Source organism: Centroberyx affinis, unplaced genomic scaffold (genome assembly GCF_046629955.1).
Source record: "Centroberyx affinis isolate AG114_WGS23_722 - 3 ecotype Tasmania unplaced genomic scaffold, CSIRO-AGI_Caff_v1 ptg002889l_1, whole genome shotgun sequence".
Taxonomy (NCBI): Eukaryota; Metazoa; Chordata; class Actinopteri; order Beryciformes; family Berycidae; genus Centroberyx; species Centroberyx affinis.
In genome coordinates, this window is record NW_027281018.1 from 38 (window position 1) to 117,995 (window position 117,958).

A 117,958-nucleotide genomic window follows, 5' to 3' on the forward strand; every position below is an offset into this window, starting at 1 on the left:
TTGAAAGTTGAACTTCTTAGGCAGGAATGCAGTGGAGAGTAAACCCACCTAAACTCAGCTGACCCACCTTTTAAGGCTGACGTATTTGACATAAATTGAGAGTAGCCTATGCATTATGGTAAGCAGTATCAATATATTAATATTTCTCTGAAAATACTTTTGATTTTGTTTCATTGTTTAACCATTTTTTTTATTTACCACTACAGTACACGTGGTCTTTTACTGTATGTTTGTAGTTTGGACGCAACTGGCAGGCAGCACATAGATAATGCCGCGTGCCGCTTCACATTTAGCTCAATCAGCCATGTAATTGGTCGAGGGAGCGGATCCTCAGAGTGCGCGTTCACGCTTCTTTCGCACGCTCGCTACACAGACAGGCAGGCAGGCAGACGCTCCTCCGGCGGACGCGGCGCGGGGTCTGTCAAGCTTCTCCCGCTGTCAGTGAAATTAATCAGTGGATCGATCGACATCACTATGGTAACAGTGCAGGAGGGGTTGATATTGACTTTGCCGTGTTGAAAAAGTCGAGTGGAATAATGGTGTGCTGAGACAACAGAAGATGTGAGTACAACTGTTTTTTTGTTGTTGTTTTCAACTATGAGAAAATGAAGGCAATGGCCATTAGCTGGCCCAAAGGGACAATATGGTTTCAGACTGCGCACATCTGTTTAGATGTTTAGATTGATGACACAGATTTCCAAATAAGTCATGTGGGGTAAGCAATAAACTTCAACTTACTACACACCCTTCTAATGTTTTAGCAGAGATTTACTTATAAGCTCAGTACAGAGGAAAACATGTTCAGGCTACAATATTTTTTATATCTTTCATCTTGGAAGTCAGTGGCTGATTAGATGGGAACATAACTGTATAAGAGAGCATCTGATTCCACTGGTTGATATTGTATTAGTCCGTGGTTAGTGCAAAGATATCTCCACTTGCCAGAATTTGAATGGGGGGGATAGAAATGTACATAAGAGAAATAGTCTCACCAGGCATGGTACCCAAAATCCCAAGGGTCCATGCCTGTGTGGGTCATTCTCCTGGTTTCTCTGAGACAATGTGAGACACAGAGTATTTTGTTCTGTGAAGAGGAAATAGAGAAATGCAGGAACTGGTAGGCAATTATTTTGCTGCATGTTGTTCCTGACATAAACACTGGATAGACAAAAACAATAGGTTAAAACCTTTCCGTTTGTGTTTCAGAAACGCTCTGAGGATTCAAACAATCAAATCACAGGGGTTTGGCTCTAGGTTATAAATATATATTTGTGATGAACAAAAGACCTCCTGCAGCTACTGCACTTGCGTGAGGATGAAAGGCAGAGGAAGACACCACTGTAAATCAGAGCAACTCAACAGCCAGAGTCTCAAAACTTCATGTTAATGTTTTCCTGTTTTCCATATCTCAGATGTGCGCACACTCCTGCCGTGCCTTCTCCTGTCTGATGACACCTACAAGCACTTGGTTGTTGATTGCCACCTTCTCATGGATTACTTTTGTTTGTTTGTTGTATGTTTTCTGACTTCCCTCTGACTTCTAGAGGTCTGGGATGGTGGAGGAAGACGGTCATGCGGTGTAGGAGGAAACGGAGGCACGGCCATCGGAATGCCACAGGCTTCTGTCTCACTGTTGCCGTTCCTGCTGGCGCTCATGGGATACGGTGAGCGTCGCCAAACCTCTGTCACCTAACTCATAATAACCTAAAGACTCAAAAGGCTGGCAGGGTAATTCATTTTCACTACAATTAATCAAGCAAACACGCATGTAGCGAAGCCTGCCACCTGCTATTGTACGAATCTATAGTGCTATTGTGCTATACGCTCATTCAAACGGGGCAGAGAAGCTGAGTCGCTGAAGGAAAAAGGAGGAGGGGGGTAAATGGAGGGTCAGTCTCTTCCTCTCCCCACACCCTCTTTCCTTTTGGAGAGCGTTGCTTTGTGAGGAAGTGAGCTATGCACAACAGGATTTACACAGCACAATAGCTCTTATAGAGCGATATGCCGCTGTGGCAGAACATTTTTTAGTTTTCAGTACTTCTTCAGAGGCGTTCCCCAGCTCAACCTCTAACACTGGCTGCCTGTTGAGATGTTACTAACTTCTGTTTTCCTTCCATTAGAAAGCCATACTTCCAACACATATATAAGCAAAAGCAGGCTGACCCAAATAACTGTTTTGGTCAGTGTTGTGTGATCACTTCAATACAGAGAATCAGTAATGAAGCCTTAATGCTGCAGGTGAATACACAACCTATAGGCAAGGTGACTGACAGCTTGCGAAGTCACACCAAGAAAGCAGATTGAAAATATGAAAATGTCATACCAGATTTAATCATTTATTTTAAGAAATAAAGAAAGTAGGACAAAATCTAATGAATAGTGTGAGACCAGATTTGACTCACTGCTTTTATACAATGTGTTTTACAAGGTGCATGTTAAATAGCTAAATTGTTATTTCTACATACATTTTCCCTGACATCTTCCTGTCTGTCCTCTCTCACCTCTCTGCCTCCTCTCCTGTAGCGATGGCAGGGCTCAACCTCTGGCCCTCCTTCCACGTTGCCCTTAGCAACGCCAGCGTGTTTGTGGACTTCAGCACCGAATCCAACGGCAGCGCCATCCGCAACACCACCCTCTCCCTGGTTGACACAGACACCAACACCACCCTCCTGACCAGAACCCTCCCCAACGACCAATTAGAAGGGAGGATAGAGTTCAACTGCTCGTGCTTCCTGTACGCTGGAACGTTCCGGTTCCATCTGAGGCGAACCAGCATCGTCGCGGATTCTCGCGCTAACAGGACGGATGGGGGCAGTGCCGTGGAGAGCACGGCCTGGTGGTGGAGCTCTGAACTGCAGGTGCAGTGGCCTACCTTTCACATCGCTGTGGAGAGGGCCGGCAACCACTCAGGATCTTTCCAGGTAACACAAATGGGATATTTTACGTAAGAAGTTGGTTTATTGTACCGTAGAATGACAAACAGAATGATCAGAGGTGTGTGTTGAAGCTTTCTGGTACCATGACAATGTGCTTCTCCAAACCGTTAAGATTCTGATCAAGGACACCTCTTTTCTTCAAGTTCTAGTTCAAGTTTATTTATATAGTCCTTTATCACATGCATGTCTCAAAGGACAAGATAGATATGGGGGAGGGTGGGAGGGGGTGACATGGGATGGGACAAAAAAAAATAGAGGTGAGGGAGAGAAAGATGGAGGCCAAAAAACAGGAGGGATGAGTATGAAAAAGAATGAGCCTAACTAGATCTAACTGATCAACAATCAACCATAGAACAGAATAACATAGGACAAACATCAGGAAGAGCACAAAACACACAAAAGCAGATTTTAGCAGGAGATAACAACCAACCTATTCTACAAAGCCTAACCTACGGGTAGACCCTCAAGGCAAAAAACAAGGTAAAACTTTCAGGAAAACCTTCTTCTTCTCTGTCTCTCACCAGGTGGGGATATCCACTAACGAACACTTCCAGGCTTGCTCCAGTGTCCTGGACTCTGCCCTCCTGCTGGAAGTCAGCTACATGGAGTACAACCAGATCGGTCGAAACAGCATCGACAAGGTCCGAGCCCGCACGCGCCACCCAATCAGAGCGCTGCGTTCCCAGAGCATCGAGCTGTCCTGCGCCTTCCCCTTCACGGAAAGAGACTTCATCCGGGTGGCTCTGCGATCCCCTCACACAACCCAGGAAGTGAAGAGCTCCGGGCCCCTCTACCTGTCCCGCATCTTCTCTTATAAGCTGCTGGTGGACAATGTCAACGCTTACAGGACAGGTTGCGAAGGGACTATGGCTGTTAAGCTGGTCACCCCACCCTGCGCTCACATCAATGGGAAAGTATTGCTGTATCAGGACGGAGGGGTTGGGAGGGGGGTTGCTGGTTCCTCTGGGATGGGGACAGGCGGAACAGCAATGGTGGGGTTTGGATCAGAGGAGCCCAACTCTCCGCCATTGGCCTTTAACTGGCTGACTCAGGGAGAAAATGAGACCGAATTCAACTGCTCTGTGTTTTACCCAGGAAGGAATAAGTACTGCTTTCGGTTTGTCTTCAATTTCAGTCGCTCCCCTAGTCCAGCACAGACCTGTTTGGTGGTTCACAGGAGTTCAGGTGAGATGTACCATAGATCTGTAATGTAATCACATGGTTTCCATCTCAATAGGGAGTGGATTTTTTATTAATCCGGGGAAGGTTTGCAGAGCATGCATGCTCTTTTTCAGCACCTCCCTGCTTCACATTCATACAGTTAGACACATTCACACTCGGGAGATGCCCAGAGTACAATCACAATCTGGTCATTCATCACTGGAGTAGGGGTGAAGTGCCTTGTTCAAGAGGACCTTGATCCAAATTTTTGAAGGAGGGAAAAGAGCTGCTCCAGATTTCCCAGATTGTTGAACGCATCTTTCTAATCTTAGGCAACTGCTTATCTATTTGGATGTCTATAAACAGACAACTCAATCTTGACTGACTTTTTGATGTGATTTATCTCCCAAAGGGGAAAATTCTCTTTTTGTTCTCTGAGTCTGACAGTCGAATGTGGCCCAAATTGGAATTAAAAAGATCAGATTGATCAGAAAGATTTTTGATGTTCATTGTGCTCTGAAATCAGATCTGTGTCACATGTAGGCAAAAAAAATCAGATTTGGGCCACTTCCACCTGTAGTGTGGCTGCACTGGAATCAGACCCGGGTCCTTCGGTTGAGCGATGACCTCAGTAACCACTAGACAATCCTGCCATAATTTGCAGAACACAATGCAACTGCAGTTCAGCCATAATTTACAGAACTCAATTCAGTTTAGCAAATCGTATTACCTCAGTAATTTGTGGGTTGCAGTTGTGACTGACTACTAATATTTATTTAATTTAATGATTGATAACGATTTTTAAACGTAAAATCATAAAAATTTTTTTAATGATTTTATGCTGACAGCGTCAATAAATTACCAATTAGATTCAGTCATATTGTCGTGATAGTAACTGCAAACCTATTGAATTTTATTGAAATCCTGTTTCCATCCATTTTCTCTAGTCATTCAAACTCTTGTGAAATGCAGTATGCTGGTGAGAGCAAATTTTGCATTATGAAAAAGGATGGCAGCCTCATCAGGTCCACATCCAAAATTATCCTAAATGACCTGATGGTGGCATTATAATCAAAAGTCAAACTTAAAGAAAAAAAAGGCCATATCTCCAATCACTGTTTATCTGATAGTCATGATACTTGGTACAAATATCCATGTATCCTACAAATTTCCCTCCTAGATTTCCCTTTCTTCAGCTTTTGAAGCGTCAACACCAAGCTTTTACGATATATAGAGAGATACATAAATGGTCTGAATCTTCTCATATAGTTTGATAGATATACTGTTTTGGTGTGCCGGGATGTTCTAGGCCATAATAGCATGATAGATGATTATGAATGTTAGGACCTCAGTTTGAAGCATACTTAACAAATTATATGCAAATCCATCAAAGAGGTGCATAATGGGGAGATTTTGAGTATGTAACCAGTTACAGCAATGTTAGAATAAAAATGGATGTATGACAGTCACGACAGTCACAATCTCATTATATATGGATGCTTGCAGCTATATTTTTTGCTTTATCCTCTCCTCCTTTGTTCTTTAGATGTTTCTATACCTATTTTGGGAATTAACCAGTAACTGGCTGATGTCACATGATAGAATGGTTGTGCAATATGTTAGCTGCTTGTAGAAATGAATCCGGATATTTATAGAAATTGTATTATTTGATTTATTATTATTATAGAATTGCAGAATTCTATAATTAATTTTATCTGTTTTAACATTGTTTCTTGTTCACTTCATTTTTATTCCCCCCACATATTCCAGTACTCCAGTAATTCATTTTATCTTGTTTAACATTGTTTCTTGTCCACTGCCTCTTGTATATTTTCCAGTATTCCATAAAATTGGCCAAGTGATAACATTGTTGTATTGCCTGATAATACAGATGGGGAAAGGATAGGAGCTATATTAACAAGTGAACACTGTGTTATATTGAGAAAGAAGCGAGGAAGAATCTCGGCAAGCCTCATGAAGTCACGTATTGATCTGGAATATAACATTTTTTTGGTCATCTGTCTTACCGCAGAGTCATGGGGCCCTTGGCAGCCGTGGAGCGTGTGCAGTGTGAGCTGCGGAGAGGGGGTGAGGGAGCGAGTCCGTGACTGTCTGCTGCCCTCAGGTGTTGGAGGGGTGCAGTGCACCGGCATGGTGAAGGAACAGTCCCTCTGCTCACTGGAGGACTGTACTGGTCAGTCTCTTCGCTCCCCTCTCTCTCCTTTCTCTTTTCTGTTCATTGTCCATTATTTCTGCTCTATTCTTCTATCATTCATGCCCTTAGTTTGTTCCACTGCTCTCTTTTCTCTGTCTTTATCACTCTATTCCCTTTTTTGCTTCTCCCTTTCAGAGATAAAAAAGCGCTCCCTCTTTATACTTGGAAGACTGCACAGATCTAGTCATTCACATAGATCTATTTTTTCATTCTGTTAACTGGCCTCACTCTCTTTGCCCCTCCTCTTGCTCCAAAATTTCCATTTATGCTTCTTCCCAGTGTTTTCCAGACTAGAAAATGACTGCAATGGCAGAGCAGTATGAGCACCAGTGCACACTGTTTACATTATCGTCTCCCTTTCTTCCTCAGCGTTGCCTGCTCCTTTCCCGTCCCTCCCCCCTGTGCCTGTAGGAGTTACACCCCTAGGTGCTAACCTGGTGGTGGTTGCCGGTATCTCCCTTTGCCTGGCTGTGATTCTGGCTACAGTTGTGGTCACCGTGTGGAGAAAGCTTTGCCGGACGCCTCAGTGCAGCTCCGTACGCCGAGGCTCCATGCATTCCCCCGGGGGACGCAAGCTCTCCGATGAGGCCTCCATCTGCGGGAACAGTCTCCAAAGGCCCAGCCTGTCGGACAGCCAGGGCCCAGCAGGCGGCCTCGGGGTGGGTGGAGGCCAGAAAGACAGGCCTCCCCTGGGCACTCAGCCTCTTTCTCAGCCCCTGGTGCTGCCTCTGTCACAGGACCCAGAAAGACTCTCTCCCACAGGTCAAAAGCTGCCACCACCCATATTTGGGTATGTATAGAATATGGTTTTATTCTGTGCATACAATTATATTCTGTCAGCATTATTGCAAAGTACATTTACTCAAGTACTGTACTTAAGTACAATTTTGAGGTACTGGCACTTTTTTGAGGTATTGGCACTGGTATTTCCATTTTGTGAGACTTTATAATTTTACTCGACTACATTTCAGTTTGAGGGAAATATTTAACTTTTTACTCCATTTATCTGACAGCTGTAGTTACTAGTTACTTTGCAGAATAAGGTTGTCAATGCAACACATACAATAAGCTCATAAAATATGTTGCATTGTTGGAGTTTAAACTCCCCAGCAGTATATGGAACAGTTAGACCTACAACATTAAAATACTTCTTACAGGTTAATGCATTAATAATTTAACAATCTGAAAGGGGCCGTTCTTCAGAATGAGTATTTTTACTTTTGATACTTAAGTACATTTTACTGCTAATACTTCTATACTTGACTTTTATTTTTAGCGGAGTATTTCTCCATTATGGTATTGCTACTTTTACTTACGTAAAGGATTTAAGTACTTTTTCCACCACTGGTCAAACTCATTCTATCAGTCCTTGTTTTGGAAAATAAAATATTGTTTTCTCTGCAGGTACCGCTTGGCTCAGCAGCAGTTGAAAGAAATGAAGAAGAAAGGTTTGAAAGAAGCCACTCAGCTGTACCACGTCTCCTCCAGCCCAGTCCATGACACCCTGCTGGAGACATCTGCTTCACCCACCCAGTCACCTGTTCCCACACCAACAGGGTTCACTCATCCTGTCCCCCTGGGCCTCCAGGAGGAGGCCAATTCTCTCAGCCATTTTCGTATCGCAGCTCCCTTTTCTGAGCCCAGAGCCCCACTGCAGACCTCTAAGACTGTGCCTGACAGACTGAGTCCCAGAGTGGAGCTGGTCCTAGGGCCTCCTGTTTCTGGTTATGCGGGTGGGAGCAGCTCAAAATGGCGTGACCGCACTGCTGACTGGGTTGAGATGGTGGAGAGGAGCGGGTTAGGAGGAGTCAGAGGTGGAGGGGACACAGGAGTAGGGAACTCATATAAGAAGAATCCCAATTTCCGCCGGACTTCCAGTTTTAATGATACCAAACCCCAGCCCCCACCCTCGGCACCCTCCAGACAGTTCAGAGAAAGGAGCATGACCCAGGTTAGACTATCCAACTTTAACTATGCTTTTAAATATATACTAGGTAGAATTATTTGCGATGATCTGTATCAATGTGGGTCTGTTTATGCACTTTATGAAGTTTAAGAATCACCACCATATAAATCCATTTACGTTCTCATTTCCAGGTGACGTCCCGGACCCTTCCTGAGGGAAGCAGTTGGACCAAAGGCATCAGGGAGGGCCAGCCGTACCCCCCCTTCCCCTCTTACCCCATTCCAGAGCATGGGGCCTCAGACTGGGCCAGGTCCAGACCCCATGGAACAGACCAGAGGATACCTTGGATAGAGACAGCTGTTCCTTGTCACAACAGTGAACTCAAACACACAGGGACCAACACTAAAGCCACCTCAGTACCTGAGATACAAAGTAAAGCAGACCTCAACGGCACTAGGGAAAGAGAGAGGCAGAAGAGTGGTGAGACTGGAGGTGGAGGGGGGGTCTCAGGGATTGGTGGCCCAGCTGTGGGGCCCGTCAGTTCCCGCGGTGGGGACCTCCTGGGTCTGGATCGCGCAGAGCGGGCGGAGCACAACTGGAACCGCCGCGGCCCGTCGCCGATCCAGAGGAACATCCTGGCCCGGAAATTAAAGGAGGCCCAGTCCTGCTCCGGGGTCTCCGGCCACAAGGGGCGCCAGCGCAGCTCCACCTTCAGTGCATCCGCCTCGGAGCAGAGGAAGGGCCGGTGCCGCTCTCTGCCGATGTCTGGAGACTACAGCAGCAGCTGTGGCTCCCCCTACGGGCTGAGTGAGGCGGAGCAGAGGATGATGGACCTGGACCTGCCCTCAGCTTATGTAGGGGAGGAGGACTAGATCACACACAGGTTTATATTACTATACTTGTGAGGACTTGCCATTGACTACAATGACTCCTTGACCCCTAACCCTAACCCTCTCCACTACATGCCTTAACCCGCCTGTTATGTTTGGGGTCAATTTGACCCCATTCAATGTTTAATGTCTCTAAAAACATGATTAACATTATTTTTTCAGCTTGATGCTTGATGACTTTTTCCTAATTTCATGGGGAAAACTGGTTAACTAGTAAAATTTAACATGATGATACGTTTTCAAGATCCTGTATACACTTATTCACATACAACAGTGTTGTTTGGGGTCATTTTGACCACACACAATAGCCTTATAAAACCAGAGAAAATATAAAAGTTTTACACAGATTTTCTTTCTCTTTGTTTTGACTGATACTGAGGGAACTTTCCCATGCAATTTTTTGATCTTTAAAAAACGTTCCCATGCTTTAGGGCCCTAATATAAGACCCACACACACACACACACTCACACAAAAACACACTATCCAAACATATACACACGCTTCTACAAAAGCACTCAAGACACAAGGCACACTTTGATGCATACATGTATACACACAAACATACAGACATACTGGTGAAGATTGTATGTTAAGGGTTTAAGGAGTTTGCTTATCTTGGGAGTGGAGAGTAAAAAGTGAGAAAATAAGATAAGATAGGAGGACAATGAGATCTAAATGGGGATTTATTACACATAACCATCTCATTTTTATTCACAATATTTTGTCTGACATTTGTATAATTTGTATTTCTATTGCAATTATGTTTTTGTATTTCAAAGTTTGCATGAAGTGAAAATGTTTACTTGCCATATCAGTTCACTGCATACTAGTGTGCAGAATTCCTCTTTAATTGAGTTGCCGTTTTCTGGAGTTTTTTAATTTTAGGTTATATGGACTCTTCATTTCTAAAGGCATCTTAGCACTGGGATCACTTTGTCCACAAAAAATGATCTTATACCTAAGACACTTTTGGAATACCAAGTCCAAGTTTTTTTGTATATCAACTACTGGATGTCAGAATACACTCTTTGCCATTTGCCAAGTCATATTTAACATGATCTTGGGCTTTATCAATCAATGACAATATTTACAGCACCACAGAAAACATAGAATGATTTTATGTCAACCAAGAAACAATGAAATTATTTATGCATCTCAAGACAAGCAGATTAATAGAAGGGAAGACTGTTATTGTCCTACACTGTTGAATGTGCTGTTTTTACTGTGCTGTGCAGGACTACTGTACAGTGCAGAGCCAGTTTACTGTTCAGGGACAATTTGAATGTGTAGTTTAGACTGTATAATCCCTCCATCTTTTACAGTAAGATGGATCATAAACAATTTCAAACATTTTTCATAATGTCTTTTCCGCACAGCACATTAAAATATGTGACAGCTGTATCCAGTTGTAATTATATTTGAGGACAATCAAATATGAACATCAGGGAGACATCATTATTGAAATGCTGTTTTTTTATTGTTTGATTAATATCATACATCCTAAATACCAGTTATGGATAGCATGTGCTTACAAGGAAATATAAGATATTGAACTATCAACTTTTGATATTATCTTCAAATAATGAAGCAAGGGGGAAAGAGGTAAATAAAAAGAATTAAAATATGGCATAAAAAAGTATAATTTCCTCCTTTCTCTGCCCTTATTTCTTATACTCATTCCATATCACATTGAGGAATCTGAAGCCTGGTGTTGGTATTAATTTTCCCACGCTCCACTGCCCATGCTGTCCAAGAAAACCAGGGGCCGCACCTTCATGGTGGTGTGTCTGAGGGAATACCAGAGGCCCCTCCAGGTTCCCCACACCACACCGTTGTCATTCTGGCCCTGGTACTTCCCTCCACGGTAGAACTTCCCATTCAGGTTGGCTGTATGACATCTGAAGATAGAAAGTTCACACAGTACACAGTGTCATAATTAAAGTAATAATCTGCAACATTTCCATATAAATAAATGTTTGTTTTGCTACTCTCTATTGCTGATTGAAATAACATTAGTAATTCAACCTATACCCAGTTCAAGAAAGCTTTAACATTTGCTACATGTGCTGTTCTAAACACCTGGTGCCTGGAAGCTGTTTCCCAGGAAAAATCCTGTGCCGCATATAGGAAGAAATGTGTTTTTGGCAGCAGCAGGTAGCCTGAGCAGCAATAGTCACTGTGTTGAACAGACAAAGAAAAGAGCGCCACCTACAGAAAATCAAACTTTATTAAGTGAAATCCAAGGAAAAAGACGTCACAGTACCGCCCACTCTCTAGGAAGTGCAGTGCAGAAACACTACAGCAATAGCTATTAGCACCAAAGATGTTGCCAAAATAAAGGTTAGGGTTGTTTTAAGTGAAGATTACCACTTTAAATAAGAAGAGGACATCACAGAAACAGCAGTGCTACTTCACACTAGGTTTGATTTGAAATGTCTCACCTGTTGAACCACCAGCCGGCCTTATTCTCCTGGGCACAGCTGCCCTGAAGGTAGCGGTCATTGTCCTGTCAATTACCATCATCATCATCATTAGCATCCAGTTATCATCTGCACTACCACCATCAACATGATCAGAAATATTACAACCATGGACTCCATAAACATCCCATTTCAGAGTGTCAGGAGGATAGATGACTGACCTGATCCCTGGTGCTGAATTGCATGCCACTGAGGCAGGCGGACCACTGCTCCATCATGCCCGCTCCTCCAGTCAGAGCGTCCCCGGCTCGCCCGCTGTACGGCCCGTACTGGAGGCGATACTTATTCTGGAGTGGGTGTTAGAGCAGGTAATGTTTGTCGGTGATCACAGTTACCTCTGGGGCCATAGATGAGTTTTGTAAAAATTGTTTTTCTAACCTCCTCATCAGAGATCCTGAAGTTCTCGTAAAATGCATGAGTTCTCTGGCCATCCCAGTCCATTAGATCTATCTTCACCAGGTTCTCACCTTCAGAAAAATACAGAGACAGAATGAGAGAGAAGTCCTCTGATCTGTTGTATAGTGTTGTGGTCAGAGCCAGGTCAAATAGCATCTGCGAATGTTTTTTTATGGTTTATTTTGTCCTACTTTAGAGGGTGCTCATAACCACACAGGAGCATGCGATGAGTGACAGCAAATTAGTTGAAAATCATTTTCATAGATACAGATTCGTAGATACAAAAGAAGAATTTATAATTTTTGATGATGCTTTTGATTAGGATTTTAGAAGGTATAATTTTAGATAAGAAATACTTTTAGATGTGATTTTATTCATTGCAGGGAGTGTGAACCTGACCTTCTGAGAGCAGAGAATGAATGTGCTCATTCCCCAACCAAAACTCATCATTCCACAGCTTGAAGTCACCAAAGCCGTCTCTGTAGTCCACCCAGTCTCTAAAATAAAATAAGATGAGATGAGATGAGATGAGAAATGGTTGTGTAATCTCTATCAACACCTAAATCTGATGCCTGGCTTTGTGCAAACTTGTACTAATTTTACTTTCTCTTCTTGAAGTAAAACTGATTGTACCTGTTGAAGTCCACCTTTCCATGCCGTCGTCTCTGAAACACCGTCCAGCCTCCTCCATCCTCCATGTCACAGTAGGCCAAAAATGGCTCCTGGTCTGGTTTGGGTCTGATCCGGTAAAAACCACTTGGTGGTCTCAGTCTGTCATACAGCTCAGAACAGTCTAGAAAGATGGTATTTGAAAGTAGAGGCCTTATGATTGCTAATGAACACCCTTAGTAGGTAAATAATAAACTTCATGTTGCATATTGTAGAACTATAACTATTACATGTGTAAATCTGAGTGAATATGAAGTTTCAAAAAAGACTTAAGGATTCATTCATGTAGCCTACTGTGGGTTCTGCAGATTGCACATCCCAAACAGCAATGTTACCTAATGAAGGGCATCACAACACACATGTGAGCCTTTCTTACCTTTATCGTGGACAATAACGTTGCCTGCCGGTGGAAGTGGATTCAGGGCCGTGTTTGAGACGTCTCCTGTCCCATTACTGGATGGGTTTACATCAAGGTCTGGGTCCAGGTCCGGATTGGACAAAGGAGGTTGAATGGGACGGAAGTATTTGTGCGTTTGCAAGTGTTCAATCTGCCAAGTCCCGATCAGGAGTTTGCTCTCCAGACTCCTTATACTGCGCTTCAGGGCTGCGTGCTCCGGCCCGCAGGTGTCCACTGCCTTCAGTGAGGGAAACCAAATTCAAGAGATACATTATGTTTCTATCTTTGTATTTATGGGCCCAGTATCATACAGGCATCCAGGGCACTGCTACAAATCTCGGGCCCCCTGACAAAAGTACATTTTAAACAAATGTACAACATAATAAATAATTAATTAATTAATTAATTAATTAATGAATAATAATTAAAACTGACACAATAAAAATCTAAAATCCCTGACATGTTACAGGGCCCCTGGGGGCCCCCTGAATCATTCAAATAATGTTGACAATGACAATGACAATGTTTAAGCAGTAGCTAAACATTAATTTAAGCAACTTTGTCACCTGCGTTACACTATAAGTCACACTACAAAGAGAGCAATATATCCTGAACTCGAAGAACAGACAGTAGGATACATACTGAGAAATGTGTAGATGAGGCCATGGTTGGGCACATCAGTGCCAGCAGAAGCAGCAATGCCATGACTATTACGAAGGAGTCTCTTGCGCAATATCAGTCTGAAAGTATAAACTTATATTCAATACTGTATAGGCTATAGAAGACTTGACAAAAAACATAGGCTACTTTAAAAATCTCTGCGCCACAAGTCTACCTTCATTTCCCGATGTTATGCATCTTCCCCTTGTTCTCTCCAGCTTCAGTGTGTTCTTTTCCCGTAAAAATTGTCGGTATTATTTATAGGTTGGGTCGGTTCTGCATGGTCCACATTAAATCCAGGGTCAGTTGGCATTGCCAAACACTGAACTCAGGCCAGTTTTGCGTTTTCCTCCTTTATCAAGCATAAAGGGATTTGGAAAGGGTAGCTGTTCCCAGAGCTGCATATGACCTTTTAAATGTCCTGTGCACAGAAAGTGTTAAGCCCACTCCATTCCTCACATACCAAGAGCATTGTCCATATAGGAAAAATATTTTTTTGATCATAAGCAGTGATGTTTTATATTGATTGATGGATTTATTGATTGTATTTTCATAAAATTAGTAATTTATGTTGTGTGGGTTTTTCTTCATCCTCATAACTAAAATCAGTTTGATATACTCTCCCCTTTATGATGTAATGGAGAGAGCAGGGTAAATTGAACCTGTGGTTAAGATGAGTCACCTTGTATCTAGATAACCAAACCCAAAATTAATCATGTCATCACAGATTTAGGAAAAATAATTAATTTCTTTGAATCCGTGATGGAGGAGAGCAGATATGGGAAGAGAGCCAGGTTAAAGAGTCAGGTCTCCTCTAAATCGAAGTAGATACATTTGAGCCTTTATTATACATTAGTTTAAGGCTTTATAAGTTACAAAACTGAGTCATAACATAACTGTGGGCCTAAGGAGACATCCGTTTTTTCAAAACGGATGTCGGGTAACATGTGCCACGAGCCCTGGGGCAGGTTAAGCCAATGGCTCATGCAGCTTAACCCCAAACTAATTACATTTACATGCTATTGAAATGTAGCTAATTTAAACATGTATTTTCTAATTACAGAGTAAATATATATCATTATGCCACAAGATTCCAAACACAGAACCAACAAAGGCGTACCATACCAGTCAAAGGAGAAGTTTCATGAACAGGTTATGACAGACATTGTTGGCAGTTGTGTTGACCACATTGAGCATTGTTATACTTTTGAAAATAAGATGAATTATCACCATCATCTTCATGTTAAACTTAAGTAAACATCAGTTATGCTGTTATGAGACAGTCTGTTCCGGTCCTTCCCTGCGTGCTGGAGACGCCCTAGTGAAAAGACTGAAAAGGACAAAAATAAGGGTTTTAGGTTGTGTAACATTTTGCCCCTGTAGGGCTCAACCTACCCTTACCTGGCCAAGTTGTGCCAGAAAGACAAAACCATATTAGCTACAGATGAATTTCCATGAATGCTCAATATTCTTGTTAGAAATAAACACACACACACACATTTATTTTACCATAGAATTAGGAGCACAAACCTGGCTCATCAAAGTGGCTCATTTTACCCCATTCTCCCCTACTGTGAATTCTATATCATACCGATTTCTGTAAATGGAGAGTAAACTCGATTTTGCAAATTAAAAAGGTGGGTAAAACTAAGGTAAGGTGGGTTTACCCTCCAGCACGTAAGCAAAAAACATGTTTCATATGTTTGCAGCGATGGGATACGGAGGGGATGGGACTATTTCGCATTCAACTTGGGAATGCAAGTTCTATTAAAACCAGATGTGACAGAGGAGGAAGACTGAGATGCGACTTTTAGTGCAGCACATTGTAAAATAGTTCGAATAACTTTGCGAGACTCTAGGCACGAGCTTACTGCGCTGGGTTCAGCTTGATGTGAGTGTACTGGGGGAAAGTAATGCAAGAGGAAAAGGCTGAGCGTTTTTATTGCGGTCCAGGAAGTCCGAAACCGCTACGTTTGCAAAACAGAGGAGGAATAGTGGATGGATGGAAAAAACTATACCCGATTAACCTTTGAACCGCGTTCCTCTGTCTTCACAAGAAAGAGTCACAAGACAAAACCCTCGTATAATATCGCGAATGACAATCCTAACGCTGAGCTGGCGGTGCGACTAGAAATGAACTAGTTTTTTGGGGGGAATTTGGTCTCGGCTGGATCAACAAAACAAACATACCAAGGCGAGGAAAGGATTGAGGGAAGGAACTTGGCCCAGATGATCTGAAAATTGGATGGTTTGTATTAAAAATATTGATAATATAAATTTAACTGGTAGTCTAGATTTTGCTTGCAATGATAAATCATGGATAGGCTTCTTTCTTGCATGGATTTCTTGCAAAAATGCTGCCCACGATCAACTTCATTATCAGAACTCTGATTGCTGTGTAATTAGTTTTTACCAGCTAATGATGAACATGAACTCATGCATGCGGATAAGAAGTCTAATCAATTTGTGTGCGTGTGTCTGACTTTCTTTCTTTTAGAGAGAGTGTGTATGAGAGACTGATGTCCTCAAATATCCTTGGACACACCGTTTTTGTCCTCTGTCTTCCCTTTTACATTGTAACCGCCAGCATGCCAAACAGGGAAGTTTAATGTTTTGTCACTCCTGTTTTTCAATCCAGAAAAAAAAGACGTTCAGAACAAAGTGAGAAGAGTTGCAGAACACACACACACACATCATGTCCTCTGTCCACTTCAGCCCAGGGTTGGATTCCACAGGTGTTAATGGGTGAGTAAAAAAAAAATATATATATATATATATATATATATTACCAGCAACATGACTAAGCACAAACATGCGACAGTCAACCTTTAATCTGTGTGGATTTTTATATGAATACTACAATGTTTACAACTCCATAGGCTGCATTCTGATGTGTGAATGTAGTGCTGTTGTGCAGGTTATGTATAGGTTATATATTTTTTCCACCTTTTATCTATCTATCTATCTATCTATCTATCTATCTATCTATCTATCTACTGTATCTATCTAACTATCTAATCAAAACATCAGAAATATGGATAAGATGGAGGATGCTAAAGTGGAGATCGATGATGGGAAGGACGACAGTGTTGAACCAGACACTTTGTACCAGTAAGTTCATACTGCTTGGACTGCACAGCATATATTTGTATTCAACACCTGTTATTCTGAAGCACACTGACTGACTAGTATCACCTCCCTTCCTCCTCTGCAGTAATATCCGGAAGAAGATAACACCTTTTGTTATGTCCTTCGGGTTCCGGTGAGTGTGTTTGGGGAACTCTTTCGGCGAGGTCTTGGGGAAATGATGATGATGATGATGAAGATGATGGTGGTGGAGTTTACCTGTGTCTGTGTTTCCCTAGTGCATTTGGTATGGTACTGATCCTGGTGGACTTTGTGCTGGTGATCGTGGACTTGTCCCTGCCGGCCAGGAGCAGAGAGCTTGGAAACGCCTTGGAGGCCGTGTCCCTCACCATCTCCTTCTTTTTCCTCCTCGACGTTCTCCTGCGGGTCTATGTGGAGGGGTGAGTGAGAAAGGAAGGGCTTGCATGTGTGTGTGTGTGTGTGTGTGAGAGAGACAGAGAGAGAGAGAGAGAGAGAGAGTGACAGTTGTGTGAAAGAGTGATGCAAACATTCCCTAGAATCCTGTGTCAGCAGAAAGTTGTCAGCAAAGTTGGTAATTCTGATTAGCTGTTAAACAGGACGTTACGAACAGGACGTTGGACAGGAAATGTGTTGCATGCATAGGGCTGGTCCTTGGGGAACCGCAGTGACTCACTTTCTGTCAGTGTCGTACTTTTGTCACCAAATAACTACCGTGCACCTTTGCTAACCAGTTAGAAAAAACATATTGATTGAGATTCAGGTGCGTACATTTAGTTGCATGTTCTGTGTTCTGTCTGCAGTATGTAAACTGTCTCTTGTGATTGCCTTGCAGGTTCAAGGTGTACTTCAGCTCCAAACTGAACATCATAGATGCCTGTGTTGTGGTTATCACACTGGTGGTCACCATGGTCTATACCTTCTCTGACCTGTCAGGAACCAGCCTCATCCCCAGGTACTGGGTTTTACCTATCTTACCAGCTAATAGCCAACCGATAGTACTATTAATTGCTCATGCAATCACATAAGACTTTGGGTTTCTTTGTAGTGAATGCACAAAAACAGAGGTGCATGGAAAGCTATGTGGGGTCTGGAGGAAGATTGCATTTGGGCATAATAATAGTAGATATCTGAATATCTGGAAAGTCCAGGGGTTTTACCCTATCATTACCCTCAAATTTGTGTACTAGTTACCCAGGATTATTGTTAAGTATAAACAAACACCATGTGCCCAGATTAGATGGAGAATTTTGTTACAGTACCCCCAAAGTTTGGGGACCACTTTGTTAATACTGCAAAGGATGGAGATTCCATTTCCACTAGAGCTGCGTTTAGTGTAAATGTTTAAAGTTAAAGTCAAGTGGCATACAGTATATTATTGCTATCTCCTTCATAGTGTTAATGAGATATGTGTGCCTGTGTGTGTGTGTATATTATTTTTCATTAAATTACTTTGTTCAATAATATGTTGAAATGTTTGTTTGTTCATTCATCACCAGGGTGGTGACGTTTCTGCGTTCTCTGAGAGTAATAATCCTGGTGAGGGTCTTCAGACTGGCATCTCAGAAGAAAGAGCTGGAGAAGGTCACCAGGAGGATGGTGAGGTCATCCCCATGGCAACACCCAAATCATGAATACCTCATGCAGCAAAACCAAATGGAGAATCCCTGGATGTTCCATTTGTCTACCACCTCCTAATCACTGACTCTTGGTGTTTTATTGTCAGGTTTCTGAGAATAAGCGGCGTTATCAGAAGGATGGATTTGACCTGGACCTTACCTATGTCACAGGTAGGTGTAACACACTGTGCACCTGCACCACGCAAAAAAAACACACTGTACATGCATGCCAGAATATACAGCAAGAATACATTGCAAAGAATTATACCAAGCAACTGCATCTTCACCCCGACTCTAGATCGTGTCATCGCTATGTCTTTCCCCTCCTCTGGGAAGCAGTCCTTCTACAGGAATCCAATCAAGGTAAGCGGGTCAGGACCTGGACACACACGTACACACACACACACACACACTGAAGATTCCATCTCAGCATGTTCATCTTCATCACTTTTGCAGCTTTTTTGCAAACCAATTATGCAGCAATCACAGTTCTTGTAATGAAGTTGTTCATAGCTACCATTTTCACAAGCAAGCCACCAATTAAGAAGGCAAGAAAGACACATACACACACACACACACACACACACACATGCACTCATCTCCATAGAAGCTTTAGCCTATTTCCCTTCTTTCTCCGTTTAGGAGGTGGCCAGGTTCCTGGACACTAAACATGAAGGCCACTATAAAGTTTTCAACCTCTGCAGTAAGTTTGCTCTCCCTCTCACATGTCACATGTATTTCCTTTCTATAGGAGTTCACACAGCATCTCACTATCATCTTCTGTTCCCAGGTGAGAAAGGCTATGACCCAAAGTTCTTCCACTACAGGGTTGAGCGGGTGTTTATAGACGACCACAACGTTCCCTCCTTGGAGTGAGTAACATCCTCTGTCACAATGCGTCGTTCTTCTTAGGTGTTTTTCTTTTGCTTGAAATCATACTGAAGCACTATTGAGATTGCAGCGATAATGCACAAGAGGGCGTTCTTTACTGTAATATTGTGAGTACTGCAGTGATGCAATGGGTTGTCATCACCAAAGTTCACATAATCACTGTAAAGAATGTCCTCAAAGGCATATTTACCAGTATGTGTGCACTGACTGCAAAGATTTCTTTATAATTTGCATACATAAGATTAGAAACACAGGATTAAGAAAGATCATTAACTAGCAGTACCCATTTGTTGTAGCACTACTCATCCCTCTCACTCTCATTCTCATGTGTTTGTGTGTCCTCAGGGACATGCTGAAATACACAGCAAACGTGAGGGACTGGATGTCTGCTGATCCGAAAAACATCATTGCTATTCACTGTAAAGGAGGAAAAGGTGATTTCAAAGATCTGTAAATGTCTTGTATTGAGCAGTCTTCAAAATGGTGTGATTTTTAGTCTCAGATTGCCCTCTACTGGCTGAATAAAACACTTGCACCAGCAGTGTCATAATGTTGCTGCTCTGGTTCACAGGACGCACTGGTACTCTGGTGTGCACCTGGCTTATTGACAGCAACCAGTTTGAGAGTGCACAGGTAGGTCCTTCAGTTCTCTGCAACTATGTTCAGGACAATGAATCAGCCAAACCTTTTGAATTGTGACTTCCTTGTCTTCATCTCTGTTTGTCCACCAGGACAGTCTCGAGTATTTTGGGGAGAGGAGGACAGACAAGAGTCGGAGCTCCAAGTTTCAGGGAGTGGAGACTCCCTCTCAGGTAAAGACAAGACTCAGGAGCCAAACTTTAGAGAAGACTTTTTTTGTATTCAATAGAAGTATTGATTTAGAAATGATGTAATTTTAGGACTAGTTGAATGGAGTATTTACCGAGTTGAGATTGTGATTGTGTGGGTGCTATAGAGCTGAAACACTGGGTTCTGGCAGTAAATTTCCATTCATTTTTCCCATTGGGAATTTGTCATAACGATTCAACAGTGTAAGGTTGACTAATTCCTTGTGAAATAATACACTACCCACAAACTTTAGCGAGCTCCCACCAATCGGAGACGTCACTGTTACCATAGAAACATTACCCCCCTCCAAAGTTGCTCACACTTAGTAGCCACATGAGAGCAAAGCGATGTTAGTCGGCTGACAACCGGCTGACCAACCTTGACGCTGCTCCACTATGGTTTTGCAGTCAAACATCTTCTTTTCAGAGATGAAGAGAAGAAAATTATTACAAATCAGTAATCACAATTATATTGTGTAGTATCACTGTTGAAAATGATGGCAATGTTGTCACTCGTAATGCTGTATGGGATGAGTAGTTCATTTCCTCGTATAAAACTATGTAGGCTACATAAAAGTGTACCCTTGCCTTTTTTTCCATTTTTCATAGATATATTTACCTGAATCTTTTGTTATGAGCTTGTGATTCATCTTGTAGCTGGTTGACTCGGTTCAAACTATACTGGGATTTTCTGAAATGTCTATGGAAAAAATTCACTTACAAAACATTGGCCACCGAAAAAGTGGGTGAGCGTGTTTCATCTCTGTTGTGTCTGTGTGAACCTCAGAGCAGGTACGTGGGATACTACGAGGTCATGAAGACGAAGTTCAACAGACAGCTGCCTCCGCCTCAGAGCCTCAGGATCAAGAGCATCCGCATCCACTCTATAGCAGGTAAACTCCGCAGGCCAGCAGAACACTCCTGTATAACTGTTTTCTCTGTGGATCTGTTTGTGCTCTTGGTAATGTTTGCTCTCTGTTGCTTTCCAGGCGTGGGTCGAGGTGACGGCAGCGATCTCAAGGTGAAGATAATAGTGAGGAAAGAGCTGGTATTTCAATGCGTGTGCGCCAAACTGGAGAACTGCACAGTAGGTCTTACACAATCAGTCACTCAGTACAAACACTCCTCAAGCATTGATTATTGTATCGATTGGCTGATTGATTGAGTTCTGCTTGTTTTCCAGGTATTTCCTGACGTGGGGAGTAATGCAGCGGTGATCAGCCTACAGAATGGGCCTGTTGTTGAAGGGGATGTGAAAGTCATGTTTGAGTCCAGTGCTGTGAGTGTTTGTATTTACACCTTTGAGCTGTGGAAAAGGAATCGTGTGTTTGACATGACTGTAGCCCTAACATGATTCAACATGCCTTGTGTTTTGGTCATGACCAGGGTCTGCCAAAAGGATATGAAGACTGTCCCTTCTACTTCTGGTTCAACACCTCCTTCATAGAGGATAACAAGTACGTTTCTGTCACTCCGTCACAATTATTTCTGATTTCTAGAACTTAAAATAGATATTGCTTTTCTGCACTTTTAAAGTTCAGCTGTTATTTTGTATACAACTTTATACAACAGTTAGTTTCGGTCAAGTAATTTGATTGGACAGGAGGCATTCCATGAGTACTAATATACAGTATAACAGCACTGGGACTTTTATGTTTCACTCCGCTTTACAGGTGTTCTAATATAAACAGTTGTTGCTTGGCAACACTTGGTAGTGGAATTTATAGAACTGTTTTATAAAAGCAATATCAATCTCGAGGTTGTGCTGTTATACTGTATATCACATACATATATATATATATATATATATATATATATATATATATATATATATATACACACATACATACATATGAATATCATGTGATATATCAAGTAACAAAAGCTTTCATTTTATTGATGACAAACTCTGTGCTTATTTTTCTCCCTGTATCCCCTCCAAACTCTCCTCAGGCTGTTTCTATCTAGGGAGGAGCTGGACAACCCACACAAACCCAAGACCTGGGACCTCTACAAGGAGGATTTTGGAGTCACTATGTTCTTCTCAGATCCTGAATAAAAATCCTTTAGAAAGATGAAGAGGAAGTTCTATCAAAGGACACATGTTCACAAGTTAAAATGGCTTGTTACAGTTCTTCTAAATTTAACGATGGCAGATGAAAGGAAATTGGTAGATGAACACTAACTCAAGAAATGCATGAGGGCTGCATACTGATATATATCATGCACATGGATGTAATAATAAATGTTAACTCAAACAGCATGAAGCTGAAAATAGCCCAATGTCAAACATTCATCAGAGGCAAAACATTTGATTCTTGTTCAAATGTTTTTAAGATCTTTTGAGCCTTTGAAGTGGGGACCTCCACTGAGTCAAATTTGCTGTACTCAAAGTGAAATTTACAGTGGGAGTTTTTTCAGCAGATTCTATTAACAGTGCCTATAAAACACTACAGATTAATTCACACGCCCTCAAAGACCCAGCTGAAGTCCAAGAGAAGGGGAAGGGTGGATTGGTGTGAACAGTAGATGCTCAAAGTGAACGGTCACATCACATGCACTGCAAGAAATTGAGTCAGTATGTCAGCATCTATAGGCAAATCCAAAAGTCAAGAGAAGAGAGACAAGGCATTAATTCTCCTATAGCTAGACACTTCATAGTATGCAACCACAATATATCTAGTTTGAAGCTTATGACCAAGTTTAAGGGTGTTGACCAAGTATGTAGTGTATGTGCACATATAGGTTTCACACTGTGAAAACTAATAGTCTGATTCAGGAACTAAATAATTCAAAAACCTTTACGTCTGATTTGTTTACAGAAAACAAAAACATGATTCTTGTTAATTGCTAACATAGACACTATGTATTGACAAATGACAGAAGTATAAAATATTCATAGAATTAGGGTTTTGCAAAATAATTGGAAAACATTTTCCCCTGATTAAAGAATAATGCTGAAAGGTTGGGCTATTTTCCAGGTTCAGGCTATCAAGTATTTTTTCTGTAAACTGCCCTCATCCATTTCTTGATAATTGGACTGTTCCAACATCCGATTTTGAAGAAGTTGACCAATATGAAACTGGCTATTTTTGTAATGTTCTGCGTGTAGTTACTACTGTATGTATTGAACTGTGGATGAATGAAGGGTTTCAGATCAGGATTTAAATGTCCTAAGTGAGGCAATTTGTCACGCAGCATAAAAAACCCTACAAAAAAGCGGAAACCACAGAGCAGCATACCAGAAGCAGACAGGATGCCACTTCAAACTGAGAAACTGATGCGTACTGTGAAGTTTACTCATAAGGGTACATACATAGGAACTCACACAGCTAATCTTAACTTTAGTAATTTTGGCAACACCAGCCCTGTACCTTGAGCATACTACTCCAGTTGATAGTAGTGACACTCCTGAGCAAGTATTGCCAATCCATGATGTACCTCTTGCACTGAGCTGTTAGACATCTGTATGTGCTACATTTATTTTTATATTAGGTTTGTTTGTGGTATGTTTCTGTGAGAAAAGGGACCACTTTGATATGAAGGATGTTGACACTAAGAGATTATTGGCCAGGTTTTGAATTACGTGAATATTTACATTTGCCTTAAAAATAACTTCTGGAGAAGGTCATGCAGTGGATGAGCTGGAAAATTCTGATTACAATATGAAATGAATACAAGTACATGTCACTTTTAAGAAACCAATGTATTACCACAAAATAAATGACCTTGGAATTTGTATTCAAATGTTTTTCCTCCAAACAAAACAAGTGGACAGGAGTATCAGCATTAATCTTTTATTCATAATTTAAACAACTTCAAGTTACTGCATATTTTACAGTTTGCATTACATGTCACAGTCATTTACCACCACACATACCGTAAACCAACGTCTGAGATCACACTGCCACACTTCCCACTCATAATGCGCCTGTCAAACTCAATCTGGGTCCACCAAACTTATTCCATTCAACCTCTAAATTAACTACCCAATTCAGAAATAAAGTGCAGAGACTAAGAAGTACACTTTGATGCAAAATATTTTTCCCCATTTAGGATTGAAGACTTATTTGCTGAGGCAGAGGGTGCTATACATTAAGTTACTTACTTTACAAACTGGCAAATGCCCACAGTGATGCTAGGGGAAGGATTGTCAAAAAGTATTGTCAAGATATGCATAACAACTACCAAACTGCTCATTGCAAGGCAATCAGCAAAGTTCAAACCTGAGGAAAAAAACCCCCAAACCATTAACTGCAGTACATGGATCAGGTGCTTTAAGGTAACGGCCTCCTAGATCAATGTTACTACCTTCAAATCCATATCACAATGCAAAGTGGCTCAACTTACATCTGTTCATCTGTTTCAACAGCAAGCAAACTGCAGCAAATGCTATATTGTTCAAGAGGACAGATCTATAAAAGGGTCAATTGATATGGTTGCTAATTTTAATGCAAATTTACAAGGCAACTTCAAACTTTTCCACAAGGCTTTCCACGAAGCAGGCAGAAGAAGAAATTGTCATTCTTATCTATGACTAAACCCTTTACAGGGAAGCTTCAGGATTTTAAAAAGCCTATCCTCCTGATCACCAATCCTCATAGGACATTCATGAAAAGGGACCAAAACAATCTTGATATTGCATTCAAGCCATTTCACAGACTTCCATCATTTGTAGTAATAGTAAGACTACGTAACAGAACTGCTTGCATGGGCTTGAATGCAACTGACATATTGAGTCATTCCCTGTAGACTTACAAAAAGCACTGCCAACAAGAGGCTGGCACTGATTTCTCAGAAGAAAAACAGCATGTAAGCTTTTTAAATGTTGTAGGAGTATTAGGGACACATAGGATAGGCTTAAAAAATCTGCTGCCCAACTCACTGTGACGACTTTGAACCAACTCTGCTCACTTGAAATGGACAGAATGGCAGGGGTTAGTAGGAAGAGGACGCATTTTAGGCAAATCACAACAGTCTTGACATAAATAGTGGTTGACAAACCCATGGCTTATTGCCAAACACAATGAGGCAAACTTCTTTGGAAAAACATTGCTGATAATGCAAATCGTTATTGAGAATACTTTAGACCTAACCTCAATGTAAGGTTTAAGAAATCCACATTACCTTTCTCTTAGAGTAAGGGTCCTGAGGTAGATTTCTGCTATGAAACTAATACAATCCTTGCTGACCCAACTGATTTTAAGCTACAAGTTATTGCCCTGACCAGACCAGAGGGACCACCCCCACAAAAACAAAAAAAGAAAAATCAATACACTGAAAAACATTCAACACGCTTTTTGGATGAATTTCAGATGAGGTTTGGTCACACCATTTTTTCTTGACAGCCCGTCCGTTACGACCGTTCCACATTCAGTCCTGACTACTCGGATCAACAGAGGGTCTTCCTGGCAGCCCGGGCCATGTTTCCTCCAAAACCGTTGAGGAGGTCACACTGTTCCAGCTCATCGTAGCGCCCACTGCGCAGGAGGCAGAGCAAGCTGGTTTTGCAGGTCTCTTTGCAGGGCTCCGACACATGTCCTTTATGTCTCAGGTACCAGAACCTCTGGAAGACCCGGTCGTCACCGAGGAAGGTCCGGATCAGACCGTCCCAGTCAGAGGGGAACACACTGGACACGCCATAGGCCTCAGTGGCACGGTACAGCAGGGTCCATTTGGGGTTTGGATCTGGGCGACTCGGTACACTCTGAGCACCCGGACTGTGGTTGGCCTCTGTGAGGTTGAGGATGTACGTTTCGTGGTCAAGCACCAGACGAGAGCTGCCCTGGTAATTCCCATCCACCACGTACACACGGTAACCTGGAAGGAGAATAAATAGTCCAAAGCCATTTAAGTAATAATGTCAGATGATGAATTTTCATTGCATTTACATTTTTCTTCCTGTGGGGCAATTTACCAGCCGTGTGTGTGCATGTGTGTGTGTTGGGGGTGGGGCAGTACTGTCCTCCTCCCTTAGGATCAGGACTGATGGTTCAACTAGTTCATGCCCTCACCTGGGTTCAGGTTGATGTAGGTGGTGACACTGGGAGCAATGAAGGCCACTCCCACTGGGCGGGTCATGGTTTCCTCATCGTAAAACATTTGGAACTCATCAAAGTGTGTATGGCCAAAAAACTGTCCAGTAATTGTACTTTCATATCTGGGGGACACAAAGGATGTTAAACAAGGGGGAAACACACAAAACTTGCCATCATCACCCATGGTAATACATAGTGTGTAAACAGTGGAGCCATCACATGCCGCTACTTTCAATCATTAACCAAAGTCAGACAGAACACTGAACTTTAAAAAGTGCAGCTACTTCATTATTTGAAGCAGAGAAGCCTGAACCACACAGGACATCTGACCAGGACGTGTTCAAAATAAAGTAGGGAAATGAAATAAGTGTAGTTGGCAGTAAGTCTTGCTTACTGAAGTGAAATTCACTCCAAAGCTGGCATCAGATAACTGCAATAGTGCCACAGAGTCAAATCCCAGCAAAGTGTAATGATCAACTGAGCCATTACACTTATGGCTGCCACAACAGTAGTGTAGCGTTTATATACTCATCTTGTGGGTACAGTATGTCCCCACACTCAAGAAAGTGAATGCTTCTGAGACTTTTATCAAACATAAAGGCACCATTGCTTGGTTGTACAGAACTTCACGCAGTGTCCTCTGCGACTTCAAGGACAGAAAGTAGATACGACACATACTGTTTCCACTTGTCTTTACAGAGTAAGTCGACTGACAGGCTAGACCTTCTTCCATGTTCACCCATTTTCACTTTTTCTCAGTAAATTCAACTCAACTAAAAACGTTTTGAGTGTCTGGACTGTCTGTTTCCACATCTACAGCTGTAGCTGAACTTAACATGTTGTGTAGCCAACTACCTGTTGACAATGTGATAGTAGTTCCAGCTCCAGCTGCCAAGACATAGGCCAGGTGGGATGTGACCAATGATGTGTACCTGAGAGAAGGAAGAAATAAACAAAAAACGGCAGGTCATTGCACTGATAACTCAAAATCTAATGAATGTAGCAGTAATCTCATCTTCCCTCCCTCATGCTCAGCACCAGTGACTGCAGGGAGGTAAATTAGAAGGCTAGCCCGTTAGCCACATCCGGTATGAAGCAAGTGTGGCTGCACACTCATTTAAGCAAAGGGTCTAACATTGCATTCATAACCAAACTTCCGCTACCATATTTTTCCTCCCCATTAATGATTGTTACCCCTCAAACTCTCTGCTTCATTTGTCTCATTCCTGCTGCTCCACTCACCTTCTCCCCCTTGTCCTCACTGGCCTGGAGAATTTGGACCAGCCACTGCAGCTGATTGGCCGGATCCGTCGAGTTCACCATCAGCCAGAAGTTTTCTCGAGCACAAAAGTTCATGTTGAGAGAGACCACCCTCAGACCAGGCTGAATCTCCACTGTATAAAATCCTCCATATCTGGAATTGCACACCCAAAGACATAATTGGGGAAGTGAATAATTGAAGCGTAACTCTCCTGTTCAGAGAGCGAAAAGCAGCTCTGGGGCCACCAACCAAAATCCCCAGAGGAGCAGAACACCAGAACAGAACACCCAAGCGTGACCACTTCTGTTTCCAAACTGTAGGATGTGAACTATTGCAACAGCAAAACTGCATAATCAACAGCTTCTAATATAGAGATCCTACTTCACCATCTATTTCTAAATGTTCGGTTTTATTTAGCTACAGCATTTAACACTGTGTGCGGTGGCTTGACCTCTATATCTATAGGAAAGAGGTAAACACATAATACAGTCTAAAAGGACAACAATCCTTTTATATTTAGACTATGAAAATGTTTAAATCAAGAACCTCAGTGTCTTCAGGGCCTGCTCTGGTAACCATGGCGCCCATTCCTCTGCCATGGTATTGTAGAGCCAGGCTGAGGATCTGTTGCCGTGAACAAAGGGCGGAGGGAAGCTGTTCACCGGTGTACTCTCATGGTTCCCTACAGCAGGGTAAACCGTCACATTAGGCCCCAGGTGTCTGGAAAGAATAAAAGATGGGAAGAGGGGTGGGAGTCAAAAGGTGCTTGGATCAATTACAGGTTACACTTGGCTCACATTTGACCAAAGTGAGAGCAAAAACATTCTGAATTTTAGAGTACAAAAGCATTTTGAGGTTAAATTGGGGCATCTGCGTTACTCAGGAAATCCAATTCCAGTTACAAATAATTAATCACCAGCAACACACTTGAGGGTGGCATGTCTGTCACATTTATTTACCACTTGTGCAGATTTCACCTTGTTTGATCAGTGTATTCTACTGTAAACCCTGACAGCTAAGAAATGTAACTGGCTGGTACAATTCTCTGGAGCCTTGGCTAATTAAGTTTCATAACCTGTTATATGTGCACTGATATCCATGCATGTGTGAGGCTTGTGTGTGCACATGTTGGTACTTGCAGATGAGCTCCATTTTATGCAACTTGAAAAAAGTAATTACATGGATCAAAAGGCCGAGTTTGGGAGGATTTGGGAACCTCTGTCAGCATACATCTATCCTCGTCAATTCACTGCTCCTTCTCTTCAATGATAGAATTCTATAGACAAATCTTTTTATAGCACAGAGTGACTTGGATGTACTGTGCAATATTTAACCTATATGTATCCGTCTAACCCTTCCCTTATTTCCCCACCATTTATTTATTTATTTTTTTCTCTGTTCTTTGGTTCTCTGTGCTCATTTGTTGGATTTGTGGGTTTCACTTATATTCCATACTGTGCATACTTGATATGCATGTTTAAGATGAGCAATTATGTTCGTCTTATGCCAAAAAAAACAAAAACATGAAGAAAAATTACTTGCGGATGAGCCTGGAGATGACTGTAAGCTCAGACAGCTGTTGTTTCCTGGTCTGAGACCAAACATTGTGTGCTGGTATGTCTCCGGTCCAGTAGGCCCAGTCCCAGGGTCCCGTTCTGGCAGCGTGTTGCAGGAGGTTCTCCACCGTCCGTAGAGGCAGGTCACACTTACTGTAGGTTCCCCAGTACCCAGCCTCCCTCCGACGCCAGCTAGGAGCGCCCGACTCATTACGACAACAGAGAGGGTCCTTACAGTCCGCGCTGCTGCCCGCCGCATACTCCTGTCAGTGGAAAAGATGGTGTTAAATGCAGAGCTTGATCTGAAACCGATTTAGGTGACTAAACTGCCGCTACCATTTTCTGGGTCGTCATTTCCCAATTTCCTGGGAAAACTAAGCAATCAGTAATTTCAACTCTGTTTCTTCTGAACATATGACCTTGTGACCGAGATAGACGACAATTGTTCCTTTCTGCTGTCCATTATCTTTTTTCATTATTAATGAAACTGCATATTAATATGCACACTGTTATTCATTCACTTTTGCCTGCTACAGTGTCTGAGTGATGTTTTTTTTTATTTATTAAATTCTCATGACTTATGTGCTTGTACTGTGTTTTTATATGTATCGTTTCTGTTTGTGGTTGATTTTACTGCAAACCAAATTGCCTTCTGGGATTATAATAAAAGGCTGAACTGAACTGAAGGTGTCAATTTGAGGAACTACACAAACTCTGGCATGCCAGCCCATATTTAAGGGGGTAACAGGAATTACCAGTATTGAATTTTGCAATAGTGTGACATACACCAGCACAGGCTATAGAGTAGTTAATTCAGTTTGGTTCAGCTCATCTCTCACACTCACCTGATCCCAGTGGATGTCTGTGAGGAACAGGATTCGGCTCTGTGGGGAACCAGGTTTGGGTGGAGAAGGAGGTGTGACGGGGGGCTTGGGGACCTTGGGCAAAGTGATGTTCCAGGGGGCGTAGATGTCAAATTTGCCACAGGAGGAGCCCAACAGCAGGGCACAGGCCTCAGAGGGCCAAAGGAGAGACTCCTGTAGGGCCAGGATGAAGTCGTCCCTGAACAGCTCCGTTATCTCACGACACACTCGCTCATCGGCCAGGTGGAGACGGATACACGCCTCGCCTACCGCACGGGCCACTCGCTCTTCGTTCGCATCAGTCTAGCAGAAAATTAAAAGAAGATCAGAGAAGGAGGGAGGAACATAATATGAACATAACCCTATGGTGGGAAAGGCATGAGTAAGGTATTTTGTTAGCAATATTGCACTGGCGGAAATTAAAACCAGAAACTTCCTGGAGGTTATACTGGTGTGCATCATACTGAATTAATGTCAAACTACCTAGAGGACAATAAAACCCCTTATATTTTACAAGCAGAAGATTTGAATCATAAAAGGAATCTGGCCAGTAGTGCATGCATGTTTTTGAAGCACAGTTAAATAGCTATTGGACTATAGCAGCCAACAAAAGACCACAAATTTCAGTCATCTCACTTCAATCATGCTTTTGTGCAAGATCAGCAACAAAAACCAAGGGATAAGTAGATTAGGTTTGAGGGGAGCAAACAAGAACTGGGTCTTTCTATGTCAAAATGTCTGTGAACTCCAGTAACCCTACTAGTCCAAACCTGGAATAGTTACTACAGCATACAGGAATCTGCTTCTGAAATGGGTTTAAACACAACGGGCAATGTTGCCAGTTTGGACCAAAGCTTTATTATGATGTTGTTTTAGGATGTTAGGTTGTTTGTTAGGCCTATTTATAAGATTTAGGCAAGCTACAGGTGCACCAGTCTCCTTTTGAGTAGCTTAGATCAGAGGCAGATTAAAAATCTTACCAGGAGGGCGATATCAAGGATGGTGAAGACTGCTTTGCACACGGGGCAGGTGAGGTTTCTCCAGTTAAATCCGACCCTCAGGCGGCTAAACTGCTCCATAAACACCAGGGAGGGCTTCCCTGTGGTCTGGGCCGGGTGAGAGGTCCCAAACAGGGGCAACATCAAAATCAGTGCGCAGACTATCAGCCCAAAGGTGGACGACACCGCGGAGAGCCTCATTGTCCTGACAGCAGGTGTCCTCCGGGACCTCTTTGTTGGCAGCCTAAACAGAGGACATGGACAAAAATAGACAAGAGAGGGTGTAAAGGAAGTGGACCAACATAAACCTTGAAGGAAATGGCTTACACACACACACAAACAAAAGACTTGGCGCTGCATGCGAGCCGCGGTGTCCGTTAAAAACACATGACTATAGCTTAGTGAAAAAGTAGCTAGCTAGCTGCTCGTTCGCCACTGTACCTCCCAGTCGTCTCGGCTTCTCAGAGCAAAGAGATGAGTTGTAAACACAAGCAGGAGGCCGAGGACAGTCCTGGTTCCCCTTTCAGTAACAGTGGTATTAAAACGAGATCGACAAACTTCCTTCCACTGTGCGCTCCGGCCAGCCGCACACTGGTTGTTTTGAGTGTCGCTGCTCGGTCTTGTGAAAGGAACAGAGTGTCAGCTGATTGGTCACGTGCCACAGATATCCTTTTCTACCCCAGGCTGTTTGTTTGAAAACTTTGCAGCTTTTGCAGATTGATCGCTAATTGGATGGCAATTGTCCCCGCTGTCTTTGTTCTCACAAGGGGAGAGGCTATAACCTTTCTAAGATTGTTTAGGCTTTTTCATGTCAAAAACCCTCAAATATGTTTGCATAAGATCACATACGCCCATTTGATAAGATTGCGTCCCAAAGAACCCCAACTGAGGTTTTAGTTGTGTTTGATTTGGGATAGAAACTGTTTACCGTAAATGTTTCTAGGTGGGGATTTAACAGCAGTGGGGAGAATGATGATCAGACTATGATCCTAATTTGGCTAACTTCAAGTAAGTGGTATAGTGAAAGTGAACTATTCCTGGAACCATTTTCAGGACCCCATTTTGGGAACCTTTGACCTAGAGTTTAATTATTTCTAGTGTTTACCATTGATTCCACATGTATTTAAAAAGTTCAATCCAATCTAGATACTATTTGCATGCTTCACTTACAACATAAGAATAAAATGGTTAAACTTCAGAAGTACACAGTTCCACTGTGAACCTGATTAAAAAAATACATCAGTCTCATCTGTTTGTTAAAGCTTAAAGACAAGGTTAAGATGATGGACTAAGAAAAAACTGCCTGAAGCAAAACAGGGCAATGATGTGTCAATAAAAGATGTAGAAGTTATAAAGATATAAAATAAGACATGTGCTTTGAGAAATATGTAACCACAAGTGAGCATTAATTGTTCCACAGAGGGAAGATGATGTCTGAAAATGGATTTGTCATAAATATAAAATATTTATTGCATTGGTATTTGTTCACAACATTGTTTTTATACACATTTCTTTGGATCTGTTCATGAGCAGTTCTTTCTGAATCATCCCCTAATATAATCCCAACATGATCCACACCAGATTAGGAAGTTTGCCAATATTTCAGTGAACAGGTTTCGGCTGTAATAAAAGAGCAACATAGCCAGGCCAAAAAAAACCCATTCATGAGCCAAATTTAAATTATGCAGGAAAAGCAATATAATACTTCTTGTTTGAAACTAGTGGCTGAAGTGGTCTTTCTGACATTATGAGTATTTACAGTGGCTTAGCAGATACATGATTTCAGTGAAGATACAGAAACATACAGAAAAAGTGGTTTGTTGATAATCTTGACTGTAAAAAAAAAAAAAAAGCAACAACAACACAGGACTGGGTGAATTGCTGTGGTGGCATTCACTTGTCTTGCATCTTCTCCAGGATGGGGACGATCATGTCGAACTTGGGTCTCTTGGCTGGGTCCTCGTTCATGCAGAGCCGCATCAGCTTACAGATGTGAGGAGAGATCCCCGGTGGGATGGTGGGCCGAAGACCCTCGAGGGCCACCTGAGCGGGAGAGAGAGAGTTGCTGTTGGTGTCCATCCATACACAGGAATGTGAATGCCTTGGGATATTCGGAAGGTATGGTGTGTGTGTGTGTGGTGGGATATTTCTAAGGTATATGTGGATGTGAATGTGGACATCTAGGTCTATGGTTAGGTAAATAAATACACACAAATACGTGAATGCACACTAGGGAGGGACAATATGCTTATCTCATGATAACATACGTGATATGGGTTTCACAATTTGATAAAACAATGATATGATGTAATAAATAAAAGTTCAATGACAACAAAGTACGACTGTGCAGATTTATGTTTATTTCTGAGCCACAAATCATTCTAGCAATGGCAGAATGTCCCATGCACACACACTCACACACACACTCACTCACCTTCATGCCTATCTCCATGTGTGAGAGGTCAGCAAAGGGAACCTCTCTGGTCACCAGCTCCCACAGTAACACTGCAAAGCTCCACATGTCAGCCGATCTCCTGTTGATGTCTTCGGGCCTCTTCTGAAGGGCTGACAGATAAGGGCAGAATGATTTAAAAGAAGAAGGAGTGACGGGAAAATAGGAGTGAAGATAAAGGGGGATTACACAGCCGGTTTGTCTTCATTCTGTTAACATGAGCAACACAAGATAAACAGCGTGCGACTACCTCTGAACAGCTGGGACTAAATTACACAGTACAGTATGTCCTGCGGTGGATGATGGGAGTCTGACTCATAAAGTCTAAGGAGGCACAATGGGAGAAGGAGGTTGGAAGTAGGCGGGAGGGAGGAGCAGAAAGAGGAAAAGAGGAATAAATACCTTCAGGGGCCATCCATGCCGGAGAGTACATCCGACCAGGACACTGGAAGGAGAACTTGGCATCTGCCATGCTTATCCTGGCTGTCATGTCTTCATCAATCTGACAGTTAATCACATCAGCTAGTTAGTAATCAAACACCAGGCTGGTGAATGAATCCCAGGAATAGCATGTGTGAGTGGAGTGGAATTTATAGAGAGGAATTGCTCACACTGTCTTATTTATGTAAATGCATAACACTGCTACTGAGTGGAGTACTTCTCATTGTTAAGCCTTAGAAAACAGTGCCAGAGAGATGCTGCAGATGTGAATATATCGATTTTCAGTTACTGTAATGACAGTAATAGGTTAGGATCTTACAGTTTAACATTGGGCCTCCAAAGTGTGTGTGTGTGCGTTGTGGAGCAGGGTCTCACCATGACATGCTTGCTGTTGAGAAAAAGCCGTGAAACCATTGGTTCTAAAGTGTGGAGGAAAGCCATGCCACTGGCAATGTCCAATGCAAACTTCACTGCTTGGGTCTGGTCTACCACCAAAGCTGAGGAAGAAAAAGTGTATGAGAAAGAGGAAGAGGAGAGGAGAGGAGAGGAGAGGAGAGGTAAAGATGGGAGTTAGATGCCACCTCTCAATTCTAGTTTTAGGAGACTTGTTCATGTTCAAAAATTGACACTGAATCACCTAAGATCATTAGAACAATATATGGTGATATTGCTTTTGGATGGAATTAAAGGTAATGTATTGTTAACCATCTCCTGTGTTGTGTGTATGTGAGCATACAAACACATACAAGGTACTCACTAGTGCCCTGGTGCAGTATGTTGTAGAGGGATCCATACGGCATGTAGTGGGTGATGATGATGGGGTGAGGGGAGGGGGGCGACTGACAGGCACCAAGAACAGGCAGAATGTTTGGGTGAGAAAAGATCCTGTGGAGAAGAGGGGAGGGAGATAATGAGGTAAATATTGGATTTTTGGACAAACAGCGCCATCAATTTGGCTTCAGAGCAATTGGATTATGTTTGGAGTCATTTTATGGTCATTTTTTGCCGTTTTTGGAACTCTAAAGAAACGGTTTCCATTCACTCCAGTTGTTTTGGAGAAGGCAGCTAACCGTGTGTTATATTGACATACGAACTTCACCAGTGTTTCAGCACACCTTTTATAGGTTGCCAGGGCGTCTACCTGTGCTAATCATCATCCACAGGCACGCGTTTCCAATTTACAAACAACTGGCATTCAGCATCAGAAATGCCTGAGGGCACACGCAAAATCTTGCCGCATGTTTTATGAATGTTTTCCATAGGCACTTTTCTCAAGAACAAAAGTAAGAAGAATTTAAGAAAGTTTTGTGAATGAGGCCCAAAGTATTCCTTTAATGTCTTGGTTTCTCTACACGCTTTTTATTGTGCGTATGATTTCTAACTTTTGTATCAGTTAGTTATTGCTTGAGTTGATAGTGGTGGAAGGGACAAGAATACAAGGGGAATACTGGTGTTGTCGTTTTGAAAATACAAACTTTACAACGTCAACAATGTCCTAAATAAAAAGACTGGATGTGACAATAAAGTTTGTAAGGCTGGATGTTTTGAGGGATTATTTTATGGCAGAGACTTCCATTTCTTCCTGTGGGTGTCAGGTGACTGACAGTAAGCCGAGTGTAACGAAATGCACACACTGATATGAAAACACACTTAGGCACAATGAAATAAGGATAGAACAGAAACTCTGACGTTGATGGATTATCTAGTCTGTGGAGGTTGTTTTTCATACTGTACAAAAACAAATGGCAGCAAATTTCTTCTTCTCATGGTAGGAAAATGATCCCAGACATCTTCAACTACGCTGACTGTGTGCAGACACCATCAGGAATAATGTAAAGGAGAGGGGAAACCTAGACGACTGGCACCAAGTTAAAAAACACTTTTAACTGTGGGAATGCTGATGTGTAATTTACCTGAGTTTAGGATGCTCCTCGTTGAAGTCTCTGCTCTTCCTGGTGGTCCAGTCTCTCACCTGCAGCACCTTCACTATGATCTCATCCCCCTGCCAACGACCCTGCCATAACTACAGACAGAGTACATAATGTAATAGATGATGAGCGGCGTTCATAACTGAAAAACAGGCTGACAAACGGCAGTAAACACAGAGCGGGACTGACCTCTCCAGAGTGGTTGTCATTGATCTTGGCCAGGAGCGATAGCTGCTTATAGTCAATACCAGCCTGCTTGTTGAGAGTACCATTACCTGATAGAGCACAAAAAAATAGATCAGTCAAACAAATAAACTGATATGATATGTTTTTGTGCGTTTTATGAAGTGAATGTTACTCACGGGGCCGCGTCCGCATGGTGCCCTTCCAGAAAGTTTCCTTATAGGGGACTTTGGTCATATTCTGGCCCTGTTTCTCTGCCTTTTCTAACAACAGAGAGACGAACAGAAGTAAGGAACAGGAAAATCAAGCTGTGATCATTCTCATTTTGTAGGGATAATGTCTACTATTATTTATACATGAAAAAACCTTTGAGTGTGTAAAGGGTTTGATGATAATATGACTATAAAATGACCTCTGACCTTGAAGCAGCTGGCTTAGGTGGGGCTTGGCCTTATCCAGAGGTGTTTGCCCGTATCTGTTACATATACACACCTGGGCACCGCTGGCTACCAGGTCCTGAGGAAGAGGGAATGCACTAGGTCATTCACAGATCAGCAAATCAGAAAAACTGATTATCTCAAAAAACTGATTTTGAATTACAAGCGAGGATATTGGGTGCAGTCAGACCTTCAGCACTGACTAAGAAAATGAGTCTACTGCAGTAACTGTTTCTCCCCAGAAGAGGGCAAGGCTGAGGAACTGGAGTGTGTGTGTGTGTGTGTGTGTGTGTGTGCGCGCGCATTATACCTCTGCCACTTCATCTTGCCCCCAGAAGCAGGCGTAGTGGAGCGGCGTGTTTCCATGTTCGTTGACTGTGTTGGGGTCGGCTTTGCACTGAATCAGCTGCCATTCAGCATGCAGAAGAATTTGTTAGCAGAGTGACATTTATCATCAAGTACAGTTAGAAGACATAGCAATAAAAAAAGACTTCATTTAGTGTTGTGAGTGCGTGCACCTTAGCCACGATGTCTCTATGTCCGTGGCTGGCAGCGAGGTGTAGCGGGGTATCATCGCCCCGGTTCATCACGTTGATGCGAGCGCCTCTCATGATGAGCATGTCAACAACACCGCTCCTCCCTTCCCTGCACGCCCAGTGGAGGGGGCTGAAGCCGTGGTCATCACTGAAGACACACAGAGAGGGGAGCAAGGAAGAGAGGGGGCAAGGAAGGTCAAATCCAAAATTAACTTAGGAAGCTCACAAGCTTGTCTATGTTTAAGCGGCGGTGAATGTAATTTTTTTTTTAACACAGAAAATGAATGGAATGTCTAGAATGTTATAGATTTTTACAGTGGGAGACGACAGTGGGCGGGGAAGATAAGGTAGAAGCCTGGCTCCTTCCTGTGAAACATTTGTGTGTGTGTGTGTGTGTGTGTGTGTGTGTGTTGGGGGGTGCTTGGGGTGATGGTGGCTGTCTGTCTGGGTCAGATAGCTGAGACCCCCAGTTTCAGTTTCACTTCACAACTCTGAGCATATATCACTTGACAAAATACTATCTGTCTAGTTCTCCCTCTCTCTCTCTCTCTCTCTCTCTCACACACACACACACACACACACACGTTATCCTGCCCCCTACCTACCTATCTTTATTTAGACATAAGCACATACTTCCTTGTGTCGCCTGCCACCTATTTCCATTTGATGAGTGACCTAGCGTTATATATGTCTGTGAATGCAGGTATGCCTGTTAATGTAGTCACATGCGAAGACACAAACACAGACAGTTCACACAGCACTACTACACTCTACCAGGAACCAACCTATCACCTACGTGTGACTGCCCCCTTCACCCAAAACTCCTTTACTATAGTTGACCGCAAGGCAGCTGCTGGTGTTTCTCACAATTCTCTGCCAAGCCACAAACTACACACTGTTTGACAATAAAACCCAAGAGGGGCTTGTATAGCCTGTATGTCTGATAACATAGTAGCTACAGTGTTAGCTCACACTCTAGTAAAATAGCTGTTGCATTCTCTGCCCATTCAGACCCAACATATGGACAGACAGTTCTTCCTGTGACCAACCGTGTGTGCTATAAAAAGTAGGGAGGAAAAAAAACTCAGGAATGACAGAGGGGAAAATACACAGTGGAATCCTCAGCCACATTTTCTCTCTCTCTGTTTCTCTGTGTCTCTCTATGTCGCTCGCTCATATACACACAGCTCCAGGGGGAGTTGTGGAATGGCATTTAAGTTTGTCTCAGTGGACTAACTTTTGCGCCAAAAAAACAGGACAGGAAGAGGATTTCAGTCCCAAGTAAACAACATAGTTTCCCACCACCACATTACACTTATTACACATTATTGGGCATTCTGAATGAGGAAAAATGGGTTGATCCGCACAGTTGAGCCCTCTTCAGAGAAACAGCCAAAGCAGCAGGCCTGCAGCATAATGACTGGTCTCTCAGATGTTTATGTGGGACTGCAGCGAGCTGCCTGAGGAGCTGGGTCAGAGAGGGCCCAGCCCTGTATGGAGCTGAGCAGAGGAAATGGCCTTGGCTGCTGCGTGGTTGGCTGGGAGCTCCACAGGCCTCAACGTCAACAAACGTCAACAAACTGCACATATATGGCCTGGCCCAAGAATGAGATAACCAAGGCCTTTGGTAGTGGAAACTGCACTTTCTAGGAAATGATCTAAACCAGCAGAACTGCTCCACATACCCAAAACAGCTATGGTTTCTACATCTACAGCAATAACTCCGCTTTTCACTGCCTTCTCTGGTGTTGATGAGTTTTAAGTTATATTCTGTTGTTTAGCGTCATTTATTTCACCACAAAACCTTCCCTAAATCCTTCACTACTTTTACACACACACACACACACACACAATTTTGGGGGATGACATCACAAGGAGAGAAACCTGAGAAGAAGAAGAAGAAAAAAACAGAATAGAATCGGAGTGGTGATGTTCAGCAGAATCTGGAGATCCAGAGAGTGCACAATATGGAAACTATTTGACCACCTCTAATGTGCCAGGGATCTCTCTGTATACACACACACATACACACACACACACACACACACACACACAAACACACACACAGAATTGCTCACCTACCATACCAAATGTGGTACGCTGGCTATGAAGTCAACTCCCATCACTTCAGACCATTCTCTGGCAAAGCAGAGTCACTGAGTCTTATGCATATTACTGAACACACTTTATTGGGGTGAGGTGTGTGTGTGTGTGTGTGTGTGTGTGTGTGTGTGTGTGTCCATTTACCCCAAGTTGAGGTCATTCTCTGTGTTGTCCAACCACAGACGAACAGCCACAGAGTTGCCCTCCCGACACTGTGTGAAGATGTCATCCATGGTTGTAGGTTTCCACTCTTGGGTGTTTTTCTTTTCTTTTCTTTTCCTTAGTTTCTACCCAATCTACTCCCCCCTGTCTCTTATGAGATCAGGGACAAGTAGCCTAGAAGAAGAGTAGAACAAAGGCTCCTTATCCAAGAGCTATGAGAAAATCACAGGAGGACAGTTTCATTTTAAAAGGAATTCAACTTAAAGGCTTGTGGAAAAATATTTGGGCACACTACTGTATACATTAGGGCTTGATGGAGCTGGGCAAACCTACATCATTCACTGTCATTTGAACAATTGAGTAGGATTAATGTCCATCACAGTGTGTATGTGGTGCTCTTGATAGATTTCCCTAAATTAGAATCACTATAATATTCCTATAGGAACTTACAGTGTTTGTGGTTTGCTGTGAGTTTGTCTCCTATGGTATCACTATAATATTCCTATAATAGTCTTGTAGGGACAGTGATATCTTTCCAGAAACCTTCTAAAATTCATTATAGGATTAAAATAGTGCTATCCCGTAAGGTTATTTAAGGGCAGAAACGGTTACATTAGCTGTTGCACAAAGAAACATAAACAGCCCATAGAGTACAATGAAATGTAATTATTAAGTTGAATACTATAAATAGTACAGTACATTCCCACATTTTCCCCGTGCTTAGTCTTCCTCGGTGGGTTGGCCTAATGGAACTCTTTGAAATCTATTGTCAAGAAGCCATCAAGTGGGGCATCCACAACAAACACGCACCAGGATTAAAAACAAAACTATTTAACATACAAAACTTTTCTCAAATCTCTTACCGGTTACAAAGCGATAAAAGTCAGTTTTTCCCCCCGCTAAGTCGCCCGTCTCCAGAAATTCTCTTAGGTCGGTCTCTGTGTGTCCACGCCCCGCTCCTCTGGTTTGATGTAGTCTACTGGGGAGAAGTTGGGAGTTCTGCTGTATGGGGCTACTGGCATCTGTGTCCCGGGACAGTGACACAATACTGACGCCTACTGGAAAGAGTTGTTACAGCATCTGCTACTTCTGCCAGTTTGCCTCGCTGCGGTCAGAACAGATCAGCCACCAGGGATGATAATGGAGGGTAAATCCACATAAACTCACTTTAAGCACATTTTTATTTGCGGAATGGAGTTTACCCAACTTTTTGGATCTGACAACAGTTTTATGAGGTACATTTATAGTATGCATCATAGCGAACTGTAAAATTGATATGAGGATAGTTTTTTTTTTTCAAGGGAAAAAAAAAAAATCTAATTGAAAATACAGTTGATTTTTTGTTCCTACTGACTTATAATGAGACTCATAATGAAAGTCAGAATTCTGAGTTTAAAGTCGGAATTCTGACTTAATTCTCAGAATTCTCACTTTATTCTTAGAATTCTAAGATCCATCTCAGAACTCAAATTTTTCACCTAATTCTCTTCGGTACCTTCTGGTGATCACCAACTGAAAGGTCATAATTGACCTTTTTTCCATCACTGTCAGACACCACACAGGAAGACATATATATGCTAAATCATAGCAAAAATCATAGCAGTATCACCTTTTTTTGACAACCTGTGGACAGACAAATCTATCCCATGGAGTTTCAATCAGCATGTTCATAGTTGAAGTTGTGTTCCTCTCTGACAGCGACTGTAAAGCTGATTGATGGCTTGGCTCCGGCTCCACGGCCACAGGATGCCCGACAATAACATCACCATATTATTCAAACAGGAACACCAATCATTTGAGCTAACCAATAACATTTTGATGGACTGGCTATTTCTTCTACAGCCCTAAACTGTCTGATATAAATAGTCAGCTGGAATGAGAAGTGAACAAACAGTAATGACAATCAAGATCACAAACAATGCTGTTCTTTTTAAGATTACTTATTATGGCTTTGCTACTGTATAGAAGTGGTTCTCAACATGGGGTCCGGGGTCCACCAGGGGTCCTTGAGGGAATTCCAGGGGGTCCCAAGGAAATTGATGAATTGTTAAACATCACCATTATTTAATTTACCAGAAGTTAATGCAATTGCAGAATGTAGAAGAATGACTATTTTGATCATAGTTTCACTGTTATCTCTCAACTTAATATGCATAGTCATGGAATTCAAAATCATATCTAACAATAAAAATATTCTCAGATTTGGGTTCAAGAGACAAAATCTCATCAAATGAGGGTCTGTGGCTCTAATGTGCACTAAATGAGGGGCCCTCAATATGAAAAAGGTTGAGAATCTCTGCTGTATAGGATAGTACATAGTGGAATGTCAGGAAGTTACCAGGGAGAGAGAGAGGTGATGACATGTGGCAAAGGTCATGAACTGGATTTGTATCATAGACTGTACAACATTGTATGTGTCATGTTCCCCAGCCCACTGAGTCAGCAGGACCCCCATCAGCAGGATGGCCTTTAATGTTAAACAATGAATACTGTGATCAACAAACAGCATGTTGGTTTTGGAACACTCCCAATGAAGAATACATGAACAAAGTGATTAATACTCTCATCTTTATTGTTAAAGATCATCTTACTTCCTTATTCACTGTGACATTTCGCAGCATTACAAGGTAAGCATCATAATTAAATTTACTGTAGCATCTCATCAGGCATAACTCTCCTTGCCATTGCAAAGTCTAGGCTCAAGTCCAAATACGATGGGGCCTTTGCCATCCAGGCCTGCAGGCTGTGGTATTATCCCTGTGGAGATTGGGCTGTCAGGAGTCTTTAACATCACTTCTCAAAATGCCATTTTACAGACAAGCTTTTTATATAACATTTTCATTCTCATATTTGCCTCTTCTCACAACCCTGTTTTATCTTTACGTCTGGGATTTTTAATGGTCAGCTTCTTGGGTGTTATTATTAGCATTTCTGACGCACTTTGCAACACTGTTTAAAATTGCTATATAATTGATATATAAATGATGATGGCTATTCTTATAACTGACACTCTTGACCCCATTTCTCACCACAGCAGGCAACAGCATTTCCTGTTATGTCACAGTGGATGGTGTTGCATTTGGGACTGCAAGTGATAAGTCATTACAGCTAATTAGATATGGCCTGCTGCTCTGTAATATTAGGGGGAGCAGGGTGGACCAGCGAGGGGCTGGACTACCTCAGACAGACCCAGACTGGCCATCATTACTGGCCTGACAGCGGGGAAACCTCTGGGGCTTTGTCTTGGCCTGACAGGCTCTCTGTGGCTTTAGACACTGTAGGAGCTGCTACTGTTGACACAGGCGCATCTTCTGATAGTGTAATTGGTCTTGACGGTGTAAACACAGGCTGAACAGATACTGGCACAGAGTTTCCAGACTCAATTTGGGTGCCGGCTATGGCCGACTGAGGCAAGACTGCTGTATAAGACGGTCCATTGGCAGATTTATTAAGCGCTAGGGGATTTACTGTTTCGGTGGCAGACGTGAGCGCTGTGGCAGCTGCCAATTTCATTTCTGTGACTGGTGCGGCTGCTGTGGATTTGGACACAGCAGCATCCAGCTCTAATGGAATATGTAACGCTGCTGGTTTTAAGACAGAGTCATGCATGTCTGGCCTTACCATGGCTTCACCTGAAACAGGGGAAGGAGCAGATACTACAAATATATCAGTTGCCTGTCCAGGTACAGCGGGTGTCTGAACTGGTCCGACATCAGTCACTGCTTGAGGTAACATTGGAGGTATTTGTGTGGGTGGAGATGGGGTGATGGGGGTTTCAGTGGTTGGTAAAGCCTCTGTGGCAGCAGGCCCCACTGCTCCAGATGCTGCCGCTGCCGCTGCCGCCTCCGCCTCCGCCTCTGCAGCCTTGCTCTCCATCTCCTCCATTCGCCGCTGCACCATCCGAGGCATCAACTGCACATAGGTCCCCATCAGGCGGTGGTTGGAGCGAATCAGCTTCCCAGCACAATTATCCACACAGCGCTCCTGGAACACAACATGGATCAGATGTGTTGATTCACGATATTTGCGGGGGAAAAAAGAGCATTTCAGTCACAGTGTGGACAACAGCTGATGAGAAACAGGGACAATCACTACACATTAGAAGAAGTAGTACTCAGATTGACAGAGGAAGAGAGACAAATAACTACAACCCTGAAATGTCTCTACACTACAAATACATTTGGCAGGCTATTTATGACCTGACAGTCTTCTCACCTCGTCCATGGTGAGGTTTCTGTAGTTGAAGTTGCTAGTGCATCGCTGGAAGCAAATTTCAGTCATGCGGTTGTAAACCATCAGGAAATCCCGCAGCTACAAGAGACAATGCAGTGAACACACCAATAACACAACCACAGATTAATGTGCTCAATGTGTTTGTTTGTAAGCTAGGGTGGCGTATTACTGAAAAATTAATGTGACTTACATTTCGCATTTGCTGGTCGGGCTCCATAGCGGATCCGTCCAAGGTTGCCGATTGGTTAGCTAACTTGCTAATATCGACAGCACCGCTTTCTGGTTAGTAAAAGAAACAGCCGTACCGTCTTCTGTCTGAGATGTATGAGACCAATTTTATAACACGTAACTTACATACCAGCTACAATATCCAACCAATTAGACCCAATTATGTCCGCATTCAAGTAATAGATGAATATACCATGACTTTCACATGTGCGCTGCCATGTTTTGACAAAGATCGTCTATGTTATGAAGATGAGTCGCTCGATAGTTCAAAAAACGGCTCAACTTCCGGATTCACCTTCCCAGCTGAAGATTGCTGGGCTTCCTGGTGTGTGACGTCACCGGAGGTAGCCTGAGCGCTGCTAAATCGGCCCTGCGTTCATACACAAATGAAGTACTATGTTAACATAATACTGTTTCAGTATTTTTGGTTTGTGTTTGTGTATAATTTGATCCAAATAAAGCGTAGATATTTGTTATTGCTTGTTTGTTGTTCATCTGCAGCAGTAGGCCTATGCCATATCTCGCAACTTTTCCGTTAACACCAATACACTGATGCTGCAGTATGTGGTAGACAGCAAACTAGACGTTCATTGTTTTCAATTAGGAGAATGACGCAAACTCTGCCAGCGCTGATGAAAATGTTACCAACAGCGCCTGCAGATGGAGCATGACAACAGAAGCTTAATTTCACCAATTTTGACCGCAGCAGTGAAACAAACTAGATATTGTGAAATCAACAAACCCACAAATGTTTGTACACAAACTCTAATTGTCTCCTCTTATAACAAAGATGATTTGTGATCATTCTTCTAACTAGCTATAGTCAGGAAAACAAACATACAAACAAAAAAAACCTTTCTGGGAGAAAAAAACATACAGCCACATTTTGGTTTGGCTGAGTCATTCCATTTGTCTGCATGGGTCACACAACGCTAGATGTTGAACAGATGTTTTTTTATTGTATCAGTATGAATGGAATAGTCAAACCTATTTTGATCAAAATTGCAGTTAACTGACATCCCACAATGCCGACCAATATGGTTTTTTTTTAGGCCACAATGTGAAAGCAGCATGAGACTCCAGTCTGGAAATAGAAAGCAGAGTGAGACTTCTTCCTTCTGCCTCATCTCTGTTCTAAGCCACACCTAAGGCTTGTGAGAGAAAACTCTGTCTCTTAAAGGTACATGTAGTATGTCTAAACATCAACATATCATTGTCAAATGAATTGTGATATCTTGGAATAATTTCTATAAACAAATGAGACCGTGGTTGAGACGACTGGTTGTCTCTATCTTATGCCAGTGGTATTGTTAGTGTTAGTGTTTCTAAAAATTAAGACCAGGTTTCCCATAAAGCTTATTGCTTCCTGTTGCTGCTTTTCCTCCCTCCCCTCAATCGTACCACTCTGTATGCATTTGTTTTCTTTTTCACTTGAAGAGAATAAAAATGTTGGAAGTGATTTTTCCATTGGCATTTCAATCCTTCCACCACCTGCCATTGCGAAAAACAAGGCATTCTGTTTTGTGCCTTAAAACGATTTCCCTTTGTGCCATAAAGCAGTGAAGCAGCTTTCCTGTGAAATCTGACCTGATGCACACAATGTAAAATATAATATTCGTCCTGATTGTCTCGTTTGTTTACAGTAATTATACAAATGTTTCAAAAGTAATATGGTAATTATTTATTGATGTTAAAATGCTACATATAGCACCCTTAACATGAAACACCGTACAGGATTCATCTTAAATGAAAAAGTTTGCCAGGTTTTCTTGTAATGGTGAGGATGTTGTCCTATATTTTTTCCTCAAAATGTGTTCTGACAGTTACAGACAGTAGTCTGTTTGGTCTGCTTTGTGATTTCAAATGATTCAGTTGGGAGTTATCACAACATATGAACGGTTGAGCCTGTTGCGTCTGTGTTTTTCTGTGTGCCAGTTCAAGCCAAAAATCCCTGAATACTCCGTAGGCCTGTGGGAAAAAATGAATCAATAGAAGAAAGTAGGCCATGGTCCACTATTGAAAAACTGTCAAAAAAATGGTTAATGGCCACACAGGATGTCGCAGGCCTCTGACTGCCTTGTACACTTTAGAGCTCAATTCCTTTTCAGCAGACAGTAGAGCGGTAAGTAATGTTTTAGAGGCAGTAGATAAATGGAAATCAACATTTTTGCTGACAGAATACTAGCTCACTAGTGCTATAGAATGTAAAGCTAATGTAAAGTTAATTCCTTTGACAAGAATACATTTAGAAAATCCTATGTGGGTTACATTTACATGGCAATATGACCATTGTTTTGCAAATAAAACTACATTATTGACACACTAACATAAGTCTCTCATCCTTACATACATGTCTTGCGTTTATGACATTTAATGTTTAATGTGGATTTAATGTTCAGTCATTACTTTGCTGAAATGCAGATTCAGTGTTTTCTCATGCAAGCAGATTTATTTAAGAAAACGTTGCCTCTCGAGGCTTGGCAGTCGCCTACAGCATGGAAAACAAATGTCAGAGTGACAAGAGTTTTTTCCTTAACACCTTTTTTTATGAGACATCTGGAGATCTATGATTATGAGACATCAAAACAGCAAAAGTGCCTCTGTGTCCTGGCTGACAATGTCCTTTGATGTTTTCTTCATCTTTCACAATAAATTGAAAATTTCCACATGTGACCTTTAACCTATAAATGTCACAGACAGAGCTTCCTTTTCACTTTGTATCCTCCATCCTCTGCACATAGAAAGGAAAGAAAGGTGTGTTTTTGTTCCACAGTTGCCGAGGGTGGAGACCTCAAGAGGTAGTTTCTTTACATCAAAGAAGAAATTGCTCAAGTAGAGCTTGTTTTACATTGCAGGTTGTAAAGTTTTCATTCTAGCAGTATTGCAATAGGAAATAACTTATGTTGCCCTCCTCATGTGCCCCAGAATTAAATTCTGAACAGTTTGAAAGGAGTTGGTCTACTGTGATGTGTGCCTAATTTTGTTGGGCATTATTATGGTTGAAGCTGCTGATGAAATGATCTGTGCTACCATGTGTAGCCTCTTCCTCTATCTATGTACCTACATTTACATTACCACCATCCTGTCTATCTGTTCCTCCCTTCCATTCTCTACTTCCCCCACCCTCCCACCGTCTCCTTCCCAACTCATATGCTCCCATTCCGGGTTTATGCCCCTTTCTCTTTCCCTGTCCTCCGTCTCTTGCGCTATCTGTTGGCTGTTAAGGTAGATGCTATTGTGGGAAACCATGGGGCTGCTGTTTCTGGAAGGAAGGGAAGCCTCCACCTCCGCTTCCACCTCCAGGAACACAGCCATGGGGGCTGTGGGTTGGAGCAGCGGCTGGGAGAGACGGTCCTGCAGTTTGCTTGGGTCCTGGGTCTGGCCTTGCTGGTGGCGGTGCTTCTTCTTACGTTTCTTGGCCACATTCAGATCCAGTGAGGCATAGTTCAGATCAGGCTCAAGAGGCTGGGTTCAGACGATGGAGAAAGTTAAAGATTGGTGAGATGCTAGCATTATTAGGTGTCTGGAGTGATAAAAAACACATGTAATGTCATCTTTATCATAATGAACACTGCAGAATTCGAATCAGTTTAAATGCTTAAGTTACATAAAAGGTACTAGTTCTGTGCGTTTGTGAGATGTCTTTGTCTATTAGCTGGTTGCATGCTGCAGCATATCAAGCTATTTCTGATGTTGAGGTATTTCACCTTGTGATTTCATATGGCATTCGGTGGCTGTAGATTCTGATATATTTCAGTGAGCCGAGTTTATTTTTAGACCTCTTTGTGCTTATTTGAACACATTGGTTCACAGTCTCATTGACCACAGTGTGTCTCTGCGTATCAACTGCCTTCCGTTTTGAAAGCAATCACAATGGCCTGAGAACTCAACTACCCTGCATGTTGATATATTAGTCATACATATACACTGTGATAGAGGCAATCATATATTCAATATCAGTGAATATAATATATAATATATAATAACAAAAAAAAACTAGAATTACAGCATTTAGAAATGATTGAAACAATGAGTTAGAAACATGTTTATACTTTGTAAACCTTGGATTGCCTGCTTGGACATCCAAGCAGCCAACACCACGTGCAAACTTCACCTCGCACCATGACACGGTAGATTGAGGCATTAATAATATGGCTATGGATTTTTTCCCCACATTGTGATGCAGCAATTCCAGTACATGCTATTTAATACATGATAAAAAAAACTGCTAAAAATAATTTAAGTACGTAATGAGAGCATAAACAACTCAGCGTATCTACTGAAAACGATGGGGAGCTGAGTAAGAACTAAGTTGCTGTTGTCCATGAAAACCACTTGCAGAGCGATACTGTAGCTTGTGATACCTGTCAGTCTGAACATACAGTTACAGCAGTTACCTTTGCGCTATCTTTCGTACGCTGCTTGGTCATCATCTCATAGCACACCTCTTCAAGGTCTGTACAAGTGAAACACATGATGTAGTCATGAGTGGATCTGCTTTTTTACTAACCAAGTAGCCTAAACATAAATGGGATGGAAATAAAAACATTTAGCCTCACTCCTCAAGTAAAGAAATCTAGACTTTTTGGGGATTTCAAAGGTTTCACTTGGACTAACTAACTAACTTCATATAGACATAGCAGCCAGGCTTCAATAAATTCTACAGCAAGACAGTGAGTGGAAAGGAAAGTAATGTGATCTTATCTTATGGTGTAGCTTACTTTAATCAGTCAAAATGAGCTGACAGCATAGAGTATGTGCTATTCGTTAACTCTTTGATCAAAAGATTGGCCACAATGTGCAGCTACTCTTCATGACATCCGCAAAAAGATTTTATTGTATACAAATAGACACACACACACACACACAAAAAAATCACATCGACAAATCCAGGCGTATACAAAACAACATTGAATTGTTATAGAAAATCCACTTCTCGTTTGTGTTGAATTCATTGGCATTCTAATTTTCAGCATTTTATCAGTACTGTGTAGAACACCTGTCAAAATGTAGTGAGTGCCCTAAATAATAATACACCAGAAGGCTGCCTGAATGCAGGCCTGGGCTCACCTCTGTCTGTGCTGATGTTCCCATAGATTGGATTTTCCTGCAGCTCATGATGATTGTGGTCATGAAAATCATGTCCTTCATCCTCAGACCGTCTGGAACAAGACACAGAGCAACAATTTTACAGTTTGTTTATACACTACAAGGTCATTTGTGAATAACAATGAAAATAGACATATTGGATTGTCTGTTACAAATTACAAAATTCAGACATATTGGACTGAATAATAGCCTGACTAATATACAGGACATGGACACAATTTATGATGGATATGCCTTGTTAAATAAACATACCTTTCTGTTTGATAGGCCTGTGGGTACATATGCTCATCAGTGTCTGCAAAAACAAAATGGTTGGCAATTTATTGTATGCTATAATTGTATGACCTAATGTCTTTGTAAAGGCTAGGAGAGACTTGGAAACAACGAAAACCGTAGGTCAAATAATTAAAGAAAATGTGGCGATAAGTTAAGAGGAAAAGGCTAGCAAAGTGCTACACTTCACTGACTGTTTAATTTAAAAACTGCCAAGCAGCTTATTGAAAATCTGTGTTGACAAGCTTCATATGTAACCATACCTCTGTAAATGGGGGCCCTCCGTCTCAAGACGCAGAAGATGACATTGAGACACACAGAAATCAGCAAGGCCAGAGAGATCACTGTCAGACCCACCCAGGCATAGTTGCAGTCTGCAAAAAGACAAACAACAAACCTCCACCGATTTAGTAAGAAATACAGTAGTTGCTTTACTAAACTGGTGTAGGATTTAAGGCTGAAATCTTTATCAAATATCTCCATTATTGCTCAGAATTTCCCTCAGTGAAGCTCAATAAAAACAGAAAAGATAAAACATTAGAAGCAATGGCACTAGTACAAAATAATACAATCAAGCATGGTCATCATTTTACATCAGATATCACATGTTAATAAGAACACAATCACATGCTGTAGCACTATCAAACAATCTCTGACCATCTCTGACCTTGATGCAACAATGTTGCTATAAATGACTATGACATTAGTGTTCTGTTTATTTGCTTATCTGTTTGTTCATTTATATATGCAATTTAGAAAGGGAAAATATGACCAAATACATACAACAGTATACAATGCACATGTGGTATAAAAACCCTTCAAGGCTTGTAGTAAAAAACACCCTACAATTCACATACATGTCATACAAACAACATCCACATATACGCTTGCACACATGTGAACATAGACACACATACACAAAAATTATTGTAAAAAACAAATATACATATCTGGCATTTAGTCAACTATAGTGATAATCTCCAAGGTATGGAAAAGGTGAGCAGAGTGAAAGTTCCAGCTAACCATCCTGACAAACTTACTTTGCAATTAGAAAATGGCATTAAGGCTGATTTAAAAGTGCTAGCCCAAACTATATTACCTAAGAAATAAAAGGATAGACCATCGATTAATATAAATCCAGCAACATTTTCTTCTTTTCGTCTTATTCTCCTTAATATACCAGTATTCTTAGCAACTCTGTTGGAAATAAGAAATGTGTCTTTGCCAGTTCAGCTGACCATCAATGATTACATATTATAACATGAGAAACATGTTCAAGAGCATTATCAGCTATAAGAACAAGGCTGTGCAAATATGATAGATTTCTGTTTGTAGGTTTGAAAATCATGTAGGCACTTTTTTTGAGGGATAAGTTGTTATTTTTAAACAAAACATCAACTTTATCTAAAACAGCATTCATGCGGGTTATTATCAGTTGCTCATCTTTATCAGTAAGAAAAATATTGGTACCATCAACATATAATATAAAAAAGCACTTCTTTAGATATTAAATGTAAGTCATTGATATAGATAAGAAATAATAGTGGACCAAGTATGGAACCTTGCAGAACACCACACCGAATATCCCTATATTCTGAAATTATTCCGTTCCAAGTGACAAATTGTTTCCTTTTAGACAAATAACTTCTAAACCAATTGACTTTGTTACCATGGACACCATAATCTTGTAATTTGTAATATATAATGATCCACAATATTATATACATTACATTATATACAGTGTAGAGTTAAGAGCCAAAGAATAAATATTGCACTGTACTGCAAGAAAAGTACTATTTCTAAACAACATAGTTTTGCATGAGATACTCCTTAACAATTTTTCCCCAGTGGGAATCATAACAAAGTAAGAGTTTGTTGGGGGAGAGCGGTCAGAGTTTTGCGTTGGATACAGATGAGGAATGTGGAGAAAAGAGAGAGAAGGTTTCAGCCAGTGAAGGAGGCTACGGTCAATATAAAACCATTTGGGTCTAAACAGAAACATCAGCCTCTATATAAAACCACCCCAGAACTATACTGAACCACTAAAAAAAACAATCCGTTGTACTATAATGGAACCTCTAATGGCTTTCAAAAGCAGCGAGGAACCATCTAGAGGTTTGAATGGTTTCTTTTGATTTCGTTAAAAAGTCTGGCAGGGGTTAACTCTATTACACTCACCAAACACAGAACAATATACCATTATATAGAAAAAGGATATATCTGATGTGTGATTATCAATTCATTTTTGTGTGTTATTTTGTGAGGTGGCACAGGAATCAATATATCCGTTGCATATTGCATATTGCCTTTTTTGTGTCAAAGAGAAAGTTTTGCAGCATTACGTCGACATAAAATGTTGGCAGCGAGTCTTTGTACAATGTAGTACTATTAATTATAAAACTATGCTTCAAGTTCTAAATATAGTTTTAGAAATTCAGAAAGTTATATCTTCTGATCTTACCTGACATATTCCAGTCGTCTTGAATAATATGGGCTGTCTGTCTGACACTCTTTCTCTCAGGCTACAGGGCATAACAGTGTTTAGGTCATTGAGGTGTGCTGCACTGTAGTCTATTTTTACCATTCCTTAGTTAACCCTCTCTTATCATAGCTCTTTGAATACTGTGTGCTCTTTTTCAGTTACAAACAGGAAACATGATAACCTCATTCTGAGGCACCCTGTCTAAAAACCATTGCTAGGTACAGTATGATTTCAGATAGGCCATCGTATCATTACCTAAAGATGACAATGGTTCTTAAACATCTTTTTTGTAATTCAGAATTTCAACGTAAAGATTTGTAAATTTAAATAAAAAGTCAGCATACACACAAAAACCCTTTTCCCCTAAAAAGGCAGAAATTTTAGTATTCAATGCAAACACAGTGAATTGTAAGATACTGGTTTTGCTGTAACCTTAGGAGCATGACAAATATCTCACAACTGATCCAGAATTTTCAAATGTCCAAAAAGTGAGTAATATGTTTTGTTAAAGAATGGGCTGAACATGTGCTCAATCAACACGTACAGTGTGCATTTAGCCATGCTGGGACACCAGCCACAACTACAATTGTGTTTTTGTTTTTTTTCTAATTTTCCAACCACAGCAGTGTAAGCAGGATGTCTTGTGTGTATACAAGATTCATATTCTTGTTTGATATAGAGAATTTGAAGCCCCATGCACAGGATACATGCACATCAGTCACAATTATAAAAAGAAACTAGATTGTATACGTGTGAACACTGTGTGTGTGTGTGTATGTGTGTGTGAGAGAGAGAGAGAGTGAGAGAGCGAGAGAGAGAGAGAGAGAGGGAGAGAGAGAGAGAGACAGAGAGGCAAGCAATACCTTTTTTCAGACTATGTCTAAGCTTGGATAATCACAGTGGAATATTTTTTTTTAAATGATAATTGTTTTCTACATTATATCAATTTAGAAAATCATTTAAGCAGGGTCTGAGCAAATTGAATGTACAAAAATGCACAGGATGCACAGAAAATATGTCTATAATACTTGATGAAATTATTATTTAAATCAACGGAGCAGTATCAAATTCAAACTGGTAAATACTTCAAAATATCAACAACTGAACACCCACTTCCTATGGGTGTTCAGTGCGGAAGAGGCAGTCAGTGAGTGTTACACTAGTTGGCCAGTCAGCCCATGTGGTTTGTGGTTCAAGCCCAGTTTTGTAAGCTTCAGTGACACTCTGAGGTAAATGTGGACTCCAGTGGTCTTTGATGCAGGCCAGTCAGCCAGTTTGCAATATTGACAGTTAACAACTACATTACAGGAAGTCATTGGGCCTCCTGGTAGTGGATTGTCATGGCAGGAAATCGTAAACAGGTTGAACAGATGAAAATCAGCATGATCTTTACAGCAGATTCTGTAGAGTAAATCAACCCCACAGTGCCAACAAACAGCAGTTTTGTTTCTATGCATAAAATACAATTGCTGTCACACAAAAAGCAAATGAAAAGTCATTAGAAAGCCACCATCAACATATTAAAGTGCAAAAATAACATAAAAGACAATGTAAACAATATTAACACCGGCAATATGCCCACTACAAAAACAATTCATAGACAAATTAAGCCATTTTTTTAATTTTTATTTTAAATCATAAAAACTTTTGCAAAAAACTTATAAAAACTATTGTATGTATAACCATAAAGCAAGGAAATGTCATGGTTAATATCAGCACATTACCAATGCATTAAAATAAGCATCATAAAATATAAAGTTTTACAAAGATACAAAGAGTTAAAGCCAAACACATCCAGATTTACTACACACTCACACACACACACACACACACACACACACACACAGACACTTGCCTGAGTGCTAACAACTGCTGTGAAACGAACCACAACTAAAAATAATAGACTTTTTTTTTATTCTGCATGTAACCAAGACGGCCTGTAACTAAGCAATTACTGGATGTAATTAATCAACTCCCATTGCACATTCAGCATCATATAGCTTCAACAAACAAACGCTATTGCTCTAAGCCAGTGGTCGGCAACTAGCGGCCCGCGGGCCAAAACTGGCCCGCCTGTAATAGTATCTGGCCCGCCAGATGACACTGAAAATCTCTGATCTTGCCATGCTTTGTGTCGTGGTGCCGTCGTATATTGTATTCCTTGCAAACTGCAACAACTTCGTTGCAGATTAGACAGACTGGTTTGGCGTTAATAAAATCAGGTAAGATGAATGCATACTTTTCTTTCCATTCTTCTTTGTACGTCCTACCTTCGCTGTCAACTTTTCTTTTCATTGCTTTTGACAGTGACATTTTGTCTTGCTAGCTATCAATGTTTTACTAATGTCTCTGTGCACACAATGTAACCTCCCGCACAATAACGCGGGTAACGATGTAACGCGAGAGTAACGTACGTCGGATATCCAATCCTGAGTCCATAAAATAATTATTACAATACGTTAGTTAGGCTCAAAGAAGTAGTCATTTTCAAAATGGAAATGATACACATTTATTATTAACTGTGTGGAGAGGAGAAATATGAGATTTACACACATTCATGTCTTAAAAGACAGTCTGTCGGTGATTAAAGACAGCAGTCACATTATCAGCAGGTTACTATTATAAGCTGTTTTATAACGCAGCCACAGAGTGGAGCAGGAGACAAAGCAGTAATAACACACTAATAACAGTCTGTAGCAAATTCAAGTTACTTTATTTTAAACAAATAACTTTATCAAATTACTCTTTTGTACAATATATAATAGTATAGATTAGGAAAAAAAAGTTTTGTTTGGTAGAAAAAAAAGTTCTGTCCAAGATATTATGTTTTGGCCCACCATTCAGTTGCTTGGAAAAAATTTGGCCCGAGGCCAAACGTACTTGCCGACCCCTGCTCTAAGCTCTCCATTCTGTAGCTGTCTCAAACCCCAAGGGGCGACAGTATCAGCTGCTGGAATCTCATGAAGTGTTATAGCCGAATACTTGACTGGAGGAGGAGGGGGTTTGAACGGAGGTGGAAGATCCATCCTACACAGAGTGAGAAAAGGGGGGGGGGGGGGGGGGGGGGGGGGGTCATAGATAAAGACAGGGAGTCACACTTCTAGATTTACATCCAAACCATGTATTGTTAGAGCGATTTTATATTTTTGCTAGCCTGTCATGATGTTAGCCATGCCAAATTTTGCTTCTCATTTCTGTCTCATTCTAACAGGGAAAAACATATGGTATCATTGTTTGTTAGCTGGCTGTACCCAGATAGGCCACACGTATCTATAGAAAAATGAGAGAAACATCAAAATGCTCACCTCTTCTTAATAATGTGTCTCCTGTAGAGAATTGCAACCAGGGCGATCAATGCCAGGATTGGAAATATGATCAACACTAGATAACTCCGTGCACCAGCTTCTAGGATCAGAGAGGGAACAAGTAGTCACTGCTATTGTATTGTACTGGAGGATAGGGACAGAAGGCTTCACATCTGGTTCTGTAGCAGGAAACTAGAACCGATCAGTAAGTTTTGGGGGATTCCAGCAGAGTCCAACTAATAATGATAAGGTTAAAGCTGCAACATGCAGCTTTTCGCCTTGAGGCAGCCAAGTGTCTGTTCGTCCTGTCCTCCTCCCCCTCAGTCGGTTGCACTCCCACCCCCCAACACTTGTCACTCATCTTGATTAGCTGTCTACCTTGAAACGGCATCTAGCCTGAGGCTGAGGTAACTGTCATCTGTAAAGCCACAACAGGAGATGAAGATGCAGACGGTGAAGGCGGCCAGTCTGCAGCAAGAAAATGCTGTTGTTCATCTGTGGGTTTTTTTTCGAACAGGTCTTGTCTGCTGCATGTTTAGCTTTGCTTTTGTATGACTTCCCTGTGCTATAGCTGCTATGACACACATTCACAGCAAATGGTGTACGTCCCAAAACGTCCCAAACATCATTGAAAAGCCAATTTCAGGCAAACAAGGGGATTTAGGCATGTACATACAGGGTCACATGACCAGTTATGGTCATATACACTACCAGTCAAAACTTTGGACACATGCATATTTGTTTATTTTTACTATTTTTCACATTTCATAATAATAGTAAAGACATCAAAACTATGAAATAATACAAACGGAATTATGCAGTGACCAAAAAAGTGTTAAACAAATCAAAACTATCTTATATTTTAGATTTTTTAAGGTAGCCGCCCTTTGCCTTGATGGAAAGGCAAAGGCTTTGGAAAGAAATTCATATTTGTCTAAAAAACTGATTTCAAGCATTTAAGCATAAACCTTTAGATCAAAATGGCTTTAAGACAATAAAACATAGTATATTCAATCAGGTGTGTTCAAACTTTTGAGTGTATAATCCTATTTATTGATTATTTTCATGTGGAAAAAGTTCCATATTGCTTTGGAGCTTTTTGGAAATTGCCCATTCTCCCTGGTATGACAAAATCTTTTCCATCCTTCAAATGTTGGTTCCACTGGGGGGAATTAAGGGAAGAAAAAGAGTATTTTCCAACAGGGACCATTACATCATTATTACCTTTTTCCACGCTGGCTCCCATGTCATCTCCAGCGCTCACAGTTAAGGGTGCACCAGCATTTTCAGGGTTCATCTCAGTGTTTCCTAGGGTGCTGGCCTCCTCTGCCCGTGTTAGGGGACGGTCTTCTGGATTCATTGTAGGTGGCACGGACTTGCTCGTCTCATCACTTAATGTAGTCTGATTGCTTACAGTCCACAGAGGCAACTCGAACTGGGCAGTGGATAGATTACTGGGCATCGATTCGTCAGTAATTGGGGTTGTGTTTAGATTGCTGGTGGGGTTGATATCCTGTCTTACCGTCTCAGTCATGGTGACTGTCACATCAGTGGAGTTGTGGAAGCGGTCAGGCTGAGAGCGTGTGGCAGGGGGCGATGTCACACTGATATTCACCCTATTTGTGAAAAAGGGGAAGGTGCCTAGAGAGGTGGTATGCTTTCCAGTTGCCGTTGTAACATTATGGGGTTCCTTAGTTGTCACTTTAGTGCTGCTACCCATGGTCCAAGTTACATTGGTATCAGTGCTTGGACTCCCACTGCTGGGGGATGTGGTATGGCCGATGTCTGCAGGTATCATAGTTTGGATCAAACCTTCTTCAGTCACATTAGTCTGAGGTGACACTGTCGTAAGACCTGGAAGTAGCATGACAAACAAGCCAACAGTAAACATGTCATAATAATAATAATAGTAATGATGATAATAATAATATATTTTATTTGTATAGCACTGTTCAAAATACTCACTTCACATAGTAAACGAGATACACAAAAAACACATGAATGACAATATCAATGAATAAGATAAAAAACTTTTAAATATAAATATTGTTGTAAATATTGTTGTCAGCTACAATGGTGTAACGCTGGAGACAAAAGCGTTAAGTGTTGCAAAATGCAAGATCTTAATGGCAAGACACATTAATCACTCAAGCCTTTTGTCAGTATCAGACCACAAGTTTTTAATATATCAGTTTTGAAAAACAAATGCACAGGAGACAGAGCCATAGTTACTCCCCTATCTATTTTATCAACTAATGAGATATTGAAATTGTGCCAAATTACACGGACCAGTAAACTATCTTTAGTTAGTAGTTTATCTCCATTATTTATTTCAAACCACCATTTAGGATGCACTACTTTAATCTGTCCAACAGATTGCGCCCACACCCCACATACTCTGCATGCTATTGATTTAGAGTTGCTGCTGCTGAAGCCCTACTTTAGTCTGTATGAACTTGCGGGTTGACAGTAGATGGAGAGGAAGAGCAGGAAGTGACTGCTGACGTCTCTGCGGCTTGTGTTTGTTTCTCGGTACTGATTCAAATTCTCATGAGCAGCATGTATACAGGATGGGGAAGTAGGACTACTGAGTAGCAGGGCCCTCAGGCTGTGAGTGTTTCTAGTTATATTCTTACCCAGGCACAGCCCACTCACAAGCACACCAAGCACTATAACCACTGGGGGCACACAACATGCAGTTTGGTTGTTTTTAAAATTTAGAACTGTGAATATATTTTAGCTTGGCTTAGTTCAGTATTTATTATAATCCCACAGGGCAATTGATTTGTAGCAAATAATTGAGAGTTTCATGTTTTTTCAGGTTTTGCAGCTCCCAATTTATTCACACTTACTGGTAAGCTCTCATAACATGGTCGGCAGCTTCAAACTCCTTTGAATATGTCTCTTTCCTTTCAGCTGACTAAAAAATTAAAATTGAGTGAGCTATAATAACAAAAGTCAGCTATTGGCTCTATGGTCCAGTGCCGTTTATTAAGTCATTTTATTAAGCCAGTTTATTAAGAGGGTCTCTTGGGCCCTCTACTAAATTGTTAATCCAGCCCTGAGGAAATGCTGAAATAGAGAACCATATAAAAACAAATAGCAACAAAGAGATGGGCAGTCTTACCTGTCCCTAAGCTTGTGGTTGCTGTCAGTACTGTGAGGATAAACTCTGTATGCAGATAGTTGTTTCCTGTGTTGACATTCAGTGCATAAACCCCAGCCTGAACTTCACTCACCCACCACAGCTCCAGAGATTCACTCTCTGACACCAACTTCTTGTCCTGGGGCAAAGCAAAGTTATGTAGCACACATAGAACTTTCATGTAAAATAGATGTGTTTACAATTTAGGTTTTGTTGTCAGAGGTCATCAAATCCTCTTGACATCCAAATGAATTGAAAATTTAACATTCAACATTTAACATATATGCAAATGTCCTTTACAATTAGAATGGCCTGGTGACGCATGTGATATGACCAGACTGTACACATTATTTCTGTTTCTTTTGGTTCTAAAAGGAGAGGAAAATGGCAGAGTTAGTGGGATTTGAACTGTTTTTGTGTGTTCCCTACCTTGATCCACCTGTACTGTGCGTCAGGGGACACTGGGCAGTGAATGGTCACATTTTCACCAGCTTTGACCTCAAATTTGCCGTTCATATTGCACACAATTTTATCAACATCTAATTGAAAAAAAACAAAATAACAACAACATAAGATTTAGTGAATTGCTAACATAGGACTGGTTATGTAAAATGCTTGATGTACTGTAGAATTATTTCAACCTATGTACAAAAAATGAATGTAGAGGGTGAACACCGGATGGACATCTACAGCAGACCACAATATTATCGACTATTTCCTAATAGTGTAGACATACAGAAGACCTTTTTGTAATTGTCTTTTACCTCTATTATGATAATGATCCCCATTCAGTTCACTTATAGCTGAAAGGCAGGTACATGGTGCTGGTTAAGGGAGTATTATGTCTTTTTCATTTGACAACTAAATGACTGATGCATGAGGAAAAAAAAAGGTGCAACAGAGAGAAGAACAGAGGTTTCTTGTGGCAAAAAACAACTCTTAGATGTGGTCTTGCAATTATCATGGAAATTTATGAAAAATTAAATAACTGGTGAGATTGGCAGAGTAACAGCGCTCTGATGCAATAAGGAGTAACATGAAATACATACACTGGACAGTAAGATAGAAATAGCAGTCATACTGTATGTTCTGACTGGACATGTACATCTCTGTCACCAAACAGATCCTCTGAAAACTGAACTGTCTGGTAGAGATCTGTACTTTTTGGTAACCGTTTAAATTACAGGACATTAATTGCTCAGTAATGACTGGAAATAACTAAATAATATCCAAGTAAAATAGATGTAATAACTAGTTATATAATTAGAATGACTGGTAACTACTGAGTAATATACAAGTAAAAAAGGTGATTTTCCAGTAATTGCATTAGATAAGTGGCACAAACAAACACTTTTGAGGTGCTGGAGGCGAAGGATAAACTAGTTGAAAAAGTCAGAATCGCACTGTCTGCGTTGATTTATCTTCCATTTATTACAGAAATTGAGGACACCTGTGCAGAAACGATCTGTTTTTTCATTAGGTTTTCATTTGCTTATAATGTAGAATACAATACAATAATATATTATATATTTTAGAAAAGACATACCAGTACTGACTATGTACAATATTCACATCAACAATAGAAAAGAACAGAAACAGAACAGGCCTTTCCGGTAAAAAGCAACTTCTAATGCTATAACTAGTTATTACATCTATTTTACTTGGATATTACTTAGTTATGTTAGGTAATTAATGGCCTGTAGTTTAAAGGGTTACCTACTTTTTTTCTTTACATGCAAATGCCTTCCTCTTACCTTTGACCTTTAGCTCTATTTCTCTCCTGATGGAGCCCGTAGGAAAAGTTGTGATGTCACAGATGTAGACGCCGCTGTCCCATTTCTCCACTCCCTGCAAGTGTAGGTTGTAGCCAATAATCCCATCAGCCTCATCATTATTCTTTATCTGGATACTAACATTAGGCCTAAATAGGTGGGGCCCTAGAATTTGGCTGTGCACAACCAACTTTGCGTTGTTTTCCCTTTTCCATTCGATTTGGACAACGTTGAGACCAGGCTTGTTTTCTACATGGCAGGGTAAGGTGATGTTCTGGCCCGCTACTGCTTCCACGGTTTCATAATGAAACGGCTCAACATCCCGGAGCGCTGTCAAACACAACAGATAGCGATGGAAGCCGGAGAATTGAAGAGACAAAATCACATACACTATGAAGTTGATATTACAAGACTGCAGTCCACTGGGACGCAGGCAGATATAATCATAGCATTATACCGAGGCAGCATGTCACACCAGAAGCCAATACTCAGTTCAAACCCACGGTGGGTATCTCATCTTTACTTGTATATTACACAAGCAACAGGACATTTGGTCCAGGATTACCTTGTATATTTGAAGCAAAGAACAGGAGAGAGACTGCAGTTCCCAATAGAGTCCCAGCCATGTTTGTGTTCCTCAACCTCATTACCAATTAGGCTGATTCCAGTGATGGATTCAGAGAAGACAGAAACTGTAGGCTTTAGACTGAGGTTAAAGAGTGGGATGGAGACGGTGCGACAGAGAGAACATGGTGACCTATCTTGACAGGAAGCTACAGAGCGAGACATAAAGAAAGTCAGATAGACAGAGTGAGTCACAGGTTAGCAGTGTGGTAGCTTTGCGGTGAAAACATCTGTCACTGAGCGCATACTTACATCCGTCATCAATCTTTACCTTGCTTCTAATCACACTGAAGCATGGAATGGAGCTATGATTCAAGAAGAGCCTGCATTTGATTTATTTTAGCCAGAAGTGACCGTCAAAAATGAAGGAGACTGATAGATTTGGCTGACTATTCAGATTTCACCCCTCAGCTTAGGCAATTAGACTTACTTTTATTTGAGAGTAAATTAACTGAATGTATGTAATCATGTTAATAAAGTAAATTCATAACAAACTGTTTGGATTTGTTTGATGTAGTACAAGGCAAGGCAAGGACATGCGCTGTGGTCCTGTCCACATATAGGCAACTTAATAAACCCAAATAAAAAAATAGATGGAATCACAACAGGAATCACACACACACACACCCACACACCCACACAGACACATACCCCTATGGCATTTTTGTACCTATGGCATTCATCAAATTTTTTTGCAGCTCCATCTGCTGGTTAGAGTGCGCCTCTCTGACAGATATTAAAGCCCAGAAATCTGCTTATGTCCTTATTCTGTTTTCTCCCTCTCAAGGTGAGCCATTATACAGAAGAAAACTCTCTGCGTTAGTAGTGATGCTCACCTCATATGCATGTATTATTGATGCTATGATTGAAAATGAGGTAAATTGATAGCAATATTATTCGCATAACAGCCTTGTTTTGACCTCTGTACATGTTAGTGGGTGATGTTTCAAGGGCTGAACTGAACTAAAAACGTTTCCACACTTGCATTCAGCTCATTAGACCATTCCCTTGCATACTGGCCCGATTAAATTCATCCCGCCTAACTATAGCCTAACTATAAACTTTTTTCACTGATCAGAGGCCACAGGATTTCATTTCCCAGCAAATATTTTGATGTTGAATTGATGTTGATGTAACGGCCTGCTCCAACGTTGGAAACTTGGATAAATATAGTGCCAAAATGAAAGTTGAGACGATGTCCGTGGCTGCTACCTGCATCGTTTTGTGAAATCAGGACCGAAATATCTTTCTGACGTCAGTTCAAAACAGTTGCAAAGCTGTTTTAATATGAATTTATGTTTGGTGTTTGGGTTTGGGCCATGTCAACGTCCGTCAAATGCTTGCTGGGATGTGTCACTGTTATTGGATTGTATTGTAGCCTACTTGCACTGAAGCATTTTGAATAAAACCATAATCTCCTAGAGCTGGCATTGCAATGTTGCAACAATTGAATGTTAAAATGTTGAAATGTTAAATATTACCTTTGTTGAATACTCACTACCAAATGCTGTTTCATATCTAATCATATCACTCCGCAGAGAACTCCGCAAGAAGTTTGGTTGATTCACTGTTGCCAGCTTGGCGACTTTGTCACTAGATTTAGCAACTTCTCAGACCCCCTGGTGACTTTATCTCCCAAAAGCAACTAGCAGCAAGTCTTTTTCTGACCATGGGGAACAGTGTTAATGTGTTGACTCCCAAAGCATTTGGCAACAAATCGGCATGGCTGATGCCGATTTGCGCTACTTGCTTGTCTAATCCAAAGAGGTCTGATGACAGAGAGGGGATTTTGCTGATTTCTGCTGAATTAACTAGAGATCCCTTGTGCCAAAACAACGGTACTCCCTGGGTAATGCAACGAACACTTGGCTAACCGAGGTTAGAAGCATGTAAGAATTTTCCTATATTACTTCTATTACTAATCTATTCAGAGAGCACAAAACTTTTGATAGCTGATTAGAGGCTGAACGACAATCTCAGTGGATTTGTTTACATTACTATGGTTGCAATTCTGTGTAGCCGATGGGTGTTTGCTACAGACCTTTCTATGGTTTTATAGTCCTGCTGAAACATTTTTTTGGCAGAAGCTTGTGAATTACTTTAGCTTGTAATATAAACAATTTAAAATCAATATTTTGTGCCAAATGATTCGGTAAGTAGCCGTGTAAGAAGCACAATAAGTTTGCGATAATGACTGGCTTGCTGTACATTATCCTTTACATCAGTCAGGTTTTTGTGTAACACTTCAAAATGGGTTAATCCAATATATAAACCCGTGTATTAAACTGAAAAGGTATTGTAGATACACAATAATACTGCGTTAGTAATTAATCAAAGCCCCCCTAATGCAAAATGCAAGAACAAAAATTACATGTGTGCATTTTGTGATAGTACATCCTTGTACTATAAGTTTATATATTAAGGAGATGCTAACACATTATTGGTGTATAATTGCAATACCTTTAATATACAGGATTGTATACTGGATTAAGGCCATTTTAAAGAAAAGTATTACTGGTTTTTCGTGACCTTGGTATTATAAGGTTCTATGTGACCTTTTTGTCAAAACTGAGTTAGTCGCATGAACCTATTCTATGAGTGCCTGTTGTGTGGTGTTATTTTTTGAAAATAATGATTTTTGAGTCTGTAATTACTAAAACAAAAGGACCCATCTCCATTTAACTCAATGGATGCTGAAAAATTTGAGGCTCAATATCTCAGAACTATCCTGAAGGCAGATAGAACCTTATAATTCTAAGCTCACGTTTTGCAAACCTTCACTCTTGCATGTGGATTGGGTTTACTGGAACCCATTACTTAAACACAATATGTATGAATAGTGTTTGCACCATGATCACTGAAATGCTTCTCTCTTGACTGTCCCAGAACAGAAGCGGGAAGAGAGGGGTGCTGCTGCTTTTGGACAGAGGGGAAAGCATGTGCACGAGTGTGTGACCTCTGTCATTTAGAGTAGTTGTAAGATAATCTGTCTTTATTTCCATTAATTTGGGAAAGATTTTGGTTAGAGACAAGCAAACAGACTTCCCAGCCTTAAAGGATGGACTGACTTACCCTGTTTGGACTGCTTGTTAGCAGCAGGAGGCAAACAACGGAGGTTGCCATTTCAACCAACAGCTGACTTGAAGCCAATATTGTCATTGGGTCCAAGTATTATAGGTATGTAAGAGCCAAATAATATATACGTATAAAATTGCCAAACTTATGCTTTAAAGGGCACCTTGGCATGTTGAATCTTATTTTGTTAGTTTTCTTTGCCACACACTTGTTATAATGTAGTGAAGAAGTTTCTGCTTTGGCACTGGTTAACAGAAAAATGGCTTATTAGCACTACTAAGCATTCAGACCAATGGCTACGTCTAATCTAGCTCATTATCTTGCACCTGACATTACACATTGGTTTTACTGAGGGCAGCTTTTTAGGGTTGCTGAAGGACAAATTTGTCATAATCAGACAATATGACAAGTGCTAAAATTCAAGAATAAAATTCAAAATGTCATGTCCCTTAATAAAAGGCAAAGTCGTGCCAAAATATTGTTTTGGAAATCAGTCAATTTTTTTAAATTGAATTTACTTCAATGCATTCTTCACATACAATATGCATATATACCAGTAGTACATCAACTCACACACCCACGTATGTCAGCACCCACACACACACACAAAATAAAAAAACAACAATACAAACAAAACAAACCCCACAGCAATAGTATCACCACAATGGATTCATGCAGGTGAAGAATCAACCATGTCCATCTTAAAAACACATCAAATTCATAAATAAATAAATATGAAAGGAAAGAAAGCCGCACAGCGATGTGATATTGGAATGATTTAGTAGTGATATCTGTGTAATAACTAAGGGCACTCAACCCCCACAGTGCTTGACCACTATCCCTCTGTTGTATAGAATTGGAGTGGTAAATTGATAGAAAGAGTAATACCAGTTGTATATGAATCTAAATCTGACCCATATGTGGCTCCCCACCTGCAGACCCAGCCAGCAAGTCAGGACAAAATACATGCTTACAGGTACCATTGTCATAACAACATCAAATGCAAGAAATAACAGTGCACTTAAAAAAAACATTGGTCAATGGGAGTGGGGGTGAGGTCAGACACTCAAGCAGGTTCCTCCTTTTACTTGTATACACGTGGGTTTATAAAATGCTTCACTGCTTTGCTTCTTTTTGAAATATCCTCCTCTGTCTTCATGTGGTTTGATTTCTAAACGGTAAACAAAGGAGCGGAGTCCGATTTCCAGTTTGAGAGGATGCTTTTTTTTTCATTATAATTGAATTATATTATTATCCACCATTTTGAGTATCTATTTATCACAGTGGTTAATGTAGCTGCTAACAGTAGCTAGTTAGCAGAACCACTGTATGTTGTATTAGTTGTAGATGTTCGTGTCTTGTAATCTCATGCATCAATTTCAAGTAGTCTTTCTATTTATTTTGTGTATCAGTTACATTTATGTCTTTGTGACAATAAAAGCTTTGTCAAAAATGGCTGTGTTCCCTATGAAATTTCTATTATGCTGATAGAAGACCAAACAGACAGATTTATCTATGTTGTTTCTGTTATCTAACAGGGGGAGAAGGAAGTTGCTTGTGCTGTGGCTCTTGATATCAAAAGTATTCTCTTTTATCATCCCAAATTTGTCTGTTGTTGTGAAAAAACAAAACATTTTAAACCACGTACTGAAAGTGTTCCGTACTTGAAGTTATTTACAGTTTGTTTTATTAAAAAAGACTTGAAGGGGCTACTTGGGCGCTTTTCAAATGAATCCATGTCTGTTCTTTTGAACGGTTTACAATATAATATAAATGAAAGCTCTGCAAAGCCAACCAGTTCTCGAACAATGCAACAATTCTCTCTTTGTTCTTGGGTTTTATTTGACCAGATAAAGAAAGTTATACTGAATTAATTGTTTTATAATACGTTTTTGGGGGGATTACTGGGATTATTGAAAAGACAAACATAAATGTGGGAAGTCAAACAGAACAATATACTACTAATAATATTAATTGGGAGGTTTTCCCATTTTTCTACATCAATTTTCAAATCTTAAATTAGTAAGAGTAAATTATCTTTGAATAATTGTTTGTTACATGTACTAATCTGATCATTTGCCTTTTAAATCCCTCCATATGTTGAGGTGTCTCGTCATTGTCCTCTTTAAAAGTCATTGGCCCTCATTTATGAAACGAACGTATGACAGAAAACTGGGCGTACGGTCATTTCCACGCAAAACTCGGCATTTATCAATTTGGACGTGAGCGGAGGCTACGATCAAATCTCACGTCAAGTCTCAACTCGTGTACGCAAGTTTTGGAGTCAGCGTGGATTTGCGGTGCAGCATAGTAAATCTGGCTGAGTCGGAGAATTGTTATTAGACCATATATTCTGACTGGCATCTAAGCATATGCAGCCACATATGCATCACTTAAAAATATGTAGCCTATGGCAAAATATTCTATTTTGTAAAGGCCTACTTCGACTATGTGTCATACAGCCTATCCCTAACATAAATAGGTATTTTCATATTGTTTGCAATTAACGGTGTTAACAGTTTTCTGGTGATTAATTAAGATTAATTTCTCTTTCATTTTGAGATAGCCTACTTGTTTGAGGTCTGACCATTTTTTCTTCACCTAGATGTAAAGAATTGCGATACAAGCTTTATATTAGGCTACTATTATATATATAGGCTATAAATATCACGGATGTATAAATTAAATATTCAAACGTCAGCTGGAGTTCGATTGTTGATCGCTGTTGACCGCAGCAGTGATTTCTTTCCATACTGCATTTTTCCGACTTCCTTTGATGACTTTTCAGGCTGCCAAATAGAACTAATTGGGTCAATTGGACTTGGGACGTTAGAGTTTCTATTTCGAGGTCGGAGAAGTTTCTCTTCTTGGACGTATTACGCCTCTCCATGTCGTAAACTCTGGGGGCGAGGCCTCTAAACCGAGAATATTTAGGGGCGTGATATTTAAATGACGATTGTTTTCAGCCTCCACATTTATCAACGCCCGATCATTCTTACGCTGTGATTGGCGAGATACGAACGTTTCATGAATCACACGTGAACCCTGTCGTAAGACGATTTCTGCGCTCGGATCTGCGCTGGTTTCTACGTTAGATTGATAAATGAGGGCCATTATGTTTTTCATTATTTCTTATTTATTTTGTAGCATGGTAATTTTCTCTCTCTCCCAATCTTTTCTGTCTATCTCTACTTTGGTCTGTCCAATAAAGGTGAATAAATAAATAAAAACTTACATATAAACATAAGTTTATATGTAATGTTGTAAGCTTTTAGGCCTGTAATCCTTCTCTTAGTTTTTGGCCAATGGTTCTATGGCTAAAGCAAATAGGATAGGTGACAAAGGACATCCTTGTCTTGTTCCTCTAGTGAGGCAGACTGGGCTGGAAATATAATTATGTGTAACAGTTTCAGCTATACGTGATTTGCACATAATGTTTATATCTATTATATTTGATGGAAAATTAAATGCCTCAAAAGTTCCAGTCTAATGTATCAAAAGCTTTCTTTGCATCTGCTGCCATTAAACCTAGCTTAATGGTTTTTATTTTTCAACAAAGTTGATTAAATCATGTGCAGGTAAAGGTATACGTGCCTTATTAAATTGTATGCTTTAATTAATCCATGCATACATGACAGCACAGATTAATTAAAGCTATAATTGATTTGTGAGTAGATGATGAAATGCAACTTGTGAACACATTTTGCATCTTGGGTACACAAGTTTCAACATAATAGCCCTTTCCTTTTGTGCTGCTGCAGGAAGAATTAGGCATACCAATTATGATGAAAACAAATCAAGAATGGGATGGAAGACCAAATGAACTAGATATTAGATCACTTAAATTCTGATATTAAAAAACGTAATGGTTTATTTGTGGTTGGCAATATTCCTGTCATACATTACGTCACAACACTGCATGAATTAATACTTCAGAGTGTTGATTCATTTGTCTCTTGCTTTGAGAGTGACTTGTTCATGTTCCCATCTATACTGAATTGGCAAAGATCATAAGAATTATATGTGAATTCTGTTTGAATCCTGTAAGCCAAGACTACAAAAAAAATATCTTTGTGCATATCTAATAGCAACCCCAAGCTAAGAAAACACTGATAATTAGGCAAATGTTTTTGTAAAAAATGTTCTTGAGGGATGTAAGAAAAAATATTTGATGAATGGGGACCAATGTTTTCAAAGGTAATGGTATCATATTTCCAGTATCCAATTAAGCAAGATTGGCTAATTGTTAAAACTAAGTAACTCAAAAATCCTGCTCTCCAAACTGCTTGTCCACTTCTCATTCTTTCCACCCCACACTTCATATATTATCTGAGTTTTCCAATATTCCCTGAAGAACCTGTAATGCATTTAGATGATTGATAATTTTACGGTACAGAATATGACCTTTATAACTTAAATTACCATTTAGACAAGTGACTGCCTTCCAGTGGGAGATTTCCATCAGAATTCTGTCAGCGTTTTATGGAAGTGTAAGGGGTTCTTGTTGCTTTGTTCCATTTGATAGGAGCAGCATCCCTTCCCCAGCGAGGCATGGGAATCTCAAGGGTTTCCAACACAATGTAACGTCACTGTGACTAGCTCAATCCATGGTCTAAATAGAATGCTGAATAGCGTGTGAGATAATTGACCATTGAGCCTTACATAGCTTCTAATCACTTTGCCATGTTTCCAGCAGCAAAGTTAAATAGGCATTGTTTGATTTTTTTTTCATCATTTGAGAAGTAATAATGAAGAAAAATGCATTGTCTGCTTTTAGCAGAATGGTCTGGTTTCTGCTTTCTTTGGTGTGATGAAAAGGAAAGAAAGTCTTGTGAACTGCTGGGACACCCTGCGCTCACACACTAATAGTTCCACATCGAGGTCACGCCTGCTCTGTCAGCCCCTGGACATTCCTTTGACCTGCAGCAGAGACTGAAGCAGACAGTCAGGAGCAAGTTTTTTGGGTCTTCTTTTGTTTGTCCTGGAGTCTTTATTGTGGGAGAAGGTGTGTTTATCTCTCTGGGAAATCATCGACCCATCCAGAAAATTACACATTTACAGTGATTGCTTTCTGGTGACTTTTCTTTCACCTTTCCTCGATTGTTGTTTTTATGTTTGTCTCCTGTTTTCCTCGTTACCCTCAAAAAAGTTCACAGCTTCTGCTGATGAATGTTGGGGCATGAACGGGTACAAATAACATACAAAAGCACAACAATAGCTGAGTAATAGCTGAACTCTTAGCAACATCAAACTTCCTGAAAGTTTGAAGGTTTGGAGACAGATGAGAGAGACAGAGAGAGAGAGAGAGAGAGAGAGAGAACCATTGTGATGGTAGAAAATTAGTTTTAAAACTGTACATAATGGGGCAGAGAATGAATGGCATAAGATGAAGAATAGTACAGGATGGGGCTGGGTGGGAGGTGGGGTGGCAGAAACAGAAATGGAACAATTCACTTCATTCATTACTTATTCACACCCCACCAAATTGTTTGAATGTGACACAATGAGGTGTTAAGAAGAGAAAGCATCCGCTCACCTCAGTGTTAGCCTTGGCTATAAAAATACCACTTGAAGAACTAAATTTATCCAAAAAAAATACAGAATACACTATTTTAATTACAAACTCATAACTGACTGAGTTGTTTTGGAATATCTGATCCTGAAATATATGAGTTAGTGGTCTGCTAGTTGACCACTATTTATACAATGGTGCCAAAAATATTCAACCTTAACACGTGTCATGTGATCGTACAAAAAATATTTCTGCCTGTCATGTTTAGGAATTTCATACTTGAATTGATATTTCTGGGTGTCAATATGTACACGTACATATTGTATGTACAATATGTACAATATGTCCTCCCATGTACACATATGTGTACATGGGAGGACTTCATGGTTTCCCACCTCAGTGGTTTTTTTTAATTAAGATGGTGGATAAAGCAAATTGTGTTGTGGCATTTTGTCAATGGTAGAGTGATAAAGGCCAATAATTCTTATTATAATGGACTGTGAAAGACAAAATGAGCCTGCAAGATCTGTTTTCCCTTCAAACAGAGATATTGTCCTTATCTGGGTTGACTTACTTGTTTGTATTAGTGCCTCCCTGTCCATTGTTGCATGAATAAATCATGAAGGTTTTAGGCTTTTTAGCCTTAAACAGGCAAGAAACAAAAGATATGTAGTATATTGTACTATTGATTTTCTTTGAATAAGAGATAGTTATAGCTGTGTTCTGCACTATTAATCTCTAAAATCATGATAATAACTTTGAGGCAGTGACTTTCTAAGTAGTTTCACCAACCACACAAGGAGGAGGATAGAAATGGAATGGACAATTGATTCCTTCCCTCCTCCCTAAATACTTACAGTCTATGTATTCTCTCATGTCTTACCAGTGTCTCTTAAACAACCTTTCACACAAAAACTAATAAAAAAAAACCTCTATTTAGAAATGCACTATTGGTTGTCTTAGAGCCAATCAGTGTTCCTTGAAAGCCATCAGAATGCCAGCTTAAAGCCTATAATCCCCAGTTACCTCCTGCGGATGAATAAAGTATCTATCTGTATAAATAAAAAAGCATAGAGGGTGAATGAAAATGAGTGCTATGGCAAAGAAGCAGAATTTTGAGTGCAGAAATATTGAATTTTCCCAAGCACTTTTGCACGGAAAAAAAGATGGCTTGTAGCCAGTTTCGTCCATTGGTGGAGGGTAGTGTATTGTTGGCCTCTAAAATGTTGGTATGGCCTTACAGAATATGAAGCCACTAAAAGAGCAGCTTCAAGTCAGATTTTCCCTCTACGTGAAAGGCATATAATTCTTTTGTTTATCTAAATTCTCTTGTTTACTTATTGTGTTTTTCTGTTACCTACTCCTTCTGGCGAGACACGGCTTTCTCTTTTTCTGTCTCATGCACTCACACTGATCTCACAGACAGCACAGAACAGGTTTCACTCGCATGCACTCCATTGCTATTCATGAATTCATTGGCTTTATCATGTCCTTTGTTGCATTTTATTCAGTTATTAGTACAATTGATCTTACCGCAGAGCTGGTACATAATGACCCAGATTCTTGGTTGTGACTTTGTGAAGTGCCTTAAAAATCCTGAAGTGCTGCAGTTTGTTAACCTTTGCTGTAGTATAGAACCCAATCTGTTGTCTGTGGGCTTCTTGCTTGAATGCCAGCCCTCTGGGAATTTGTTGTTTGGTTTCAGGGATTCAGTGCAGTGAGGAAGCACTAACCCAACAGATGAGAACCTCAGGCTCCAACTGTTCACTCATTTCCATTATGACACACAACTCCTCCCTGCGTACGACCCCTTGACTTAAATCTATACTTTTCCATCTGGCTTTCCCTCTCTCAGTCTGTAAACGTGTCTCTCCTGAACGTCATCCATTGATTAGGCTGAATGTGCCTTAAAAAACATACCTCTCTAGGGACTGGCTTGCCACAGAGATAAGTATGGAACTCCTTATTAGTCATCATCTATTATTATCATCTAACCTATACCAGCCCCATGACAGCAGCTCAGTCTATCAAGCTAATAACATTTTCTGATGCTGAGGCACGCACGCACGTATACACACACACACACACACACACACACACACACACACACACACACAAACACACACACACTGTACCAGGTCCATGTCTGTCTGTTTGCCAGAGTATTCTGTCTGTGATTAGCTATAATGACATTTGAGAGGGTTTGTGATTTTGACAACCTGTCCAGAGACCATGAGTGTGCGCACTGGGGGTCAATATTAGCATGGGAGTGTGCATCCATCATTTGAGTGGAGCAGTGACAAAGCAATAAAAGCCATTCTATTTCTTTACAGTAGAGAGGTGCATTCTATTTCTTTACAGTAGAGAGGTGCATATGTGTGTATGTGTGCCTACCTGTGTGTCTCGGGGCAGGAGACACATAATACCGCTCCTCCAGGTTTTTTTCTCCCTATTGTAGCCATGAAACCAGTATTTGTAAGACCATGTTAGCTCCCGCTGTGAGCTAGTTTCATTCCTTGATTGTCTCTTGATGTGCTTTAGCAGGTATTCAGCGTGGAGCGTGTAGTACATATTAGTAGTAGCAGCAGCTTGTGTTTTAGCAAAGTAATAAGTGAAGAGAGCAGATAAGTGATTATCTCCACTTAAGCACACTCTGACCGACAGGTCTACACTTGGAATTCAAGCACACTAAGGGTGTTCGTTACTTATGACCACTTAATATGACCAGTTATAAGGGCCGTGATTGCCATCTCTTCCTGATGTCACAGATGCCATTAACTTTGATATTGAATATCAAAATGTCAACATTAATGCTGTCCATAAGAAGTGGCAATTAAAGCTGAAAATGTGAGAAATGAGTTTGATGCAGTTTTACTTAGCTGGCTTGGATAATGTTACCTAGCCAGATGTGTTGGATGGATGCTTTAAGATGGAAGGGACTGTCCTTGTCATTAAAAAAAAAAAAAAAAAAACGTTTAAAGGAATAGTTCACCCAAAAATAAAAATTCAGTCATTATCTACTCACCCCCATGTCAGTATGAATGAAAATGAAAATGAATGAATGAAAAATGAAATGAATGAAAATTCAGTCATTATCTACTCACCCCCATGTCAGTATGAATGAAAATGAAAATGAATGAATGAAAAATGAAATGAATGAAAATTGAATCATTATCTACTCACCCCCATGCCAGTAGCAAATAAGGATGGCGGAAAATGTTTTGCAAAAGCTGTCAGTAGATTTTTAATCACGTGTTACTGTGTCTGATAATTCCACTTCTTTTTACATGGAAACCTTTGCTTATAATTACATCTGCACCTTTGTCTAGAATCATACCTGTACCAATAGCTATTCCCTGCATCCTATCCTGAAGTTAGGGATTATGGCTCTTGAAAACCAAGAAATCCATAAAAATTGTTGAGCCACAGTGATACAACAGTGATCCTCTCACATCTCATATTAGCTCTTCTCACATCTGCTGGCCTGCCAGTGACACCATGTCAGCAGCTTTGCAACTATGCTCACGAAATTCTGCATGAAGGATTTGGATTAGAGCAGTGCATTTGTGTTTCTATGTGTAATTTGGCTAACTAGCTCATCGGCTCATTGAGCAGATGCAGGTTGCTTACCACTACAGAGAAAAGGACTAACATGCTTAAAGTTGGCACAAGTCCAAATAAAATTTTACTCTGAGAAAAAGTTTATGAACAGTCTTGATTTTTCTTTCAGCCATCGTATAACTGGGATAATACACTTTATTTATACCGCTCTTTATCACAAGCATGTCTCAAAGGATGAGCCAACCTAAATATAACTAATCAACAATAAATCACAAAACAAAATGATGCAGTACAGTATACAAAAAATAAAATGCAAAGACACAAAACAAAGCACAAGACACAAAATAGAATGTTGGAGAGAAAAACTTTGTATGGAAAAAGAAATGGAAGAATCCTTGGGTGGGCCAAGAGGGATCCCCCATCAGGACAGCAGTGCAATAGGTGCCGGGACAAAACAATAAAATGGACAATAACATGGATAATGACAATGAGATTAGAAAGCAAATGAGACAATGAGCAACATAATGAGGCAGATCTTGGCCAACACTGGCAAGATGTCCGTGAAATTATTTCAATCAACTAAGCCAATCTTCACCTCCACACATCCATTAAAACCATTAAGTGATAAGTGTATTTTATCCTTAGTAAGGATAAAATACACTTATCACTTAATGATTATAATGCAGTGTATTGTAAGGCACACATACTGAAAACAATATGTACCAAATGTAAGGAAAATAGCCAAGCAAGTGTAAGCATACAACTCGCACACACACTCAATTACTGAGAAAGTAATGTAGCATTATTGATCTCACTATTTTCCAATTTGATCTAGGTTTCATAGAGCCCTTTTTCTTGTTCCATTGTGTGACATTACATGACCAGAGAGAGAAAGTTAGTGTATATGTACAGACAGTACATCACAGCCTAAAAATTAAGTAGCATGGATGTGAGAGAGGCAAAGAAAACAAACTGGTCTAAAGCTGGGGTAGGCAACATTGTTTTTGTAGTATTTGGTGAACATTTCATAACACCTTTTCAGCTATGAGTAATTCAAATGGTCTGAGAGAAGATCAGGCCTCTGTCTCCGTTTTCGGGCTCTCCAAAATCTCACCTTTCCCAGTATGCCTCAACCAATCTGGTGAGCTCTCTGCGAGGAAGCGTACCTACTGCCTGTCAATCACGCGGGCACATACTTCAGTCTAGTCTACGGCAAGCCAAATGGGTCAACACGTACATTGCCATACTAGTCCTGCCTGCCCTGCAACCTGCAGAGAGAAAACTAATATATCCACAGAAGAGATGAGGTGAAACAGCCATAATCCAAACTGAATACTAGGACTGGAATAAATTTGTTGTGTAAGGAAGCCAGTTAATTCCCCACTGCACAAGACTGTTCATCAGCAAGGAGCCACATTCAGGTCAGTCAGTCAACCAGTGTTAAATACTGTAGCTGTGGCTTTGCAACTGTGGTAGCTATGTGTGACAAAAAAAAACAGCAACAACTAGACTGAGCTAGCAGACCCGTGTTTTGTGTGAAAGGTGTAGAATTTATCAGGTTTGCCCAGACGCTGCTCTCTCTCTAATACAGAGTGAACCTAGCTCGACCTAGTTTGTAGCAATGAGTGTTTCTAACCGCAATGACTAATCATTGCTGACAAAAATTTGTTTTGCCGGTGAATGTTTTAGTTACAGCTAGAATGAGCTAGCAGAACTCTGTTTTGCATAAATGGTTTGGAATTTATAAAATTTGGCCATGGCTAAGCAGCCAGCGCTCTCTCTCTCCATGTAGGATGAACCTCGCTCTACCAAGGTTCATAGCAATGTGTGTTTCTAACCACAATGGCAAATCTATGCTGACAAAAAATATTTTTGCTGGCGAATGTTTTAGTTACAGCTGGATTGAACTGGCAGTGTTTTTTGCATACAAGATTTGGAATTTATTAAGTTTGCCCCTCTCATGCATGCGCCTGAGCCTCTGTTTGGAGGGAGGAGTTACAGGAGGGATGGAGAGAGCAGAGAGGGAGGAGGGGGATTTCTTTGATGTACACTTTCAAATTCTTGCGCATTTCTCCAAAGTTGCCTACCCCGGCTTTAAGTAGCTGAGAAGTGAAATTAACTGAACAGGAAAAAATGTAGAGAACATAATTGGAACAAGTGTGGTAATGAACATGATAATAGCGCACTCCTTTAACTGTGATTTTAAGATGCGAGAGGAGGTGAAAGAAGCAAAGACACAGCCTTTAAGGATGAGAGGATAGGAGGAAGAAGTTAAAGGAGTAGAGAAAGTGAGGCATTAATAATGGAAGCTATTTGTTGAGAGACTGCTGTGATCCTAGCCCTGTTTAATTAGGGTCTTGTTCAACTGTGTCTGCTGAGTCTCAAGTAACAAGTTCGTAATACCGAAACCACCCCGTGGTCTCCCACACCAAGGCAATAATGAGGTACATGCTGTACCAATACTATTTGCTTCTCTTCCTTGTCATTAAATTATAATGAATTTTGGAATGGTGTAAATCATGTGTGAAAACGCCTACAAATGCACACATGCACACACACAAGTACCACACATACGTTGGACTATTACGCAAAACACTGCATTCAGCCTCACACAAAAGCACAGAAAAACACAAGTTAAAGGAGTGTCCTTTTCATCTTTCAAAAGCTGCCAGAGACAGCAAATGGGATATCAAAGAAGATTACACATTACACATCTCAGTATTACAAAGCAGGATCTGTTTCTGACTCCTCTACCCACGTCAAGCCTGCTTACGCAACTATCACTGTCCTTGGTCAGGCAAACAGCCAGCTAGCTAGCTTTTCACAGAGCACAGCAACAACAGCAGCTCCAGATGAGATTTGACACCTTGGCACCCATCAGATAGAATACAGACCGCAGAGAGCATACAGTATCCAGATATAAAGAGGAAATAGCGCGGTCATGCTATGTGGGTCCTGACTCCTTGTGGGTTGGGTGAGTCTGCATCATTAGAACTGTAGTTCTACATGCCAGTGTAACTTCAGGACAATAGGAGAGTGTGGTTGCAAAAATAAAACAAACAACAAAAAAAAATCAAAAACAAACTAAACAAAAAAATTCCATTCTACCCCATGAGACAATGATTCAACCAAACTGTTGGCCTCATACTTCTGTTCATGCCTTGATTCAAAAGACCTGGAGGAAAGTTTCAGGATTACTTTTCGCTCCCCAGTCATCCGAGCATCCCCCCCACCCCACCCCCACCCCATTGCCTCTATCAGTCAGGGAACAGGAGGATGGTTTAAGGGGCTAGGAGATGTTCTGTAGCTAATGCAACATGTTTTTCATACCACTGACTTTACATTATTCCTGCCTCCGCCAAGACCCTGTAATGTGCTGTTGTGTTTCGGTTTTCGGACTCCCTGGGAGCAACATGTGACAAGCCTGAGTGTGACAGGAGCTTGCTGTTCCGCTGCAGTCCCAAATGCACCGAGTGCTGCTGTTCCATCAGGGCATGCAGTTGAGCTGTATCACCGATCGAGCTGTCCCCCCCGATGAGTGACTGGGCTAACCGCATGTGCTAGAATGAGTCTTAATGTACAGCCAGGAGGTTGCTGATCTGCTACTCTCAGATCTATTTCTCGCTTTATTTTCACTCTGATTATTCACGCTATCGTTCAAGTTCCTTTTTCTTGAAGAATCTAGCCTACTTCTCATGTGCTCCAGACTTGTTTATTCTGTTACCTTGTCCCCCTATGCTCTCCACAAAAACAAAAATCTGTCTTCCTCTCTCACTTGTGCATGCATACACACACTCGCTTTCTCATGTACTTACTCACACACATTTTCTCTGTGGCCCCTCAAACTGTCCTCAATCTCCCTCTCTCTCTCTCTCTCCCCCCCTCTGTTGTCTTTTCCAGATAAAACATTTTTGTTGTGTCCTTTCCTTTTTCACCCCGAGTCAATTTCTCTAAATCACTCTTGTTTTGCTCCCTCCTTGTTTTCCTTTAATGCCCTCTATTCTCTAACCATTCATTTCTTTGTCCCACAAGTCTATGCCTTAATTCTCATGGCAGACAGACCTGCAGATAGTCGGACACACACACACACACACACACACACACACAAGGAAACTGACAGGAAGAATATCCAGACGGTCTCTTAGCCAGGACTTAAGTTTGCAGTGTTGGAATGAAGATATATAATACTAACAAGACAGCCACACAGACACATAAACCAAGAGCTTTGATATGGTCTGACACAAGCATCTCCTTTACCTCGTCAGAGACCCTTCTTTCTCTCTCTCTCTCACCTCAGTCAATCCCCCCATCTCCTCATCCTCTGTTTTTATTGGCATGAATGCAGCTTGGCAGAGTAGGTTGGATGTGAGCCATAAGTCATTCATTCTAATTAGATACCACTGTGAAATTGGCAAATGTTTTAAATGCAGTCTGAAGTCTTTAGGAGATGGGCAGAATTTAATTACAGTCCTTAATTAGATACTTCTAATTAAGTTACATATGTTTAATTAGGTTACATATGTCCCCCCCCCCCCCCCCCCCCCTCCCGTGTGTGCATTTCTGTGAGCCTCTCTCTCTTGCTGTCACTCTCTAGAGAATGCTCCTCTTGTTTGGTCCTTCGTGACACACCCTGATCAGCTTTGACTAAGAAACACCTCATTGAGAAAATCAGAACTGCTCACAACTGCCCCTGGATCATCATTTATCATAATAACAATCAGAGCAATATGGAGGGCTCACATATAAGTAGTAGCAAACAGATAAGTGTGTGTTTATGTGCGTGTGTTTATGTGCGTGTGTGTGTGTGTGTGTGTGTGTGTGTGTGTGTGTGTGCGTGTGTGTGCGTGAGAGAGAGAGAGAGTGTATGTGCCTGTGGACTATAACATATGGTTTGCACAATATTAAGAGTTACCTGCTTTTGCGCAGCCATGACTCTTAGTAGTGCACCAGAGGAGCAGGGAACTTGATGTATGGAAGGGATAACAGAATCACACCGAGGCAACCAGGGGTGGAAAGAGGCTAGATATTTTTTTCTCAAGTACGAACACTTCAGCTGCTTGTTTCAGACTCCTGAAGCACGCCTTTGCAACGGTTTTTCATTGACGTTTCGGCAGAATAGCTTTGTTGATATCACTGCCTTATTGTCTTTGCAAGGATGATATTTTTGTCAAAATCGACCGACATTCTTGGTAAAGTTGGTAAATATGCTGGCTAACCATGAATGAGTGTCCAACTGACTGTGCAGCATCAGTGTCGACTGAAGTAACGTCGGCCGGATACGTCAGTCACTAGTGATTGGTTTGGGAAAATCAGCCCACACACACACAAAAAACGGCTAACTAGGAGACAATCTCAGGCTGAATTATGGAGTGGTAATGAAATGGCCATTCAGTCTGAATACCAGGCTAATACTTAAAGCTAGGGTAGGGAACTTTGGAGAAATGACTTGAAGGTGTACACAATAAAATAAATCCTCCCTTCTCCCTCTCTGCTCCCTCCCTCCCTCCTGGAACTCCTCCCTCCAACTGAGGCTCATGCGTGGGCAAACTCAAATTCAAATCTTTTATGCAAAACACAGTTCTGCCAGCTGATTGCAGGGCCTGGGACAGCCACAGAGACCAGAGTTTTTCCCATGACGCAGCAGTCAGTCGGTCAGATAATGCTTAGTGAGATGATGCGCTTCGTCAGATGGCCTCTAGAGGGCATTTTTGACTGTGCGATGCAGTGTTTCCCATACAGAGGCACAAAATCCAAAGTTGCTCACTGTATAGAAATGGATATAAATGGATCATCTAATGCGCCTGATGTGTGCATCATGTCATGTCTGTAATTTGGAGATGTACAGACAGCAGACCAGCAGCACTGAACTCAATCCACAGAGTCAAACAAAAGTGAAACTTAACATTCTACAGTCAGTAACAGGGATTTGCAGACAGTAACTCTTCTTCACTGCCATACAGACTTTAACGGTAGGGTCCTTTAACGTTACCTTGTGGTATTTAAGTAACGTTAGTGGAATTAGGTAATTTAACCGTGTCGCAGTGCATAGAATTGAACACGCACTGTGGGTCTGTACAGGATCTGTGCTTGTTTTTTCTCAGAGCACTTGATCTATTGATAGCTGTCGGGGTGTTTTGGTTATATTTCAACAAATATAACCAAAATACTTCTAAAATAAATGCTTACCCTAGCTTTAAGTACAGCTTGAGGTGCTTGTACCATTCCAGGAAACTTAATACTTTTGCTGCACTACATTACAAAATAAATATTGAATTAATATCTAACTACATCTATTGAATATTGTCAAACACCTTTAAGAAAAAGGTTTTGCACACAAAACCTGTTCAGTTCATACAATTGTGCATTTTTGGACTTTGAGCTAGCAATCATCTGGAGGTAGTGATGAGAGAGTGACAGCTTTAGTTTACTCACAAGAGGTGAAAAACAGAAGAATCTTACTTTTACTGGTGCTCCAGGAGAATATTTTTACTTTTACATGAAGAAAAAGGGAATGTCTTTAAATGTCTTCTTGTAGATATGAATTAACACTGAATCCACTACCTAGATTAGAGCGGCAGCCACAACATTACAAGGTGTGTGTGTGTGCATATGTGTGTGCCTCTTTGTCTGCCCATCTGTCTTAATAAGCATGCCTTTGTGTATGTTTGTGTAAGTGTGATTATGTTTTGGTTATGTAACCATGTTTTGCGTATGAATTTTCCCCATGGCTGTTTTTGTATGTCATGGAAAGCTCCAGAACGAATTCTGATTCAGCCAAGATAAGACTTTCTGTACATTGCACATACACAATATGTAGGACAGATTCAAGTGCTTGAGGAGCAGAATGGAAGCAGGATGCGTGACTCATGTAAACTTCTGTACATTACAGGACGAGCAGAAGGTCTCATACTGTGTGAACTCCACCCTTTAAGCATGCCAACTTTCATCACCACCTTAATTGGAAATGTAGAATATGTGTGTGTGTGTGTGTGTGTGTGTGTGATTGCTTCTGCCTGTCTGTCCATATGGATCGTCTTAATCCATGAACTGTCTCGGTGGAGCATGGAGGTAATACTGCCTGGGTTAGGGGGTTGATTCCCAGAATGTCCAATGTTAAAAATGTATGCATTCATGGTACTGTAAGGTGCTTCGGATAAATGTATCCACTCTAGTGTCACCAATCTAATATTTCTTGTCTCACAAATCTAGTTGATAGAGTCATTCATTGATTACTGTTAGCTCAAACGTAATGTGTTTTATGATGTTTAGTTTAGTTTAGTTTATTTGCACATATTGAAAAAAAACAAACAAACAATAAAAAGCAATACATGAAGAGAATTACCAAAGAAAGAAAGAGAAAGAAATGTACATGTGCAGTTGATGTAAAAAGCCCAAGATGTGCTTATATCAAAACAGAGGCTATACTAATTCAGTTATTTTAAGTAGTCACAATAATGAAAATACAATTACTGAAATTTTGTTACATAGTAGTGTTTAGTATACTGGTACAAACAAGTATTAATAAATCATGTAAATCTCAAGGATAGAGAGCATTAGCAGCTGTCAGAAATCAAAACCTCTTTTATTTTTCTTTTAAGTACATTCAAGGAGGGAGATCAGTCTGCTAAATAAGAAAATGTATTCATTCATTTATTAATTTATGATGTGACAGACGTTTGGATGAGATGACAGACATATGGATGAGATGACAGACATTTGGATGACATGATAATGAGAAGATGAAAGTTTAATGGGATTTCATTGGGATTTGAGCGAGCTGTGAGAAGAGCTAAGGTAGACTTCAGGGGGAAACTAGAAAAAAAGCTCCAAGCCAAACACAGTAGGGGGGTGTGTTACAAAGACTACAACAAATTACCCATTATAAAGCCACAATTTTGGCATTTAAAGGCCCAATCCACGATTGTCGCTCCAACTGTTTTTGTTTTGTATACACTGGGGTGCGGCTTTCACAGTAACTAAGTAACCCTGACAACAACTAGAATGTGAGGCAGTTGATGTGAAGCATATAGTACAAACATGCAATAGCACACATACACCGATCTGTGTGGTACACTGTGGTAAGAGGTACTCAGCTGCATGTTGCATTCTCTGCAGAAATCTTTCAACACAACTACTCAAAACTAAACAAAATAGTTTGCCTCGAGAGAATCAAATTTAGAAATCCATGCGTGTGTACACGGCATGCAATTCCCCCTTTGTAAATCCCAATAATCTTAAAATGATATGCACATGCATGAGCCTCATACTCCTAACCCTAACCCTAATTAGTCACATTGTGCCAGAAAAAGCATTAGAGGAAGATGAGACTGCTGCGGCCGACCCAGGTAATCTAAATGCGCATTTGTTTTTGGAAAGACTGAACCTAACCACCCACCTCAACACTTCACATTCATTTCATTTGACTGCTAAATGCATAACAGACTTAGAACAGATGTGACAAGTTTTTAATTCTCATTCGGATAGGTGCAACCAGTGGTAAACTGGTGGCTGAAGAGGATGGCTGTGCATTCAGCTCCAGCCCCTGTGCGCCACAAAAGCAGCCATAATGCAGCATTATTTTAAAACCCTGTAACAGTCAGTCCAACACCTTGAATTTGTAGCAATTAATTGGGACACTCAATTTATGAGCCAATAGTGAATGTTAATTGCAAATAGGGAGATGCTTTTTGGGCAGATGGCTTTTAAAGGGTTGGGGGTGCTGAGAGAAAGTCTATATAATGACGTCATATTAAATGCTGCGCAACATTCATGATTTTTGTATTAATTTGAATGGCCAACATTTTACACCAGTTTTAGAACATTTTACACTACAACAGACAGCAAACTTGAACACCAACATGCTGTATGTCAAAGCAGCATAGTACCATATTCAGCTATGGACAGTTCACACACGGAATGCAGGTTTATTCCTAATCAGAAGACGATTTATTGTTGAGTGAGCCACAGCCACGCTACGGGTAGCAATAGAACAAGGCACTTGAACTTTATCACACACACACACAGAGCAACCAAAAACATTAACGAGTAACTCTGAACAGGCCATAGGCAGTGCTTTACAAACAGGCTTTCACTGAAGACCGCACTCCAAAACCTCTCGCTCTCGCTCTCTCTCCCTTTCTTTCTCATGTTCACATTCTAACTTTCTAACGTTCCCTGCAGATACACAGAAAATATAATAAAAAATAACAAATGGTGGATTTCAACCATTTAACAAAGAACCATGTTTTATAGACTGCTTACGCTAAAATGCTACTCTCAAAAAGTAAACGTTTTTTATTGATTTGTTTAGTAAACTTTTTAGCCTTGCAGTTACAGCCCCCCGCCAGTAGGGGGTGCTGCAGCCTCCTCAGCACCCCTACTTCCAGTGTCCCTGTTTAAAGGTCCCATATTCTACACTTTACAGTAATTTATTTAATGTCTTGAGGTCCAATCAAAGCTGTTTGTGTGGTGTCATGTACCAAAAACACTCTCAATCGATTTTTACACGTTCGATTTTCCAGCATCTCTCTGAGCCTTACCAAGAACAGGCTGTTTCTGTTGCTGTGTCTTTAAGGCTTATTAATATTAACAACCCTCTGTTCTGATTGGCTAACTGTTTCAAGAGTGAAACGTGAGGCACCACAGACACGGCAGCTACAGATAGCGACAGGAAGGAAAAACTCTCCGGTAATAAACAATGATAACCGCTCAACCGCTTCGAAAAAAACACTTTGTTAGTCTATTATTTCTTACAAAAATGATAATGAGCGAACCTTTGTGACGCCACAAAGTTACGGAAGTCCAAACGGCTCGTTTAGAGGCTCGGTTTTCTAATATGGATTGTGTGGATTTAGTTGGGTACCGTGTGTTTTGATACTTTCACAATGTTAGATAGCACATCCAACTCCTTTATAATCAAAGAGGCAAGGGGAATCCCGTTTATGGGACCTTTAAACTAAATCAACAAATTAACGATCAAGGCTAGATTGCTCTTCTGGGATTTAAGCAAATTAGAAGTCAGTGTAATTTGATACGGAGCGTAAAGAATTGATTAAAAGTATAATTAAAACTTTTCCCTTCATTAAGAGTCGCCATTTCTCAGTGTGTCCAAAATGTGCCTATGCATGGGTCAAAGTTTCTGTATTGGTAGGCACATTCTCACGTAAATCCCAATGTTTGCGTGGAAAGTGGCATAAAAGAGTGGCGTCTAAAAGAAAATTAAAATAAAAAACTTTTAAAAAATTACGTTTTCAGGCTATCCAGAATTTCCCCTAGGGGATCAATATAGTGCACCTATTTTTGTGGCCTCATTCAAATGAATGGGAAGTTAAAATCTGAAGGCTACAAACTCGTCCCAGCTGTATCCAGTCTTGGTGATTAGTTTATATTCATGGGGTTCAATAGTTTTCATGGCCAAATGCCAAATAGCCCCCAGTGGAATGTTGCGTTAAGTCGGTAATGCCTTTAAATGGAATGAGTTTTGAGTGAATTGTTGAATGCGTCCTGGGTCAGCTGCAGCAGTCTCATCTTCCTCTAATGCCATGTTGGTGACACCCTCTTTTTCTGGCATTATGCCACTAGTTAGGGTTTCCCATTATCGAGGTGAGACGTCCGTCAAGGGGAGAGAGCTCCGGTGTCTCCTCGCCCCCGCCAGTGGCCCTGACACTCTGTAGATGCACAGCAATGCACTTCTTGGCATCCACCTTTATATCGGACCATTTCTTTTTTATTTTTAGTTTTATAAAGGGTCCGGCTCTCTGCCAGCTGGACAGCTTCCTCCTCCCAAAAATGGGCGGACCATTCCACCTCCATCCTAAAGAAAACCAACCAGAGACTTTTTTGCTACAGCAGCTCAAAAAGTTAGGGTTGTGCAAGAAGGGGGTGACACAGTTTTACAGAGCCGTGATAGAAAGTGTGCTCACCTTTCAATAACGATGTGGTACAATAACTCTACAGCTCAACAGAGGGAACAGTTGGATAGAATTATGTGCAGAGCCTCTAAAATCATTGGCTGTGAGCTCACTTCCATCTCAAACGTCTACCAATCTCGTATGCTGTGTAAAGGTCTGAAAGTATTGAAGGACTCCTCACTCACACCTGGCCCTTCCATCCTCTCCTCTCAGCGAGAAGACTCAGAGGCATCTAAACTACTTTACAGGAAGAGCCCATGTAAACGGGGACTAATAGCCTCTTTAAACACACTAACCATTTTATGCAATCATTGCCCCATTATGGAGCCACTTTCTCAGGACTTCTTAGACTGACATCATGGATGTATGCATTGTTATATTGTATGGGGAGGGTGGGAGATATGATTTATGCTTTTATATGTTTTATGCTTTCATGCATTTTTATGTGTTCTTTTTATGGGATGTGCTTTATATTCCTGATCTTATTGTTTGTCATGAGCACACCGAGGCAAATTCCTAACAACTGAGCTGGTATGGCAATAAAGTGTTGAATCTCGAATCTTGTATGAAGGTGTGCAGCATACAGAGAACTAAGAGCAAACTGAGGCAAAACAAAAAAGAATGTGAAATATGTCCAAAAATATACCAAAGATATGAAATATATGCATGATGAGATACGTGAAAAATTCTGAAAATATCACCTTGTCAAAGGTGTCACCTTGCTGACCTGTATGTGTTGTGCTCTTTAAGCTATGACCCTTTCATTGCTAATCTAGTTCCTGAAAAGGCAACTGAGAGAAATGTAGTGGCTTGAAAGAGCAACATTTGTTGAAATGGCCCATCAAAAAATATGTGCTTAAATACCTTAGCAATACCCTCTGATAAGTCTGTTGAAATAACCACCCAGATACTGTATATTATGCATGTTAGTGATCTCCTTGTACTATCGCTGTATGACAATTACAAATGGCCTCAATTTCAAAACTACAAACATAATACTTATACTTAATACTTAAAGCGTGAATTTAAAAAAAAAATCTGTAGGCCTATAAAGGCAATTGCCCCTGCATCCCCTTACATAGTAATTATTTTGTATGCCCAAGGGGTTTTGTTTGAATTTTTTCAGTTTATTTGGCAATGTGAACTTATCCTTCAGGATATTTTGCATGTCTTAAGTGAGCTGAACTTCATCTAAGTGGACATACTGTAGGTCAAGCACTGAATATGTGACACAGCAGTGTCTTGGCACAGCTTGCACATGGCAAAAAAAGTGCAGTGTGCCCATAATCAGGACAAGTTTTGAGACTCCTACTAGGCAATGTTTAACTCTTACCATTTCTTAATTCAGCAGTTATTGCTCATACATTATGGTATTGGAATGACTACAGAGTGTTTATTTTAAATTGTAAATATAATCACATGTAATATTATTAATAAATACAATAATATATAATGATAGGTGAATGTACGTTTAACAGTCACTGTCATGAATGGTATATGTTACAGAAACACTGTAATGAAGAGGGTGCTGTGATTGTGAAACTCTTAGAAATCTTTTACTACCAAATTCAAAGTAATAATCCATGACATTTTTATATAAATACATATCCGTTATAACACAATAGTGATTCAACTTATACCTAGTTCATGAAAGCTTTTACAGTTTCTGGTCTAAATCCTCTGGTGCACAAGAAGTGATGCATTTTATGTTTTCAGAAGCAGAAACAGCTGGTCGCTCAGAATAAATAGAAGAAGAACCCAGTAGCTCGACCAGCGATAGCCACCATGAGAGAACAGACCAGTTCCTACAGAAACTCAACCTGCATCACCAGACATTTCAAGGAAAAAGAAACTTAAAGGAGATCGTCTCAGAGCCAAAACTAGAGTAAATATCGGCATTGCCTTTCCGAGATGAAAAACACTCCAAGATGAGAAGGGATGGGGAGAGAGGCAGATGTGATTGTTTTTCTGTTGGACTGGTAGGTTTTATGATCGTTTATTACCTGCAGTTTCCATTGAGCAACTTTATTATTATGTTGGGTCAGTGTCTATATTGAGTTGCAGCTTGTTTTATCTATTGCAAAGTATTAACCTAGGTCTAGTGTTAATTTTACTGTAAGCAGTTGCTGTATAGTTGATTTAATGTTATTATCAGTTGGGTATTTGTTTGTGGCTAATGACTGTGATAGATCAGAACTGATCAGAACAGCCCATGCCTGTTTATCTGGGGGTGTGGGAGCTGCTGCTCAAAGCACTGACCACACTGTTGCAGTGATTGCTGGGAAACACAGGGCAAAACAACACAGCAATGGCAGCTTATCACCAAAGATGTCATCAAGAAAAAAAAGAAAAAGAAAAAAAAGAATCCAGCATATTATAACTTTAAGCCTGTTGTTCCCACATCAGCGAACTATTATTATTATTACTCTTTTTACTTTATTATTACTCTATTAACTGTTATTTTTTTTTCTTATTACGCCATATTAATTAAAGGGGAATGCCCATTTTCAGTAGTAAAATATGTCTTTCTCTACCCTCCAGGGAGTACTGTGATCAGAGGCTGGAGGTTTGAATCAGTTCCAGAAGTGGAACTGCTGGGCTCAGCCGGGTCAGGTCACATAAACAATACTTCAGATACTAGTTTGGCACGGCCCCTTTTTCAGTACAATGCAATGTCAAAGGGAGATGGGATCTTAGACCTGAACCTAGTGATTTGAAAGCAACTAATTCTGAAGTGTTGACTGTTTTGTTAAAGAAAAGGTAATCGTGTCTCGCGAAGATCCAGCGATAGTTTCTGTTTTCTGTCTCTGCAAGTATAAAAGGAAGTATCATGGTGCTCGTGTCAAGAATGTAAATCCTTCTACCTCAGACAAGTCGAAGAGGGCAAGAGAAGGAGTGAAGGAGAGGTAAAATGTGGGAGTGAATCCATAATAAGCTGTAATTAATGGGTCAGATTTTTTTTTTTCTAATGTGACCTATCCTTTCATTTCATAGGTCACATTCTGCTGATGGAGAACTGAAAGTCAAAGTTACATACAGATGAATACATAGAAAAAGATAAACAGCTTCTAAGATGGATCACCAAGTGACCTTGCTTAAAAGCTTAATCTGTGATTAAGGTATAGTGCCTGCAGACAATATGTGACAGCTCAGCATGACTTCTACAAGCATTTTGAGGTTAGAAAAGGTTTCTTAACATTTGTAAACACTGGAGTAAAATACACCTGAAGTTTTAGTTATGATTGAAAAAGTTCAGAAAACTTTTCCATCTACATATTGTATACTCTCATGTAAGAACATACATAATTACACCAAAATGTAGGTAATAAATTGCTGATTACAAATTTTCACTAAGCCAAACATTCTGTTAACATTGTGAAGACTTAATTTTTCAAAGAAAACAAAATGCTGTTCTACAGCAGTTTCTCTTTGGGATTTTTTTTCACCTCGCCTCCTAGAAGATCACACTTTGGTAAGATAAATTGTTCTGAAACACTTCAAATTGGTGGCAATGACAAGATAACAAAGCTGCAACTGACTAAATAAACACAAAACTCTAATATCTAGTACCCTGAAACACTTCTACAGTAGGTGATTGTGTCGACTTACTGTACAAACATGCTCAAACACTCAGAAAGGTCAAATTCCAAAACTTACTGGATATTTACAGCTCTGATTTTAAAAGAAAATGTGTGTAGTAAGGTCTATCCTGCACACAGCATGATATCAATCCCTGTCTTACTGTGCATGCACACCGAACCACACAGGAAACAAGTTTGTTGGGGAAATTGTATGATGTTATGTGCCAAGCTTTAAAACGACTGGAATTTGAATCCATACATTTCAGGTAGTGCAACAAGAAATAAATTGAGAGGCAGTAAGAACACAGCATGAGTTAGCTTTGGATCCATGGAAGCACAGGTTGTGTATTTGTCCCTTCTGCCGCTGTAACACTTGGAACCTTTTTATCTGCAGTCAAATTATTCCTCCACCACTGCTCCCTATGACTTTTTGCTTTCTAGTGTGCATTTGCTTGGGATTCACTGTGTCAAAGTGCTCAACTCTAATTTGAAAAGGTATAGAAATTGATGTCAAGGTGTACATTTCAAACATCAGAAAATGGCTAGTCAGCAAAAGTACATTATGCACCTCTATGTTCTGTTTCAGCTAAATTCCATTACGGCCGAACATTTTGGTCAATATTCTTTTTTTATTACTCAAACTCAATCTTTAGTTTGTAGCCAAGGGCTATGAAAAATATTTTTATAACAAAATTGTTTTGATGCTTCGACACATCTCAGTGAGATTTTATGGTATAAGGGGGATTTTCATAATACTGGAGCACAGTGTAGTTCACAAGTGGTTCACTTACAGTATTTATGGCATTCAAGTCTGGTGAGCAACTCCAGATCAAGCACTGCACTCCATCTCAACATATTTCCATCCCATACCAGTGTTCTCCATTTGAAATACAAGTAGCCAACGAAATGGAAAATGTAGTCAGCCAAGCGTGGACATACGGTATTTTAATACTGCGGAGATTGGGGAAATAAAAAAAAAAAATCTAGATCAAACAGTTAATTAAATGCTCATCTACTTTTGACAGATAAACAAATCCTGACACTGCACATTTTGTGCTTTGCTTGCATTCAATCCATGTCCCTCACTCATTTTTCAAAGGTTTGCGCACAAAGTGTTAAAATGGGAGCAGGACAGGAGAAACTTTTGTGCAGTAATTGGACTTCTACCTCACTGCAGCTACGAAGTTGAATGCAGTTATTTGCTTCTTTCATGCCTTTATTTTGCTTTTCTCACTCCCCATCTCCCTTACTCTGCCGTCAGACACTATGTATCGATAGTAGATACCTTAGATACTTCTCCAGGTATTTGACTCGCATCCATTTCATCATCACTGTTTGTGTTAATGATGAAATCAGTGTGCTCTGTGTTGTATGCTTGGTTTTACAATACTTATATCTGTGGTTTAAAGAAAGAATCGGTACGTCAGCTAGCATTTATTGTGACCTGCAGGTTACTGGGGCCGTAGTGACAAGTGGAAGCCTATTGGCCCATACTGTTTTTTTGTCTTACATACTGGGACTTATGCTAGTCTTTTTATTTTAAAGCCTTAAAGTTACAGTGACCCCTTTTTGCAGTATACAAAGTGAATGTAAGCTGCACTATGCAATGCACCATAGCCAATGTGAAAGTATAGCTTTTACAGAAATTGAACTTTTGAATTACGGAAAGAATATGACAGGAAAGTAATGTGTTTATGTTTATACGGACTGATAACCTTTATTTTGGACACCTGAACAAAAAGAAACAAGAAAGATGTAGGAAATTAGATTAGTTCAATAAATCATTGGGGAGATCCTGCCATGCTGAAACAACACTGAAATCTCCTGTCTCTTCTTTTATCCTGTTATGCTTATCTGTTTATGGGCTCACAGCATGAGACCTGTAACACAGACATCGCAGAAAAGATTTCCACAGAAAGAGCTACCACAGTCAATCAAGGTGGTTCTGATGCTTTCATTGATATATGAGACTGTGTTCACAAGGACTACATGGTGCACTTTCCCTGCATTTCCAGTTTTCAGAAGCATCCTTTTAACAAAATCATCTTTGAAAAGTGTAGCCCTTAGCTTTGTTTGCTCTGGCACTAGCTTGCTGGGTTTCAGCAATGCTACTGATGAAGTATCTGTGCAGCTTATGTATGAAAAGCACACACATCAAACTGCTTGTTCAGTCTAGGTTGAGCAGGGGGGTTAGCATCAGGTGGGCCACATATACACTGTAGAAAAGAGTTCCCTCTCTCTTTTCTTCCTGCCCAGGTCATTATCTTTCATATGAGCAACTCTGTCTTATCCCAGCCATACCTGATGTAGTCCTTCACGCTGGAACGGTCAAAAGAAAACAACTGAACTCTTTCCAGTCTGTATTATAAGTCACAATACAATGAAAAGAGATGTTTTCACCTTGTTACCTGATTCTCGATATCATGATGTACATGTTTTTTTTAATAATAAATTCAAAAATATTTTCAAAATTTGTATTTTTTCCTATTTTTATATCAAAATCCCATTACCTGACATGGAACAAATATGACTAGTCACCTGTCCAGGGGAAAAATGGGCAATTTGACATCAGTTTTGAGTCTCAATAGTCTCCATCTTTCAAATTGCAATCCTAATGTTGGCTCTACTTTTGGCTCCTGCTTTATCTGCTAACTTTTGAGACACATGGTAAGGTTTGGTGGAAGGGGATGTTCGCAGTCTCAGGGGAACAAGCTCTTCATCAAGAAGGGTTTGATTTGGGAAGACATTGCTGCTACAGGGAAAAGCTGTGGCTACTAGTCAAGAAAGCACAACAGGAGGGAAGGAAGAAGGCAAGGTGGTCCAGCTGTCATCATCACCGGAAAAAAAGTCACCTGTGACTCTTCAAAAATGAGGAGCTGTTCAACTAAACAAAGACTAATAGGCCTAAAAACAATGGATTATTTTTGAGTTGTCCTGCAGGTCAAGGACTTTTCTTCTTTTATGATCTTTCTGATCTTTCTATGATCTTTCTCCTATGGGAAATTCTAAAAGAACCTACAATATGAATACCTAGAAAATTAAGAACTGACAAGCATCTTCTGTAAATAGATAATTGAGGATCTATCACTTTATTAAATATAGACTATAAATTCAACTCCGACAGGTTTTACCAAAGGGCGACATATAAGCTGTAACACAAATTTGCCAAACTCTTATTTGGAATAATTGTGACATAAAAACTTTACCTTAGATAGCTAGGGTAAAGTTTTATCATAACCTCATCACTTAAAGGAGTTTAAATCTGTCACAAAAGCAATTCCATATGGTTTGATTCAATTAATGAGAAATGATTTAAGTTTTGGGACACACAACTGTTGTTACAGAACTTAGACAGACTGTACAAAGTCTCATTGTTCAAATATTTCACTCAAGACATTGTGCAAATATTTCACTCAAGACATTGATTGGAAAAAAGCACAGTTAATGCCATACAAATATTACATCCCAAATAAATTCAAAGACGTTCATTTCAAGATATGTATTAAGATATATCCATGTGCCACTATCTCCAAACACTGTAATGTTGTTGATGTCTACTCCTTTTGTGGAAATAGTGATGAAAACCTGCTTCACTTGTTCTATACATGTGAACTGATATGTGACTTTTGAGATAAACTTTTAACTTATATTTTTAATTGTATAAATACAACTTACCACTTTGTATTGAAATATATCATCTAATACAGTAATACCAACAAACCCATTGAAACATGTTAACTTTTTTGTCCTAACAAAATTTTTCACTCACAAACAAAAACTTATAGTACCTAAACTTTTTTTTTTCTATTAGAATTTTAAATTACAAGGAAATATTCACTGAATCTAAAAATCTATACTTCTCATTTTTACTGTCATTTATTATATTGTATTCTACTGGGGGGTTTTTTCTAATGTGATGTTTCAAATGTATGTTTTATTACCGTTATGATATTGTAATGGACTACTTTTTCTTAATGACAGAAAAAAAGGAACAAAGGGAAATGACCTCAAGCCAGGTAACTTTGTGCCATTCTTTTCCATTTGTGTAACACACATTCCTGGTCATATAATGATAATGTGGCCCCAAAATGTCAAAATAGCTATCTTACTAAAATTAGGAACGAGTGGCTGGCACTGAAAATCAATGCTACTCTGTAAAATGCATTTTTAAGGAAAGCTTGCCAGCTAATGATGTTAGTACTGCCATGTAGCTGTGTAATCATGATTCAGCAAACATACATGAATCATGAACAATATAGCTATATGTGGGAAGTGCTGGGATACAATATTTGTGTTGCCTCTTGACAGGCTGACTGCAATTCTACTGAAGCATCACTCAATTCTCTAATGATCCATGTTTGAAACTGTGGAGCAAAGTAGATGGGAGCAAAATGGCAACAAAAGGCTATGACATGTATACAGGCTGTATTTATTTCAGGGACAGTGGCAGCCAATACACAATTTACTTAGAGTTGTCTCGATACCAGGCTGCACACAGCTGTCTGGAGACGTAGGGGTTGTGGACTTTTCACTGCACCTTACTGTCTGATACCTGCTGAGAGGGGAAACTACTTAAATTAATTCTCAGGATCCCATTGTTTCATTGTATATGCTTGGTATTTCTGCTGTAACTTATGTTCTGTTTGTGCAGTCCAAAGACATTTCTGTATGATGTTTGCGGTGTCTGTAATAAAAAAAAACCTCTGAAATAGTTCTATTGCTGTTATTAGAGAGGCACTTCAACATGAAAAAAAAAAAAAAAAGCAATGATAAAGTCAGACACTCCAAACAATAGCATATTATATATGGAAAGCACTTGGAGTTGCTTGTCTGCATGAAAGGTGCTATTCAAATAAGGTTATTATTACTGTTCACAAAACAATCAATATTCATAAAAATGTGTCCATCCTTCTTGTTTGCACAGGGCGCCACTTGAACTGTGCTTCATCTTCTTATTGTAATCATGACATATCCATGACATAACATTAGACTTGCACCATTTATTTTAGATAAAAGATCAAATCACATGCTACTCCACAAACACTTTCTACAGTTAGTTAGCTCCACATGCTAAAATGCCCATTTGGACTAAAATGAAAATTGAAATAGAGAGAATAGGCATGCTCGATTCAACTTAAACTTATTCAGGTGCCAACTCAAAAAACATGAACTATAGAAAAATGTCCGCACTCACGTATTATGTGTTTATGACAGTCTTTAATTTGCACAGCAGCAAAAGCAACATACGTGTTTCAGCCCTTGGCCTTCATCAGCGTTTCCATTTCCCTAGTGGGAGTGACCCATATTTATACAACAACCAGGGTTCTCAGTTATCAATCAAGCAATAACTGTGCTTAGAACATAATAAACATAAGAAAATACAACAAACATATTTACATATATACAGTCTTCAGTATGAAAAAACAACTGCAGTCACATTTTATGGACACATTATCATCAATCAGTTTTATTAGAAGCAGGATAATGTTAACTCCTCATTCAAACCTTTGGGATAAAATAAAAATGTATTGTTTGTTAGCACTTGTTTCGGAGCATCTGAACCCAAGTAGAGAGAGAGTTCAAAAGATTTCCGTAGCTGTGCATTTTCTGGCTAGCTGTGGTTAGTTTACAAGTGCTATGAGGTGAAGGTCCACAATGCTAACTAGGCTATAGAAGGCGGTGCCGCCACATGGAGTTGTTGTTTTCTGCAGCTGTGCAACTCTCTGTAGCAACTCAATCCCACCACATGGAGAAATGCTGCACACATACAGAAACAAACAACACTATGTGGTGGCTCCTGTTATCGGCAAACAACTTATTCATATTGTAACTAAACCAATGAGGCACTGCTCACACTGCTAATAATGATTGATAGTAATCAAAATTTGAGAGTAAAATCACTAGAAAATAAACATTTTTACTGGTCCATTAAAAAAGAAGCGGTCTCTGCTGCTGCATTGGTTCTGTTGCTTTGCCACTCCTTAAGGTCTTCACTGAGTAAATGCACTAAATAAATTCTTGTTTTATTTCACTGCTTATCACTCTCCTTTTTGCTTGGAGACTTTCCAAATATCTAATTCTTTTTTTTTCTGGATGGTTGAAGGCAGAGGCGGTGAAGCTCCTGCAGAGCTGCTTCTGCAATGCTGCACTGCATATAGTCCGCAGATCATGGTGTAATTGTCTTCTTTGTTTACCTAATACAAAATACGCATCACTTCCTGTGCTTTGAGATTTCCCGCCAAGTCATGCCCGACCGGGGCTGGAATGGGACAAACTAGGAGATCTTATGTAGCACTGATGAGTGTCTTTTCTCTTGTTGAGCCCCAACACATTACTTACATTCAAAATACGGCAAAATTAATAACGCAACTTTAATATCATTGTTTTTATGTTGTTTTAGGTGTACAAAAAGAAAGAAAAAAAACCTTAATGGATGTTCCAAAATGGATTTGCAACAGTTTTTGAAGGTTTTTGGTGTCTAAGAGCTTAAATAGCGTTTTAAATGACATTCAGTGTTAACATACCTAGTTTACCTTCAACACTCTGCATACAGCAGTTCTCAGTTTAGTTGTACCGATGTCCTTGGTTTCAAAACACAATCAATGTGCTTTAAACAAATCTCTGCTAATGATGCAGCAATTATTTTCTTTTCTTAAAGAATATAGGAGTTGTGGTGCGTTATGCTGTGATAAAATCACAAAAGGGAGGACATTTCCCCAGATCAAAGCAATTTATACAGCTGAATGAAATCAATTTGCAAACAAACTGGCTTACCATGCTGAAAGCACCTGAAAAATTGCTGTTTGTCTTTAAGGGCAGGAGGCGAGACAGTGAATTAAAAAAAAAAGTCTCCACAGGGAATATTAGAAGACACATATACCTCTTATTAATCTGTTTTTTTCTGTATGTTTACACTCTAGCTCAGCAGTGAAGTTTGCAGTGTAGAAAGCAGCCAGGGATTCTCACCTGAATGAATAACATTGCCTTTTCTTCTTCTCCTTCGCCTTTCGTTTGTGTGAGGAATAAATCTGCATAAACTACCTGTTGATGTTTTTACCTTCGGTACACTAATTGTGGAAAATTGTATGTTTTTCATAATCACCATGCAAAATAATTCATACAAAAATGGGATGAAAAAATACACCATGAATGTGAGTCTTAAGTGGTAATAAAACCTACGGCATTCATGCCACTGGAGGAGACAAGCTCATACTTTGTATCAAGGTTCATCAGATCTACAGTGCATCACTAAAGTATATTAATTAAGTCTTACTATGTTGCATAAGAAAAGGTCTAGAAATAGCTCCATAGAAAATTGTTAGATATGTGTGAGGCCTTTCTTGGGAACTGAGAAGGCCTGAGGGAGCTTTGACTTTGCCAAATATCACATGGACCACATTTTAATATTAGCTAGAGGAGGTATGGCTTCTGATAAAGTATGGCCTGGATAAGTTCTGGTCTTTATGGGATTTGAATTAATTCAAGAAATAAATGTATAAATAAGCACCAGGAGGAAACCCCCCAACAGACACACACGCACGCACGCACGCACGCACGCACGCACACACACACACACACACAAAGAGGGAGGGGTGCATTGGAGGATACAGGATGCACACTTACCACGACTCTTCACCGACAAGAACCACGTCAGATGTTAGGAACATTTGGACACACACACACACACACGCACACACACACACACACACACGCACACTCTTTTCTTTTTTTCTTAAAATTATAATAGCTTTCTTTTAAAGCTTTATTTTATTTTATGGTTCTCTCTTTGAGATTTTGATTAAATTTGTGTTGAGATTAAAAAAATATATCTGCTCCTTTTAAAGTGCACTTTATGAAGGACGCATGCATAATAATAATTTCCACCAGAGTGGAAATTAAGTGAACTGTAAAAAGATTCTCAACAAGCACACAGTATTAAAAAGTGCTTATCTATTCTGTTTCTTGTGTCCAAGCATTTGTCATACATAGAATGGCAACACTACAGTTATGCACTTATATCACCTTTGAAGTTGTATTGGTATATCTGTTGTGAATGCATATTCTTTAAAATCCACCCTCTCCAAGTTTTTGTTTTCTAAAAAAATCTACATTGTGAGTTGAATCCAGCCCTTCTGTTATCATGTCATCCTCTCTACAGTCTTTCCTGTTATTCTCCACTGTGTACTATCTAATAAAGCAGCAATACATTTTAAAAATGATTATGTAGATATCTCCTTTTGGAATTAAAGTCCTCATACAAAGAGTATATGTGTCATTGTTATACATTTGATATACTATATTAATAAACTTTACATCATTTTATTGGAACGGTCATCTGATCTAACATCTGAACATTTGCCCCAGTGGGTCTATGCAACTCTTAATGAGATAAAAGGAAGGTGATAACTGATAACACTGAGCAACATTTTCATCATTTCATTGAGCAGTAAACTATTTAATACTTGGGGATATGAGACATCATGACATCATTGCATTTCATGCAATCACTTCACACACATGGTTTACAGTGTCAGGATGTGTGATTGTGGGCATAATAGCCCAAATCAACTTTGTTTTTGGTGGACTGGTTCTTTAAGAATCTTTTTCTTTTTTACTCTATTTTTTTTTTGACAACTGAATTATTGCCACAAAGAAAGAAGATTAAGCTAGGCTACAGAAAACGTAGGCTAATCAGCATGAACTGGAGTGGAGGACTGGAGTATAGGCTCACAAAAAGGGCATCACAAACTAAATACGACACCTATAAACACAAAACTGCCTACATATTCTTGTCATGAATAAGATATTCCCTGAAAAAAATAGTTTTAATGCATAGATTTCTTCACTGCAGTTACAGAGTTCATATGATCATGTCCTGGTTGTATTAGGTGCCAGTACTGCAATGACACGGTTGGGAGGATTTCACCAACTAATGAGGAACTTACTGTAGGTCCAGAGATGTAGCTGATACTAACCAACTTTGTGATGGAGGTTGTGAACGATCTGTACAATGGCACGGTAAAACTGCTAATCACGGTTCTTGCGACCATTATTAGACAACAACGCTTTTGGGGATCCAATTCCTGACTGATGACGGGCCCCATGTGAGACACGGGGCCTTATTAGCCTCTATTGATCCTTAGCAAATTTGACAATAATGTTCCTTCACTGCATGACACTATCTGGAAAAACACAGCTCAAGCTGAACTAATAAACCTGTGTTTTTTCTCTGTATGTTCAGGCAGCAAATACAACCTTGCCATTCATTCATATCACTGAACAAAACGTATGTGTATTTGATTCTTCAGCACATACTTACTACTATGCCTAACCGTATTCAGTGGAATGTTTCTTATCTATAAAATTGAATATGTGGTACAATAGAGAATGAACACCTCTTTGTTGGTTAATGAGCTTTTGGGGGCAATTTGGACCTGATTACATAAAGATACAGATATGTAGTAGAAAAGGATTTATTTTGCCCCACAGCAAAAGGTACATTCAGTAAATGGACACACCTTGGTCAGACGGCAGACATACACTGTTTTTCACTCTCTGTCTTGGAACAGAAGAAGGTTTGCACCAGGGGAGTTACACATGCAAAGCTTTACAAGCTTTTCTCCTTCCGCAGTGAGAAAAATGTCAGAATGAATATGTCAATGTGTTACACTGTTGGCTGCTAGATCTGGAGGTGTGAGTCTGGAAAATCAAGCATGAAAAAAAATATATATATAGTGAGGCTCAAGCACTTGGTCTGGAGCATTAGGAGAACTGACACTGGGTCAGAATAAAAATAGAAAAGGTGTTTGTCTATAACACAGCAATATACAACACTTTTTTTTTTTAATTTCACATCTGGTTCATTCAGTGTACCAAACAGCATAATGGAGTGTAATGATGGGAACAGTCATCACTAACCAACTCCTTTCAGTTCATCTTATGTAATTTGATTATGTGACAGCCATTTTGCTCAGTGTCAGTTGCTGATTTGTATGTGCTGTGTACAATGAGCTTTGATCCTACTCCACACTGACCATGAGGGATAGAGAACTGAGAGGCAGAGATATCAGTGTAGGTTCTTGAGATGGAAATGTAACATTTGTTAAAACCTTGTTATTGTGCTCTCTGTGTCTCTCTCTTTGTTGTGCTGTTATATGGTTTCACCACTGTTGATTTACCATTGTGCTAGTGCAATGGCCATGACATTTTTTTTTATGTCTGTGTCTCTGCTATTTTTCCTTTGTGTGTTCCTGTTTTTTTTTTTTTTTTTTTTTTAAATTACACATAATGTTAGCACCTATGGCTTTGAGATAATACACAAACATATCCCCGCTCCTCTGAATCTATAGGGGATGATATATGATCATATCCACACATATTACTTGAGATAGAAAAAACATGTTGAGACAAGTAAAACAAAATGTTGAAACGTTTTTTTCTAACTTTTCACCTACAAAAATCATTAAGCATTTTGTTGTATTTCAGAATTAAGTCACACATCACAGTGCAGTGTTGATGTTAATTTCATATCTCGTGTGTTTCGCCATTTACAATAAATTAAACATAATTACTGCTATTTTTCTGCTTGCTGATTTATTTATAATTTGATTTGTAAGTGGAGAGTAAACAGATTTGTAGCACACTGTGTTAGCTCACATGGTTTACCTCCTGCCCAGTTAATTTGGCAAACGGGTCGGATGACTGTACGCCTTTGAACCTTTGTTTTGATGTATGTTCGGCACATATTGTTTCTTTACAGTGCATCTCACTGGCCTAACAGCTGTGGCCCCAGTCCAACTTCTCCAGTAGAATGCGTAGAGCATTGCTGGCTTGTTTATTGGCTCAAATGAGCAGTGGCTATGACTTTTGGAAATGAATGTAGTTGATTCATTGTACTTCAAATCTCAGTGAAGTCCTTTTTTTGATTTCCAAATGATGCACGTCCTGGAAATCAAATGGCGTAAAGTATTATGTTGGTCCTGCACACTACAACACATACACTGAATTTCACTTGGGGTTAGATCTACGTAAATAAATTAAACTCATTTCCACAAATAAATATCACTACTGGTAATTATATTGATTTGGTAGCCTAAGGCTATCAAAAGAAGTGGTAGCATGAAGCACATCATTAAAAAATCTGATGGGGAGCAATACATAAACAAGAGTTTTTAGGCTGTTGATCTGCATATCTGCACTCCATTTGGCAGTCTGCAGAAACTGATGATATAAGCAGTGTTTCTCTCATAAGAAGCATGATATCAGGTGATATCTTGGTCATGAACCCAAGATGAATAGCCATAATCCATTATTGTATAAAAAATGAAAAAAGCCAGCCAGACCAATACGTAAACCTAAATAATTTATCAAATGCCCTTCGAGCCTGTAGCATGCCTGTAGCATGTGTTTTAATGTCTGATGAGCTGGTGCTTCAAAGGGCACATTTTAAAGCATTAATAAATTGCACTCTGGGAGCAGAATAAGTGAACCGAGTCTACTCTTTCATCACACACACATACACGCACACACACACACACACACACACACACACACACACACACACAGTGTAACTTTCTCGACACACAGGGAGGCAAAATGATACAAGTCACTTTTGTTAACTTTACAGAAAAAGCATGGATGCTAAGAGGGTAAGCCGAGTATAAATGATTCTTGCATTTCATTTCATGTTTACAGGTGTTGGCCTACTTTACATTGTTCTGTAATAAACCGATTGTGAGTAAATGAGGGAACGGAAGAGATGGGTCCTCCCCTCCACACCTGGGTCACTCGTTACATAACTGAGTATACGGAAATTATGTCCAACCTTTATGCCATGAATGGTATTAAATTAGATTAGATTAGACTTTTTAGATCATTGTACAGTGTATTGACACGGTCCAGTGCATCACACTACGAAACAAATTAGTACCGGTACATGGTTCAGGGGGAAAAAGCTACGAATGTCACAGAGTAATCCTGACAATTGTAATCCTAGCATTCATTGTAGTGGAATCAGCTATCTTTGAAATGGTAATGTAATTTCTTTTCAACTCTTTTATGCTTCGCTTCAAATTTTGAGGCAGTAGCCAGACTACTTCAAAGGCATCACTAGGTCTCTTAGTAATGCAGCCAGGGTGTGAAATGCGCTGCATCATCAGCTTTGACAAAACACATCGCTCCGGCCTCTAATTATCAACCATCCATCAACTTATTTCTACACCTTTTACTTGCTATGAAGGATCTTCTGTATGATGGATCTGTGATTGGTAAACTCTAAGAGGTACTTGCAAAGTGAATGATTTAGGGCATTATATGAGAGAAAGAGATGTGGGGAAATTGGCTGGGTTATGCCTTAAGTTACACTGAGGACAGTACTTTTTTAAACTTTTATTTATTCAGAGAGTCGACTGAGCACACATGCTCTTTCAAAGCAACACCCTGCTTCACACTCAGACAGTCACACACATTCAGGTGGGAGATGCCCAGTACAACCGCAGTCTTCCACTGTTTCACGGCTCTACAGGACCAGACAGGAGGGTTAAGTGCTGAAGAGGGGACTTCACTGGCTGGTGGTGCATATTCACCCAAATAGGCGACAAAGACCTCTGGCATTTTAGACTTTTTGTGTTTTGGTAATATTTCAAGAAGGGAAATGCTTTGTCTGGTTTAAAAATGCCAGTGTTGAGTGTTGGAATTCACCAAGGTTTCTGGTAATTACACTATTTATATGCCTTAGGCTCAACTCTTGAAGACTCATCCACAGATGATTAAGATGCTGATTCCACAGAGCATAATTCTCAGGAAGAGTGCTCGAATGGATTTTCATCATCGGAGGAGGAGCTGGACTTCTGGGAGAAAAGGATATGTGGGATAAAAAGGACAGCGAGTCCATGTTTGAGCCAGTCCAGTGACAAGGGAAAGATTAGTCTTCCACCCTACCCAAAGGCGGTTAAGAAAGTGAGGATCAGCTCCCCTCTGAGACTAGAAATGTGTTTAAGGGTGGCTGGGACCCTCCAGGTAACGTCACGGGTAATCAAGTACATTCTTAATCCAGCAGAAATACAAACCTGCCCCTAAACATGACAGATAAGTAATAAGTGGAGCAGTCGAATCTTCACTCATTAACATTTATCTGTTGCTGCATAAACTGTAAAGCTGCAATATGCTTTTTTGAGATAAAAAATTACAATAAATATATATGTTATACATTATCAGTTTGTGTCTGTCTGTGAACCTGTGTGTAAATGCCTAAATTCCCCCATTACCTGAATAATGTTTAGGATATTTCGGGGTGGTAAGAAAAGAAAGAACAGAAAAGCTAATCATGTAGCAGACCCATTCCAAAACACTGGACATCAACATTTTATTTTTTTCATTGCAGGTTGCCTGTATTCACTGTCTGCTTCTTCAATGCCTGTGGCTTTATGGATACCTCAGCTTCAGGCAAGATGCTGTTTCAAGGTAGACAGCTCATCAAGATGAGTGACAGGTGCTGTGGCAGGAATTTGCCCAACTGAGCGGGAGGAGGGTGGGACTAGCAATACGCTTGGCTACCTCAAGGTGAAAAGTTGCATATTGCAGCTTCAGTTTAGCCTGTATCCCATAGTTAATCTAATTTAGACAACCCATAATTTAGATAACCCATACTTTACCCGTTCTAAGAATTCATGCACAATTTACATGTTGTACGCCCCAATTAAACAGCCACATCAGCATATTTATAGAATGTCTACATGGCTTTTCTCAAAACGTACTTACAAAACTTATCTTAACTCAAGGAAATGTACATGGACTTTCTGTATGTTTCTTTTGACAAATTTGGTCATTGAATTGTCTAATGCTTTCTCGTCACATTGCTTGTCCTCCGCTATGTGGCTTTCTGCTTTGGTTATTGGCCGATTTTCACCACTGATTCAGAGCGGGCAGGTCGGGCCTCTGCCCAGTCAGTACGTCACTGCCTGAGAAAGGCCTTAAACTAGCGTGCCCAATCAGACAGCTGGCCTGACCTCCTTTCTGAGCCAGTAACCTTTCAGATGGCCAAGTCCATCTGCTTTCTTTGCTACCTAACCAATTAAGCAGCTGGGACCACCTCCTTTTTGAGCCAGCCAACCAGAGACCTAGCCCCAACTCTTTTTCTGACAGTGGGGCCCACCTCCCTTCGGAGCCAATCAACCAATCAGGCAGCAGGGCCTATAGCTCCTTTTTGAACTAACCAACCAATTAGACAGCTGGGCCCACCTCATCTCTGAGTCAGCCAACCAATGAAGTAACTGGGTCAACCTTGTTACTAAGCAACCCCCCCCCCCCCCCCTCTCCTCCTCCACCCACTAGAACCCCTTCACATGGCCACCAGCTAATCAGGGAAATTACACCTTCCCACCGGTCACCCAAAAGACATGGCACAGACTATCATTACCAATCAACAAATGGTATTAATACATGGTGGATGTTATATACCAACACTTAAGTCATCAGCCCCCCATCAGGGCAACAGCAGCCTCCAAGTGGCCAACAAAACAGCATGGTCCAATATCTTTCATCACTGCTCAACTAATAAGATTGCTACATGGCCAAGTAAATTTAAATAGGAAGTGTAAGTTTGGCCAACAGGCTTCCAGCAACACTGGCAAAATCATACCTTCTCTTTCTAGTCATCAATCACCAGCAACAACTGTGAAAATGGCTATGAACAAGTGGAAGTGAAAAAATTCCTAATTAATGTAGCTGGTATTGGCTTTTGTATTATGATAGCAAGAATGAAACTTGTGTCTTTGAGATCCACCATGATGGGAATCTACAGTCCTTGCTACCTGTAATACGTGTAACACACGGGATTATGTAGGCATTACAAAACAAAAACAAACCCTTTACTCATTTCCAGTCAAGGATTATTAAGGAAAGACAAAATTGTGACATGGTATATTATTTTATATGTAATTTGCATTACTATGTTCATGCTGTATGCGTTATAAAGCCACACTCCCATGGGCAATTATGATCAAAGGGGAAGATTGAGCCTGAGGAAGAAGAAGAAGACAGGGAGGGAAAAAATGCAATGTAGTGCTGTCATCACCATTAACACTCACTGAAAACCAGGCCTATATCTAGCACATAGCGTTTTGGCTGAATAAGGTATCGTTCTTTAGCTACAGTGTACATCTGTGCTTATAAGACCATGTGTTGGCTGTGCAGCAAAATCACTACATGCTCCTTCCATTTTCATGGGCACTTTTGACCAAACATTTACATATTAAGAATTAGGGATTTAGCCTAATGCTGTTTAACCAAGTAATGAAGATTTAATATTATTTAGTCAAAACAACCATAAAGAAATCACAACTGCATTTGGTTCAACTCTTGTGATATTTGTGTGAAGGGAAATAAAAATATGCTCAGTCATTAACACCATCATACATTTACAAATCATACATTTAGGCCTTTTGAAACAGTGACTTCTAATTCTTTTAATTCCATGGCTCTGCTGTCCATACAGAAGGTAGAAGGAGTTTTATTTATTTACTTTTTTTACTTGCAGCTTGTCGGCATGTCTTTTTTAAGGGACTCCTATCTTACACAGTCATGACAGATATAGGCTTTATGAAGTCTATGGCCACATTTCGCCTGTAGCCACATTATTTTGACCCACTCTCTCTCTCTGTCCAATTCAACCTCAAATTTGACATCTCTCGCTACGCACCAATGCATCCTCTACCTCTGTGTGACATTGAAATCAGAGCAGGCCACAGGAAATCAGCAAATTGTATCACAAATGAATCTAGGGATGGAGACTATAGCTTTCGATGCATTGTATTGAATAACAGTTTTAACTGACAGTTTGTAACTGTCACTAATTTATAAAAATCAATCAATTTCAAAATGAACACAGATAACATTCAAGTTAAATTAATGTGTAGAGTGTTGGCTCACTGATGTTGAATAATTAGCAACCTTTGAAGCAACATGAATGAGAATGTGAATCCAAGGAAAAAGAAACATATTAATTGCTCAGAGGGAGGCGAGTGTGTTTAAAAGGAAAGCGACCGTCTCCGAGCCAAAGCTGGAGTGACTATTGGCGCTGCCTTTCCAAGAGAAAAAGCACTCAAAGATGAGAAGGGACTGAGGAGAGATGTGGCTCTTTTTCTTTTGGACTAGTAGGTTTTGCTATCATTTATTAACTGCAGTCTACCCCCGAGTGTCTTTATTATTATGTTGAGTCACCAAGGATCTTTATTGGAGACATTGTCAAAATGTGATGCAATTAGAGGCCTAACATTTTGATTGACACCTAGCAAGTTTGATGTGCTGTATTGGACGCTTGTTTCCAAGGTAACCTGTACTAGATTAGTTCATTGTAAGCATAGTTATTTTAATCAAGGCACAATTATTCCAGTAAGTTACAGCAAGTATTGTCATAAAAATCTAACATATTGTATTTCACCATTGCCTCTTTATTGTCCTCTCCTCAAATACTTATGAAATCAGCTTCTACCGTTGAGCATTTTAGGCCAAATCATTACATTTTTTGAACATTTTCAGAAGTGGAGGCATCACAAACATGGTATTGATTGGTTAGTAACCGACAGCTTCCACCATGACCAGCAAATGGGATTTCCTCCTTATCTGCTGAACTGACCACGATAGTTTACACCCATTTTCATGGCCAAAGTATACAAGGGTGCCAAAGCAAACATCATAAGCTGTTACACACAATATATGTAATCAAAAATTCAATTATATTGAATGTGATTTGTGATAAATAACAAAAATATAACAATAATAAATAATTGTATTATCATGTGATTTGTGATGATTCGTGATAATACAATTATATTGTGTGAGGAAATCAAATTAAATTGCAGTTTTGCGTTACTATCTGAGTTTAGGATTCAGGCGCTTTAACAAAATGGAACGATCCATGTACATTTTGCCTGGACCATTGAGCATGCTTTCACTAATAACTGAGATGCTAACTCCCACTGTTCAAGTTGCATAACTCACATCTATATTCCCATTTTATCAGAGGAGCTTGTAATGAACTGATGTCAGATTACTGTTCCATGTGGTCTTTAAATCCTTCCAGTCAGGCAATTGAGAAACCTTCTGGGATGCCTCTGCTGAGCAGGTTTATGACATTTGGATCAGGGGAGCTGGGACCGCCTGCCAATCAGGGTCCAGTGTTGTTGAGAGCTCAGCATGTGAAAACTGACTCATCAAATGTATCCTCAAGAAACACCCTGCTAACCAAACTGAAAAGCAACATGAAGTGTATTATTCTCATGGTGAGACATAATGCATTTCTGAACAGAGAACACTCCGGGAGCCTTTAAACATGTTGGACAAACCTAAAGAGCCTGACAACTCATCTGTGATAGAAACAGAATGAAGAGAAAGTGTTGCGCAATTCATGAGCGCTACTTTTGCATTTCAATTCTATTTTGACATGCTGGCTATGTAGTGCAGAGTTAAAGGAGGGATCCAGATTGTCTCATCTGCTCTCACTTTGTCACTCTGTTGCCTCTGGCTAACTCTCCATAACCTGCTGGTTGATCCTGCTGCTTTCTCTTCACTCGCTCTGAGAGACGGCTCCTCAAGAAGTAAAATAATCAAAAAGCATGTTGAACACAATCATAATCACAAACTTAAAATTAAATGACTTGTTTTTAAACCTATCGTCTTTATGTTTTTAAATATATGAAAGTATATTCTATTAATACTAGCAAGAAAACCTTTTTTCAACCTTGAATCATGTGTTTATCGTTAAGAAAATGATTTCCACTTGAGATTTTTATGAATTTGATACCTTAATTGAATTATACCTGTCAAGCTGTAAGGAAAGTCAAATGAATAACAGCAATAACAATGAATAACAGTGACATGTTGAGACTGTTTGAGCTGCAATGGATGTACGTTCCAAACTTGCAGGAGAGAGAGGAGAATTTGATGCGTGTTTACTGTCCAGTGAAAATAACTCTCAACTCATTAATTCTTCTTGTAAATTAAAGCAAAGATGGCTTTATTGTTAAACGTTTCTGGCTGAAGAAGATATAAGATAATCGAAAATAACGCCCACACCACGCACACCACTGCGCTTTCTTCAGATCAATGCAGAGGTGATCCTGTGTGTGTGGGAGGTTCCTTTTCTTCTTTGTACTTTAGAAGATGTAAGGACACTAATTTAAGATGAACTAAAAGTCCATCTGATGGAGGTGACCGAGGGCCGTTACAACAAATAATTTCATTACGTAAACCACTCCTGTTCAAGGGATTATGTAAACCTCCAATTTAAACAAATACTTGAAAATCCCCAAAACTGGAGTGAACGAAGTTTTGACATGACTGGTATTACTATGTAATTGCATAGGATTTGCATAGGAGAAGTAATAAAAAGTATCTCAGAGCATATAGTCCATATTTACAAAGTAAACACATAAGCCTACAGAAAAATTAGGTTTTACCTACAGTATATGATTTAGTGGTTACAGGTGTACATCAAATCTCATAATAAGGAAATGGGTGTATCTGTCTGTATACGTGTAAACAATGGTGAGAAAATTATTTTTAGTTTTAGTACACATGTTAATGAAACATGACAAGTCATATTAGTATTTACAATGATCATAAATGATTGTCATGCCACCATAAAAGATGCTTTGTAGATATTTGTCAACTTATCAAACAGAAAATCTGACAGTGTTGATGTCTGACTGTTGACAAAACACATTTTTACAAATCATCCATCTTCAGGAGCCATTTTGTTTTCCCTCTGTTGCTTGCTGCCTCTGGACCCTACTTAAAATGCATATATTTAGTTCAGACTTTGAAACAAATCTTTCCATTATCGAGAGATGGTGTTGACATATTATGGTTGTGACAGCAGTAATATCAACATAATATCAACAAACTTACTTGAGCCTGTGTGACCTTGATGCATTAAGCACCAGTGGAGAGTGGAGAAGTAGTCCTCAGGGTTTTACCTGACCATGTGCTTTCCTGAGTTTATTGTTTTTTAAATATCCGACAGTGCTGACGGAAACTCAGTACACATTTTCAGCAACCAGATAATAACAGTAAATATTGTTTAAAATTCACTGCATTAGGATCTTGGTATGGTGTTGATGCTCCTCTATCAGTTGATAGCAGTGGAGTGCACAGACTGAGAGAGGCAGGGGTGAAACTCTGTGAAAGGGAAACTTCTGGGCTGTTCTGGTGGCTCAGTTGGATGAGGTGCCTGTCTTAAAACTGCTACATTTAAAGTTCACATCGAGCCTGCAACCTTTGTTGCTTGTCGCCCCCTCCTATCTTTTGTCTTTTTTTCGCTGTGAACTGTGGAATTAAGTAGAAATGCCATGAAAATTATCTTTAAAAGGCCATTTCCCCTGAAATGTAAATGGGGTCTGAGGGCATGCACCCCTGGGAAGAAATATTTGAAAATGCTGCTTTTAAAAACTCATTTTTGGTGAGTTTTGTACAGTAGCATGTACCCTTTCAATATAATGTACTTCCATTTCAGACCTCTCACCAAGATTAATATATAGGCTAATTCAGTCTAAAAACTACAGCTATAAAATGAAATCCAATATGAAATTGAACAACTTTGAAATTTCAAATAAGAACCAATGTGGTTTCTATGTTTAGCAAGATAGCTTTCATTTCCCTTTTTCCAGCAACCAGCAACTGCTTCCATACAAGAATAATTAAACACCCAACCAGTATTAGTATTTCTAGATTATGTCACTCGGTTTATACAAAATACCTGGTGTTGGTATTCAGTAGCAGAAATTTCTGCTTTCATCCACAAGCTGCACAACTCTTTTTTGCCCTTGAGAATTCCAGGTGAAACTGCACTAGGCAGCTGAAAGTGAAGAGGCATTTTGAAAATAACTTTATTGACAGTTTGGCATGCTATTCTAAAAGCATGGCCCATATTCTGCAAATGTTATCAAACAGTTAATGGTGTGGAAATTAGACAAGTAAACAAATAGATGCAGGCCTAGTTGCTTCTCCATGCAGTTTGGCAACTCTCACAATTTTGGCAGTTTTTAGCATATGTTATTGATCCTGGTTGGATGACGTCAAGGGGTGACAGATCACTAACTTGCTATGGCTATCGTCATAGATCACTGTCTTGCCACGCTGCTGCCAGGACGACTAGCGTCACGGATCACAATCTCGCTTCACTATCTGGCTCCACACGCATCGATTACGTATCAAAGCCACGCACACTTGTTTATCTCAAGGAGCTACAGACATTTTATCTGCACGCTTCGGATAAAAGAAGGAGGCAAGTGTCTTATGATTTTATGGAGAGGATAAAAACATTTATGTGGCCTTAAATGATAACTGCTGCCAGTGTAAGCTGTTGAGGAGAGTTACGACATGTGCACAAGGTTTGAACAGCCTAGTGGAGATTCTGTGGTATAAATGCCCTTCAGACTGGTTATTTGCCCCTATTAATTTATAGCCTACTTAGAAACTATATCTTGGTGTTCCATCTGAAAAGGGCACCTGCTGTAGGACAAAAGGGCAGGGGCTAAATTAAAGTGCCCCAACTAATTATATGCTTCCTGCCTGCTTCTATTTAAGGTAAAGTTGAGCATCATCTTAAAGAAACATGAACTTATTTATCTCATTATTGAGTTCACTGGTAACAATACACCTATATAATATAGATAGTTCACACTGATAACTTTTCAAATAGATCAGATTAATATGAATTGCACATATAAAATAGCAAGTAAATAAGTAAATACTGGGTAACTGGAATATCTTAAACTGGCTCCTACAATTGAGCTGTAATGAACATTTGTCCAAGTAGCAATTTATTTGGAAATCTCCCCTCCTTGTGATAATATAGGTTCATGTTACATGGGATTTTACAATTTATTTTTATGCATTTAGTTGAAATAATTAACCATAGACACTATATCTCTGCAATAGTGCATTTACCATTACACAGTGTTGCAACAATCCTTTGAACATCAACACAGAAGCCCAATTCAGATGTTAAAAAAGATTATATACTAACCCACAGATGGTTACTGCAGATGATATCAGGCTACACCATCAAAGATTTAAAGGACCATCATACAAACAGTGCCATTCACTAACCACCTAATCTAGATGTTACAGGGTTGAGTGTGTGAGCGTGAGTAAGGCAACGGGGTTGTTAAGAGGGCACCTTCCTTCACCGATGTTATTTTGAGTTAGGCCAGCGACACCTCAAGGAGACACAGCTGTGTGTTCCTGCGTCCTGGAGCCACTCCCCTCCATATCCACTCTCAACACTGCTGCACTACTGTTAAAACCTGAGTGCCGCGTAACCTCTACATGCCCAGTACATGTGCATTAACAGAAGAAGAGAGAGATGTGTGTGTGTGAGTGTGTGTGTGTGTGTGTGTGTGTGTGCGCGCATGTGGGTGAGGGGCAACTCAATCGGATGAGATACAAACTCAACTGTTCCTTTAAGCCTATCAAGCACCCTTATCAAGTCTATGTTAATAGCTTCACATCCACTCCTCTCTGCAGCCCTCAGTCATGTCACTCTAGGTTTTGCCCACTAGAAGAAGCTTAAATTCCTAGATTACAAACCCAATAGTAAGAAGTGCAAGGATCAGAGCCATAGTGCCCTGATAATAGATCTAACAAAACATTCCTGTGACCTTGGAATGATAATGCATGATAGAAAAATGCTAGAATAGCAGAAAATCAAAGCTGAGGAGGCAGGCAGAAAGGATCTTTACTTCAAAACAACAGCATATTAGAGAGAGGTGGAGGTGATTCAGGGGGGATGAGGGGGATGTGAAGTATTTCTTGAAGAGACTAATTTTCAGCTTACCACACAAGGTATAGAGTGGAAGCAGCAGTGCTGGAAATCCTAGAAGTGGAGCAGTCTGCTGGCAGAGACTAAGCTGATTTTGAGAATATAATTAGGCGGAGTGAGTGACTTTGAATATATATTTGTTTTTATCAGACCCTGATTGCACAGTGCATTATCAAGATTTCCACCTGGGATTTTACACTTTGCATTCATGGCATTTAGACTCGGGGTGTGTTGGGGTGGCAGTGTGGCATCAGCGGCATGTACAGAATTTGTTTCATGGGTGTCAGAGGGGTGGCAAGGACACATTAAGGGATGGCTGTGCCACTGATGTTTTGACTAATACTATATAATTTGATATATAATATGCTCTATTTGAATGCAATGTTTTGTTTTGATATGCATTCCTAAGAAGGCTGACTCATTAAGTAAATCCACCTGATTTCATAAAAGAGTGCCCTCCAATGACATCGATGGGAAACACATTTTATCAGATTGAGTCTTCTCTGAAGTGCCCTTTTACACATTAAATGATGATCAACATTAATAAGGGCAATAGCAACAAGTCAGTTAAACCTTGGGATGAAAATTGCTGGACTATTTACAAGAAGTTATACAACCTACAACTGGAAATATGAGTATGTTACTTGCTGTGAACTGCAAAAGTCCTGCTAGACCAGCACAGGGCGCAAAGTCTGACTATACTGAAAGCCTCTGCACTGATACTGTTTAAAAACATGTTATACAATTTCAGCTGGGAGTTTGTCTCTATTTATCATGATTTATTTACTGAAAGCGCAATAGCATTAAACAACACTGAATGAGAACACAATCCCATAAAGCATATAATCTAATCTACCATTAAACAGTCAGAATCAATAACCAGTTTGGGTACGCATGTGTGTGTGTGTGTGCGTATGTGTGTGTGTGTGTGTGTGTGTGTGTACAGTGCATGTGTCTCTGACTTATGAACCCACTCTTGAGTTCACTGAAATTAGGAGAGGAGGAGGGTAAAGGTTGCTTGACCAAACCATGTAATGTTTCACTACACAACTGAATCAGAGCTTTGGTATCATCACGGGTCTATAAGGACGTTAACAGTGTACAGTAAAGATAATAGAAAACAGTAGTATAAACACCCCCTAACAAAAGTAAGCATACATTTCAAAGAAAATAATGTTCTACTTCAAATAACATCTAGTTATACATTATCTCAACAATGTTTGCCCTTTAGCATCAGCAAAACTATGGGGCTGCCTTGGTAACATTAGCTAACCTTAGCATTAGCAAACATGGTGCTGTCACAACAGCCAAGCTGGTTAACAGTAAAGACATGTTAACATTCAGCTACGACTTATTTGATGTCATAATCATAATGTACTCCTTAATGGTTAAGTGTAAGCTTAAGCTAGTGACAAGTTGCAGCATGAAAAATGACCTTAGTTCCTTGATGGCATCCCTTTGATGCACAACTGTTGGGTCTGTTCACCATATGGCTGCTGAGTGTGGCTGAGGTAGGGTGGGGGAGGGGAGCGTTGAACTTCTGAACTTGATTTCAGAGTGGTAGCCAATGGCCAGCAGATATCTGGAAGTGGCATTATAAATCACTTTACTATGAACTGACCTCCTCATCTGACATTTCACCCCTATAGCCTCGTCCCCACATTGCGGTGGTTGGAGAGGCTAGTTGGACAGGCTGTCCTTTAATCAAAAAGGTCTAAGGACAAGTTTGATGCGTGAGGCCATTAGGGCTAGCATGGACAGTACCAGTGTAAAAGCCATTTTTTTCTATTTTTTAAATTTGTCTGTCCTCACACAATTCCCCAGAAATTAACATTTTAGGGATTCAAAAAATCTTTAATATAGAGGAAGTCATTTTACAATGTGTGAAATGGCAGCTAGCTTGAAAATGTAACTAATCTTACTTATCTAGGTATGTTGGTGATTGGCTCATTTCCCTCATTTCCTCTATTTTCCCTTTTTCATCCCACGTCTCCCCCACTCTGTTCACCATTCTCTCTCCTCCTCTCATGGTTTTGGTGCGTGCTTTCAGTGTTGGGCCGAGCCAAGACCACCATTTGGATATCATCCCCTACAGTTATTCACCATGAGCAATCATTGCTCTTAACCACATCCCACCTTTCTGAATCAGCGTCCTCGCCTTCAGTGCCATATTGGATCACCTCCAGTCACTCATCCATGCCCTGCCATCTGGTACGATCTGAACTGCCCTTACTTCTCAGAATGGCTTATTCTGTTCAACCCTATGGGATTGGCAATTTTGTGTGAGGGTAACCCAGCAACAATTGTTGGTGGAACGGTGGATGAATAAACGGTGTTATGTTTGCTGTATGACTGTAATTTAAAGCATCATATGCATGGGAATAACTATCAAATGGCTCATCATTTTGATTCTGACAATAATAGATAATTTCATTAAAAATGCAGCAGTGTTCAAAGAGAGCGGCTTGCTTGGTCATATTTGAAATTAATATCAGTGCTGAGGCCTGCAATTTGTGAGAGGGGTGTGGTGAGTGGGAGATGAATCAAAGGTAAACCTAATTACAGTTGTATTGCTAAATGTGAGTTAAAATTTCATTCCCCATCCGCCAGCTCAGCAGGCAGGCCATAATGTGACCCAGCCTGCCTCTGCTTACCGTGTTCCTTCATATGCTTCTTACCCCTTTTCTGTCTTTCTTCTCCCCAAATGAAGGCAACATGGCTGACAACAAGAAGACCTCTGCTCATGGCATTAGCCCCAGGGGTTTAAAAGCATATACCAGCCAGCTAGAGGTTCTCCAACACTAATTCAACCTATTCCTGAGCCTGAGGAGGGCGCCTCACCTTTTCCTGTCCTCAATGTTGCGACCTTCTGCACATGGCTTACTCCAATCTGCTGGGACATGGTGAAAATCATGTTCTTTTAACATGAGCTTTTAACACCATCCTGCCCCTGCTTAAGGATAAGCGCAAGAGCGATGCAGGTGAACAAAGCTATGGTGCCAAAGCCATCCTGTATTACAGATTACGTCACCGGCGGGCCACAGTTCCTTCACCTCCAAAGCAGTGTGTCAGACACGGTGCTAAGCAACCCAGGGGCATGCCAGAGGACATTACTGTCAACTTTCCTGTTCACTCTCTACACCTCAGGCTTCAGATTCAACTCTGAGTTGTGCCACCTTCAGAATTTCTCTGATCACTCCTCATTTGTGGGATGTATTAGTGCGGCCGAGGAGGAGTGTAGGAGTCTGGTGGAGAGTTTTTCCATGTATTGCGAGAACCACCTGCAACTCAACGTCAGTAGGAGCTGGTAGTGGAGGTCCAAAGGAGCAAGAGGCCACTGACACCTGTCGCCATCCAGAGAGAGGATATGGATGTGGTGCAGTCCCACAAGTTCTTGGAGGTCCACATCAACAAAACACTGGACTCGTCTGACCACGCATATGCACTCTACAAGAAAGGACAGAGTAGACTGTTCTTGAGGAGGCTAAAATCATTCAACATGTGCAACTGGCTACTATTGTACCGGTCCATAGTGGCCAGTGCGCTGTGCCGGGGAAGCAACATCATGGTGGGGGATGCTGGCCGGCTCAAGAAACTGGTTAAAAAGTCTAGTTCTGTCAGAAGGCTGAGCCTGGACACACAGGAGGTTCTGGAGGAGAGGAGGAAGTCCAAACTGAACTCCATCAGTGTCTTCCACCTGCCTGTCCACCTTCACCATGGTGGCACGACTCAAGAAACTTACTTCATCTTTATTGTTTGCCTTGTATCATTGTTGTGGGGGTGATATATTTGGGAATAATGATTTCACAAGTGCATGAATGAGCAAATATCACAGAGTATGATATATCAATCAACTTTTATTGTCCATAGTATTTTATTTTAGAAGAAAATATGTACACACAATGCATTTCTTTTTTTTTTTTTTTGTTTTACACAAAGTTCATTTTGATGAGACTTAGTGTCACAACCAAGCTAACTGAGTTTTGAAATGTCAAATTCCATTACATTCTATATTAATACCTTTGGTTCATGTTGCCATCCTCTGTGCATTGTGTACTGCTTCTTTCAGTGAATTTTTGTCAATAAACATTGGACATAAATAACAACAGACAAGCATGCACATTCACACAGCCTCTGGAACACTTGACATTTATCAGGACACAGCAGTCACTTGGCTAAATGCCTTAGATTCAAAGGCAGTTCAATCAACCTCACGTACTAAATGCCTTTTCTAATCAACGTCCTGTATAATTTGGTGGTTCTTTGCACCAGAATAATAACAAAACATTACAATATAATTTTTCACAAGAGCCATTTATGACACAAAGATATACACTCAGTTGCCGCACTTCATCAGGTACACCTCCCTGTTTATGACCCCCACCTCCCCAGCGTGAATGTGCCGCCGAAAACAAGTCAGCGTGGACCGGGACCCCTGTGTAACACTTCCAGCATCTTGTTGAATTCGTGCCACGAAGAATTCAGGCTGTTCTGGAGGCAAACAGGGGTCCTACCTGGTACTAGATAGGTGCAGCTAATAAAGTTGCCACTGAGTGTAAATATTCATCAGATGACAAAAATTTGTGCTTTGCAAACATTCTTTTTAAAAAGATATTTCATTAATGTTTCCATATTCACAGTTTCAAATGTATAGACTGGTTTCTTGTTTGTAAACATTAGGAGGTGCGCACACAACCCTGGGGCAGAAAAATCGCATGCTCAGTGTCTCTGCCTGTGAGAAGCTAAAACTACATATCACTTTTTCTGTGATTTGTCATAATTTTTCCTACAGCAGTATAATGTAAGTGCATACAATTATGTTCCTGAGGTTTACTATCATGGTGTTATCGTTTCACCTTCATCTATGCAAAGATACTTTACACGGAATATGATCAGTATTGCATCCTTTCCAGTGAGATGATTATTGTTACATAACCAAGTAATAACACTTAAAAAAAATGAGGTTTGAAAGTCAGAGAAGAAGACACTTTGGCTCTGATTCAGAGTTGGCACACTTAAGTTGTGCGTCTATGCCTTCAGTCAAGGCAAAAACTACATGAGGCAAGATACTCGTATGACTCGCCTGATATGTGACACACCCTTTAAGAGTCTTAATTAAATTAAAGGCACTTACCTTTAATTTCCAGAAATTTTAAATTCTACATGCCTAAAGACAAACATAACATAGATCAAATAGGCATAAAAGCTGTGCCATATTTCCAATTATATGATAGCCTTTTAATAGTTAGCATATTATATGGACTCAACCGACTCACAATTTTGCAATAAATCCCTGCACTAAGTGTGCGTATCTCAACTGTGAATATGAGATGCACTTATTCACATTCACGCATTACACTTATGGACACTGCATCTAATCTGGCAACCTATCTGGTCGCTTTAATGACTCGGCCATAGCTGATCACTTACATACCGTCTAATTTGCCAATTCATCCAAAAATGGAAAATGAAAATGTTATTGTGGGATTGAATTTAAATTTTCCAATTTACATTAACATTTTAATATAGCTAACTGTACGCTTCCATACATGGGGGGTTGGGGCTGGAGTGGGTGCTAAAGGGCCTGGAACAGTATAATACAGAAATTCTGGGGTGTGTCACCTCTTAAAGCACTGCACTCAAAATGATTAGTACCACACACAGACCTTGGCTTTCCTCTGCCAATAAAAAACAAAGGACGGGTGATGCCCTTCACTGCGTATTTCCTTGTGTGATTATATAGGACAAAGAACTTCATCTCTGTCTGTAATATGTAATTGTTTATTTAATTTACAGATAATGTTTAATTTGAGATAAATTTAAGCTGGCAAGCAAGCTTTCATGTTGGGAAGCATGGATAAATAGACCTAAAAGTAAAATGACTAACACTAAGACAGCAAGCATTAGGAACATAAATGAACATAGTTACATAATTTTACCGTAGGACACATACAAAACAGAGGAGGAAAAGATAATATTTGATTGTACTCTTGCTTTGGCAATTGCGTCTCCTGCCCCAGGTCTGAGTGCACTCCTGCTGTGATGTTGCAGAGAAACCTGTCTATAGACCATTGTCCTGAATACATAAAAAGAAGCAGTATGGAGACAAACCAAGTTTGCTGGATGGATTTGTTTTTACTAGACAATTTGGCACTTGCCGGTGGCATTTGAAATTTGACACTATTGTATTACGTGTAAGGCAGTACTTTCAAATGAAATAAGATCTCAAAGGACAACACCAGTGTTAAAATAAAGGTTTTTCTCCTCATCCTTCATGGCCAGCAATAACTTTACATACAGTATAAACCTAACCTAGCTATGTCCATTTCTTTAATTTAAACCAAACTCTTTGCTCCCATTTCCCCCCAAGTGCATCTAAAACACTCTCCAGAGGTTTGAGTTTTTGTTTGTTCCAAGCTACAATAATGATGTCACTCTTGCATTTCAGTTTTTACTTGGAAATTATTTCTCCTTAGCTCTCCCTTCCCTGCAGCGACCTGGCCATCACTCTTCCCTCCCCACCACTGTCAGGACAACAGAGTCACTCCTTTTATTGACCTGCAACTCATCTCTTCAACAAACGCTCCCCCCCATATCCCCTACATCCTCTGCACGCTAAATCACTCCCAAATGTTCCTCCTCTACTTACAATGATCATGCATCTGTTTTCTTCTTCTCCTTTATCATACATGAGTATTCTAGATACATGTAGAGTATATCATGGCTTTGAGGCTTGCATCCCTTACTATTGGTAATGTTGTTATTTTGCTAACAATCATGGGCAGGACGTTACATTATCCTCCTTACGGTCTATGTTATCCTTGCTTCACAAAGCCACAAAATGCTGGAAGTATGGCTAGCAATTTTTGTTTTCATAGCAGCTTCTATCTCAGCAAATAAAGAATAGCATAATGGAGGAGGAAATAGTCAATACTAGCGTTGGACGTAGTTAAAGGCAATCATTTTACACCCCCATCACTTTTCACGTTAGACTGACAGAGGGTGAGATCTGGAATCCCTTATTTGGGCCGAAAAATTACGTCACGCTTGAGAGGTCTATGTTAGCACCATGCTATACAACACAGACAACTACAAGTATTTGCAGTGATGCAGTTCACATGCAAACATATACAGAAGACTTCTGAGGGTGTTTTAGATGCACTTTGCAACTGTAATGTTAATGGAAGTAGGGGTAGAGCGAGCAGGTTAACTATAACCCAATAATAAAATACTCTTGTTATTTGGCTGAAACAGTTAATTGTGTGGGTTAATGTAAGTAGTAGATGAACTTTGGATATCAGAAAAAATATTATCTTTTTGAATACATCTCCAATGACAATACACCACAATTAAAAACCACACTGACGCTAATTTACAAAAGAAGATACTTTTGAATTGTATTCAGTCTTCCTCCTCTCAATTAATTAAGGAAATTGCAAGTGTTTCTGACAGTTTTACTACACCATTAAATGTTTGGCAGGCACCCTGAGCTGAGAATATATGAACAACCTTCACAGCAATCTACATCTCCCCAAATACAGTTCAAACAAATAAGAAAGACAATAAAAGTCACTTGTATCAAATTAAGTGACAGTTTAACCCCTAATAGATCCCTCCACTCTGTAATGTACACTTGATTTTTGTTAAAGAGAAAGCAACAGAATATGTCCCTTGTGATTTCTGAATTAGATTTTTATAGAGAAATTAACTATAAAAAATGTAAAAGCTAAAATTTGCATAAATATTTCAAAATGAAAAAAGTCGCCACTGCCAAAGACTTCCAGCTCACATCATTAGTCCAAAAGGAGGAACCGATAGAGTTGTACAGTCCATACTCTAATTTCTTTACCTGCTTATTTCTTTTTAGGGTCACAGGGGGCTAGAGCCCAGCATTCCTTTGACTTATTATGGTACAAGGATACTGCTCAAAAAGTACTTTATGTCATGGTCAATAATTGTTTTCACAAACACTTCCAGGACCCACCTGGTGTCCCAGAGTTAGGCAGATGAGCTGAGAGTGTAGCTCTGGCAAGTCACGTTACTTTCACTACCTGCCATAGTTATGTTTTGTAAAGCTAGCAGGAATATTACTCAATTGAACTCCATTTATTATTGCCAACCTTCAAATTATTTTTTTGTTTCTCAAAATTAAGACCAAACTTCCCGGAAACCTGATTGTTTCCTGTTGCATAATGGATGTTGCCCGCTCCCCCTCCCTGGCTTCGCTCCTTATGCGTTTGTTTTGAAGAGAAAAAGAAGGATAAGGACCAATAACAGCACTCGATAACAGCACTTGATAACAGCGAATATGCACTCACATGAGGTAAGCTAACGTGAAGTTGAAACTATACCGTTATACCAGAATAGTTTTTTGTGCTGTAATATAATCCAGCACATTTCCTGCAAAATCCCACATGATGGCACACAATGTGAAATGCAGTGTCCAATTCCGGACACGCTTTGATGCAGTTTCCAGTCTTTTTGCACAAATTAATTTTTTTTTATTATCGCTAATGTTGTCCATTTTTATTTTCAACAACATCCCCTTTTTTTACTTCAGGTTAGCTCACTAACGCTAATCAGCCAGTTTGCAGGTTGCTTGCCCTTTGAGCTCTTGCTCTGTCCGTTACAAGCGAGGCTCACTGCTGCGCCTTGCGTTTGAGCAGGAGAAAAACATCATCGCTGCCTTATTCCAGAATGTAGTCTGGCACACCATAGAAAAGCTTACTTTTGCCGAAAGATAACATGGATCTACACTGTGACTTATGTTGCAATTGGCAAAAGTTGGCACAGTAGTGGTCGAAACTAGGAAGTAGAAAATTAGCTGACATGTACTACAATGGATACAGCAGCAATGGTACATAGCTAGGCTTCCTCCACCTGCTATGTCAAACACAACATTAGTTCTGGGACTTTTTCAAAAGTTTTGGCCATGAAAACTCTAGTTTACTTTGTATTATCAGAAACACTTTATAATAACCATCATTAATAAATGGTAAATTGATAGTTAATTAAACTTTAGTTAATAGTTATTTTACTGTTACCAAACAATGAAATGATCATTAATAATGTTTACTAATTATTAGTAATGCTATAATTTATGTTATTTTATCATTCATTTGTGTAATATAAAATCATTTGTTTATAAATTATATATTGTATCATAGCTTTTTACCCTTTTTACCGTCTTTTATCAGCTATGATACAATATATAATT

At 40.1% G+C, this 117,958-nt stretch overlaps 8 protein-coding genes across 11 annotated transcripts; 2 read left to right on the forward strand and 6 right to left on the reverse strand.

Annotated features, from left to right (window-relative positions):
• The first annotated feature begins 445 nt into the window (after positions 1 to 445).
• LOC139658419 (thrombospondin type-1 domain-containing protein 1-like) lies at positions 446 to 9,829 on the forward strand. The gene is made up of 8 exons (XM_071536550.1): positions 446 to 561; positions 1,545 to 1,664; positions 2,524 to 2,921; positions 3,461 to 4,121; positions 6,130 to 6,291; positions 6,682 to 7,102; positions 7,717 to 8,263; positions 8,410 to 9,829. The coding sequence occupies exons 2-8, from the start codon at positions 1,610 to 1,612 to the stop codon at positions 9,088 to 9,090; spliced, it is 2,925 nt and encodes a 974-aa protein (XP_071392651.1). The 5' UTR covers positions 446 to 561; positions 1,545 to 1,609; the 3' UTR covers positions 9,091 to 9,829.
• Positions 9,830 to 10,005: 176 nt separating this feature from the next.
• Positions 10,006 to 13,782, reverse strand: LOC139658418 (fibrinogen-like protein 1). Its single transcript, XM_071536549.1, has 8 exons — positions 13,694 to 13,782; positions 13,031 to 13,289; positions 12,619 to 12,778; positions 12,385 to 12,482; positions 11,968 to 12,056; positions 11,751 to 11,876; positions 11,551 to 11,615; positions 10,006 to 11,007 (listed from the first exon to the last, which is right to left on the reverse strand). The coding sequence occupies exons 1-8, from the start codon at positions 13,754 to 13,756 to the stop codon at positions 10,827 to 10,829; spliced, it is 1,041 nt and encodes a 346-aa protein (XP_071392650.1). The 5' UTR covers positions 13,757 to 13,782; the 3' UTR covers positions 10,006 to 10,826.
• Positions 13,783 to 15,522: 1,740 nt separating this feature from the next.
• On the forward strand, positions 15,523 to 23,863 carry tpte (transmembrane phosphatase with tensin homology). Its single transcript, XM_071536543.1, has 19 exons — positions 15,523 to 15,959; positions 16,350 to 16,456; positions 16,742 to 16,822; positions 16,926 to 16,973; positions 17,077 to 17,238; positions 17,652 to 17,771; positions 18,316 to 18,415; positions 18,543 to 18,606; positions 18,734 to 18,798; positions 19,078 to 19,138; positions 19,226 to 19,307; positions 19,672 to 19,760; positions 19,898 to 19,959; positions 20,058 to 20,138; positions 20,941 to 21,046; positions 21,143 to 21,240; positions 21,337 to 21,432; positions 21,540 to 21,610; positions 22,107 to 23,863. Exons 2-19 carry the CDS (start codon positions 16,407 to 16,409, stop codon positions 22,210 to 22,212), a joined length of 1,542 nt encoding a protein of 513 aa, XP_071392644.1. The 5' UTR covers positions 15,523 to 15,959; positions 16,350 to 16,406; the 3' UTR covers positions 22,213 to 23,863.
• A 90-nt stretch (positions 23,864 to 23,953) lies between these two features.
• smpd1 (sphingomyelin phosphodiesterase 1) lies at positions 23,954 to 31,464 on the reverse strand. Its single transcript, XM_071536537.1, has 9 exons — positions 31,311 to 31,464; positions 30,852 to 31,113; positions 29,854 to 30,174; positions 28,991 to 29,271; positions 27,999 to 28,172; positions 27,434 to 27,605; positions 27,047 to 27,123; positions 26,168 to 26,313; positions 23,954 to 25,973 (listed from the first exon to the last, which is right to left on the reverse strand). The coding sequence occupies exons 2-9, from the start codon at positions 31,068 to 31,070 to the stop codon at positions 25,546 to 25,548; spliced, it is 1,818 nt and encodes a 605-aa protein (XP_071392638.1). The 5' UTR covers positions 31,071 to 31,113; positions 31,311 to 31,464; the 3' UTR covers positions 23,954 to 25,545.
• Positions 31,465 to 32,314: 850 nt separating this feature from the next.
• On the reverse strand, positions 32,315 to 40,083 carry ilk (integrin-linked kinase). 2 transcript variants are annotated; one of them, XM_071536539.1, is made up of 13 exons: positions 39,975 to 40,083; positions 39,094 to 39,323; positions 36,829 to 36,994; positions 36,621 to 36,716; positions 36,293 to 36,389; positions 36,053 to 36,136; positions 35,880 to 35,965; positions 35,676 to 35,785; positions 34,520 to 34,647; positions 34,138 to 34,259; positions 33,724 to 33,823; positions 33,304 to 33,434; positions 32,315 to 32,912 (listed from the first exon to the last, which is right to left on the reverse strand). In XM_071536539.1, the coding sequence occupies exons 2-13, from the start codon at positions 39,180 to 39,182 to the stop codon at positions 32,763 to 32,765; spliced, it is 1,359 nt and encodes a 452-aa protein (XP_071392640.1). In that variant the 5' UTR covers positions 39,183 to 39,323; positions 39,975 to 40,083; the 3' UTR covers positions 32,315 to 32,762. The 2 variants fall into 2 exon arrangements, with proteins under 2 accessions (XP_071392640.1, XP_071392641.1); XM_071536540.1 differs by having other exon boundaries at positions 39,094 to 39,285; positions 39,975 to 40,071.
• A 1,591-nt stretch (positions 40,084 to 41,674) lies between these two features.
• timm10b (translocase of inner mitochondrial membrane 10 homolog B (yeast)) lies at positions 41,675 to 44,138 on the reverse strand. Its single transcript, XM_071536545.1, has 3 exons — positions 43,535 to 44,138; positions 43,327 to 43,422; positions 41,675 to 43,095 (listed from the first exon to the last, which is right to left on the reverse strand). Exons 1-3 carry the CDS (start codon positions 43,559 to 43,561, stop codon positions 42,316 to 42,318), a joined length of 903 nt encoding a protein of 300 aa, XP_071392646.1. The 5' UTR covers positions 43,562 to 44,138; the 3' UTR covers positions 41,675 to 42,315.
• A 287-nt stretch (positions 44,139 to 44,425) lies between these two features.
• LOC139658415 (uncharacterized) lies at positions 44,426 to 51,511 on the reverse strand. The gene is made up of 6 exons (XM_071536544.1): positions 51,416 to 51,511; positions 49,218 to 49,328; positions 48,934 to 48,976; positions 48,643 to 48,734; positions 47,970 to 48,028; positions 44,426 to 47,037 (listed from the first exon to the last, which is right to left on the reverse strand). Exons 1-6 carry the CDS (start codon positions 51,420 to 51,422, stop codon positions 46,639 to 46,641), a joined length of 711 nt encoding a protein of 236 aa, XP_071392645.1. The 5' UTR covers positions 51,423 to 51,511; the 3' UTR covers positions 44,426 to 46,638.
• A 1,542-nt stretch (positions 51,512 to 53,053) lies between these two features.
• Positions 53,054 to 60,416, reverse strand: LOC139658417 (T-cell surface protein tactile). Of its 3 annotated transcripts, XM_071536548.1 has the most exons (8): positions 60,224 to 60,416; positions 59,641 to 59,988; positions 58,316 to 58,425; positions 57,869 to 58,025; positions 55,966 to 56,595; positions 54,742 to 54,841; positions 54,328 to 54,463; positions 53,054 to 53,456 (listed from the first exon to the last, which is right to left on the reverse strand). In XM_071536548.1, exons 1-8 carry the CDS (start codon positions 60,303 to 60,305, stop codon positions 53,439 to 53,441), a joined length of 1,581 nt encoding a protein of 526 aa, XP_071392649.1. In that variant the 5' UTR covers positions 60,306 to 60,416; the 3' UTR covers positions 53,054 to 53,438. The 3 variants fall into 3 exon arrangements, with proteins under 3 accessions (XP_071392649.1, XP_071392648.1, XP_071392647.1); XM_071536547.1 differs by having other exon boundaries at positions 53,054 to 54,463; positions 54,742 to 54,838; XM_071536546.1 differs by having other exon boundaries at positions 53,054 to 54,463.
• Positions 60,417 to 117,958: the final 57,542 nt, after the last annotated feature.

What these genes read in the sequence shown, in the direction of transcription:
- LOC139658419 (XM_071536550.1), top strand. Translation starts at nt 1,610, where the DNA reads ATGCCACAGGCTTCTGTCTCACTGTTGCCGTTCCTGCTGGCGCTCATG. An exon ending in GCTGGCGCTCATGGGATACG is followed by an intron (nt 1,665 to 2,523) that starts GTGAGCGTCGCC and finishes CCTCTCCTGTAG; the next exon opens with CGATGGCAGGGCTCAACCTC. An exon ending in ACCACTCAGGATCTTTCCAG is followed by an intron (nt 2,922 to 3,460) that starts GTAACACAAATG and finishes GTCTCTCACCAG; the next exon opens with GTGGGGATATCCACTAACGA.
- LOC139658418 (XM_071536549.1), bottom strand. Translation starts at nt 13,756, where the DNA reads ATGGCATTGCTGCTTCTGCTGGCACTGATGTGCCCAACCATGGCCTCA. An exon ending in TCAGGATCTCTGATGAGGAG is followed by an intron (nt 11,877 to 11,967) that starts GTTAGAAAAACA and finishes CACCCACTCCAG; the next exon opens with AATAAGTATCGCCTCCAGTA. An exon ending in AATTCAGCACCAGGGATCAG is followed by an intron (nt 11,616 to 11,750) that starts GTCAGTCATCTA and finishes GGTAATTGACAG; the next exon opens with GACAATGACCGCTACCTTCA.
- tpte (XM_071536543.1), top strand. Translation starts at nt 16,407, where the DNA reads ATGTCCTCTGTCCACTTCAGCCCAGGGTTGGATTCCACAGGTGTTAAT. An exon ending in GTTATGTCCTTCGGGTTCCG is followed by an intron (nt 16,974 to 17,076) that starts GTGAGTGTGTTT and finishes GTGTTTCCCTAG; the next exon opens with TGCATTTGGTATGGTACTGA. An exon ending in TCACTGTAAAGGAGGAAAAG is followed by an intron (nt 19,761 to 19,897) that starts GTGATTTCAAAG and finishes TCTGGTTCACAG; the next exon opens with GACGCACTGGTACTCTGGTG.
- smpd1 (XM_071536537.1), bottom strand. Translation starts at nt 31,070, where the DNA reads ATGAGGCTCTCCGCGGTGTCGTCCACCTTTGGGCTGATAGTCTGCGCA. An exon ending in GTGAGGACAAGGGGGAGAAG is followed by an intron (nt 27,124 to 27,433) that starts GTGAGTGGAGCA and finishes TCCTTCTCTCAG; the next exon opens with GTACACATCATTGGTCACAT. An exon ending in CTACATCAACCTGAACCCAG is followed by an intron (nt 25,974 to 26,167) that starts GTGAGGGCATGA and finishes TTCTCCTTCCAG; the next exon opens with GTTACCGTGTGTACGTGGTG.
- ilk (XM_071536539.1), bottom strand. Translation starts at nt 39,182, where the DNA reads ATGGATGACATCTTCACACAGTGTCGGGAGGGCAACTCTGTGGCTGTT. An exon ending in CCTAAGCCAGCTGCTTCAAG is followed by an intron (nt 36,137 to 36,292) that starts GTCAGAGGTCAT and finishes CTCTGTTGTTAG; the next exon opens with AAAAGGCAGAGAAACAGGGC. An exon ending in CACCATGCGGACGCGGCCCC is followed by an intron (nt 35,966 to 36,052) that starts GTGAGTAACATT and finishes GTGCTCTATCAG; the next exon opens with GTAATGGTACTCTCAACAAG.
- timm10b (XM_071536545.1), bottom strand. Translation starts at nt 43,561, where the DNA reads ATGGAGCCCGACCAGCAAATGCGAAAT. An exon ending in CCGACCAGCAAATGCGAAAT is followed by an intron (nt 43,423 to 43,534) that starts GTAAGTCACATT and finishes TGTCTCTTGTAG; the next exon opens with CTGCGGGATTTCCTGATGGT. An exon ending in GAAACCTCACCATGGACGAG is followed by an intron (nt 43,096 to 43,326) that starts GTGAGAAGACTG and finishes GTTGTGTTCCAG; the next exon opens with GAGCGCTGTGTGGATAATTG.
- LOC139658415 (XM_071536544.1), bottom strand. An exon ending in GAACATCAGCACAGACAGAG is followed by an intron (nt 48,029 to 48,642) that starts GTGAGCCCAGGC and finishes TCACTTGTACAG; the next exon opens with ACCTTGAAGAGGTGTGCTAT. An exon ending in GTACGAAAGATAGCGCAAAG is followed by an intron (nt 47,038 to 47,969) that starts GTAACTGCTGTA and finishes GTCTGAACCCAG; the next exon opens with CCTCTTGAGCCTGATCTGAA.
- LOC139658417 (XM_071536546.1), bottom strand. Translation starts at nt 60,305, where the DNA reads ATGAGGTTGAGGAACACAAACATGGCTGGGACTCTATTGGGAACTGCA. An exon ending in AACCACAAGCTTAGGGACAG is followed by an intron (nt 56,596 to 57,868) that starts GTAAGACTGCCC and finishes TGCTACTTCCAG; the next exon opens with GTCTTACGACAGTGTCACCT. An exon ending in GGGAGCCAGCGTGGAAAAAG is followed by an intron (nt 54,842 to 55,965) that starts GTAATAATGATG and finishes CTCTGATCCTAG; the next exon opens with AAGCTGGTGCACGGAGTTAT.